The 144179-nt window shown below is 39.3% G+C and overlaps 6 protein-coding genes across 11 annotated transcripts; 3 read left to right on the top strand and 3 right to left on the bottom strand.

Moving 5' to 3' along the window:
- Positions 1-13449: 13449 nt before the first annotated feature.
- Positions 13450-33573, top strand: PWWP2A (PWWP domain containing 2A). Of its 2 annotated transcripts, XM_032212308.1 has the most exons (3): positions 13456-14253; positions 22218-23182; positions 31846-33573. In XM_032212308.1, exons 1-3 carry the CDS (start codon positions 13586-13588, stop codon positions 31857-31859), a joined length of 1647 nt encoding a protein of 548 aa, XP_032068199.1. In that variant the 5' UTR covers positions 13456-13585; the 3' UTR covers positions 31860-33573. The 2 variants fall into 2 exon arrangements, with proteins under 2 accessions (XP_032068197.1, XP_032068199.1); XM_032212306.1 differs by lacking the exon at positions 31846-33573 and having other exon boundaries at positions 13450-14253; positions 22218-25007.
- Positions 33574-37855: 4282 nt separating this feature from the next.
- Positions 37856-59409, bottom strand: TTC1 (tetratricopeptide repeat domain 1). Of its 2 annotated transcripts, none has more exons than XM_032212309.1 (8): positions 59332-59409; positions 57697-57991; positions 54021-54081; positions 44623-44735; positions 43710-43746; positions 42828-42976; positions 41271-41325; positions 37856-38447 (listed from the first exon to the last, which is right to left on the bottom strand). In XM_032212309.1, the coding sequence occupies exons 2-8, from the start codon at positions 57982-57984 to the stop codon at positions 38311-38313; spliced, it is 840 nt and encodes a 279-aa protein (XP_032068200.1). In that variant the 5' UTR covers positions 57985-57991; positions 59332-59409; the 3' UTR covers positions 37856-38310. The 2 variants fall into 2 exon arrangements, with proteins under 2 accessions (XP_032068200.1, XP_032068201.1); XM_032212310.1 differs by having other exon boundaries at positions 59216-59333.
- Positions 59410-67554: 8145 nt separating this feature from the next.
- Positions 67555-82173, top strand: RTBDN (retbindin). Its single transcript, XM_032211303.1, has 6 exons — positions 67555-67721; positions 74973-75137; positions 75922-76006; positions 76667-76795; positions 78374-78470; positions 80672-82173. Exons 2-6 carry the CDS (start codon positions 74975-74977, stop codon positions 80966-80968), a joined length of 771 nt encoding a protein of 256 aa, XP_032067194.1. The 5' UTR covers positions 67555-67721; positions 74973-74974; the 3' UTR covers positions 80969-82173.
- Positions 82174-82587: 414 nt separating this feature from the next.
- On the bottom strand, positions 82588-89710 carry RNASEH2A (ribonuclease H2 subunit A). 3 transcript variants are annotated; one of them, XM_032208518.1, is made up of 9 exons: positions 89560-89710; positions 88874-88945; positions 88567-88693; positions 87791-87878; positions 87567-87704; positions 87270-87357; positions 86172-86295; positions 84868-85016; positions 82588-83468 (listed from the first exon to the last, which is right to left on the bottom strand). In XM_032208518.1, exons 1-8 carry the CDS (start codon positions 89684-89686, stop codon positions 84878-84880), a joined length of 903 nt encoding a protein of 300 aa, XP_032064409.1. In that variant the 5' UTR covers positions 89687-89710; the 3' UTR covers positions 82588-83468; positions 84868-84877. The 3 variants fall into 3 exon arrangements, with proteins under 3 accessions (XP_032064409.1, XP_032064410.1, XP_032064408.1); XM_032208519.1 differs by lacking the exon at positions 82588-83468 and adding an exon at positions 83499-83639; XM_032208517.1 differs by lacking the exon at positions 82588-83468 and having other exon boundaries at positions 84377-85016.
- Positions 89711-89859: 149 nt separating this feature from the next.
- PRDX2 (peroxiredoxin 2) lies at positions 89860-103702 on the top strand. 2 transcript variants are annotated; one of them, XM_032208556.1, is made up of 6 exons: positions 89860-89880; positions 95481-95586; positions 97348-97501; positions 98213-98335; positions 98857-98987; positions 103398-103702. In XM_032208556.1, the coding sequence occupies exons 2-6, from the start codon at positions 95484-95486 to the stop codon at positions 103481-103483; spliced, it is 597 nt and encodes a 198-aa protein (XP_032064447.1). In that variant the 5' UTR covers positions 89860-89880; positions 95481-95483; the 3' UTR covers positions 103484-103702. The 2 variants fall into 2 exon arrangements, with proteins under 2 accessions (XP_032064447.1, XP_032064446.1); XM_032208555.1 differs by lacking the exon at positions 89860-89880 and adding an exon at positions 91064-91169.
- Positions 103703-114750: 11048 nt separating this feature from the next.
- JUNB (JunB proto-oncogene, AP-1 transcription factor subunit) lies at positions 114751-116772 on the bottom strand. Its single transcript, XM_032212281.1, has one exon. The coding sequence runs from the start codon at positions 116327-116329 to the stop codon at positions 115388-115390; it is 942 nt and encodes a 313-aa protein (XP_032068172.1). The 5' UTR covers positions 116330-116772; the 3' UTR covers positions 114751-115387.
- Positions 116773-144179: the final 27407 nt, after the last annotated feature.

Raw genomic sequence — 144179 nt, 5'->3', positions numbered from 1 at the left:
GCCTGGGTCGCAGAACCGGTAGCAACCCAGGCTGGCCACGCCCCCAAACCAGTTTCCTGGCCTCCGCTGCCGTTGTCAGCATGTTTTTAATTAGCTTTTCATGGTATTCATGCATGTGCAGTGAACTGTGCATTTGCAAGCAACACGCATAAACGAGCAAAGTGCGCACAAAGCAAAATGGTACCAACACCGGTAGGAACCCACGCCTGGTCTGGTATATAAGCTACTTTCCAGGAACACATGGTAATCATTCTGCCAACTGCCTAAGCACAAGTCCAGAGCTAATCCTACATGGACCAAGTCCAGATTTTTGAACTATAATTAACAGCACATAAACATCCGTGAATCTGAACTTTCTCCCAGTCAATAAGAAACTACCACTACAGGTAGTCCTCATCTAGCAATCACAACCAGAATACAAACACGAGTCAGTCATTAAGTGAAGTGGTTAGTAAGTGAAACTGTGACTGCTTATGATCTTCAGTTTTCCTTTGATTTACAGAGATGTGAAGGTTGTAAATGTGCACCTCATCAGTGTAACTTAATGAGGCAGCTGCTAAAGAGTACCACCTATATACAGCATCAAATCGGGGTGGGCTGCTGGGAGTTCGCACGGGCTTGGGTGATCCTCTAGCTAAGATTCTGTCTAGTTTGGCAAACCCCCAAATGCCATCCTTGGCTGGCCATGCCCACCCCACCCCTCCACTCCCAGGAGTCTCCATGTGGCCCTTTCATCATGCCAGGTAAGTGCAGAGCCCGCATAAAGGCTCAGGGAGAGGGGGAAACAGGCCTACCAGAGGTTCCAGAAGTCCAGAAATCGGTCTGTTTCCAGCCTCTGGAGGGTCTCTGGAGCCTGGGGGAAGCATAAAATATACTTGTTTGGTTTAAAATATACTTATGTTCTGCCGTGTGACCATAACAGATCTAGGAATTGAAAATTCTGTAGATGTAACCAAAATCTGGATTGGAACAATTAGTCTCATCTTTTAATCTATTTCTACATTGCCATTTTTTTGCTGGATTGATCCATTCTATCTTTCCGAAGAAACCTTTATTCTAAACATCAATCTTCCTTATGACAAGCTTGATTCTGGTGTGTCCATTAACATCCACAGTTTCCTTGGCAGAAATATTTGCCATTGCCTTCTTCTGCGATCTTATGACTTCCCAGTCTGACCTATAGCCCTGATATTTCTTTCATCTAAGTCACTCCTTAGCATTTTTTCAAGATCAGCTAGAATTTACTAATGACTTTCTATCGTTGCTCTGTGTTCCCTTCCTTCCATCAGGGTGGTTAGTGGTTAAGGCATCAGGCTAGAAACCTGAAGACTGTAAATTCTAATCCCATTTTAGGCACAAAGGCACCTGGGTGACCTTAAATCAGTCACTCTCTCTGCGAGTGGCCATCAAAAAAATCAAACACTGACTCAAAAGCATGAATAATAAAATAATAAAATAAACTATAACATTGAAAGAACTGTATCATTCTGAGTCAGCCTAGAAGCCAGAGAGAATGGCTCCACCATGGCCATCACCCAAAATAAATGCAGTCCAATTAAATAATAGGTTGCACAAAACGATAAAAATGTAACTATGATGATCCCCAGCCCAAACAAGCAGCTGACCCTGGATCAGAGATGTTTTCTTTTTATCTGCACAGAGAGGAGTCTGAGCTGGGTTTGGAAAATATGGAGAGAAGCCAACGCGGGGAAGCCGGAAGAGGAGTCCTTTTGTGCAGCGAGTCTCACTTCCTCAGTCTTTGATGAATGGGGGTATTCTGTGGTGGAGGATGCAGGACTAGGCCTGAAAGACCAAAGACCTGAGGTTTCACCCTCTTCCAGAAATACACAAAGGCTGTTCAGCATTGATGGTTTCACCATCCATCTTAGCCATTTTCAGTTGCTAATCAACCCCATTTTCCTGCCTCACACCCAGGGTGAACAGGCCCACTGTTGTGAAACACAATTGTCACTCTACTAGAGGGACTTAATAGCGGACGCAGCATTTTATCCTGAAGATGTGCTTGTACAAACAAACCAAATGTATCCCTAGGAGCATATGTTTGTGGCAATTCACTATTTCTTTATCTTTTTTATCTCCAAGTCCGGAAAAAAAGAGTGTTTGGTTCCAACATTTCAATCTTTTTCTTACAAGGAAAACCTGGGTTTGTACTCAATCTGGTTTTAAAAAATCTTATTTTTACTTGGGCAGTATTATATGACATCACTTTTATTTGCATATGGGTACATTCCAAACTAAATTCTCTTGTGACTTTTCATTTTTCAGGCAGTGTAATGCATCATCTAAGACTAGCCTTTTCATCAGCCTTCAGTTTAATTATTTTCCTGTGAGAATTCAGGAAGAAAATAAATGGGTTTTTAGTGAGAACAATGAACCATTTTCATTTGATGTTTGGAATTTTAAAAGACAAGAGCTTTGTTAACCATTACTCATGAACACATTTCTTTCCACTTCTTCAAAAAGTCAACATGCAGGGACAGGAAAAAGTTTCTGCATAAAAAATAGTTACAGTACACAGATTCTTTTAAAGCAGCCATCAGGAAATGTAAATATAGCCACCCAAATCTTATCAAATCCCAGGGTTATCCCTAGGGCCTGATGAAAAAAAATCAAGATGTAGTTATGACAAGGAGATTGGATTTCTGCCTGGTTGGTTTTTTTTTAATATGATACTTGTAAAAAGCAGGCAGATTTTCAATCACCCTTGTTTTTTTTTATTACATACCATAGCCATCCCTGAAGACAATCCCTCAGATAACCAGATCCAGAACTATATAGGGACTTAAAAATTATAAGCAGCATCAAAATTATAATCAGCATATCCAGAAGTTGACTGGCAACCAGTGCAGTTCAAAACAGTGACATCATCCAATAATATGCAGTATTTAACTACCTGGCCCATTCATTCTGTACCAGCTGTAGCTTCCAAATGCTCTTCCACAACAGCCATACTTATAGCTCATCCCAACTAGGAAATACTGTAAATAGTGATTGTGAAGAGTCTCCCAGTTCAGGAATAGAGCAATTGGGGTAAATACTACTGCTATGCAAATGCTCTCCTAGCTAGAGTTATAGGAGGTGTAAATCTAAAGGAACCCTCAAATTGCAGCCTTTTCTGAATGAGGAAGTACAACCTCAGAATCAAAGATGAATTTTCCTTGGAATCCATAAACCAAGAGCTACTTTTCTTGGAAGGATTCATTCAGAGTCTGCTCTTCCCTATCCAAACCTGATAAGAGTCCAAGCTCTAGGACAACATTTCTACCTCACCACTATTTCAAGCCAGTGAAAAGATATATAATTGGCTATCATTGGCAGGCTGATGATACTGAGCCCAATGCCAATGGATGCCCTACCCCAGCATTGTCTTATAACTTAAGATAGAATGGAGAAACTCACGAGGCTTCCAGAAAGTAGACATCCCCAGGCTGATATCTTGCACCAACAAATGGAACTACCTTTAGTAAGGAGAACCACAGCAGATGGTCCCTTGGAGGTGGTTCAGAAGAATATCATGGTAAGTGGTGTGAGAGACCAAGGGGGACCATGGTAGTGCAGCCCCACTAGCTATTAGCCCCAAAATCCAGATGGTGTGTTTCTGAGAAAGAAACATTTCTGAACTCTTTCCGTGGAGCAGCTCCTAGATTGATGGTGATGTAGCCCAGTACACAAACTGTCCCAGGTTATATTCGGATTTCTGCTGATAAAAAGAGGACTACACCACCAGGAAACATGCTGCTCCAGACTAGCCTGTAGGGCAATCAAAATGTAACAGAGTTTCCAGAGAAAAGTCCAACTAGAAAACTCAGAATTAAAAGCTGGCTCTCTACTGACAGCCGCAACATACCTAGACCTGCTACAACCTGCACAGTACTTTCCTCAAAGGTCTCATCCACTAGCACTTCTAGTAAGCTCAGGCTTCTGCAAGACAGACAAGACGAATTCCAGTGGCAGAAGAGGAGCTAATCAGCCTTTCAAAGACTTGAAACAAATCCTCAGCTACAAAGATCTATAACTCAGCCATAGTTCCTCATTTCTTATCAACTAAACCAGAGGGCTCTGTAACTCTTCTCTAGCACTCCACACATTGTATTCTAACAATATTGTTGCCTCTCAGCTGGAAAACATGTATGCACGCTTACCCACTAATACCCCAAGTATGAGGCTAGTTATCCTCTACACCAGTGGTGGGTTTCAAAAATTTTTAGAACCTCTTCTGTAGGTGTGGCCTGCTTTGTAGGAGCGGCTTGCTGGCCATGTGACCTGGTGGGAGTGGCTTGCTAGCCATGTGACTGGGTGGGCATGGCTAATTTGTAAAATGTGGTGAAACTCACTTAACAATGCTCTTGCTTAGCAACCAAAATGTTAGCTCAGAAACTCTGGCATTTGAAGCACGCAAGTCTTAAAGCTGTCAAATTACAAGACCCTTGCACCCCTAACCCTTTAGAAAAAAAAACCCAGGGGTGTTCAAACTTGACAGCTTTAAGACTTGTGGACTTCAACTCCCAGAATTCCTCCTCTCGCTCTTCATCTTGATGATGTGCAGACGGGCGGGGGGAGAGAGCTGGAACTGGTTCTAAACGGCACTGTAGATTTGTGGAACCTCTTCTATACAGGGCGGGGCATAACCTTTTCCTAGGGGGTCACAGCAACACTTGTAATAACAACACAAATAATTCATACACCATTCGAAAGCCCATCAAAAACTGAGTTTATTGACACGATTTAATAGTCAGTATGACCACCATTAGCCCTTCGAACAGCATTCAAACGAGGTGGATAAGAACACAACAAATCTTCAAACAGTTCCGTTCGATTTTCCAGATTTTTCAACACAGTTTCCAAATTCATTCTCAAAGTTTCAACCGAATATCGATTTTGACCTTGCTCCTGAATCATCAGAGCTTCCACTTCATCCTTAATTATGGCCCCAATGTTCTCTGCCGGATTGAGATCTGGCGAATTTCCCGGCCAGACGTCATTGCCCCAAAATTCGACATTGTTTTCCTTTAACAATTGCTGAGTCGCATTTGCACGCATGCAAGGAGCTTTGTCATGAAGAAAGACAGCCTCACCAACCACCAAGACATTGTCTGGATCACTGAGAAATGGAATGACATTCTCCAATAAAATTTTCTCACGGAAATAACTGCCATCCCAGGATTCCCCTTTATCCTTCAAAACCCAATGCAGTTTCTTGGCTGTGAAAATGACGAAAATCCCGATGCAAGTCGGATTGCGAACGATTTGTCGATATCGTTCATGTTTGGCGATGTCGTCGACGTCTTTAGCCCAAATTCGATCGTTCTGGAAATTCGGTTTTCGAATGGCATAAACGAAGAATTCGTCAGATGGCGCCAAATGAAGAAAATCTTCCTCGGTCCATTCAGACAACCAATCGCACAACCAAAGCCGATCTTGAACGTGTGTTTGAGTTTTCAATGGTTTGAAAATGACGTGGAATGGCTTCAAACCTTCTCGTTCTCGATATCGGCCGATTGTCCTTTGATCAACTCGTTTTCCACGAATTTGAAGGATTTCTTGGGCCACTTTTCGGTTTCCTTTTCGTTGTTTGCGACTGCCAGTTGCAATGATGGCTTTGCTTTCTTGGGACAGTTGCAGAGGACGCCCTTCTCCAAATTTTGTGAAACATTCTTGGGCTGTTTTGTTCCAATTATCAGTAACCCAATCCGGATGACGTTTCAATTTGTTTGCAATCCATTTTCGATTGATAAACGTCGCTCCAGCATCGCGAGCCTCTTGAAAGGCAATGCATTTTATTCTGTCAATGATCCTTTGTTCTTCCGAATCGAATTTTCCAGCCATTCTTAAAGCAAATTTAACATTTAATAGCTCATTCAATTCAGTTTTTTATGGGCTTTAAAATGAGGTGTCGCGGAAGTTGTAAACTGCTGTCGATCTTGCTGTGACCCCCTAGGAAAAGGTTATGCCCCGCCCTGTAGAAGAGGTTAGAACTGGCAGGAACCCACCCCTGCTCTACACCCTAAAATGTTCTTAGTATCCACCCTATAAATTAACTTGCAAATCCAATAATTTGACTAGCTCAGTTCTACTATATTATATAGGCTAAACCCAGCACAGTTTATCTTCCTACCTTGATTACCGTACACTTAAATTATTTACTGCTAATGTTCAATTCAAAGCAAAGGTCTATAAAATAAATTTTCCCAGTATCAGAAACTCAGTTAAACTTATTTATAAAAAGCAAATATATCAGCCGTGATTAGAATGCAGTTCTGCAGGCTACTTCTGCTGTCTGCCAGTTGCCTGCAGTTTGGCAGTTGGATTCTCACCGGCTTAAGGTTGATTCAGCTTTCCATCCTTTCGAGGTCAGTAAAATGAGGACCCAGATTGTTGGAGGCAGTATGCTGATTCTATAAAATTGTGAGAGAGGGCTGTAAAGCACTGTAAAGTGATATATAAGTCTAAGTGTGATTGCTACATATACCAAAAGTTTATTACACAATAAAATGTCTGCAATTGAAATAGCACTAGCACTTATTATATACCACTTCACAGTGCTTTCACAGCCCTCTCTAAGCAGTTTACAGAGTCAACATAATGCCCCCAACAATCTGGGTTCTCATTTTACTGACCTCGAAAGGATGGAAAGCTGAATCAACCTTGAGCCTGGTGAGATTTTATCTGCCAAATTGCAGGCAGCTGGCAGATAGCAGAAGTTGCCTGAAGTACTGCACTGTAACCACTGCCCCACTGCGGCTCTTAGAAATAGAAATGGATTTGACAATGTACAGTGTACATAGAATTGTGTACATTGGTATCTAGTTTTATATTTTGAGAATTTTATTATTATAGTCCAGATCTCAGAAATCTATCCAAGTAATCACACAAGCACGAATATACAACTGAAATCAAATGAAAATGGACAACAGGGATAACCCATTTTGTATCCCAAAGCAATATCCAACAAAATTAAGCACAAAGGCATGTACAAACTTTAGAGTTTTCAGAGAGCATCTACCTTATCAGTCTACAATCTCTTCCTTAAAATTGATTTTGAAAGGATTGCATCTGTCACAACTGAAGCACCTTTCCTAATTTGGGGAAATTTTCTTTGGGTTTCCTTTTTTTTTTTTTTTTTTTTGCTATAATCTATATTATGAAGATCTCCTGTGAACCTTGTACACATTTTGTTTTTGATTGGCTCTGATCACAGTATTCCCACTCCAAAAAAGACCTTCAAGAAGCCAGCACTGACAGATAGGCCTAATGAAATGATGTTCCTCAACTCATCAAATCAGGAAGTGACTGAAGCACTAAACAACAAATGGGACTGTTCTACGAGGGAGACTGATTTCTTTTTCTCATGGACCAATGCGGCTATCATGATGGTTTCAATACTACTCTGTAAATGGCTTTGCCTGCCAAGTAAATGTTACAAAACATAAGACTTCTGCCAAGAAGAGGAGAAAGTAGCCCACAAAGGACTTACTTTTCTAATCATGCAAATTGACCGAGTTGCAGGAAATAAATCTGCTGATTAAGGCAGGGTGTAGAGTGCCAAGTGCTATTGCTCATGCTAGGAGTGGAATAAAGGAAGGAGAAGAGAAGAGAGGTTCTGTAAGTACCCTACAGTTTTTAAAGGCTCCCCGCACCTATTAATTATCCTACTCCCAACATCATACCCTATAATTCCTATAATTCCCAGCAAGAATAACTGATAGACTGTTTAGATTGTATTAAATAATTTAATGTAAAACAGAACACAGCTGCTGAAGAATTTATTTTGAAGATGAGAACCTACAATTGTGCTAGCAAGTGTTTCTTGGTGCAAGCATTTCTCCTTAGACATGAGCACTGGCCTACCAAAGGAGAAGCTTATTCTGCTGCCTGCTTCTTCTCCCACTGAAGCCCATTTCTGACTGCTGGGAGGCCTCCACTGGAAGAAATGTTTACACTATCTGGATACTGGGAGAACTTCTACTTTCTCAATTTTTATTTTTCATGGGCTCCTAAAGGCACACAAGAGGAGCCTACAAGAGAAAAGAAATTGGCAATGGCAGCCCTAATTTCAGAATAACAGAGTTGGCCTTGGAGGTCTTCTAGTCCAACTGTCTGCTTAGGCAGGAAACTATATGACTGTCCAATGTATTCTTAAAAACTTCCAATGTAGGAGCATCCACAACTTCTGGAGGCATTTTTTTGGTCCTGCATATGTTTGAATGCTATGATTCTTCTTTCATCCTCTAGCTAATGTTGGCCAGCACTGAGACAGGAAATACCTTTTTATCTCCTCTATTGTAACAAAAACTACAGGGCTTCCAAAATATTTCTTAGCAGATATGAAGCAGCTGTCTACCCCTGAAGGCTAATGGGGTAGGGCTTTCAGTTTGTTTGTTTGTTTGTTTGTTTGTTTGTATATACACATACATACATACATACATACATACATACACACGTACACACGTACACACGTACATATACACACTTTCTGGGGTGGGTCCCCTTCTCATCCTTTTCATAATGATCTAACAGCTGTATCATTTTATTCATTTCTCCTTCCTGTCTTTTCAGGATGTCTTCTACAGCAAAAATACTGAACCAATATTAGTAGTAACAAAGTCTGTCTTCTTATGGAAAATGTTTTTTTCACTTTCAACCCTTCCATAACACTGCAGATGTTTTCATACCAGACAAAAGGCAGAATACCATGGCTATCAGGCGTTTTTTTGTTTTTTTCTGGGCCAAGGGAAAACTATCATGAGTATGGCTCACAAAGTTCTTCAGCAAATTTATATTTCATAGTACAAAACTCCACAAGAACTGTTTACAGGCCAACTTCACACAAATGAGGGCAGGAACTCATTATCCTAGAATATTAACCTTTGTGTAACACATTAAACAACAGCATTTTTCCAGATAAGCCACGTGGACTGGCTCTCCTTTCACTAGAGGCACAGAATATATTTACATAGGTGCATTTTCTTAAGAATCATCTGCCAGTATATCTATTTTTAGTTCAGTCATAATTGCAAAGTTTATCCTAGAAAACCTCTGGCTTGATTAGTTCTGACATAATATATTGGGTCAACTCAGCCAACTGTAAGTTGTAAACCATTGGTTATATAGCAAGTGTTCTGATAACTCAACCATTTGTGATTAATTAAGCATATCAAGGTTAAGCAAACTACAGCTTTATATGACATGCAAACTTACTTCCTGTTAGCTCTCTTAATATTTTGCCTATTCTTTTATTTATTATTTAGGACTTCTTTTTCTTCAGTCTGTATACAGACAGACACAACACAATACATTAGAAAACTGCATCACTTAGCATAAAGGCTAATAAATGGATGTCATGTGACCTAAACATCATTTATAAAATTTATAAGTCAACATGTATAAACTTTTTTGTGGTTCATTCATGTTTTTATTTATATATATATATATATATATATATATATATATATATATATATATATATATATATATATATTTATATCATACCTTTCATTCAGGATTACCAGGTGACCTACACAGCACTCCTTTCCATTTCCCCCCCAAAATGAAGTCACCATATAAGTTCCATCAAGCTAAGACTAGAACTGAATCTGGGTTCCCACATTCATAGTGAATAATGACTTTCTAAATATATTCACTGTTGCCTCCTTAATTTAAGGGGAATTCTACTTTTCAACAAATTTGGCCTGGATGAAAATCCTTGCAGGCATTCAACAGATGAAAACACGGAGAAACCCAACTGCATTGTTAATAAAGGCTGACTGAAAAGTTGTCAACTTTATTTTCATCTTAATGGGGCTGAGAAGCATCTAGGTACATTTGCAAGCATTCACAGATAATTTCCATTAGATAATGTACTTACCAACCAATATGTGCAAGATAAGCTCAGAGACAAGAGGGTGGCATTTATTTATCACTGCACTTTGCATGATCCAAATTAATCTTTGGGGAAGTCTCAAAAAATTATGACTACATGATTGGCATACAGATTGGCATACAGATTGGCATCATCTGAAAAGGGGGCTCCGGTTATGTAATTCCACATTATAGTTTTGTGTAGGCGTGCCCACTATAAATTATTCTGATATAAAGAAAGGTTCTTCTTGAGTTATGCAGTAAGTTGCTGTTGTGGGAAAAATAGCAGGAGGAAGGAGTACAGGGAGTCCTCAACTTACAGCCATAATTGAGCCCAAAATTTATGTTGCTAAGTGAGAACTTTGTTGAGTTTTGCTCCATTCTTATAACTTTTTTTGCCACATTTGCTAAGTGAATTGCTGCAATTGTTAAATCAATAATACCTTTGTTAAGTGAAGCTGGCTTTCCTGTTGATTTTGCTTGTTAGGAGGTCACAAAAGGTGATCACATGACCCCAGAACATACACTTATTCTAATACAGAATAGTGAAGATAGGTATCTTTTTATCATAATAAATACTAGTAGTAAAAATGTTACCTAAGAGGAGGGATTATTATCATTAGCTTAATTTGGACCAGTGAGAAATTAAAATCACATTTCAAAACATGTTTCTAAAACAGTTGTAATATTTTAAATTTGCCATTAAAGGTTTGTGATAAACTCATCAGAACCAGCAGGGCAGTTTTTCTCCTGATTTTTTTTTAATATTGATGTTTACTTCCCGTAGTAATTACCTCTTTCAATGAAATGAGCATGTTCAAATATGAGGATAGCAGTTAAATTCTTCTGCAGCTACCATATTTTCTCTCAGTATCTAGGGAAGTCTGTTCAAGAAGTGTGTTCAAGAATGAGTTGTGTGAAGGATATGTGCTAGCACAGGTGTCAAATTCACCGCCTCACGTTGCCATCACATGATGTATGATGATGTTTTTCCTCTTCGCGGAGCTGGGCTGGGCGAGACCTGCGCATGACATATCTGGCTCACAGGCTGCCAGTTTGACAACAGTTTGAAAGATTGGATATTTACAACACTTTATTGCATTGGACTCAAATCTAAAAAAAATTTCATTTCAGTTAAGATGAAGAGGACCAGTAATAGTCTATTTCATTCCCACAACCATCTACTGTAAATTGACCTTACAAGACCCCACCAAACATTCACTGCACAACTATTGTGCACTCACTTAATTAGTCAAAGTCTCCCTTTGGTTTTAATTCTTCCCCTTGTTTCATTAAAAGAATAAAATGCAAGGCATTCATCTCCCGAAGGACTTAGGGCCTCCTAAAACGTAAAATCCCTTATTTTATAAACCATTCTTCTCTCCAGCTTTCCAAAATTTCAAATTATATTGTGAATACTTTACATCATGACTAAGGCAGAATCAATTCTTTTCATTTTCTGACTCTGTGGCAATGAAGAGTTTGACTGCCTGCTGTTGATTTGTAAACCTAGATATAATACGTGTATTTAACTGCTGAATTAAAAGATATTCTCAGCATTTGGTACTCAATCCTCTCATTTATATACGGTATGTGTTTGTTATGAGCTCTCTCTTGCACAAAACTGGAGGCTTTTAAAGAAGAGATTGAGTGACACTTTGTCTGAAATTATATAGTTTCCTCCTTCCTGAGCAGGGGGTTAGACTAGAATACCCTTCCAATTCTGCTATTCTGTTATTCTGAATTTTTGTTTGACTCAGTACCTCTATTAGTTGTGAATCAAGTTTCCATACAAATCCAAATATCCTTCCTCAAGACTTTTCGAGTAGGAGGGCTACAATCCTATACTTTAAGACCCACTGAACTAAATGGGACTTAATATCTGAGTTAATATACTTATTTGAACCCCAATCATTCATTCTATGTAGATGGTGATTCCTAAAAGTTTATGTAGAAAAATGTAGCTGCAAACTGACACAGCTGTATCTCACAGGATGAGAAATTATATAGCACATCTGATACACTACAATCAGGTTCCAACAAGTGTGCAAATGATCCCACACATTCCATTTTTTGCGTTTGGTTTCAAACAATAATTCTCTAGGTCTTCTAATATCGTCGGAGAGCCATGTTATTCTATAATGGCAAAAAGGAGGGGGGGTCTGATCAACACCTTTTCTAACTAAATATGTTTGCTGGAAAAATGTCATGAGATTCCTGATTTATTTTTTTGCCATCCCTTCTGGAAATATGTTTTTGAGACTGAATCAAAATCAGGTCATTATAAGAGATATGAATTTGAAATTTAAACAAAAAAAGGTTTGTTTGAAGAAGTTCATCTTTTAGTCTAAAGCAAATCATTATTCACACATTGCATTAAATGGTGCATTCAACTGACTATTGTAATTTTACAATGATTTAAGATATTTTTTAAATGATTTTTAAGATTTTATTGTAACTATGAAATTACTGTCTCTTGAAACAATACAAAGAATATACTCTAGTAGCATTAACGGAGAAGTATCTTTTTATGAGTTTTATGCAAGGACTGAGCAGCTGGTATGCTGGGTTAGCATAACCTGATCTGATAAAGTGGGTTGGTGTTTACTTCTTTGAAACAGGCCCAGTGCCGCTTTTAGCATTCTCTTCAAGTTATTGTACTTTCAAGCTGGGTTTGGGTCACAGAGTTACAGCTTTAGTTCAGCACGTTGTGAGAAACCAGACTAAGATAAACTGAATATTCTGAAAGGGAAGAAGCCACCTCTAATGCTAATCCCATCAGACTGCAATAACTCTCCCTCCTCGTTTCTTCAAAAATTAAAGCAGAGAGAAAGGTCTCGGATCACGTGCAGCCACAGTAAAACACTTTAGTCGCATCCTCAAAGGTGCACTTTTCCATTCAGTTAAATTGAGCATTCCCAAATCCGGGCGCAGCGTTTTCCATCCATATCCCAGGTCCCACCTTCTCCTTTTCCAAGACGGCCCACAGGCCACGCTAAGCTTTTCTCTCCCAGCCTTCAGTCGCCTTCTCTGGGCTTTTAGAACTGGCATGGTTAACGCTAAGCAGGGCAACTTCCAGTGTTTCGTCCGAGAAACCACAGCATAGGTTTTTCGGGTTCCCTCCCACCCTGGAAGTTCGAGCTTCCTATAAACGCCGTGTTTTGTTTATTTGTTTTGACCGGTCGTCCCAACCCTGGGATCGAGAGCAGAGAATAGATGAGGGGTCCGTCCCTGCCCTATTACCTCCTTCACACGATCAAGCACTGGGATAAGCACTGGGGGGGGGGGGAAGAGAGAGCAAAAGATTACGGCTTTCGAGCTTGCTTTAAATCCTACATCTCGCCAGACGTCTGGCAAAGCCAATGAGACGCTTCCGCGAGGGGGGCGGGCTTTTCTCCCCCCACCTACAAATAGAAGAAGAGCTGCTCATTAACCTGCCCCCTTTTGATCTTTGTCGACACAGATACCGGGATCTCCGCCCTCTTTTTCCTCTTCCTGCCCTCAACGTCAACGTTTCCCCTCCGGACCAATGGGAAGTTACATCTGCGCTTGATGGATCTGCGCCGTGCCCAATAGGAGCTGGGGAATCGGCAGGATCCCTGCCTGCCCCGATAGGCGGCGTTCCCCTCCTAGCCAGGCGGGGGAAGAAGGCCACGGTTATCGATCCTGCTGCTGGTAGAGGGAGGAGGAAGCGACACCAGAGAAAATGGCGGCCGTGGCTGCGACTGCGGCGGTGCCGGGTGATGGGGGAACTGGCGAGGTCGAGCCCATGCCAGGCAGCGAAGCCGGCGCAGACGCGCTACCCGCCGGCACGCAAGCTGCCGTGGAGTCGGCGGTGCTCGACGCTGCCAGGGAGGATCCCGAGCCAGCGCCGGGCGGTGAGGCTCAGCAGCCGCCGCCGCCGCCGCCCAAGAGCCCAGCGGGGACCCGAGACCTGCCGCAGGCCCAGCCCAACCCGGGCCCCTTGGGAGAGCCTCTTCAGCCTCGCTCGCTGACGGCCACGCTCTCCGGCCCTTCTGAAGAGGAAAAGTCAGGCGACCAGCCCCCGCAGCCGGGCTCGCCGCTGGTACCTCCGCTGGTGCTTGCAGCTGGGGGCCCCGCGGGGCCGGAGCCCGGGGAGGAGCCGCCCCGGCCGGAGGAGGAGGAGCCGGATGCTGCTGCTGTCGCCGCCGCAAGTACCACGGCAAGCCTTGCAAAGCAACCGGAGCTTTCGGTGGCTGCCGGTGCAGCGGGGGAGGAAGAAGAGGAGGCGCTGCTATTGCCGGGCTCAGAGGTGCTGGTCACCCTGGACCACATCATCGAGGATGCGCTCGTGGTATCGTTCCGGTTCGGGGAGAAGCTCTTCTCCGGGGTCCTCATGGATCTCTCCAAAAGGTGAGCGAGCCTGACCGGCCGCGCCCTGCCTGCTCGAAAGCCTCTCTCTCCCACCGAGGCTGTTGGAAGGAGGCGCATTGGCTGCTTTCCCGGAGTGGCTCCTCTCTAACCTTCAGCTGCTGCTGCTGCAACCCCCCCACCTTCCCCCACACCCACCCAAAAAAATAGTCTCCGCCGAGTCGAGGCCTCGATCGCCTCCTGGGTGGCTGCACAGAAAGGTGGGGCACAAGCCATAAGGTGCAGGGCTTTATGGCTCCGCCAAGGGGGCGCGAGTGGCTTTTCAGTGAGCCTCGTGGCCTAAACTCGGAGCCAGGAAAGGCCGCCTCCCCCTTCCCTGCCCCACCTCAATGACTACTATTTACTAGCCTTTCCTTTTCATCCTTGGTTTCGTGTTTAAGGTTCATTCACTACCAGCTTTGGGTTTTTTGTTTTAAGCGAAGAAGTGTTGTGTAAAAGAAGCTCTGGAGGGTTGCTATCCATCCCACATGGACTTGGCTATACAATTTCCCCCACAGCTTACGAGGATACTGGCAATGTTGTAGCTGTGGCCAAAAAAAAGTCTGTTCGCCAAACAATATACATTTGCCCTACCTTATTGCTATGGATATTTCAGCATTTCTTCCATTTGGTTATCCTTCTTTCTTAGCTTTATAGAAGTGCAGAAATTATCAGTTGCTATTTGGGGGAGGGGGGATGCTAGAATGTCTCCTGATACAGGTAATACATATTTGAAAGCTGCTGCGTAGATAGCTTTCCTTCTTGCAGCCAGGATGAAAACTGAACTTATTTGTATATTGCAAAGCAACTTGTTCTGGCAGAAGCATTAATTTTTCTGGTTTTGAGGAACTTGCACCAGAGCGACACACCCTTTCATTGAGTTCATCAGGTAAAGGGTACATTTGTAAACAATCCCAGTATCATCAACATTATAGCTTACTTACAATAAAGAAAATACATGGCACTGAAGGAAGCAATCTTTTTCCCCCCACAGTATACTTGATTAAGGAAAATCAGTCAAATGCATTCCTATGTAGTAAAGCTGAGCCTGTTCCCTTATTTACAGAGAAACAACAAAAGATTGTACCATTAAATTTTATCTAAAATGAAGCTGAGATCATACAGCAGGATTTCTGAGAACTTGGGCCCACGCATCTTTCAGTTCTGAAGAGGAAGATGAATAGTGTCAATTTATACCATAAAGTCCATTTTAAAATTCATTCTTGTGGGTTAAGTATTTCCAGGAACATTGTATAAGTCATTGCTTTGACACTTAAAATACATGTAAAAGGAGCCTCGGGAGATACAAAAGGACTGGAACTTTTAACAAATGGAAGGAGGAACTTTGGCAATTGGGGCCAGCACACTTTTAAAATTGTAATACTGCAAATTAACACAATGACTAAGAGGATAACAAGCAAGATGGATGGTTTCAATTACACTGGCAAATAGGTGTACCCATGGGAGTTCTTAATAGCCAGATTGGGGACACATCATCCTGGAGAAGGTCTGTTTATGTGGTTGCTAAGAGTCAACACTGACTTGATGGCATGTAATCACTCTAAAGTGCATTGCTTATATATTTAATATATCTAACTACCAAATTTCTGACACATACTAAAATTGCCTGATAATCTTACAGAATTTTTGGTATGATAGTGTATGGCCATTATTACTGCCTTACTTATAAACAAATATAGGTAATGCTGTTTCTAACTCCTTCAGAGTACATACTAAGCAGATTATAAAATGTAATTGTATTAAAATTATGCAACACATGCAGCTATAGAAAGGCTGGTGTTTGTAATGTTTGAGAGAGTGGTATAATGAATTTCCAGTATGCATTTCTTCATTAGTCCACAAGGTGTTTAAAGGATGTATTATATAGAATTGATCATGTATTGCCATAGATATTGCCATATGTTTTCCATGACAAATATACAACATATGCTGACTTTCAAATTCTCAGGTTTGTCAGCCCATTGGTGCTAGTGGAAGGGATAGTCTGGCATTATCCATAGCAGTCAAGGACCTAATGTGCTTGTCTTTTTTCCTTGATATATAGCCTTAATAGATCTGGTAAAGTGTCTTACCTTACATTTTCTTTTGCAGGTATGATATTCGAACTATGCAGAACTGAAATAGGGTTGGAAAACAGAGTAACATCAGTGCTCTTGGTTTAGTTGGAGAAAGTGAAATTCAACCCCATAAGACAAAAAATTAAAACAGCAAGTTGTTTCACACATCAAGCATGGATACTGCATACCCTTAAACAGTGTTATATTAGTAGTTTGTCTCCTCTCTGATGTTTCCAGAGCTATCATTAACATTCTTCTCTAACAAAGAATGGGAAAGTTTGCCGCTTCTCTTGCATAGTTGATAAGCCATTTGATACAGGCATAGGTAGGAGGTGTTACTGTTTCATTTACTTCATAGTAATGCTTTTTCAGCTGTTAATATAGTGGATGGATGGATATACACACACACATTCACACATACTGGAGAAAGGGGATAGGGGAAGAAAAGAACGGGCATGTAGCGTTTAATCTGGTTGGCAAGTTTGAAGCATGTTGTAGTTTCAAAGTAAAGCACAAAACATCCATTAGCAAAATGCAGCCTAGAAAGATTACTGCTCATTTTAGTTTTCTTATTTTGTGCACTTATTTGAAAATGAAGTAGAGAATGCAGTATTCTTAGAAATAAACATTATGCTAGGTGTTAGTATTTTGCTGTGTAATGCACAACTAAAATAATCTTTTTAAAATAGTGGTACAGAGAAATTGTGATGCTAAGAGAAGTGTTTGTGGATTGGTGCTTTTAGTTGCTAGGTGCCAGTTTAATCTGGTAATAGCTAAGATAGAATACAGCTTTGCAGTTATATACAGTTTTATAATAAAACATGACCAAAGTTTAACATTTTCATGAAGTGCATGTTTACTTACAAATCAATAACATCGTTGATGTAATTGTAACAGACATTGTTATAGGGCATCATCTTACAAAGCTAAAATACAGACTTGCTTATCATGTTAGGTAAAGGCTCTTTGGAATTTGAAGACTCTTCAGCTAACATCATGTGGTTTATAAAATGATCTTAGCTTGTTGAAATTCATAGTAAAAATGACTCCACACCACTTTACGTTTCGTTTCAATAGTGATGATGTCATGAGTAGGTTGAGTAGGTTTTAATTACCTTTACTTTTTAATGAGCTGGTTGGAATAATTTAAAAAATAGTCTGATGTTGTAAGTAAACTTCCCTGGGTAGAAGACATAGTGAAGAATTTGTGTTCAAAATGTGTTACCGTATAACAAAAAGATAAGCAATTATTTGATAGTTGGAGCTGCAATATGCTTGGCATGGGCAGAACCGTGTGGCGTGTATCTGTGAAGCTAGGATTTTCTGATTTAATATTGTCTGAGTTTTGAGTAAAAGTTCAAGTTTTTCTTCTAAAAATTAAGCTCTGTCATTTTTAAGCTTACTCTGCAATTTTCATGCATTATTTGCCTCAGACTGAGAAGAAATTTATGTTGCCAATTTTTGACAATTGTACAGTTCGTCCTTGACTTACAGCCACAATTGAGACTGGAATTTCAGTCACTAAGCAGTGTGGTTATTAAAGAAGGCATCTCATAACAGGACTTGGTTTTACAGCCATTTTTACCCTTTGTTAAGTGACTCACTGTGGTTGTTAATACCAGTAGTATATAGTTGTTTAGCAAATCGGCTTCCCCTATTGACTTTGTTTGTCGAAAGCCAGCTGGGAAGGCCACAGATGTTAACCATGTGACTGCAAAATGCTGTAACCATCATAAATACAAGCCGACTGACAAACTCCCAAATTGTAATCACACTTCTTCAGGTGTTGGTGCAATAATCATAAGTAGCTTTTTTGGGTAATGTTGTAACTTTGACCCTTCATTAATTGAACGGTCATAAAGCAAAGAGTATCTGTAGATACATTCAGGGATATCGGGTATAGAATTTTTGCATGTTATTACCGTGATGATGAGGGCCATGATAATCAATGACTCTTATAACACTGTCTTTTTGTGGAAAACTTTTTGCCCACTTTGCCTTCTATATATGGCTTAGTTCTCTTAAATCAGCTTGGGATGGAAAATGCTTTCTGCATTATTCAACCCAACCTAACTATGTTTGTCCAGCCAATTTTACATACACTTAATAACACTATTGTATAAGGAATTTTTATTTTCAGATAGTCTAGACATCAGATTTTAATGGCATGGTAAACCTTCAATTAAGACATTTCATGCAGTAGGCCAAGCCGTCATGATATTGTATACTTCCGTACATACTTTAATTTGATTTACCAATTCTTCACATATATGATATATAAACATGCAAGTATACAATCCCTTTTGAATATAACAGGCATTGTCATTTAACATTCTCCCTCAATCCAAGTTCTTTATATGGGTAGCTAGGTAGCTATTACATATAGTAGGGAAGTCCTGCAGGCTTTTAAAACTGCATATCTATATATCTTTTTTTCAGCCATAACTGTTTTTTGAGATATCCCATCTATTTTGAGCTAGTATGCGTATGATTTAACATATTATGAATTAGCAATTTCATACGCATGTAGTTGCTAGAATAACTCCATATTATCTTCCTTGAATTATATTACCTGTAGGGATGCCTTTTTGGGACTGTCTCCTCGTCTCTCAGACAGCTCCTTAGTGGTCATCTGAAAGTTTGGTTTCATAAAAGGATTTTCTCGGGGTTGGAGGTACTAGCAGGCCAAAGATTAACATAATTCAGAATAGCTCTGAATTAAAAATGAATCAAAATTCCTTAAATTTACTTCCAGAACCTCCTGTAAGTAGACATAGCTACGAATAAAAAATACTATGTTGGAGGCTAGCCCTTTTTTTTAAAAAAAATCAAATGATATAAAAGTAAAACCTTTGTAGCCACAGGCATCAAAACACCATTAGGATAATATTTGGCCCTAATCAAGCAGAGTTGGGACAGATAATTATTTTACCAGGTTTACTACAAGCCATGAAACAGCAATTACTCTGCCACTCCTAAGTATGGCTGTAGGAAAGAAGCAGGGAAAGGTATGTTTTGAATTATGGCAGCAATACAAATAGATAAAAGGGAGGAGGAGACCAGTTATATAGAGCCTGGTGGAAGGAAAATTATGTTTGCATATTTTTTTGAACTGTATCTGTGTACAGAAAACTCGTATGGCAAACTAAACTATTTGCTTTGAATTCTATGAAAGAATCTTAAATACTGGAATCAATAATCATACGTTGCTGCATTGAATTCTGCTGGAAAATGTACATTGGCAGCAGTTGGGGCTCTCTGTTCACAAGCTATTGTACTGTATATTGGTATAGATCAGGGGTGTCAAACTCGCGGCATCACTTCATGTGATGTATTGGGACCTTTCCCCCCCCCCTTCACTAAACCAGGGGTGGGCATGGCCAGTGTGTGACACATACGGGACATGGGCTGTAAGTTTCACGCCCCTGATATAGATTTAAAAACCCATAAGGCCTGGCATGTCATTTTCAGGTGTTAACTTCCCTAGCTCAGGAGTTCATGAAAATAATTAATAGGCTATAATGTGCTTGATAGATGTCATCATAGAAAAGCTGAGTGACAGTCTGATGGATTTGAAAAGAGCTGAAGTATAAATGAAATATAGTCCAGTATTAGATTTCCTCACAATTATCAAGTGAGGAAAGGTGCAACATCAAATTAGTAGGTTAGTTAGAAAGCAGCTGGATCTAATCTAATGCTAGGTTCAGGGTTAATGCTAGCTAGAATAATAGATGCAATATGAAGCCTTAAGTCTTGATTTCAATGAGAAAGTTAAATATATGTATTCTTTTAGTTATTGAAAAGTGCTTAATATTATCTAGATTATGCTTAAGAGTTCAGTATATATTTTTGATTGGATTATATTTCCCACCATCACTGACGATGCTGGATTTGACTGACAGAAGTCTAAAATGTTTGGGATGGGGAAACGTTTTCAGTATTAGTTTTGAGATGTTGCAAATCAGCAGAACTTTCACATGGAAAAAAATTGTGGCAGATTCAGTAAGACTTTTTAAAGGAGTTACAAGTTATGACTTGGCAGACAAAATAATTGCAATATAACAGGTAAGTTGAACATACAATAGAAAAATTGCTAAGGCCCTAGAAGTAGTTTAGGCAACAGCAACAAAGATAATAAGGGAGCTGGAGACCAAACCATATGATGAATGGCTAAAGGAACTAGATATGTTTAGCCTATGAAGAGAAAGCTCAAGGGAGACATGATAGCGATCTTCTTTTGGACTTCACAAGGAAGAGGGCGTCAATTTAGTCTCCATCACACCTGAGGGCAGAACAAAAAGCAATGGGTGAAAGCTAGTTGGAGATTCTGCCAGGAAATAAGAAATTTTCTGACAATGAAAACGATTAATCAGTGGAACAGCTTGGCTCCTTGGCTTGTGGGTGCTCTATCACTGCAGGTTTTCAAGAAAAGATTGGACAACCATTTGTAAGGATTCATAGGGGGAAACAATGAATTTATAGATGTAGTGTTTCCTAATCAAAAATGAGGTCTTAACTAGAGAATTACCTTTCTGTGGAATGAACTTAGGTGCAGAGGGAAGATGCAAGAGAGATTGTAAAGAGGACAATTATATATTCAGTCATAATGCTAATTGTTCTAAATGAAAAGAATACCAGAAGATCCATGCTTAAAGTGAAACATTGATAGTACAACAATAAATATTAAGTGAGTTGATTCTTTAAATTCATAGTTCCATCAATGTGAATGTATTATAAAATAAGTAGCTTGGAAATATCTAATACTTGGCAGTCTCAGCTGACCATCTCAGTACCTCTCTAATACTGTAACATATGCTAGCTTGAGTATGTATTCCACCTATCAGTAACACCTTCCCTTTTTAATTTGTTAATACCCTCAATTTCTCTTGACTCCACAATTTCGCATATGCTCCAAAGTATACTGTGGATCAGGCCTCTATTCCTCCCCACTTTTGCAGTGACTTGCTGCCAATTTTTCATTTTGGAAATTCCTGTGTAGGTAATATTAACTACATAATAATAAGGGAGAAACAAATGATCCTGGTTAAATTATGTTGAGTGATGCAAAATTGTTAAACCATACTCTTAATTTAAACTAGACATTTTTATGTCATTTACATAATTCTCCAGTATAGGTATAAAATACTGCTACTATCAATAACATTTTAGTTATTAAACAAAGTTATTTCAAGCTCATGAGGTACAGGTGAGAAAACCAGTTATGGTTACCATTTATGATTATGTTTTTTGTGTTCTTTACTTGAACTGACTATATTTGAAAATAGGTGAGAGGCCGAGGCAGTTCAACTAGATTTTCATTATTAATCTCAGTTATTACCAGATAGAACAGAAAGAAATATTTGAGTTCTCATCAGATTTTGTGTATACAAGCCAGAAAGAATCTCATGTGTACTGAGCCCTGTATATGGTCTACATAACCATCTGTTGAATGGATATTTTGTGCTTAGAAGAGTAATTTGTTTGAATGAGAACTTGCCTAACTATATGTTGTGCAGTGCACATCCCTCCCCCCCAATTGCAGTCTTCTGCCATTTGACTTCCCTTCCAGTTTATAAGGGGGGGTTGGTCAAGCAGATCAGGATGGAAAAAGATATTTCAGAACTGACAATTTAGAAACTAATTGCCTTAGATCATAAAGTTAAAAAAGGTGAACATTAAATTTAAACTTTTGATGAGTATAAAATTTATGATTATATTTTAAAGCCATTCAAGCCAGTTGAACAATCCTCATTTGATTATATAGATGCAGTTGAGCCATGGAATGCCCTTTAAATTTGAGTATATGATGGTATTCAAAATGTTCCTCTAAACTTCTAAAAGATAGCAAATGGAGATTGGCAGTTAACTGTGTTTTTCTCTCTTATTAAGGTTTGGACCTCATGGAATTCCTGTGACTATATTTCCCAAACGGGAATACAAGGATAAACCTGAAACCATGCAGCTCCAAAGTAAATCATTCCAAGATGAGATGCAAGTGAAATGTGAAGCTAACGGTGTTGTCCCAGACTCTTCTCCCATCCAGCCATCAGAACATAGTCTGGTTAAAAGCCTATGGACTTCCAAACCGCCTCCCCTTTTCCATGTGGGGGCACCATATCCCCCTCCTTTGTTTATCAGGGACACGTATAACCAATCAATACCTCAACCTCCACCTCGAAAAATTAAGCGGCCCAAGCGAAAATTGTACAGGGAGGAACCCACTTCTATTATGAATGCTATCAAATTACGACCCAGACATGTCTTATGTGACAAATGTAAGAACAGTATTGTTGCAGAAAAGAAAGAAATTAAGAAGGGCAGCAATGCAAGTGACTCCTCAAGGTGTGAGGATACTAGGAAACGAAGAAATGAGAGCGTAACTACTGTGAATAAAAAAATTAAAACTGATCATAAAGTTGATGGGAAAAGTCAGAATGAAAGCCAGAAAAAGAATTCTGTGGTCAAAGTTGCAAATATTGTCCACAGCAGAAGTAGAGTAGTCAAAGTTCCCACTCAAGCAAATACATCGAAAACCCAATTAAATACTAAAAAAGTTCTTCAGAGCAAAAACATGGATCATGCAAAAGCTAGGGAAGTTTTGAAAATAGCCAAAGAAAAGGCACAAAAGAAACAGAGTGCAACTTCAACTTCCAAAAATGCGCATTCAAAGGTCCACTTCACAAGGCGTCTTCAGAACACCAGCTCAGGTTCCCTGCCTCCCCGGTTGCGTCTGAAGCCACAAAGGTACCGAAATGAAGAAAATGACTCCTCTCTCAAGACAGGGCTGGAGAAATTGCAGAGTGGCAAGATGGCAGCTAAGTCCCAATCTCGCTGCTCGTCTACCCGCTCAGCAGGTGAGGCCCCTTCAGAAAATCAGAGCCCCTCAAAAGGTCCTGAAGAGGCCAACAGTGAGGTTCAGGACACCAATGAAGTGCATGTACCTGTTGATCAGGATGAACAGCAGACCATGGGCAAGAGAGGCAGCAAAAGCAATATTACAGTTTACATGACCCTTGATAAAACGAAATCTGACTCTTCCAGTGCATCAGTCTGTAGTAGTGATAGCACAGATGACTTGAAGTCCTCCAATTCTGAGTGTAGCACTACTGAAAGCTTTGATTTTCCTCCAGGCAGCATGCATGCACCTTCTTCCTCTTCCTCCTCCTCTTTAAAGGAAGAGAAAAAGCTCAGTAATTCTTTGAAAATGAAAGTCTTTTCAAAAAATGTCTCTAAATGTGTCACACCAGATAGCAGGACCATATGTGTAGGAGACATTGTTTGGGCCAAGATATATGGATTCCCATGGTGGCCAGCCCGTATTCTTACTATAACTGTGAGCCGAAAAGATAATGGCCTATTAGTCCGACAGGAAGCTCGTATTTCGTGGTTTGGGTCCCCAACAACATCTTTTCTTGCTCTTTCACAGCTCTCCCCTTTTTTAGAAAACTTTCAGTCGCGATTTAATAAGAAGAGAAAAGGTCTTTACCGCAAGGCCATTACAGAAGCAGCCAATGCTGCTAAGCAGCTAACTCCTGAAGTTCGGGCCCTGCTGACACAGTTTGAAACATGAACAAAGTAAGGTAGGCAAGAAATGGGGAGGCACCACGAAATGTCTAACCTAGTCAACTATTTTGAAGGAGTTGGGCCAATTAGATTTTTAAAAATGCACTCAGTTGGCTGCTTTTTATACTGAAATTTCCATTTGTAGCAATGTCTTGACTGAAAGTTAACCTTTAAAAAATTGTACATGCAATCAGATTAACCTAAAGCGAGAGCTCAGTATTTTTCAAGAGAACGCTTTACGTTTCTTTGTAAAAGTTCAGAAGTTCCTTTGCTCACCCCATGCACAGGAGCCATAACCTCAGCTGAAGAGCAGTTTATTTGCAGGGAATTTTTACTAGTTTCTATCCACTATATATAAATTTATATATACCATTTCAATGTGGAGAGGGGAAGGGAGGGAAATCAATCTAAGTGATGGGATTTGCAGGCGTAACTGGACAGCCCACCTTAAATGCAGAATCCTAAGTTCTATCTCACTTGTAAGCTTTATTTCTGTGATTTTACCCAGTGGAAGTGAGCCCAAAGAGTTCACCTATGCCTAAAAATGCTTTTGTTCCTGCTGGCCACTTTAATTCCTTTAGAAACCAGTCTAATTGGAATTCTGGTAGACTTGATTATAAATAAATAAGTTTGTGGTCACTTTTTTTTCAAATGCTCAAAATTATGCTATGCACCCATGGATAAACATAACACTCTTCAGGTTTTGGCAAGTTTAAGAGAAAGCTGGTTGCTCACATTAGACTGGACAGTCCTTCCATGTATGGGATCAAGGACTGTTAATGCTGCGTTAAGTGTGAATTACATAATTTCCTGTTGGGAAGGGAGGGTGCTCCTAGGACAGTTGTTCTAAGGGTTAGCTTGAGAATTTTGTGTTGTGTAAATAATTAGTCAGATTTTTTTTCCTGACTACTTGTTCTTAAATCCTTAGGATACGTCCTAGTAAATTACACTTTGTGAATTGTCAGATGTGTAATTGTTGCATTTGGATGTATCAAACTGCATTTTTTTTAAGTATTTCCATTTAAGGTATCTGTTTGCAGGTCAGAAAATATGGAAAATGTAATTGTGTAATGCTCTGAAATGTACAAAAATGTAAATAAAATTGACGAAATCTAATTATTTGTGTGTGTTTCTCAAAAAGCCTTGAAAGGAAACTCAGGAACTGAGGCTGGTCTGTTTATGCAATGCTTAGGAGACATTCTGAAGGAAATCATTTTTTCTTGCTCATCATTAATTAAACTGGCTTCATTAGCTGCTTATAAAATAATAGTGTTCAAATTAACAAATTTTTGATTTTTAATAAATTCAATTGTTTTTCCCTAAATGTTTATCAGTAATTCTGTAAGAAGTACCTTTCCTATATTTCTAATCTGTGTTAATGAATGTTTTCTTGCTGTTAAATATTCTGCTTGTCTCATGCGCTGCACTGGGCAGTGAAATGGAGTTAATTCAGTTAGATAGCATGCGCAATAGGTTCTACTACTTTGCATTTAACTGTTATTAGAGGGCCTAACTTCATTGCCCTGAAATTTATACCCGAGTTCTATGAGTAGATATTTTCCAGGAAGAAAGAGTGTTAAACAAAAATCAGGCCAACATATGGAGTCCAAAGAAATAATGATTAAAGGCTCTGTTGTGACTGATGCTAAGGTATGTCTCATGTTATAATACAGTGTTAACTCAATTTTTCCAAAATACTTAAGCTTTAAACTGTTTAGCTATTTTAGAAATGTGCTTTAGAAAGTCTCTCTGCTTTCCTGAGCTATTCCATTTGACAATGCTCACAATCAATTGTAAATTTCCAAACCTATTAAGAAATGAACTTGTATTCAGTCAGCCAATGCTTTTTGAAATTGGAAAACACACAAAATGGCATGCAGTCCTATTTCAGTCTTATACCGTGTATTCTCTTTCCTGCAAACAGAAACCAATGTAGTAATTCAACAAGCAAAACGTGCTATGTCTTTTTTAAAGGCAGGCTGTGCTCAGAATTTGTTAAAATACACTGTTTACCATAAACTTGAAAATGTAGGTTGGCTTAGGGTTGCTGTGGACAAAGTTTGTTCTAAATTTGGGTGGACTACCTCTCTAGACATGATCAAGATGAACATTCAAACGGTATAGGGTTGAAACGGTATAGGGTTTCCTGCCTAGGCAGGGGGTTGGATTAGAAGACCTCCAAGGTCCCTTCCAACTCTGCTAATGTATTATTGTATTTATACTAGCTTATGGAAGTACTCTTAATAGAGGCTTGCTCCTTCTATCTTGGAATCCTATTTCTGAACCAGATGTTCTAATAGATTCAGAAATTAATTTAAACCGAATGCATATTTTTTTTCCAAACCAAGGAATGCCCTAGCAGGGAGTGCTTTGCATGCATTCTCAATAATTATCTTGTGGCCAGGATAAATATTTGAATTATTTTCATTAATATTGAAATGTAATGAAAGATAATGAATATGATTACTCCCTAAATGGATATTTAATCTTTATTTTTGCCACATTAAAAAAAATAACACTAGAGGTCTCTGGACCATACTAAGGCTTACAGGAGCTACATGTAGCTCTAGATTGTGCATCTGTGCTATGGAAATGGAATTCTCTTGTGTCAGAGAATTCTTACAGTCTGGAAGAAATACACAACTTTATCAAGCAGGAATTGATTCTTATTTTCAATATTCTTTTTTCATGTATCTTGCTAATTCAGAGACTGGTGCCTTTTAAAAGTTTGTTCTAAATGTGTTTAATTTTTAATGACATTATGATGTCTTTGGCCATTGCTTCATGTCATTTTATGTCCCATGGAAGTCTTGATTTATGTGGTTAACTTATTAAAATCATGTAGATGTCATGCAGTATGTATGTAACAGTATTACTGTTCATTGCAAGGCATCAAGATGATGGATGTGATTTATTCTGGCTTTTTTGGAGGGAGAAGCGACTGTTGAAGCACCAAATGAAATAAACACTTGTTTGGAATTCCATTCTTTTGAGGAGAAAGTGGCCCTCATGCAGGAGATAATTTGGATTTCTATCAGCTACAGTTTTGTGGCTCCCAAATTTGGGGTTAATCTCTCCTATCCCAATGTGCTTTTCAGAAACTGAAGAAGCTACATACACAATTTTTATGGGCAGGTTCTTTGTATACCAATTCGGATAAGGTACAAAATGACTACATATTTTGATTAAGCTTGGTATTAGGGACTACTTTCTTTTAGTTTGTGTTTGACAAATAGTTTTAAGGCAATTTCTTTAATGGAAGAAATAGTGACGATGGTCTTGCATCTGTATGACTGAGGTGAAACTAATTCAAACATACGTTAAACTCGATTTCATCTTACTGTGAGAACACAATCCTACAAGAGTTGTATGCTCACATTTTAGTGGAAATTAGTTGCTTACATTTGCTGCATTGGTTTGCTGAAGTACAACTTCTGTAGGGCGATTGGCAGATTAAAAACCTTTTCAAGCAACTTGTAATTCATCTATTTTCAGTCTGAATAGCTGCCGTAATTATAATGAAAGCTACAATAGTTCACCAGAGCAAAACCAACAAAGAATCTAGCTCTTAAACTATTGCTCATTTCATCTTATTTTTAAAGTTGATTGTGTCCTTTTTTGTGAAAGCCCATTCTCCAGGTACAATAAATTTCCTCTCTGATTCCATCCCCACAATAATCCTATGAGTAGGTGAGACTCAGTGGGTCACCCACTTAGTTCCATTGTAAATAAAACTATAAGTGTGTACAACTATAAATTTCATATTTATATATCTCATATTTTTATATTCTCTGTGTGTACACATATATACATTTGTGTGTATTTTTTCACATACACCTTTTACATCCTGATGTAGTATATATATTCAAGTTGAGACTTGAGTCTGGTTTTCTCTAGGCCAAGTCTCATATTTTCCTCCTTCGCTGCTTATCTCTTAATTGTCAATAGACCACGTTCAAGCTAAAAATCAGGAAAAGCATAGGATATATCCCAGCTCCTAGAAATCTTAACATCTGACATATCTTGGCATTTTTCAAATTCAGTGCAATTCCTCTCAGATGTTGTTTACCTAATCTACTGCCTAAAAGTAACAGTGCATAGAATGTATGAACATGATTTTGGATTATGGTCTTGATAATTTATCTATAGAAATGTTTTAATCAGGACTGTGTTAGCATGTTTATTTTAACAAGCTCTTACTGAATATTAATCTTAATAAATGAGTCCCCTGGGAGCCTGGTGATGGGTTAAAAGTGTACTTAAGAAAGGTCAAGCAATTAAAATAATACACTGATTTAATGAAATGAGAAATCTAGTTCTGCTGGAAAAAGAAAGTGATAAATAGTCCAGAGCCTCTATCTAGATGAGCTGACTGAATGAAAAGACACTTCTGTGCAAGCAAGGTAGCATAAAATATGAAAACTAATGGAATTACTTCAGCAACTTGGAATGAGTTCATATATAAATGTTCCATCAATGCCTTAATAGTAGCCTAGGTACAAAAAGTAAATCAACACTAGATTGAACTAAAATTGAGTACAATAAAGTACAAGATGTGAATTTATAATGTGAAAGCACAAATGTCTCAGTGAGTTAGGCAAGCCAATAATTCACTTTGCCAATGATCTTTATAGGAGGGATGTTCTATGTTTAATGTTTAAAAAGTATTGCCATCAATCCAGCCACAATAAAATTCATGCCTTACTGAAGTATATATGGTAGTATGACACACAATTGTGTGCATTTTGAACTCAGTATTTATATGTTCGCACATACACCTCAGTTCAAGCCTAGTGTTAATCAATTTTGTTATCAGGAATGGATTTAAAGTTTTCATTAGATACATGTATAAAAGATAAGCTACCCTTTAATCATCAAGATCAAAATTGTCTGAAAACAAGCCATAGGGAACAGGAATGCACTCATGCCAGATATACCTGGCTTCTGGATTTTACATAGCTCTACGGTTGGGCAGTTTAGAGAATACTTGATAAACTAGGTCTTTGGTCTGATTCAACGTGGCTCCTCTTATGCTATTAAACCACAGGGCCATAAAGATATTTTTCATTCTTAATAGTTGGAGCAACCAAAATAAGGTCAAATCAACTGTAATCCTGTAGTATTCTTTCTCGTGCATCTGTCACTTGGGCTTCCTTGTTGTTAGCCAAAGAATTACTAATTTTTATATTCAAAATATTTAAGTGATGAACATCAGTGAATCAAATTAAGGGCAGATGATAGTGTAAGAATTCTAGAACCAGAGGGGCTGAAAAATTGGATGTTAAAAGTTATAGAGGGATTAGATATTTTAAATCAATCCTTTCAATTAAATAGAACCAATGCACTGGAGGCATCTTCAACATCATTTGCTACTACTTACTGAAATCTAGCCTGACTGAAGGTTTTCCTTTTTTGGTACTGTATGGTTTTCTAATGTTCTGAGTTGCAGTTATGACTTTCCACATTTCCAATAGCTTCATTATTCAAAATCCTTTTGAGGATAAGAGTTCCTAACAGTACTGTCTAAAATTCGGACATTCTGGGTTTTCAGCATAGAAGCGTCCTTGTGGTTAATTATTCCCTAGCTTGCCTACATTCATCATGGACAGGATCTGAAATAGTTAAGAGTGGAACAAATATAATTGCTGCTGTTCCCATTTTGAGCAGAGTCAAGTGATACTGTGATAAGGAACTTCTAGAATATAACGCCTCTGTCCTTGGATGTAGTACAGTGTATTATTCTACCGGCAGTGCTTATGCCAGTTTCTCTTAAAAGCTAAAACTCTTGACGGACTTAGTTTCATATTGACTCCCCACCCCCCAACTTATCCTTCCTTGCTTCCAGTGTCATTTTAGCTTAAGACACCAGTAGTTATGTATCTAACACAGTATATTAGGGAGTCTATTACTTGAGTCCAAGGTATAGAAAAATGTTAGCTTAGATTTCTAGTGGCTATGTTAGGGTTCCCTAGTTTTGCATGAGAGTTTAGAATTGCTCATATCAATGGAAGTGTTAAATATCCTGGCTAACCTTACAAATAAATTCTGGCACAAATTATTTCAAAGCAAACAAAAGGAAGGGATAAGGGTCTGGCACATTTCATCTTGCTGAAGTGGACGTACTTGATTTTTATTCATGAATACCTTTTGGGACAAATCTACATTTTAGAAGAATTAGAAGATGCTGGATATCAGTATAATTTTCTCCTTTTTTCCATGTTTTCTGTATCTTTTTTCTAAAAGTTTCATATATTATAGAAAATGTTTCAGTGCTTTTTTTTTCATTTTGATACCTTTTCTACAATATCCATAATTTCCAGCAGAATTCTTCATCTTCATGGCAGTCATAACCGGGGTATCTTTTTTACTAAAGTATCCCCCCTCACATTGTCTTAAGACACATGTATTCCATCCAAATATACATTACTTCACTTTTTTTAAGGACTTTTCCCCCAATTAAGATAAATTGCGACTTTTCATCATTTCATCACTTAAAAAGCATTAAGATCCAAACTAAACATTTATTCATTGTATTCTGTCCTTCAAGCTTTTGTCAATCCAAGTTATTTTTTCATGTCATCTCTAAGTACCCAGATGGGGGGAACGCCACGTGCATTATGTTACATACATTATACAAATTATACAATCTGCCTACTTGGCATTATAGTATAACATACATCTCTGTAATTTGGACCTAATGCTATATCATGATGACTATAATCTTAGAGTCTATAAATTATGATTCAAACATGGATTAGAGACTTTGTTAAAGAATTTGTGACTAGCCATATCCACCATGGCTGTCATTTGATGGGTAAACAAGTTTTTATATGGTTATTTTGAGTGTGTGCCTAACACATGATCTCAAATTCAAGTGTGCTCCCCCACGCACAGAAATAAGTAGCATATTGCTGGCCTGAACATACATTTACCATCTCTCTCTCCTTATTTGTAAGATGGTAGTGGAATAAAACTTACTTTTCTATAAATGGTGATTTTTCTTCTGCAAGACTTGTCTCTCAGACTAGAGATTAAACCAATTTATCTGTAATTTCCTAGCATTATACCATTTCCCCACTTGTTTTAATACAAAGATAAATCTAGGATAATACCACCTATTTTTATTTTTTTAAATAACCATTTTACATTTGTATTAAGAACCCTTTTATGAATACCATCTGGATCTAGCTTTGGCGGGTGAGGGGATATGTCTGGATCTAGCTTTTGGGATAATAATTTCTATTAGAATACAATCCCTGCTCACAAATATTCACCCTAATTGCTTTCCTAAAAATTGCAGTTTTGATATGAGTATTTAGAAGCTTAATTCTATTGTGAACTACAATGAATATTAAGCTTTTTGCAATTACCTTCTCTTCTAATATTCTTTTAATGTCCTTGATGCCAAATAGTCCATGGAGTTGCATCTTATTTTCCTCTGATATATATTTTTCTTTGATTGCCCATTTTTATATATATTTAATATAAATGTAAGACTTTAGAAGTTATAAAGCCTTCAAAATCAATTACGTATGTTATCAAACATACTTTTCTTGACTTCTAATTTAAATACGATTTTAACTGTATTTTTTAACAAACCTAATAATATGAGAACTTTTACCATTGATAGTATGCCTCAGAAATGAGACAATTGGGTATTTTAAACATGTGCAGTAAATTAGATTAACTATATTGTGAAATCCCTAGATCTTCAAAGTGCACTCACCTCCATTTTCCTGTGGAATCCAGAGTCATAGGAATTTTTTTTTATAAAGGTTACAAAATAGAGAGAAAATGCTGACGACACATTGTGTTAGCTTTCATATTGAATTTAAATATCTACAATATTGTTTCAGTGGAATAAGTTCATATCCATTTTTAAAAAAACTGTTCTATAATAGTATGAATATGTGGAAATAAGCTTACACTATAAATTCATATTTTTCTTTTTCAGCTCAGAGACATTAATCATCTTTGTGTTTATGGAACTCTCTTGCACTGGCATGAAGTCTGTCAGCTAACCAGAAATTGCATACACCTGATATGCCTGTTTCCTCTGCAATCCAGAAGATGGTGTATGCGAAGATACTTTAAAAACAAAAAAGAACTGTACCCCATTTCCAGGAAATCTGTATGTGTTGTACATTTAATTTCAAATGGAAAATGTTAATATTTTATAAACTATTTTTGCAATAAACAAAGGCATGAGCCAAGGAGCCTATTCAACATGTAAGGAACCACTTGAAGTACCAGAATGAAGAATCACGAAGTGTAATATTACTCTTCAAATGCAACTTGTCTGAATGGGCGCCAGGAACTGGTTGAGACACCTGGAAAGTTGGCTATAAAGTTCTTCTTTTGTTCTTGGTGTGTTACATTTGACATCTTAACAAACATTAGTCTTTAGTGCAAGTGTTAGCAGAGCTGTAATCCTTTACTGGAAGCATGCCCCAATTCAACTGTGTTATTAAGTGCTGACAGATGTGTTTTGAGACTAAGGTTTTCCATAAAGAAACCAGCAAGGGCGAAAATACATAATTGTATTGTATTGGGTAATTGTAGCAAAGACCATCCCTTTTGAAAATAGTTTGGTGGCTAGAATAGAGGCTGCATCACAAGGTACAGATCTTCTATCTACTTGTGTTCACCCAGCAGTATCTGCCATAAACAGGTACTGTTAAGATGGAATAGTAATTGGTATCCAAAGTCATGACATTTCTTTTTATAGCACAGTGATGCTTGCACATTAAGTTAGTCATAACTAACATGTTCCACTGAGACTTCCTTGGCATTTTAAAGATTAGCTGGTTTACACAGGAAAGTTTCCTATCCCAGCAAGCCCCTAATCTTTTCTCAACGGGACTTGAGTTTTTAACAGCAATGTGGTTTCACATTTCAATGAGAATAAGTTATGCCAAATTTTCACTGGATTACAATGAAAGCCTAAAAGAATTACATGTTCAGTATTTTAAACTGCTTCTCATTTTGAAAGTATGCAAACCCTTGCATTGGAAGCAAAATTCAGCAGTTAGCTTGACAAACTGATGTCATAAAAATGCACAATATATAGATTGATATAATTAACAGTTTTCATGTCAATACAAGGATGCCTTCTAATATATAGATTTCAATCTTTAGGATATTAAAATACATTAAGATATTTTTTTTCTAAAATTATGTATTCCAGAAAATACAGCAAGTGTCCAATTCATTTTTTCCAAGTTGCAATCATAACTTTTCCTCTTTATTTTATTTAGTAACAGATTTATATTTTAAATAGCATTTGAAACAAGTGAAATATGTTTATTACAATACAAGTCTATATTAAAAGATTTAATAATTATCTGTGAAAACACTTTTTTAAAGTATTTATAAAGATTCCAGAGCACCTACTTAAAAAAAAAGGCCTTGCATAATAATGATTCATAGTAATTTCAATTATGCCCACTTTCATAAGAGATTTGGTGACTTTTAAAGGTTCTGCAGTACTCTTTTCACTGATGTTAAAACAAAAGAGTAATGGTGTAGGCTTTTTTTCCAATTTTTCATTCAAAAAATGTTATTTGAAACTAGTTTGAGAAGGTTAAAAAGAAACTTCAATGACATAGTGCAGATAATGCATCTATTCCGAAGGAAAAATACTTTTTAAAAAGCATCTTAGTTTAAAATGATGTCTTTTCACTTGAAAAAATGCATAAAGCTTGAGGGAGTCACCATGGCACAAAGTGATAGTTTCTACTCAGGAAAATGGTATCAATCTATACAAACAAGAGTGCATATATTGATTATGGGCGGAGCCAATAGTGCCTCCATACACAACATCCCGCTGTTAGCCAGAACTCTGGTTTATTTTTCTTCAATTCAACACCAATTCTGCCTATTTTACCACCGTAATTCAATGATGTGGAGAAGCCAGTTTATGTGTAGAAAAGAAGGGAGTTAAGTTTGAAAAAGAGACAAGATAACTATTTATATTGCTCATGAAGAATTGAATTGCAACTATCTTGTTTTTCGTTTTGAGATGATGCTGTCAGGGAAATTTTTAGTGGTAGAAGTAATGTATTGCTTTTCACTTTTTTCTTTAGTTGCTTAATATTTAAGCTTTGCTCCATGTTACCTTTTACATCCGTATATTATGTCACTATGCCTCCTTTCTTTGGTAGACTTCAATAAGGAAAAAAATATTAAACTTTTACAGTTTTGCCTGAAATTAAATATTCAAGAATTGTTGTGTACCATGTTTTGAAATAAAATGATTTGTTCTCTCTGCACTTTTAAAAAGTTATCCCAAGAATGTTACTGTTTCTTCCTCTGTTTGTTTCTTCGACAGTAAAAGATTAATGAAAGTTGTAATATTAAGCACAGATAGCTAATAGTAATTCCAACAGAAGACAATAGCTTTTTAAATTATGTAGATTACACCACTTCTAGAGTTTATAATTTAGCAGAACAGGTAAGGGGAAGGGAGTAGTGAAATTTTCTGCAGCAATACAACATGCCCACCTGGATCTGGGACAGACCGTATAAATGTTCCTTCACATCCCACAGAGATCATGGACAGCAATGTTATCTTGGCCAGGAAGTGATCTGATCAGGGCAAAGAACATATGTACAGTATAACTAAATGTTATATTGTACATATGCAGATCACTAAACAACTGTTCTGAAGTGTTGCCTTAATGTGTTGGGCCTCAGATCACAAGGGACAAGGTGATGGTTGCCTAGAGGTCATGTACTCCCAAATCTGGGAGTACATGACCTCTAAGCAACCAACAAAACATGGTATCTGAAATTGTCCAGTATCAATAGGCAAAACTATTCCACTGCCAACCAGAAATCATTGAAAGATCATGCTGATCAGCCAGGAGGATACTTAACTTGTTCTTACAGCTCAGTGTAATAAATTGGCACTTACATTTGCTCACTTATAGATCAGTGCCACTACTCCCTTCCTGGTTGATGAACAACAGGAAACAATAGAACGAATCTCCAAGATATCAACATTGGTGCCCTTGCCCAGAGAGGTCCCAGTAAAGTACATGAGATCTACCTGTTCATCCTCAATCAAGCTATAGATAAGCACAGGCTTATTAAAAATGCCTTATTAATGTTACCATCAACTTAAGGCCAAGGGCACTAACAATCCAGCTGCCAAAAGCTAGGTTTGGGGCCACCAGAAGAGATTACCAGCAATTTCTCTAGAATGGCAAACCTAGCATCCCGCATAGTATTTTCCCAAATCTGTCACTAATAGGATCACATTATTCTCTCCACTTAACTTCTATTCCCTCAGTCCAAGGCCACCAACTAATTTCAATCATCCCACTCAAACAATCCACCAATTACATGTTGAGATCAGTAAACTGGTGACATCACTTATACTGACTCTCTGCCCAATTCACTACTTTTTTTCACCATCTAGCATCTCTTGGGAATCTCTAAATTCCAGATTACCATCTCACCACTACTTTGAGAGAATCCTGGCTCGGGTAAATCATCTATCCATTCAAACCAGTGAACTTCTGTATACAAATGCAGCACACTTTGCTTAAAAATATGATGTATGTGAAAATCAGGCATCACCTTAAGTACCAGAGACTCAGTCTTCTAAGGGTTAATCCAAACATGTTCAGCACATTGGCCAGACAACATACCTTTCTTTGTACTGAGTCCCAAATTGCGAAGTCAGTATTCTGTGTTGTGACTTTCATGTCCACACAGGGAGAAAGAAAAGGAATTTCCACTCCCAACTCCACCACCTTCTAATTGACAAATAGTAGCACTTACTAATGTGCCGTTGATGTTCTTGGTCTCTTCTATTTACTGATAATACTAGACTGTTGGACAATTCTTAACTTCGGTTTCCAATTACTAATTAATCAAACACCCTGAATCTTCAATCACTAGTAATTGCCAGTCTGCTGGTAATGAGCTTCTCAGGTACATCCCAGGTCCAGCCCTAGCTTTGCCTCTCCTTAGAAACAACTTAAAAAGTTAGTATGTGATGGCTACCATATCACCCATCTCTCAAGCAATACCAACATCTCTGTTCCTGTATATTTTCACACTGAGCAGTCAAATAATCACCTTTACAGTCCCCACTCCAACATGAAGCAGGTCAACTGAAAATATTTGCACATTCCAGCAGAACCAACAGATCTCAGCAACAGGGAAATATCACTATAGGTGTAAAACAGCTTCCAATTATAATCTGTCAATCATGTTTCATTCATTAACAGAATTATCCTAATTCATTCAGCTTCTTCCAAACTCTCCTAACACTCTCTTAAACTATTTTATTCCAACCATATAACCAAAGATTAAGTCAATTAAACCAAAACCAGACCATCTCTTACCATAAATGCCACCTTGAACAAAAATGCATGTACAGGTTTAGGCAACTCTAATCAGAAAGTATGTTTTAATGAATCCATATATGAACAGAAGCTAATACAATCTCTACATAATAAAGTTAAACATATCTTTCCATTAATTTTGAATATTTTTTCTAGTTTCAAAATAAATTAACAGAGAATGCAGCAATCACCAAAATCTTATTTTAAAACTCCTTCCATGTACTTCTGTAGCCAGCTAATAGTCTTTCTATTACAAAATCTTGGCATTTTTTTCCTCATTCTTCCCTGCACCTTCAAGCTGAAAATAATTCTTTGTAAGTCCCTTTGTATGCACTTCCAAGTTGAGATCTCACAGATATTCCCACTTTCAAGTTTGCAGATACTTACAGATGTTTGTCCTGCTCAATTATCTAGCTTCTTTTCAAATTCAATTATTTCACTATAAGCGTGTGGGAGAAGACACAATAATCAACTAAAAGAGTTCTGCATGGAAGAATAAAGAAAAATTCCAAAAGCAAGCACAGAAAGACCCGGTTAGCTACAGGAAATATTTGGAAGCTGTTATTCTTGCCAAAGATATTTAAAGTACTAATAGAAAGGATATATAAATGTTTCATGTGCCATATTCACTACTTTCTCACTCTGAATATGTCACAATTCCATACAAATGCTATGCATTCAAATTTGAAAAAAGATGTTTTAACCATGTAGAATTTCTATGCACTGTATTTTCTTTTTGATCAAAACAGCCTATCTTGAAGTCTTATTGAAATGAAGGCTGTGTGGTAATAATGTTTGAACACTATTGGTGAATAATGGTGTTTAGTACAAATAATATAATTGCATACCATTCCTTAAAGATAAAATATAATAAAAGCATATTTAAATACCATAATATACTTTTTATGATACTTACAAAAATTACAAGCTTGTATCTTCTGCAAAAAAAGACACGTTATGTGAAAAGCAATCGGATAAAATGTAAGGGTTTAGTAGGCATGTCCAAGCAGAAATAGCGAACTTGCTCTATAACCAGAGAATGTTGCAAATAAATTAACATATTTTTGGTGATCAAGAACTTTTAATTGTTTTAGCAGATGCCCCCTCAATTTTTTTGGGGGGGCGGGGGGAGGCTGTTTCAAAATAAATAAATTAATTAAATACAGTGGGACCTCGGGTACCAACCACAATCCATTTCAGGACTTCGGTCGGCACCCAATTTGTTCGTGACCAGAAGCAAGACTGACTGTGCATGCGTGCACACAAAAAAAATGGCTCAGCAGGGGAAATCGCCACGGCAGAGGAAATGTGTTTATTCGGCAACCGAGGATGTATTTGTGACCCGAATGCAACATTGAGCGGATTTTTCAGTCAGCACCCAAATTGTTCGTGGTCTGAGACGTCCAGGACCCAAGGTCCCACTGTAGATATATTTAAAAGCCCAACAATGTCTTCTAAAAAAAGCATAAAATAAAATAAAATCACCTGGGGAGGGGAGCTTAGTGTAGTATGTAGTTACTAATAACCACTTTCTCTCATTTAACAAAATTTATGCTGTTATGCAACATTTAACACTGAAAAGGCTACTTTGAATTAAAAGACAGGCACTAACATCATGAATGATTTATTAATCTGTAAGGTAAAAGTAGATTCTCTAAACAAAGAAACACTTCTTTGTCCTTCAAAGAGACTTACAAACTTCACAAATGATGAAATGATTGTACTATGGCTACAGGTTTAGACGTACTGACATTTGTCTAACTTGCAAATCTAACCCACATCCCTCCTCAGATGGAAGATGCAGAGTGCCCAAAGTGCATGAAACATCACTGCGAAGGTCAAATATCAGTCCTCTTCTGCCCACCTCTTTTGAAAGAATCACACACACACACACGCACACACACACACACACTCACACAATGTATAGGTCTCAGGTCAAATCCTCCCAGTTTAAAGAATGGCATTATGCATTAAATGTTTACTCATCCTTTTTGCATTCACCGAAACCACATCACCGTTAAGCCTCAAAGCCCAACATTTGCAACATGCAGTTTGGGCTCGTGTTATCGGTTGTTATTATTTGGATTTTGAACAAAGTTGATAGAGTAGGAGCCAGTTGAGGAATCTTGCTTCATTTGGAAGTTTTCCGTTGATAAGCCAAAAGGACGGAGAACCAGATTCCCAAGATCCTTCAGCTTGCCTGCAATACACATACATAAAAAAATTCACACCTTCAGCTACATTTAAAAAAACTAGCACAATAATCAAAGGAATGTCTTCTGACAACAATACTGTGCGGAAGAAGGAAGTTTTAAAATGACTTTTAAGAATTCTGTTCAAGAAATGCCAACATAAGAAGAATATCACCCACTTTCACCAGAAATGGTCATTTTAAGAGAGACTCCAGGGGAAAAATACTACATGTCCAAAATTTGCTCCATTATTATGTATTACATGCAGTTTCTCCCTTTGAATTTATATCTCCACTAGTACAACTCCTGTGGGCTTCATAATGCTCACAGCATGTTTTTGACAGACCAGTGGTAAACAGAACACCTGTTTTCAAACTGACAGACTCTGTTTGCTACTACCCACATGACTTTTTAATCACAATTATTTACAGCTACTGTGTTCATCCTCAATTCTAGAACTCTTTAGTTAACATTTTTATTTTAAAAAGGGTGAGAAGAACCCATGCTGCCATCTAATGTAGTATTGTAATTAGACAATACAAAGTTTATGAAGAATTGAAACTGGGAGCAGCCCAGATTAAGTCATATCTTAAGATCATGAAAAACAAAATCGAAAGTAAGCATGTGGATGAATGACAAGAGGGCAAAGATTGAGTGGATAAGCCTTCTCTTTGCTTAACAAACAATTTGTGTTTGGATAAACTGAAATCAGCTATCCACAAAGACTACAGCAGTACAAGCATAAAACTGTACAAGCATAGAACTGGCTTAAAACTCCGCTCTACTCCTTCGGAAAAAAATACTTTAGATATCAGTTTCACTATTATTTAACTATAATAACATGTTGAAACTAAAATCCAGCTACAAATTATAATACTACTAGTATTTTTTTTTCAATTTCAAACCAAAACATTGTTCTATATTGTTTTGAACCATTCAAAAAACGACTTCCTAAAACTTAATTCAGAAAGGCCCTATCCCTTCTGAAGTGTTGCAAGTACTGAAGCAAAAACTAGTTTCTAATGAAAAGGAATTGGGCATGGAAAAAATCGGATGTTTTTCCATTTGCTGACCTTTCAACAACTATTATTAACTCTCTACAAGTATTCCAGAGTGAAATGACCTTTTGTACCTTTCAGAGACTTTGGGGGAAAGTGGATAGTATAACACTGGTAATAACAGTTAATCTTCAATTCGATTCACAGTCTGGGGCTGGTAAAAACTTAACAGTTCAAGTCCTAACCAAGGACCTAGCAGTTATGAATAGAGTGGGGTTTTGGGGGGTTGTTGTTGTTTTTCCAAAGCCAGGATATTGAGATCTAATCATTTCAAAATTTCCATATATCTAGGCAGGGTATTGTTCCAAGGGCTCCTATTACTATTGGAACAACCATTGATTTCTTCCTCCATAATGATTCAACTTTAATTTGCAAATCAAAATATTTTGTTATTTTTTTCCTAGCTGTTTCTCTTCCATTTATGCATCAGCTGGTAGGTGATTCTCTTCCATTTGTGCTGTTTCTCTTCAATTTGTGCATCAGAAATACCAGGTGATGATTGCAATACCAATCATCATCATACAATTTCTATAAAAGATTGAGGGGAAGTGGATACAGATAAAACCTGGCACTGGCTTACAACTGGAACATTTAAAAAAAGGAAACTGAAGGCTCAATGTTGGCTGTGCAAAAGCAAACTATTAAAATTAATGCAATCAAGGCCAGAATTTTAAAAAATCATCAAATGATTTAAAAATCCAGATTGTGCAAAGAAGCAGAAGAAACAGTAGATAATATACTTAGCTGATGCAAGATTGTACATAACACTGTCACCCAAATGATTCACTGGAACATCTATAAAAATTACCATGTGCCAGTAACAAAACACAGAGTTGAAAAAGCAGTTGAATATGAGCAAATTAATATATTGTAGGATTTCCAAATACAAACTGATAAAGTTTGGGTTCACAACACACCAGATACAGCTGTGATTGAAAAGAAAAAAATGTGGATAATTCATGTGACAATACCAAAAAAATTGGAGATCATAAAGTATTAAGTCTCAAGATCTCAAAATGAAAAGATTATGACATAAATCGGCCATGGTTATCCCTCTGGGTGCCACATCAAAGTATCTTCGATAGCACTTTAAAAACCTGTGCATTGACAAAATGTCCATCTAGAATTGCAAAATACCACACTCCCTCGATCTATACATATTCTATGCTAATCAGGTTTTGAGGAAGAGCTTGATGTGTATGAAGGTCAACACCATTTAAAGAACTGGCAACTAAGATTTCACATTGTTATGAACAAATTTTACTATTTTCCAAGGAATATAACAATATCGCCATCACAAAACAATTGGCTCAATGAGGAGAAAAACCATTGCCTTTTATACCAATGCACTAGATATAATTTGTCAATATAATTTGCAACCAGATTCTGCATCCAGTCTATTATTTGCATGTTCAGAATGACTTTATGCTTCAGATCCCATGGCAGAAGCAATTTTGCTGTTTGCTTTTATATAAAAGTTTGTTTCCTACTGCCAAAATAAAATCGGTATTTCTACTATGGCAATAGTCAGGTTGTTTCTATTTTTGTAGCTGTAGAGATCAGGGTGACCCAGCTGCAACCGGTTTTTTTTAATGATCTGACAGATAAATATACACAAACCCTTTCGTTTCATACATGGCAGAATCTGAAATAAGTCTGTGGAATTCTACAAATTCCACAGAAAAGGCCATTTTAGAAAGGTATATGTTTTATGCATATACCCTTACAGAAACCATTCTCCTGCATAAGCAACTATATACAAAATGTACTTACCTAACATCTCAGCCTTAAGTTTTTCATTACGTTCTTCTATTTCTTTTGGCAATCTCTAAAAACAAAAGCAAAGAGAAGGCCAATTCCACAAACACATTAAGCAACTTTATTTACTCTTTATTCGGTGTGCAGAGATTGGTGCATCACTTAATGATGAAAAGATAAGGACACAATTATTGTCAATGCTTGCTTTAAGTTCATATATAACCCAAGCCATTATCTGATTTATTAGAGAACCATACATACCTGTCCAAGAATGATTTTGCTTTCATCTAAGTAAGAGAAATAACTCAGTGGATGCAATTTTAGGCTTCGAAATCCAAGACTTGTATGCCCATCATATAACTAAAGATTTCATTTTCAAGTCATATAATTCAGACATAGATAGCCCCTTCACAATAGCATTTAAGGAACTTCAAAGCCGTTATTAAAGCCTACAGCTAGGTATCGATGATGTTATGCAAAGAGTGGAACATCTTTATGATATTCTCTCCTAAGAACATTCTAATTATGTGAGTTTTCCATATTTTAGGCAACCCTCCACACCAGCTCCTTTAAAAGGGGCTATTAGGACCACACATTGCTAAAACTTTAAAACCAAATTATTTTGGAGGTGACCAAAAAGCTACAGCTTTATCATGTGTTCTGAGAATTTGAAAGCAAATGCTCTTCAAAAAGTCACAAAAACGAACAAGAAAAGAAAGGGGGGGAGGAATCAAGATGGCTTTTTGTTCCCGCCATGGCAGATTTTTCCCCACACTTTAATTCCAAAGCTGTGTTTGCTCACATCTGAAGTAAAAGCTTTAATTCAAGAAGCTTGTTAGAATCCTCTTCCCTCATCTCTTATAACTGATCCACCAACTTGAAAATCAGGATTATGGTTTCAGTACCAGCCTATGTTGTGGCCCGCCAGCAGAGCTGGTAGCAGATTCAGACAGTGAAAAGGTTGGGGAGGAACATGGGCCAGTGCTGGAGTCTGAGGAAGGCTCTGATGAGAGCTCTGCGTTGGACGCAAAGAGGGGGCCAGAGTCGTATGTCAGTTATCAGCTGCCTTCAGAATCAGACATCAGTGAAGCAGACGTACAACTGGAGTTTGTTCCCAAAGTGTGCATGTGCAGTTGCCAGACGAAGGGAACAGCTAAAGATCAGGGGTTGACTTGGGAGTAAGGTCACAGATGGATGATGAATGGCCCCTCCCTGAAGAAATAAAAAAGGAGCGAAAGGGGTGGGGAAGTTTGCAAGAGACTCCTTGCCAGATTTTGCAGATATCAGCCTGGTAGCTCTTTATGCCAGATAAGGTCTGTGACTGTAAATCCTCCCTTGAAAGACTTTGCTGGATGTGAATGAGCAGAATTCACAGTAAATTAATAAAAGGGGTCTATGTCGGGACCAGGAGTTTACTTCATGCTCTTGGGAAGCCTAGGTCAGAACAGCCTTTCTCTTCACTCCCTATTCTTTTGAATCATGCTTCTTACCATCTTTCACCAGAGTCCTGAAATGTTCTGTGCTTTAATGGTATTACTATAATCATCTCCTTGATTGAAAAAATAAGTTTACCATGCAAGCTTCCCTTGCTTGATATACCGATGGATCTTTCTCCAACAGATTTTTGTAATCCTCTAAAGCTTCATCTAGTTTTTCTGTTTTTTCATACAGTTCTGCCCTTCTCAACAGTGCTTTGATATAGTTTGGGTTTAACTCTAGAGCTGAAAAACAAAAAGAGAGCAATGATACATCTTACTTGCAGTATTTCTACAAGATACTTGTACAACCATGCTCCAGTACTATTTAATAACTCCATTGCTAAATAGTAAATAGATTAAGCAGATATACGTATCAACAATTCTAGCACTATTATCATACTGAACTTGAATCTATATTCATAGGATTGGGGGAGGGGAGTTTGTCTGCTTTCAATTTCACATGCCATATGAACCAAAAATGTAGTTCAGAAATTATTTTATCTGATTAATTCCTTAATATTCTATGTGAGTCCAGTCCATTGTTATATATTCAACAAACCATAGGTTAGTATGCATTTTGGTTAACAGTGATGGTATTCAATCTGATTTCACTGTTACTACCTCCACTCCATTCTATCCAGCCTATTTCCAAGTCCCTCTAAACCTGCCCAACTCATTTCTTCTTTTAAAATCAGATAAACATAGCCCAATTATTTTCCAGGTACTGTATCTGATGCTCAGTTGAAAGCTTCAATCATGGAGTAATTATTTAGCATTCTGCTTATTTCAGTCATCAAATCCTCCTTGAGTAAACCAAATATTTGAGGGAGGTAGATGGGAAAATTAACAGTGCCATTGATCAGGCTTCATCCTAGTATATAATATCAGATATCTGTCAAATTCCCTATATTCTCTCCCATGTCTAGTCTCTAAACATAATATCCTGACCAAGAGCAAAAGTGTGAGAAGAAAATACCTTTGCTGCAATCACTTATAGCCATTTCTTTCTTGTCCTAAATGAGAGATAACATTGACATTTAATATAAAATATATGTTTCTGACATTCATAAAGATTTGGAAATATTACATGGTAGCATAAAAACTTTATATGCTCAGCATCTAAATCCAGAACCATGGAACAATAAGTCAGTGAAACTAGAGACTAAGAAAGGTATGCTACGTATCTGTACGCTGGCTAACCTATTCCAAGATACCCAAGAATTTTCCATTTGTAGAAAATAAAACAAATAGCAATAGCACTTATTATATACCGCTCCATAGTGCTATATAGCGCACTCTGGGTGATTTAAAATATTAGGCTATTGCCCCCAACAATCTGGCTCATGGCTACATCCATGTTTCCCATTTTGGGACAAGCCTCCATCAGCCTTTTCCAGTGGTCATACCAGAGAGAATAGGAGAAGAGCTGACAGAAAGCCTATTCCCTAAGTTAGCAACATCCAGGCCACCTTCACCATCTGTCCTGGTCTAAACATGTCCAACAGGAAGAGCAGTTTCCCCAGCACTCAGGATAGGGAATTCTGGGAGTGGAAGTCTACACATCGTAAAAGTTAGCAGGGTTGAAAACTGTTGCTATAGCAAAGACTCTTTCCCAGCATTCCTTTCAAGTAGGAGTCGGGATATGGCAAAGGATCACAGTTTCAGAGAAAAGCTGGCTAATTAGCAAATGCTTGGCAATACACTCACTCTGCTGTAGTAGATCTGTTCAAACTTAATAAATTTGCAGCGGCATCTGAAATGCCAAACCAACTCACCCACCCACCCACCCACGTATCATTTCCCCCTGCAGCTCCTCCGCACATAAAAGTTCTGACAAAATGAAATCTTCTCAAAACTTATTGCTTTATAATCTTGGAAATTAGTATTACCTGTTTCATTCTTGCTGCAGCTCTATTTGAATACAAAATGGATCTATCTGTGTTACAGGAGGCCGGACAAACCCGCAGGGCTTTTGCATATGAATCTTCTGCTTCTTTATACTCTGAAGTTAGGGCAGAAAACAACAACAACTGAAATTGGGGGGAAAAACTGAAAAACACAAAACTGCAGAATATTTACATATTTTAATCATTTTTCATTTTAAAATAATAACAGAAAAAGTTAAAAAAAGCAAACAGTGCAGAAATATTGGGGGGGGGGGTTATCCTAATTTGGTTATGACTCATTTGTGGGATGCACTATACTTTCCCAGCATGTTCAAAACAGTGGGATTTTTTTTCCTTTTGGAATTAAAAGCAAAGCATCAATCTGTAACTTTTAAATAATAGCTCAGATTCAGGACAATTCAATCTGTAGATAGGTATCATTCAGTTATGAAAAATATTTACATACAAGGAGGTTCCAAAGAAAAGAAATGTGCAGTATGTTAAGGTTATTCTAACATGAAAATATTGCATAACAGAACTTGAATTTTCTCAGTCATGTTAACACTTGATTTAGGTAGCAAGAATCCAATTAAAAACTAATAAAGACTCCTGGTTCTTTATGTTATTCCTATTGTATTTTGTGGGGTCCACAAAAGCAAACATTTACAAAGCCTCTGGCGTTCTAAGTAGGAATACAAGGATACTATTGTGTAAATAATTCAACTTTGCTCTATGCAGGATAAGAGTTTGTAGGAGATAACTTCATATACGCTACAAAAGGGATAAACTCACTGGCTGAGATTAGGAACTCTACTACTCTGGTTAATGGGACTGAGTCTTTTGGAATCAGAACAATTTCTGAAAAAATAGCAGCAATAGATTTTTATCACTATTAAAAGTGATTTCAATATACTGGGGAATGTGCATTAAGCTTAGATTGTCTTACTAATATTATCAATTAATTAATATGCAGAATCAATTAATATGAAGAATACACCCATGTTCCATAAAGAAATTTCTACAATTAGTGACAGTCTTCTGTCCGCAACTTTTCTAATAAAGGATGCACACAATTTACATACTGCATATCTTCTTTAATTTCTTTTCTTGACACTTCACTGAAAAATAAAAAGAAGCGTGGTGGTGTTGACAATTGGCAGACTTGTATTTGAGATCTGGTTGCTGCCATGGGATGGGGTGAGCTTCAATCACACACTGCAGCTCCTGCCAACCCAGCAGTTCGAAAGCAAGTGACAAGAGTAGATAGATGGTTATCACTTCAGTGGGCAACTTAAAGAAGCCCCCAACTAGGCATCCCTGGGCAACGGTGATGTCACCTTTCAACCCAGAAGCACTTCAGTGCTCCCAACATGGCTGTAGTAGTGGAAAAAAAAACCTAGCCTTTTTCTGAAACTGTACAGATGTGTGGAAGAGACCAGAAATACCACCATTCAAACCCCCCTCCTTACAAATCTCGGCAGAACAACTAAAATCCTAAATTACACTGTACATTTTAGCAGTTTATTCATGAACCAACAGATCCTGCAACAGTAACCAACAATGAGATAATAAACATAGCAGAGGTTTGTTATCTGCATTAAAACTGTCAAATTTTTTTTTCTTGGTTTATTTTCCCTTTGTAGAATGATTTTGGACAATTGTTTATGAAATTTTAACAAATACTGATAAAATGCAAGGCCGCATAAAATAAAATCTTGGTTTAAAGGACCAATTGAGATAAGAGTATTCTTTGGTGCTAAAACGCATTAGATAGGAATATACTGTGTGTGTGTGTGTGTGTGTGTGTGTTTTGCATTAATTGCAAAAAATATAGGTATCATTTTAAACTACTGCCAGACTTGGAGTTTGATGAAAGGATGAAAAATGGCATCAAGAGAGGGGGAAACTGCTCCTCTTCCTCTGGATCAAAATATATCCCAGTGTTAATCATTAATAATCAAAGTAATATTACTAAACATAAAACTGCACTTTCCTAACAAAAGTTTCAGCCATAGCCACACGATATAATAGTCTCCAAGACAAGCGTGCATAAGGAGTCTATAATCGCAGGCCTTGCCATTCTGAAATACTGACAAAGAGCTGCATGTGTGAAATGGTTCCAAGGCAATAAAGAAAGTAGGTTAGAATAGGAGAGAATTTGATGGCAACCAAGAACTCAATTCTTGCCAAGAGAAATTTGGCTCTTTACTATAGTGTTTTTTTTTTGTTTTTGCTGTCTTCAGATGGCATGTATCTTTTCCCATGAAAAACTCAGGTTGTCACTAATATGCAAGAATACTTTTTTTTTAAGGTGGTAAACACAGCATGTTTCAGCATTTGGCTACTCTAGTCTGGGCTTAAAAGCCAAACAGGGCCAGGCCTGATTAGTATTTGCAGGGATACCACCAAATCCCAGAGTTGAAGGTTAGGCTGAGTAATTTTTTAAAAAGCATCCAGAAGGAAAGTAAGAGCAAATTACTTCCACACTGTTGTCAAGAATCATGTGAATTTCTACTTTTATCTAAGCAAAACATCCAGGAAACTGAAATATTCTGCAAAATTAAACAGAAGCAGATACTCTTCTGATAAGGGAGTCTTCCAGATAAAGAACATCATGAAGAATGTAAACCTTTGTGAGGAATGCACGAAGAATGCACCCAACATCACTCCTTCCCAAAGAGTCTTCCCAGTTCTGGAAATGATTTTTTTTTCTCATTCCTTTTCAAAAATTGTTCAATTATTGCCTTTACTACTATCTTTCTTCTATCTTTGCCAAAAAATATGGCAAGAAACACTTCCGAGATGCTTTTCTATTTAGGCCCTCTCCTTTTAACGCAAACACTTGGAACAGATATTGTTACATTGCTGTTTCTCATACCCTGTTTCCCTGAAAATAAGCCCTCCCCTGATAATAAGCCCAATCGAGCTTTTGAGCACATGCGCTAAAATAAGCCCTCCCCCAAAATAAGCCCTTCCTGGATAATAAGCCCAATCGAGCTTTTGAGCACATGTGCTAAAATAAGCCCTCCCCAAAAATAAGCCCTCCCTGGATAATAAGCCCAATCGGGCTTTCGAGTGCATGCGCTAAAGTAAGCCCTCCCCCAAAATAAGCCCTCCCCCCAAAATATTGCAACACAGCAGCAGCCATGAGGTGACCATGCTCGCCACCTCCTGCACCTCAAAAATAATAAGACCTCCCCGAAAATAAGGCCAAGTGCTTATTTTGGGGGTCAAAATTTTCAGGAAAAACATGGCATATATTATGTTTTTATAGAATTCCCCTGATACAGTATCATTCTCGGTTTGATGTGCAATGCTAATGTGCGTTTTGAAGCTGATGTTTTGTTTTTTCTTTCAAAACCGAACCACCACTCACAGAGCTTTGTCTGCAATTTTTTGGAATACCATAAGTAAGACTTTTGTTAAGTGCTTATGAGTCAATATCTCTAGTTCCTATGCATGAATGTATTTAATGGGCATACATAACTGAATATATGAATGTACTATAAACAAACATACAGGCAGTCCTCGATTTACAACCAGAAAAGGGACTGGAAAATTCCTCAGTAAATGGTGAGGTTGTAAAGCAAGATGCCATGGGACTGCCAACTTCCTTCCCCCTTGACCTTGCTTGTCAGAAGCCATCTGGGAAGGTTGCAAATGGCAATCATGTAATTGCAGGATGTTGCAACTAGGACTCGTTTTTTCAGCACCTCTGTAACTTCAAATGGTCACTAAATGAATGGTCATAAATCAAGAACTAACTGTACTTTCTAACAGATTCCTCTAACACACCAGGCTCTCATAAAGTATAATGTCAACAAAATCCCATCCTTGCCTCTATACCAATAGTTCCCAAATGGTGATTCTCAGGAGCCTTTACATTCTTCAAAATGTTTGAGGATCCCAAAGAGCTTTGGTTTATGTGAGTTATACCTATTAATATGTATTGTATTAGAAATTAAAACTGAGAAATGTTAAAACCCTTATTTGATTTCATCCGTCCCCAGGCAACACTGTGACAACCACTGCTCTCAAAGATGGTGCACAGTTATTATTATGATTGATTATGTGCCATTAAGTAATAATTGACTCCTAGCAATCACATAAATAGGGTAGACTTTCTTCAACAGAGGCTATCATTTCCATAATTATACCAAGCACAAATTTTAAAAAGTACCAAGACCATGAAAAAGAAAATGTGGGCAACCATAGTAACAGATTCATTTACAAAGGGCCAAGCTTATATAACCAAAACAGCTACCACTCAAGAATGAAAGTAGGATGTGATCAATTTGAAATCATCAAGTACTGTATTTCCTTGGTTTGTTATTTCAGACTAGCTTTGCTGTTCTCTCTCTTTCTCCCTCTCTCCCTCTTCCTTTCTCTCTCTCTCTCTCTCACTCTCTCTCTCACATACACACACATTATGGGGGAGGAGGCATGCAAGTAGCTGCAGAAAAAAGAGTAAGAAAGAGTAAATCAAACCAAGAATAAAAAAGGAAATGCAGCCAAATCTAATTTACTTCAACACCATTCACTATATCTGTCATCTTTTTATTCCTGCAATCAAGCCTTGCTTCCATTATGTCTATATACTGTGCTACTCATTAATTTTTATTGTTTAAATTTCCCACTTTTCTCTTTTTCAGGATTGTATTATTAACTCCATCTAACTGCAATTTTTTGCTCTTGACCCCTTATTTAATTTTATTAATTCTTTCTGTGAAATCAAAACACATAACACTTTTATGTTCACTCCACATTCATTCACATCATTAATGCTTGTCACTCTCTTTTTTTTGTTTTATCACAGTTTTTCAGTATCCAATTCCCATTGTATTCTGTGCATTTTCCTGACATACCCAACTCTTGCTTTCTTTGGCAAACGTTAATTTCTTACAACAGGCTATCTACCATCCATTGTCTACTATCTCATTTCTCCATCCATTATCCTATCTTTAGTAAGAAGTGTATTAATATATGCAAATTGCTCTCATTTTCTACCATTTATGTACAATTAGCGATTTTTTCATCCAATTTTGCTTATCTTGCTTTTTGATACATTAATTTTGAGGACCATATTCCTCTTGAGTCATAGAATCAATCCAGCATTTGCTACAGAAAAAGTTGGGTTCTTAGCCAACAATTGAGCATTGTCTATATACAAAAATGCATGCATATTTGTATTCCCAACCAACACAGCTCATTGTTCCCACAAGCATTCCTTATTCATCCATAAACACATAAACAACCAAGGGGAAAATATATAATCTTAGCACCCTCCCTAAACTATTTGGCAAACATTTATTCTCATGTGTGTTTTGCTTCCACCTGCAGCATTCAGCAACAAAGCCTCAACTCCATTATTTGATCAAGCGTTCCACAGTTCAAGCCTATTTTATCTTACTCTCTCTCCAAATCAATAAATGAACAATAAACTTGTTTTCTCAATTCATGGTTTTACAGTGACCTTGGTTCTGTAAGAAAGATGCATAGGAAGATATATTATGTAATGTAGGATAACATATATTCTACTTGGGCGGAAACCTTGCATTTCTTTAGAAGCAGTTTATTATATATCTGTATTTCTATACACATGCACCAGGGACGTGCAGTCACTAGAGGCAAGTGAGGCGGAGCCTCACCAGTCTCCTCAGGAAAAAGAAAGAAATTTAAATGTTTTTTTTAAATAATTAAAGCCAAGATAGTTGCTACCAGATTCCAGGTCACAGTGGCTTGGTGTCTGCTTAGTGTTAACCGAAGCAGGAGGCGAGAGAACTCGGGGCCTCTTTTCCATAAGGAATTTTTCGCCTTCTAAAAGTTAATAAAGAGTTAAAAGGCAAAGAAGTTCAGATGGAAAAGAGGCACTAATTCTCCCGCCTCCTGATTTGGAAGCAGCCAATCGTGCCTTCTTGAGCACGCTTACGTTGGGCGGGGCGTGCTTCAGAGGAGAGAGGAGTGGGCGAGAAGGAGGAGGCTGCCTGCCTCTTTGCTGCAGACCTGGGCGCTTGGCGGCTCCCGCGATGCAAAGTAAGTGCCCCACCATCCCCGATGCTGCCGCCCGCTGCCCCAGCCTGCTTCTCCAGGCTCCGCCGCTGGAAGTCCCGGATCGCCTCTGGGGGAAGGCTGGGTGAGAAGCGGAGCGAAGCTTCTCTGCGGCCTCCCGGCGCTGCCCAGAGGCTCTTGCAGGAGCACGTGTCAGCGGGCGGCGGCCTGGAGCGGCCCCGGTTGTGAGAAAAGGGAGCACTTAAAGCAGCCGCTGCTGCCGCCGCCACCACCCGTCCTTTGCCCGGTGGGGCGGTGGTGGCGGCAGTGGCGGCGGCAGCGGCAGCGGCTACTTTAAGTGCTCCCTTGTCTCACAACCGGGGCCGCTCCAGGCCGCCGGCCGCTGACACGTGCTCCTGCAAGAGCCTCTGGGCAGCGCCGGGAGGCCGCAGAGAAGCTTCGCTCCGTTTTTCACTCAGCCTTCCCCCAGAGGCGATCTGGGACTTCCAGCAGCGGAGCTTGGAGAAGCAGCGGACGCAGGCCGGGACAGCGGGGGGGCAGTGGGGCACTTTGCATCGCGGGAGCCACCAAGCGCCTTTGCTGCAGACCCGGGCGCTTGGTTGCTCCCGCGATGCAAATTCCCCCCCCCTGCCGAGCCTCACCAGGTATCAACCTCACCGCACGTCACTGACATGCACTACACTATACATATATTGAATACACATATTAACATGTCTAATGGTTAAGGCACTGGACTAGAAATTGGGAAGTTGTGAATCCTAGCCCTCCCTTAAGTATGGAACACTCCCAGCCCAATCCACCTCATAAGGTTGTTGCTGTGGATAAAATATAAGTAACTTGAGTTACTTATAAAAATAAAAAGGTGGGAAACAAATGCATAAATAATATTATTTGTAGATCCTAAAATTGAGATTAATAACTGAAAATCCTTTTGTTTTTATTATAATATCTACTGCTAGTTTATTAAAATACAACTAACAACTTATAGGATAGCTCCTAAAAAAATACCCAATGGCATGGCAATAGTGAGAGCATCAGAAACTAGCTATTAATTCTATATATGGATGACAAAAATCAAAGAAAAAGAAAGAAAATTTATAGTAGATAGGAAGAATGCATTATCCATTATATTCTGGAAAAGAATTGACCCTAATATCCCTGTAATTCTTAAGTATAGATCCTGTACTCAAGAATATGAAAGATGATATCATAAACTAATATTATAGATCAAGAGCAGGAGACATATGATAAAGACTCTAAGGATCAGAGGTGGTATTCTGCTGGTTCACCCTGGTTTGGGCGAACCAGTAATGGCGGCGGTGGGAGGCTCCACCCACCCACCCAGACGTCATTACGGACGCTCTGTACATACGCAGGTGGTTATGCACATACACAGGTTATGTGCATGTGCAGAAGCGCTGCACACGAGCGAGCACTCCCGGTTTCATACCTGCTAAGGATCTTCCAAAGAACAAAGGCCATGATGCCACCATTTTATAAGAGCAATCACAGGAGCAACCATATCTAGAAACCAAGCACTCTCAATACCAAGAATCTGGCTATTCTCAAAGTTCATTTTTGAAGCTGAGCCTAATCTGAAAAAGTTCTGCAGAACTTTCAGAGAATCCAGAAACACTGGGGGCACTAAAATATAGACTGGGCATATGATTGGCTGCAGAAGAATTAAAGGTCCCAGTGAAGATAAAGGAAATGATGATACTGCTGCCCCTTTTCCATTTTCCTCATGTAGAAGAGATTTCTCTTTTTGATTCCCTCAGTTCCAGAATATGTTTATGTGGAATCGCCTCCGCTGTATTAATTCCTGGATTAAGATAGATAACTCAGCATAACCCACAAGGTAGCTGTGTTGAGATATCCGTGAACAACAAATAAACTATTCTGTCAAGGGCAGAGGCCAGAGGTGAGTTCCTACTGGTTCAGATCGGTTCGGACGTATAGATAGTAACTTGGCAGCCTGGGTCACTGGAACCGGCAGCAACCCAGGTCTGCCACGTCTCCGAACCGGTTCTCTCATGTGTGCATCAAGTGTGTGTGCACGCAGTGCATCTCTGAGTGAAGAGGTAGTAGCAGAAGCCGGAACCCACCTCTGGCAGAGGCCTTCAGCCAATGGAAGCCCAAGGAAGGGCAGCGGTTATAGGGTCAACCAGAACACACTCCGCAGAGCATGTTAGAAGCTGCTGATCATTCCTGAGGCTTTCTTCTTCTTCCTCCTGCCAATTGTCTTTTGCAAAGCACTCCTAAAAAACTCTCCAGGGATACTTTTGGCACGCTTTACAGTGCATGCTGGAAGCTACTGGCCATTTGTCTTTTTCCTTCTGCAAAGCACTCCTCCTGCGGAGCACTTTGCAGGAGGAAGGAGAAAACCTCACAAATGGCCAGCAGCTCCCAATATGCATTGCAGAGTGTGTACCTGACGTGCCCCAGGAGGGTTTTGCATAAGAAGACAGCCCAGCAACCACCAGCAGCTTTCAATGTGTGCGGCAGAATGTGCATTAGAAATGCCCACGGGATCTCTCTTCAAAAACAGCAAAGGCAGCGAGGCCCTTCTGCTTCAGCCACCGCAGCTGGGCACAAAAGGCAAAAGGTCAGTGTGGGGAGCTGGGAAAGTTGGCAGTTGGGTAAATGAACGCTTGCTGAGATTTGCTGGGGCTTCCTGGGCACTGCAGCTTAGTGCCACCTTGCTAGGGCAGGGTGGAGTACTGAGGCTTGCAGGAGGTCTGCAGTAGCCAAGGGGCAGAGATGGGTGTCAGACAGGCAGCTTGGGGAACTGGTGGCAGTCCCTTATCTTATTTAGGATTGAGGCTGGATTATTTAGGATTGAGGAACCAAGCCCAGAATGGTTTGGATTTGGATGGGCATTCACTTAGCAACCCATGATTCTTGGTTAACAATGGCAACAGTCACTAAAGGATGCAGCCGCATGATTGGAATTGGAATTGGAATTTATTTGATTTGTAAGCCGCCGTATTCCCCGAAGGGACTCAGGGCCGCTGAACAAAAGCCAAGGGAAGGGGAACAAATACAAAAAAGTAAGACAAAACAGGACAATGATACAAACGATTTAAAAAACACAACAAGGACAGCAAATTCGAGTGGGGGGGGAACTCAACCCCAGGCTTGCTGGGACAGCCAGGTCTTAATAAGACTAGATAAATTATTTGAGGATTTCCTAGATTACCATGTTGAATTAATTGTTAGTCTTGTACTACCAGATGTCCAGATCTGTTGCATTCTTATTAATCTGGGCCATACTGATTGAGATAGTTATTCTGGAAGAATTATTCTGCACACCTTAGAATCTGCCTTTAGGCAGCATTTGGAGGCCCAAACACTAACGAAAGTTTAAATATTATCATAAGCCATTTGCTTACCTCCATTTTTAAACTGTTTATTTCCTTCTTCTTTTAATGTTGCACTTTCATTTCTTCTTTTCTACAACAGAAATGTTTGAATTAATATAATAATTAACATTTTATAGCACTGTCTGAAATTAAAATCAATTTTCCATGACATATAGCAAACACTACCCAATTTTGTACTATTATGGTATCTCCCTGTTTTATGGTTTTTTTTAAAAAAAATCATAGGAAGTATACTTCAAAAATTTAGATGGCATCTCCTAACCGGTACTACCAGATTTCACTGCTTAAAATTCTGGAAATGAATAATTTTCTATTAATATCTAGAGGCAAACTATAACCATACTAATTTTTTAAAAAAATTAAGAACCAATTGGTATCTAATAACAACACAAATTGTCCAGACGGAATTCAGGCTAGTTCCCAAGCCTAAAATACATAATTTTGTACAGAGTAGATACTACTACTTATATGACAAGCACTTCTATTTTGTAACACTTTATAAAGATTTATAAACAAGATTTTATAAGCCACAATAAACAGTAAAAATAACAAAAGAATCAAAACCATAAAACTATGGAACCCTGGGCTGGCTCATTCAAACCCTTATAGCCCCCCAGGCAGTAGGCCAGGCACTGGGATATATTGCTTGGCCAGCCAGGGGTAGAATATGCAACTGAATACCATTGACATATTAATACCACATCTTGCACTGTCGGATTATCTCTTCCATCTATTTCACATAGATATTAAAAAGAAGGGGTGACAGACACACGCCCCGAGACACCCCATACTGTGGATTTAGTCTTGCAACTCCAATCCTTAATTACAAAATCTAGCTGCAACCTAAAATATGATTTCCAGGAGTGGGATTCAGCTGGTTCGGACTGGTTTGGGCGAACAGGATGCTAATTTTACATCTGGTTTGCCGAACCAGTAGTTGCAAGGACTGGCTGGCCCTGCCCACTATACCCCATTCCTCCCAGGAGTCTTGAGACGGCCCATTTTGGATGCCGGGTAAGTGCAGAGCGCGCGCAGAAGCTCTGAGAAGGTGCTCTAGAAGTTCCGGAAGTCTGGAAATGAGCCCATTTCCAGCCTCCAGAAGGCCTCTGGAGCTCAGGGGAGACCGTTTTCACCATGGGGTAGGTGAAAACACCCATCCTCCATGGGGCGGGAGCTGAGTAGGCCATGCCCACCAGGGCCACACCCACCCAGCAATCAGGCAGAGAACCAATTGATAAAACTTTTGAATCCCACCCCTGGTTTTATATATATATATAAACAAGAGTTTTTTAAAACAATTGTTAGTGTTCTTATCTCACTTTTAGCTCTCTGAATTAGACTCAATCAATGTTTGTAGAAAAACAAATGTTATTTGCTACCATGTACTTTTCAGTCTCCAAGGCTTGATAAAAATTACATGAATAATTTATGAAACTACCATTTAATCAATAGCTGGATTGGAAAAGAGGTTTGAGGAATGGAAGTTGTAAGTTGTACAGTCCTCAACATGTATAGCTTTGTTTCTCAACTTTTCACAAAACCTAGCTTCTCAATTCTTCCCATCACTCCCTCACTCTTTTCATAGCTTAGTCCTAATTAAACTAAACATATTCTCTACCCCAATTTCCTTCTAGTACACAGTCTTCCCATGGTCCTTTTCTCCTTACATCCATGACTGCCTGACTTCAGTCCTTAATCATCTTGGCTATGTCTCAAATCTGTTTCCTTCATCAGGTGTTATGACATCACAAGAACTCAAGTGGTTTCAAGGCAACAGTCTATCCTGTACCATGGATGTAACTAATACATACCTCGGGTCCTGTTTTAATAGAGCACAGCTAAGATAACCCACACCTAACACTAGCAATCAAAATATTGATAATCATCTGTAACATCAAAGTTTGGCTGATTTTAATTTAAAAAACAAACTGCTTCAAACACATTCAATTATATTGACTTTCCACATTTCTACATTTGAATTTCCAAGTACATTATTAACAGAATGCTGCAAGCTATATCAATAATGCACGCTGTATCTATGTTTCCTTTTAGAAGCTTAATAGCAAAAATATTTAATTACACCCTCAAACAATATAGTATCCAATTAATGAAAATTAAGCTGAAGTACATATCAAGGGGATCAAAATTTAACACTCAAGATATTCAAAGGGTAAAAAATGGAGTTCTGTAGTAGTACAATATTATGTAATCCACCATTTTTATATTAATTCAGAATTAATAGAAATTGAATAAATCCCAGTATAACCTTTTATTTTAAATATGCTAGACTATAATTCATATCATTCCCACCTAGCACAGCTAACACATCTGGAACGAAACAAGATGGGGAGTTATCAGCTCAGGAAATAGCAGATTCAACAGTCAGGTTATAACATTTGTGTAGCTTCTCAGTAAGTAACAAAAAAGATTAGACAAAGAAAATCCTTTACAAGGTTTTTTTAATTGTGTATATATTTCATACATGACTTCAGCCTCTTCAGATATAAGTTGTAAGCTGACTGGAAAATTTTAAATGGAAAATTCCAAGCTTAGGTACATATTTTGCTGAATCACACATCCTTTTTCCTCACATTAGCTCTCTGCATACAAGTAGTTCAACTCTATCTGCAGGCAGGAACTTTAAACAATGCATCCTATGCTTTGATTCTTATTAGAAACTAGATTCCATTAAACAAAAATTACAGAAACAATCTATCAGCATGGGAATTTAAAACTGCAGGACAAAAATATTCCTGCTTCTGTTAAATGAGAAATATACTGTAACAAAATGCTTAAATATTAATATGTATGGACATTCTTAAAACTAAACAAAGCTTTAAAAAAAAACTGAATCTAGAAATTTAAGCTCCAAACAGATCATATTACTTGAAAGCATCATGGTTAGCACTTCTTGTTAATGAGGCTAGTCTCGCTTCAAGAGCAGCCCTCTTTACAATGGACCAGTACAATGAATCCAACAATCAGTATGAACTGCTATTTCATCCAGCTCATTTTAAAAAGTCCATGAGACTTGGATTTCTTACACTCAAAATCCAAGAAAAACACAGACTCTTTGGAAGATGCACACCTCCCATTTTCAGATTTAGAGAATGACAAGCAAAAGATAATGTAATCTATGGAATTGAAATAAACAGAAGGCAAGCAAAACTAATCAAGATTGTGATAAGAAAAAAACCATGACACAGGACACTTAATTTTATGAGAAAATAATGACAAAGCTTGCAATTATACATAGCAGGATCAGAAATACTTTTCCTTAAATCAAACATGTTAGGTATGAACCAGGAAGAAAGGAGACGAGATGACAGAGTGCTGGTCCAGTATTTATCCCAAAATGCCACATATTAAAATATTTACTAACCGACTACAACCTGAATGACTTTACAAATTAACTAGGAAGCAGATTCCATGTAGCTGTGTGGGACTGCTTCTGAATAAATATGAAGATAGGTTGCAAACACTATTAGGAACTCATTTTAAAAGAAAATTTGAATCGAACAAGGAATGTTTAACAGCCTACATATTAGCATTCCAAATAGAAACACAGATATGTTTTTGTTGCAAACAACTGCAGATATTTCCAAGCAAGTATATATAGTCACAGTAATAGTAAACAGCTATTTACTATTATTTTTTAAAAAATATTTGTATCTTTAGAACATACCTCTTTTTCTTCCTCTGACATGTTTTTTTCCAGTTCCAGCAATTCTTTTTCATCTAGATCCACCTCATTTTCTAAAGAATCTGTCTCACTGTTGTGATTCTCTTCCACCACTCTTGATTCAAGAGAGTCACTGCAGTCATGGAAGAGATCATCATCCTCAGACAACTGACTCACACCTTCTTTAACGACTCTGGGGATATATGCATGATGTGTAGGACTGCTCTGTTTTTCTGAGAGATTCAAATCCTCAATTAATTTTTCAGGAGCAACAGCATCTTCAGACTCCATGCTGAACCTGCAATGCAAGACAAAGAAATTATATCAGGCAGCAGCTTTCTCAGTATCTTTAAAGATAGATAGAAACATATTTCTTTAAAAAAAATTAAAGATAGAGAATTTTGTAAAAATTGGTATTTGTGCCTAAAAACACATTTACCATTTATTTTTGTTTCATCTAAAAAACCCTATATAAAAATATTTAACTATTTTGAGGCATAATTTGGGGACAGGTTAAATGATACATAGTTCGATATTGAAAAAAAATACTTTTTTCTTGTGGCTCTATTAATTGCTCAACATCAATTGGCAAAAAGTTAACCAAAAACAAATTAACCCCATTTTGCATCTGTGTACGTGATAGGAAATTATCACTAACTGCAACTAGAAAAATATTAAACTGTAAAGAATTTGTTGGTTTTATTTTCAAGACACCCTGGATCACACATATCCCTATTTAGCAAAGCCTATGCAATTGCAACTATACTGTAAGTACATTATTAAATTACATTGTGCAAAATCAGAAAAAAGAGATTGTTCATGAGACCATGCTTTAATTAATTACAGGCAAGCAAGTTGCCTTCAGTCAGATCATGCTGGATCAACCCACTGTTCTAAATACCATTTGTTTTCTGCAGTCTCATACAATATCTTTTCAAACCATGTTCTTTATTGTACAGTACTGGAGATACCAGATATTTAAATTTTTGCAGTTTTATCATTTAAAGGATGTCCTTCACCAATTATTATTTTTTATTTAACAGAGTCATAATTCCTTCAACATTTCCCTCCCCCCCCCAAATTGTTTAACCTAACTTTTTTTTTTGGGGGGGGGGGCACATACAAATGATACTCTCTAAACTGAATCCAATAATTTCCATTTCTAAGTAACAAACTCGACCTAAACTGCACAGTGTGGGCACCAGAGGTGCAGCACCTTTGTCAGCTGATCCCACCATCTCCTAAAACGAAATGCAAAACCGTGCCAAAGGAAATCAAGAAAAACCAAGTCTCCATTCCTGTTTCATAGTGCAATTCAATGCACAGAATATTAAGATGCCCTAAACATTGTCAAATCAGGAACCATGCCCTCCTCCCCCAGCATTTTCCAATGCCAATCTGGAAGGAAAGCATTATCACTCAAAACATCGAAATCTCTGGCCAGCTGCTCTGGGTGGCACGCTTTTCCAAACCAGACTGGGACCCACACACCCCTCCCTTTCTTCCCTATCCCTCTGCTTGCCTGATTCTACCAGGTCTCTAACTGTTCCCCTCATCAGCAGCCTCCTCGAGTTCCAACCCCTCCCCCCCCCGTCTACAAAGCAGACCACTCAACCTCCAGCCCCACCCCCCACCGACCTGACTTCTTGCGAACTTCTTCCTGCAACTTGGTCTCCCGCAAAGACGCCACTTCCGGTTTCCGGCTCAAGTCGATTAGTACGTAAATAGCCGGGCGGCGCCAAAGGCTCCAGTCAAGCGTCTCGGGGCGAAGATGACGACGGGTGACGTTGCATGCCAGTCATGGCAAGGACCAATTGTTGCAGACAAGGCGGGATGTTAGAAACAGGAGCAGAAAACAAAGACTTTTTTTATTTTTTGTACCTGGGGTGATTTTTGTGGTGGTTATTCCAGATCTGATTTGTTTACAGTGTTACATCCTACATTAAGGTTAATGAGGGAGCAATGGATCAATAAGGAATGCTCATTGCGATGACTGCCCCGTCGAATCTAAGTCATTCAAGCGAAACTTCTGAAACGAGAGGCTGAGATTTGTTATTTTTTTCCTTCTCTTTTTCGTTTCCCTGAAGTTTCCTCTACTGGGTTTTGTACTTCTGACCATATGCAGAGTGTTTTTCTCCCTGCAATCGTCTATTTTTTGAATTTTCACAATCAGTCTTCTATTTCTAGCTACTACTGCCGGCTGCCTGCAATTCCGGCAGTTCGATTCTCAACAGGCTCAAGGTTGACTCAGCCTTCCGAGGTCGGTAAAATGAGGACCCCGATTGTTGGGGGCAATATGCTGAGTCTGTAAACCGCTTAGAGAGGGCTGTAAAAGCACCGTGAAGCGGTATATAAGGCTAAGTGCTATTACTACTTGGCTGGGAATAATACTGTGATTGAAGCAGGCAACTGAATTTTCGGCTACTTTGCATGTAGGTCTACCTTCGTACTTTAAGAATAGCTTCCCTAGTGGTAGTAAAACAAGTCTACATCAAACATTTGAGTGCATTGTACCATCTGACTGAAAAGCAAAGTTAATATAAGAAATGTTTTTACAAGGCCAGAGACCTCCTCTCATAGGTAAGCCCTAATCTTATCAGGTCACAGCAGGTGACTGCACTTAGTTGACTCTGGCTAATCAGGATCAACTCTGGTTAGTGTTTAGATGAGAGACCATCAAAAAAAGTGCTATAGCTTAGGGAACTTGAAAAATAATTCAGAAAGAAGGTGGCAGCGAATTATTTTTACTTTGTTGCCAAGCAAACTGGTAGATGTGCCCATGAAATCATCAGCCTTAGATAGTATTTCATACTTTCTCAATGAACGCTCCCCCCCCCATGCACACAGCCAATCAAAATTGTTTAAGTAGTCTTAGATTAACACAATAGATCTGAAATGCATAAATCCAGCTGGCAGCAATGAGATTCAGCACACCTCTAATTTTCTGCAGCCATTTAATGGTCATCTGGGCAGTTACTGCCTGCCTCTGCTAGCCCTATTAGGTAAAATGTTCCTTGGCTTGAAAACGAGGGTGGAAGAGTTGCTATTAACAGTTTTGCTTCAAGTCAGAGCAGAGGTGGGTTCCTACCAGTTCGCACCTATTCGGTAGAACCGGTTCGTCAAATCTACCGAACCGGTTAGAAGAGATTCCACCAGTGGACCCGGAAAGCAGGCCACACCTACAGAAGAGGTTCCAAAAATTTTTGAAACCCACCACTGGCAAGGATCTTGTAACTTGACAGCTTTAAGACTTGCATGCTTCAATGCCAGAGTTTCTGAATAGCTACTTGGACTGACCTAAGTACTAATTCATAATTTCATATCCGGTCATATGGGCGGCAAGCCATTCCCATCTGGTCACATGGGTGGCAAGTCACTCCCACAAAGGAGGCCACACTCACAGAGTAGGTTCCAACAATTTTTGAAACCCACCACTGAGTCAGAGCAAGGGTTTCTTGGCTTCCCAACTATGTTAAGTAGACTTCAACTCCCAGTCCATCCCTCTTAAAGTTGCCAAACTTGAGAAACAGCAGGTTAGAGGATAGGAATAATTTATTCCCCCTCCCCAATCAAATTATTCTGAATAGCTTACAGACTGTATAAACTAAACTTAAAATAACCACAAAGAGGTTTAAAACAACCTTAAATAATAATTGTCACACAAGCCATCACATAAGGCCAGAAAAACAAGAATAAAAAATAGAAAGTAAGATAGGTATAATATAGACTCAAGGAAAGATCCTCCAAATCAACAGAACTAGGACAGTCTTTCTCAATGTATCTTGAAAACATTGGTGTCCTAAAAAAAAGAAAAAAGATACAAATCAGTAGTATGCTAGCTCTTAGAGCAATGTCCACCATATGTCCATTCATAAATCACTAAGCCATGGTTTATAAGGTACAGACTAAATCAGATGGACTAACAACATTCTAAATCAAAATACATTGCTCATAGATCATTATGATTGGGAACATGCAACACATTAAGTCAAAGCCAACAAACTACTGTATGCTTTAACTAAACATTGTTTATAAGCCGGATCCTTAAGCTCATGTGAAAGCATAACTAGAGAAGATGCTTGTACTTTCTTTTAAAAGTCAATAGATTTAGTTTTTAAAGGGAAGGCCTAGAATTGGGGATAACCAAATTCAAAGCCCCACTGTATTATGAAAGTATCTAGGTCTTACTAACAGATGAAGTTACATGCATTGTTGTTGTGTGAATGAAAGGAAAATAGAAGCATAAATGTTATTTTGCACTCTAGAGAAGTTGAGATAGAAATCTGTAATTGCCAAACAAAAACATAATAAAGCAATACTTTATTTTATTAAAAGTTGTGCTTCCTGGCTTCCTCCAGGTAGACAAAAGCCAGAGTGTTGCATTTACACATAACACTATGCTGCATTTACCCATTACACTATACCCAAATTTCCAGACGGTGTGGAGCCGGTGTACATAGAGGCCTTCTGAATCGATCTTACAACTTTAGAATGACCTAGAAACTGGCCTAAGCTTCTTTAAGCCTTTCCAAAAGAGACATCATTCTATATCCTTTTAGGACAGTTGTCATCTGTACAGTTACCATTGGAGAAAATGCATTGAAGATGCAGAGAGTTGCAATTGAGTAAATGCATACATAAATGTACTACACAGCACCTTAAGATTACATCAGTAACTGATTCTTATATTGTAACAACATACAAAACAAGAAGTGTATTTAACTCCTCTATCACAAAGTAAATTATCTTATACTGGCTGCAAATCTTGGCAATTCACTCAATTTCTCCAAGAAAACAATTTGTTCCCTTTCCTTTAGATATTTGGAACTGCTGTCATGTCATTCCTGCCTATTTCTTTCTGTAAAAATGAAGAGTTTTTAATTGCATTCTTGTGTTTCATGAGCTAACTCTTAGTCATTTTTGTTGTCTTTCTTTTTGGTCTCCTTTTTTTTAACTTTGAAATGGTGACAAGCCTGCACAAGCAATATAGCTTCAGTTGGCATCCTGTCTTCTACAGCCCTCTGCTGACTGTGCATGCAATTCTTGGTTCATCTTTGTGCCTCAGTTACTCCCAGTATGATTTCCTACTCCTGTTGATTTTTGGAAAATTCTTAAAGGAATGTGTTGTTTTTTTTCATTGTAAAAACCAGATGTCCACTATCTGCCTTGTTCCAATTAAAACTATTCACCATCTGTGGTAGACCCACGAGTACACAAAATGTCCTTTTCCTATGAATGATTTTACATATTATAGATTGGTAAAATAAATTGTTGATCATTGCAACACTTGGCATATATACATATACACAATTTTTGACTGACTCTTCTCTATTTCAGCCACAAACGATTTATACATCTGATTTGTCACTAGGAGATGTTTACTCAAATCATACTAAGCTATCATATCATTTGATTTTAGATTAACATGTTTGAATCCATTTCATTGTGGTAACCATCAAATTTCAAAAAACCTAGTTAAACTGGACAATATTTTATTGCAGTATATGATCCAGCTCATGTATTTCTGGAAGCTAAGATAAGATCAAAACTGGCTTTTAGGTGAATTAACAGTGCAAAGTTTCTTAACTTAAAAAAATAGACACCCTTCCCAATAAAAAGATACTTCATAAGAGAGCCCAAGTTACTTAGACATATGTTGTTCATTAGTTCCTAATAGTTTTGAAAATGTAAAGATGATTAAATATGCCAGTACAGATAGATAAATTTTAGAATTCTGGAGTAAAGGAAATAATTTTGACATGAGGTACAGGAGCTCCTAATTTACTTGGCCATCTGGGCTAATTACATCTGGGCTAATTACATTTGGGGTATTTTGACCTTACCAAAAGTTTTGGTTGAAATCCTTTTACAATAATTCACATTTTCACAAGGAAGAGAGGGGGAACTCTTTTTAGAGAAAGGAATAAAATATTAAAAATATTTTATGTTTATTATCTCCATAAAATAATATAATTCTCATACTATACTAACTCATAATTGGGTGAACTGTGGTTTGCTACATAAATCAAATTTGTTGGGTTTACATAGCATGCTAAATTTTCAGCTCACACATCAATGGACTAAGATCGTATAATATGGTAAATGAAAATAAGCAAAACATATTATCTCTTAAAAACTTATGTGACTCAGATCACAGATGGGGGGACAGTAAGGGAGTACGATGGAGTGGTTAAAGTGTCAGGCTCAAAGCAAAAAGACTTTGCTCAGCTATGGAACCATGTTGGGGACTTTGGGATACTGTAATCATTCTTTAATCATTCTCTTCCAGCCCTCCCACCCCGGCCGCCATTTTCATGGTGATTTTTCTGGTGGAGACAAATAGGAGAGTGCGCTAAATATGCCATCTTGAGTTTCTGAAGGAATGATAAATAATTCAATAAATAAATATATTTTACTTAATGAACAAACTACAGCTGTAGTTTATTGACACACTAGTTTCTTTATTTTGGTTTAAATTAATTATGTGAACTCAAACAATTTACAATAGCTTATCTTATTTTATGAACTAGGCCTTAGGCATTGCACCCACCTATTCTCATGTAAGACTAGTTATTCTACATATCACCATAAGAAGCTGATATTAATTGATGGATAAACATAGGAGTCATACATCTTGCTAACGCATGGTTTAACAGTAGTGTAACAAGCCACAATTAACTTGATTCACACATCCAAAAGTCTTGGAAAGATTAATTCAAACCACCTCTAGTATGAGACATACTATTTGTAATGTTTTAATTCAAACAAACCATAGGCCATGATAGTGTGCAGAATCACTAAGTGTCTTCCCTAGCACTGTAAAGAGTTTGTTCAGTTTTGGCTTTGTTACATGAATCTGAAGGCTGAACATCATAGTTTATGTGAACCATGTCAACTGAAGTATAACCAGTTTGCCTTTGCCATTGCATACATTGACTCAAGGATGGAAACATTACTTTCAACCTGCACCACTTAAAGACACTTCAGACATTCTCATATGTGGGTTAAGGGACCAAAAAATGAAGATTCCTTATGGATTGGCAGCAAACAAAATCTGCTGGGATACATTTGTATCTTGGTTATGTGCAAAATGGGGTGGGGGAAGGGATATATACCTTGTGATTTATTACATTAATTACAAATTCAACATTCCTTTCATAAGTGCTCTTGTAAACTAGGTGGGATTTTCTCTTACTTTTTTCTCTTATATAAAGGACTTTGCATGTATTTGTATTGCTATTAAAGATCAATTTCAGCCCAGTTTTCTAATCTTTTAAGATCAGTTTCAATATTGATAATCTTCTGTAGCTGTAAGTTCAATTGAGAAGTTTTCAAAAATGCAAAGGCAAACCATTTTGTATCATGCCAGGTAAACTATATGGATGTGTCCATGTAAGTCATCAAGATCTGAGTTTGTTTCAAAGACAACCAACCTTTTTAACTTCTAAAGTAGTGTAATAAACATTCCCAAAGACAAAGAAGCCCCTCCCTTTTTTTTCTTTTAATTTTTATGCCTGGAAATATTAGTCCCCTATAGTGTCCAATTTCTGAAATTACAAAATCTCAAATTTCTGTTACAACTTAAGATAGACTAAACAATTTAGTTTCCATAAATGTACTGTTTCTTTGTCTATTATTATAAATGATTCATTTATAATTTTCTTGAATTAAAGTCTTAGCTTTTTGGAGTGTGCAGTGGCCTAGAGGTGGACCCCTTGCCTCACAATCAGGAGGCTGTGAGTTCAATCCTACATAGAGGCAGATATTTCTCTCTCTGAGCACACTGGGAATATATCTGTTGAACAAAACTCTGCATTGGTGACAGGAAGGGCATCCATCCAGCCATTAAAACACTCTACGAGTTCCATTGAGTTGCCCAGACTCCACCCTACAAGGGATTATGGGATCGGAAGAAGAAGAAGAAGAAGAAGAAGAAGAAGAAGAAGAAGAAGAAGAAGAAGAAGAAGAAGAAGAAGAAGAAAGTCTGATGTAGCTTTTTGTCATTTGTTTCAAATTCTAACGGTTATATTTTGTTTATTTTGTAAACTCATGGCTTTGCAAAACTTGTTGTTTTAAGTATCTCTATTAGCCTTAAGATAATTTTAAAAGGTCATTTTTAAAAAATGTGATTATAAGGTGAGGTTAGCAAACCCAAAGATTGTGTCACAGTTGCGAGTGTGATGACTTTTAAATGCCATTACATTCCCATTATCTTGACAAACGAAGCAGGGCAAACTAAGCAGGGCTGGTTCTGAATGTATATTGCATTTAAACGAAAGACTTGGAGCATAGCCCAAGGAGGTAATCTAATAAACATCCTAGGGAAAAAAAACAGCATTTTTTTTCATATTGGAGCCAAGAAGCATCCATGAATGCATCCATGAAGTCTCTAGGAGTCACTAGGAGTCAAATATGTTTACTTTAAAGCAGTAAACAGTAAACAGCAGTAAAGCAGACAATGAAAATATGTGATGCTTTAAATGGAATTTACTGTTTGTATTTTAAAATGCACTATATTCCTTTTAATTCAGCCCTGTGAACCATCGTTTTTATCATTTACAATGCAGGCAATGAGAAACGTGAAGCTGAGTGCCAGGCACCTATGCTGAGCTTGCTAGCAGTAAGACATGAGCTAAGGACATTGGTAACATCTTAAAGACTCATTTTTATTAGGGGCTAAGCTGTGGTGGATAACAGCCCGCTTACATATATGTCTTGCAAGATGCTTTGAAACTAATTAGATGTGACTCCTTATTATTTTTTTCAGCTGGATCAGCAACTTAAAAACACGACAGAGCTATGTCAGCCCCTGATGATGGCTGAGTCGGAACCCAAAGGAGTTCATAAAGCCGAATCGCCTATTTCCAGTAGCTGAACTGCATCACAATGGGCACGATGTTCCCTGCTGGCTCAGACCAAAGGCCAGTCTGGCAGAATTTCCTGCTGGCTCAAAGCTGCGTCTCGCATTTTTTAAAAAAATGATCATACTGCGAAGGCTCCAAGATCCAAACTACTGATGGTCAAAGTGAAAATAGTGGCTCCTTATCTGAGTAGCTGCATAAACAAATACATTAATTTCATGAGGTTCTGTTGCTCCTGCCATTGCATTGTAAAACACCAAGAATTGTATGGTGTGAGAGACAGACAAACAGACAGACAGATAGATATGGATGGATGGATAGCGATAGATGGATGGATGGATGGATGGATGGATGGATAGATGATAGATAGATAGATAGATAGATAGATAGATAGATAGATGATAGATAGATAGATAGATAGATAGATAGATAGATAGATAGATAGATAGATAGATAGATAGATAGATAGAGTAAATTTCATGCAGCTCTGTTGATCCTCCCATTTTAGTAGCAGAAAGAAACATCTTAAACAGAGATAAAACACAACCTGCTTACACAATAAAATAACTTGTTTCTTTTCCCATTACTTCCAGTGAAGCAGTAATTCCCGGGGACTGACCTGTAGTGTCTTTTGGAACGCCACAAGAAGTACTCTGGTGATGGTTAAACCCACTTACTACTTTTTAAGAATTAGATAACTTCATCTACCAGGGGCTGTTAATCTGAATGGCAAAAAGGCGTTCCTCCTCCTGCTGAGGGTAGAGGCTTGTTTTTTTTTGGGGGGGGGGGACAGCGCGTGGACCCTGCCTGGGCCCGACGCGCCATAGAAAGTATTCAGTGGAGAAAGTCTGTTTATCCTTTACCCAACCAGGCGCCGCCTTGGGAACCTACTCGAGAGCTGACGGGCGGCCGTCTAGCGGCGATTGGGACAGGCGTGTGAGCACCGGGGGGGCGGAGGGGGGGAGGATTGGTATATTGCCGCAGCGGCGGTGGCGGCAGTTCGGCTTCTTTGCTTCAAAGCAGAGCGTGGTGACAGCGGCAGCGGCAACGCAGTTCCTCCGGATCAGAACCGGGAGATCGGGGTTCGTTCGGCCGAAGCTCTCGACCAGGGAACGAGGCGACATCAGAAGAGGGGGAGGGAAATCATTCGGATCGTGCGGCTTCCAGGTGAGGCGTCCCGCGAAACGAGGGGTGCTGCGCCGCTCCGGGTCACAACTGCGAAACCTGTCCGGAGTCGAGAGGGGACTCCGAGACAGGGACGCAATCGCCGCCCCGCCTCCTCCTCGCCTTGCAAGGTAGCCCCACAGATGGCTCCGGTGGGGTGCAAGAAGGCGAAGCCAGTTCGCTTTGCGGATCGCGGGATGGTGGGGTTAAAAGTTAACCTTCCACTCTCTGCAGGACCCCCGCCCCACCAGCGCCTGAATGGGTTGCTGAAAGTAGAGGCGCCTGTAAATTAACGTACGGCTGCAGTGCGGGTTCAGTTCACGTCTGAAGGCTACTGAGGAAAGATCCGGGATCGGGGTGTTTATTTGCCGAATCGATTTTTCGGAAGGAAAAGAGGGAGAGGGAGAGGGAGGGGGAAGGGGAGGGGGAGAGAGAGGGGGAGAGAGAGAGATTGATTCTGCAGGTATCCGTTTTAGTTTAGTCTCAAAAGATTTCAGGGCATGGAAAAGGAGAAACTCTTCTCGGTCTTTCTTCCTTGGGTGGGAAGGAAGAAACTCGGTCGTTCTTCCTTGGGTATAAGGATGGTTGTAAGTTTTCTTACCGGCCTAGTTTTAATTAGATTTGGATGTATTGGGGGGGGGGGGAGAGGTTGGCGTCCGAATGCAATTAAAATCGTCGTGTTGCAAAATTATAACGTAGGCTAAGAGGGAACCCCTAATTGGTATAACTCATATGTTAAAGGAAACCTGCTAGGTTTGTAAAGTGTGGATGTCAGACCATACTTTAACAGAGGTATCTTAGTGTAATGTTGGGCTGCAATTTAATTCAGGGGATTCATTAGCATAAAGTATTGAAAAGATTTTTTTTTAAAATCCTGAGATATAGGATAGTTTCCAGAAGGATTTCCTAAAACCTTTATGAGTAGCAAGGGTCGCCGTCCGCTATTCCAAATTAAAAACCCCACCTCAACTGAATGGCCAGAAAGTTAATTTTTTTTGTTGTTTATTTAGCTACTAGACATTTTATATGGCCACCCATGTGAATGCTGGGCAGCTAACAACAAAGACAATATAAATTAACCTCTAAGGAGATTTGTTCAATTCCAGCAAGTGACAACATAATAAAACAGTCATAATATGATCACCAGGCACTATAAACTCCATCACATACACCATGCCTATATTGGGCTAACTCCATATTCTTGCCCCAATGCCTAGGTCCAGGAAAAAACCCAGGTCTTCACAATCTTTTCACAGCCAAGGTGGTTGGGACTGTCCCAATCTGGGGGTTGTGGGGTGTGAGTTATGCAACTAATTATAGTTTTTAAACAGGTCTTTGTTGGCAACGGTTTTAATATAACCTGCATCCTATAGTAAATATGGAACTCTACTATGGTTAAGGAGGCTTCTGTTTACCTGGGTAAACGGGAATCAGAAGAGGATATTCAATTAGAATTTATGGACAGAATATCTATGTAGGTAAATAAGATTTTCCTGAACAGGACAAGATGCCCATTTGCTTCAAATTTTTAGATGTGTGTGTGAGAGAGAGAAGGGGGGGGGGATATGGGGAAGGCACATAGCTTATTAATGAACTATTGTGTTGAACAGCATGGGCCCCAAATAAGCAAAGTTTACTGAGTTAATTTCTAATACGTTTTACATTGAGAAGATTAGGCAAATTAAGAAAATAGGCAAATATATGAAATGAATTAAGAGCTTTGTGTTACTTGTTATTTTATGAAAATTGCTCAAAGGAATGGGCAGACTTTAAAGTAAGCACCCATTCTTAATTCATTCTGCATATTTGCCGAGATGACAGTTTAGTAAGAATGCAATCATATACGAATGCAATGGTCGGGAGAGAAATTCTTTTGAAGTTTGTGAGACTTCTTTTTAGATAAGGATGCTTATAATTACAGATTCTAAAGAATGTTTATTTTTTGTATGCATGCTATTTTCCATGTGCAAATCAGTGTAATTTATAGAATACTGTACACTGGCAAAAATTTATGGATTCCTAAAACTTGAAAAGTGAGTTGCTACATACAAATGGTGCAGAGTTTAATTATAATTTGAGTGAAACCATAAGCATTTATCTTGAGAAGGAGGAAAACATGATAACCCCACATTTATCCTATTTCTTGTGTATCTGTATATTTTTGGTGCTAGAAATAAGAAAATTAAAATGTTGGGATTTTTGTCCATAACTTTACTAAAATATTATGGATACTTAATGGAAAAGCACTTTATGGAATATTTTCCTCCAATTTAAAACAATGTCCCCTTCACATGCATACATACACACACTAAATCCTGGAGATCAGCTTTGATTCAAATAAAATTCCAAATAAGATGCTCTTTTTGCAACTATATGGATGGAATCCTATTAATTCTAATCTGACCTGATACATTTTGGCTGGTTTCTTGAAGATGTATTACAAATCAGACTTGTTCATAAAAAAACTCCCCAAAAATGAGCAAGGAAGCCTAATATTATTGACATGTGTCCATAGAACTTTTTGCTTCCGAGGGTTGCCTTCTTGTGCTCCATTGTGATCAATGGAGGAACTGGTTACCATAATTGCTGCCACAAGGATGACAGTTGCTCAGAAAAAAGTGTCCCTAATCTGTGTTGAGATTGAGGCCATCAGTATTTTCCAGGCTGTGTGCCAGGGAATAAAAGGATAGTTCATAATAAAGCCACTGTTCAATGTCAGCCAAGAAAGGAAGGTTTAATAATGGATGACCCCTTTGCGTTCCTAGGCGTGGAGAATATCCCTCCATAAAGATTTAGCTATTTAGCTCTAAAGTGGGTCTTATTGGGTGCAGGGGCAATGGGGGGGTTGCCTCCAACTCTTAGGATGGCAGTCGCTTCAAATTCGAATTCATTCAGGCTAGCAAAACCAGTCTTATAAACAAGGATGCCAAGATTTATTTTCAAACAGTAGGTCTCCTATCTCCCAGTATATGGGATCATTGGAGTCACTAAAAATAGCATAAGGGAAAGCAAATTATGTTTGCATAGGATTAAAAAAATAGCATGTATGTAAAGTGAGATTAGACAAATATTCCTATTCCAGGTCATTGAGAGTTCAAAAAAGGAGTCTGGAACTGGGATTGCTTACAATCAAATGGGGAGACCATGAAACATTAGAAACCAGTGGGAATTTGCTAAAGTAGATTCCAAAGAACTGGATTCATAGCAGTGGTGGGTTCCTATCGGTTCAGACCGGTTCAGCTGAACCTGTAGTGGTTTGACAGTCTGAGTCGCTGAAACCAGCAGCGACCCAGGCCTGCCACGCCCTTGAACCGGTTCTTCTGGCAGCGTCATAGGTGCCGCCATCTTGTTTTTTGGTTCTGCGCATGCGCAGAACAATTTTAATCACACAGTGTGCATCAAGCGTGTGCGTGCGGCGCACACATGAGCAAACCGGCAGTAGTGCCTGCCGGAACCCACTCCTGATTCATAGCCAAATCCCTGGATACTTGAAAAGTTCCTGGCTCAGTTTTTGATTATCTGATGCCACATTGAAGTTTACTGACAAACCCTTACTAGTCTTAAAGCAGACCAGCTAAGATAGCTACAGATGACGCCGATCGCCTGAAACAATGCTTTGTTTAATTTGTCATCTGAAACTGGAGTTGTAGCTTGGTCCCTTTTCAAGCAATCCAAAGGTAGTGGTAGGGGTAATAGGAATACGGAAGAGGAAGAAGCTTGTGTAGCTAGTCTTAATAACAGGCAAAGATGGAAACATGTCATGCCATTACAATTCAAATTTTGCCTTTTTGTATAAGAGGTGAAATTTGTGCATAACACGTTGCATCACTTCCCCCCCCCCCTTTGGCTGCACACGACAGGAAGAACTATCATTCTTCTTTATTGTGAGCTGGGTCCTATATATGTGTGTGCTATATTAAAGGTAATATCTCCTCTGAGTTAAGCTTGACTCCTGGGGATTTATAGACGTGTATTAAATTTCTTTGCAGCAGCATGACAAATGGCTTGTTGTTGCCTTCCTCCAGGATATCTTTCAATCTCCCAGTCTAATCTATAGCCCTGAAATTTCCTGATAGTCTCCCATCCCTGTACTAACCAGATCTGGCCCTGCTCAGCTGTTGAACCCAGACAAGTTCAATTAAGTGCTGCCACCTTTTGCAGTAAAGAGGGGGAAACACTGTCAAATACTTTGAGCATCAAACCAGCCCATAATTTGCATTTTATGAAATAAGATTTATGAGACAGGGTTTGACATGGAAGCACAGGGTTATTAATGAAAGCTGAAGCAGAGATGTGACCAAAAGTTTGGAGTAATAAATGCAGATAGGATGATTCTGTACTGATGGTTCTCCCACCCATGGTTTTTCAAAGCAGTGCCATTTTTTTTTTCATTTTTCATTTCATTGAACGTCAAAGCTTTATTGATGCATCTGGGAGAAAAAGATCCCCGAGATCATGACACAATTCCCATTCCTATTAATCTTGTCCTTCTGGAAAGTTTGGGAGAAACCACAGGAAATGCAATTCATTCTCCTTTCCCAGACAGCTAATCAGTTGGGGTTTGGTTGAAATTAGGTTTTTATCTCCACAGGCTGCTGTGTTTCTCCAGTTTCATATCCTATGATGTAGTTCCGTCTTTCTCTGTGCCACCACTAATATCCCATACTCTGCATCTGTATTCTTTTTTCAATTCTCATGGTCTTTAATGCTAAAATGCAAGAGCTCCAACAAAACATGAGATAAATTAGACCACTGGCAACATATATACAGGCAGTCCTGGACTAACGACCACAATTGAGCCCAAAATTTGTGTTGCTAATTGAAACATTTGTTACGTGAGTTTTGTCCCAGTATAAAAACCTTTCTTGCCACAATTGTTAAGTGAACCTCTGCAGTTGTTAATTTAGTAACAAGGTTGTTAATTGAATTAGTTTCCCCATTGACTTTGCTCATCATGATTTAAAAAGCAATAATTTAATATGAGGGAATCAGATCATTTTGTATATATCTTAGCCAGGAGGCATTGCAAAGCTGATTTTATTCAGCTTTGAAACAAAGATTGCTTGTCAAATTTCTGCATCTTAATACTCAAGGTGACTGTTTCTAGGGAACTGGAAATCTAGACTCGTATTTCATGGACTGCCTCACCAAAATTTGATATCACGAAAGAAAGGATGGGGTAGAGAGACACCTTGCCTTGAAAATAGTTGCTGTTGTAGTGAGATTTTACCCTCTGGCACACTTTGTTCAAGGACCCAACAACAAAAGATGCAGGAAATATGGATCCACTGTCTTTTTTTGTTCACCAATGCATGTTCCCTCTACAAAGGCTCATTATTTTTAGGACCCACACTTGCAGGAAGTATGTGCAGAATTTCCCAGGGGACAGGAAGAAACAAAGTGACTTATGTATGTGCAAGATGCATGAAGTCCAGGTCCCCAATATTTTGGATTTCATGAACTTGATTGCTCATATGGTTACTATTTCTTCCTGTGGGCAGGGATTGTCAAAGAACTATGGTAAGTTACATTGGAAAGATAAATTGGCTTTTGGCATACAACAGTGGAGGATGGATGGATGGATGTTTTGTCTAAGTTTAAACTGATTTTCTTTGCAATTACATATTACCATGACTTTTTTTTCTTCTCTAATTGTATATTACGAAGGGTATTTGTAGCTGTTACCCTTTAAATATATCAAATGTGGCATTTATATTTTTGTTGTACTGGTAATATTTTATAAATGCAATAAAACAAAAATAAACAACCAAATTTGAAAGAGGGTGTTCAAGCTGTACCAGGAAGCAGGAGTTGAGATGTGATGAGCTTTATATTGTCCGTTAAACAACTTATGCCTCTGCTGTTTCTCTGTCTCTGGTGTTATCATCTTCCCATATCTTCCTTCACACACACCCCACCCATTTCTACCGCAATGCTATCTTCAGGCTTATCAGAACACTTTGCAAACATTAATTAAAGCCACATCTTTCCACAGATGAGACTTAGACAGAATCGACACACACAAGACGTGTCTGTCCATAGGTAGCAAGGCACGCTGAGCTTCAGGAGACAGGCAGCCTGGCTTAATGGTGCTGATACACCTCTGCACTGACACGCTATCAGCTTCAGGTCCCAAAAGTGCTTTTTTTTTTCATTACGCCATCAGCTTCAGGCTTTCTGACTGATCATAACAACCTCTCCTTCATCTGCATTTCATTTTGATGGAGTTCCCACCCCCCCATTCCACGAGGAGGAGGAAGAATGATTACTAAGCATCTGAATGAAAAATTTTCAATCAAAAGAAGCAAGAAAAATAAAAGTGAAAGAGATGTCAGGTGTAGTCTCAAGTGGCCAAGTTTTCGACATTTCCACATTAAGATTCTATTTCTCAGATGGATCACAACTTTCCTTGGGTTTTTCTGGTAAAAATTGTCCTTTCCCTCCATATCTAATCTATCCCTCAAGGTGAGGTTTATAGCCAATAGCAAATGCAACCAAGAAGTTGTTCATTTAAGCAAAATACCACTGCAAAGCCGGATTGCCCTCTGGATGAGGGGTAGAATTTATAACCTCTGCACACATTGCTTGTGACATCCCATGTAGCTACTGGTAAGTTCCTCAACAATGACTTGTATGTCATGTCATAAACCAATTGGCGCATTCCACAGTATAGTGATCACTGTGGAATATTCCTGCAGGCTGAACTGTGGTGAAAGCCTCAACCTTCTTTTCTTTGCCCACCTTGTATAAATCTTTCCTGAAATTGTGTCCCTCCTCGTTTCGTGCTTGTTTACATAAATGTGCAATTTGCTTACACATTTTTTAATTTTTCCATGAAGATGGAGGCATTCACATTTTTCTTAACAATATCTTCTCTTTAAGAAGGGAGCTGCTGGTGTTTATCATGACAGCTAGCCCTAATCCGGGTGCTGTAGAATTGCCGGCATTTGGCTGCCTTGAATTACCTAGCAATGAGAGTGGACCACAGCTGCAGAAGTCAAACAATGAGCAGTAGGAATAATTTAATTGCAGCATCTTAGTAGCTTATCAAGGAAGAAGCAAGATTCAGGGAATTGGTGGACAGGGATGAAAGTATGATGTATCCAGGGTGTTACTGCCGGAAGATATACCTGGGGTGTGGGAGCCGTCTCCTATAACCTGATTGGCTGGCTGGCTGGCATGCTAGAAAACAGAGAAGCAAGCTTCTCCACACCAATTCAGTTTTTCCTTGTTCCCTCTGCCCTTGTTTTCTAGTCATGAGAGGTAGTGGCAATACCAATTGGATAATGGTGATGGCTTCGGCACTGACCATGTTTTGGGTCAATGCAAAGAATACAGATCACTGCTTATCTGGAGGGAAGCACAAAGCCAATCCAAGCGCAGAAGAAGAGTTGGGTATCTGCCAGATGTATGCAGAAAGTAAGTATGGCTCCTTTTTAGAAGCTTTGTAGAATTATGTAGCAGGGAGAGAAAATGAGAGTACCGTAGGGTGAGTATAAAATATCCATAATATGGATGATGATGATGATTTCAAGGCCATCTGACACCATAGCAACTATGGGTGCCTTGCAGTTAAAATCCTGAAAACAAGATAAGTCAAAGGAAATATATACAGTATATATATATTATATACAGTATATACAGTATATACAGTATATACAGTATATACAGTATATACAGTATATACAGTATATACAGTATATACAGTATATACAGTATATACAGTATATACAGTATATACAGTATATATATATATATATATATATATATATATATATAATACATGCATACATACATACATACATACATACATATATATTGTTGACTTGCTGAGAGTCTAGGAGCTGCAGCGGCGCAATGGTTAGAATGCAGTATTGCAGGCTACTTTTGCTGAGTGCTGGCTGCCTGCAATTTGGCAGATCGAATCTCAAGGTTGACTCAGCCTTCCATCCTTCCGAGGTGGGTAAAATGAGGATCCAGATTGTTGGCAGAAATATGCTGACTCTGTAAACCGCTTAGAGAGGACTGTGAAGCGGTATATAAGTAAGTGCTATTGCTATAACCGTATTTTGACTGTTGATCTGGCATACATCTTCCTTGGTCTGGACTGCAATTGTTGGAGGGGTAGTTTGCAGAAGGATAATACTATAGCTAATCTCATGCCAAAGAAATAGAGATGCTGATAGAAGGTTTCTTTCTATAGATGCCTGTTGCTCACCAGAAGTTGCCCAAGAACTTTCCAGAGCCAGTGCTGGATCTTGGAATCATTGTGGAAGCCTCAGCATCAGGTCATCCCCAAGACTGCACTTCTGAAATGAAGGGGACCCTACCTATGTCAGCCATGGGCCTCTAGGGCTTGTGAAGCTGGGCCCTGTCCAGTGGTTAAATGTAAAAAAAATTGCCAAAGGTTCTCTAGGCGTGGCTTGGTAGGCATGGCTTGGTGGGAGGGTGGGTCGTGTGACTGGGTGGCGTGGTCAACTTTAAAAAAATTTTAAAGCATTTTTTACTACCTACTCATCTGAAACAGTAGTAAAAAAATGCCTTAAGAAGTGAAAAAATGTTCAGCTGATCTGCGTGATTGTCAGAAGCTTTTCCCCCCCTGCTTAACCCTGAATAACCCTATTCGCCCGAACCAGCAGGAAATAAAATGCTTTAAGAAGTTGGGGGAAAAGCTTCCAATGATCACGTGGCTCACAGCTGAGCCGGGTAATCCTCGGAATTTTGTTTACTACCGGTTTACAGAACCAACGACAATCGTCCCTAAAGATTCACGCGAACCAGTGCGAACCTATAGCATTTTACCCCTAGCCTGTTTCATGACTTTTCCTCTGCCAGCCTTTCTGATCACTAATTACCAAAATGGGGAGGAACAGATGCCTGCCTTGCTTTTCTCCCCTGTATCTTTGGGTCAATATTTATGCTTGCTGTTGTTTGATTCATTTTGGCAGGTGTGAGGAGTACCTTCAGCAACTGGATTGTTTTTACCACTGCTCCCCCATTGCTGCTCAATGGCCTCATCATCAACAACCCACAGCCCTGATGGCTGTACCTCTCTGCCAGAATTTCTGTGACCAGTGGTAAGTTATCACATCTCCACATCTAGAAGAGGCCATCCTGCTAGGGAGGAAGAATTAAGTACAAAACCTGTTGAAAGTAGAAGACATTGAGTAAATGTAACAAATAGCTCTGTCTTCTTTTCTATAATTGAAAACATACATATATACACCCAGAAAAATACAGCATACTTCACTTAATCCTCCAAGGAAAGATTGAAGGCAAACGAGGTCCAGGTAGAAGAAGAATATCATGGCTTCAGAATCTAAGGGACTGGTTTGGACAAAACTCAACAGCACTTTTTCTTGCGGCTGTTGATAAAAATAGGATCGCCAACATCTGATGACGGATATGGCGAAGAAGAAGATATGTACATTGGGCTAAATAGAACCATGATCCTTTACCTGTTATCTGAAAAGAAGAGACCATATTTCTGAAGAGATACACATATTTAAGGCCATTATATATTATTTATTTAGAGAAGTGTTATTTAGGATTACCATGATTGGGCTGCAAAAATCAGGATGAAAACTAGATGGCAGCAAAGGCCTTTGCTATCATCTACAAAACAAACAGATATACTAGCCTGGTATAGTAATTTTAAATTGCTAAAAATTTGAGAAAACTAATGTCCTATTATCTATTGGTTCAACCTTGCTATGAGGGGAATATAGTTTTAAAGCTTAAAAACAAAACTTTTCCTGACAAGGTTAAGTGATTCCCTTCTGGAAAATTAACATCAGGCAAAAGGGATGATTTAGGTTTGGAAATTTGACTTGGGTAGCAAGGGAATACAAAATTTGTTTGGAGAACATTACCATCTGTTTGCTTTTACTATTTTGTTATTATTTTGTTTTATTATTTTATTATTATAAAGTATATTTTAAAAAATGAATAAATTTGTGCGGTAGGGTGCTCAGAGAAGGACAGAGAAGCTATCAGGAACTAGCGTAAAAGTTAACCCAGCAATGAAAGAGAATGTCAGCTTTTTTTGGTTGAATATAAACATCTGAGGTCCTCTCCTGAACTGAAAAGGGGCTACTCCAAAAAGTTTTAATTCAAATTTCTAGTTTATCATAAGTCTCACTGAGTGAATTTGGGTTTATTTCAGGGGTGGGCTGCTGGGGGTTCGCAGGGGTACAGGAGAACTCTAGCTAAGATTCTGTACAGTTCAGAGAACCCCCACATCCCACTCCTGGCTGACCCTGACCCTCCCAGGAATCCCCATTTTGGATGGCCTGTTTTGGATGCAGATAAGTGCAGAGTGCGTGTGGAAGGTCGGGGAGGGCAAAAAAACGGGTCTACCAGGAGTTCGGGAAATTTCTGGCCTCCAGAGGGCCTCTAAACCCCGGGGGTCATTTTCACCCTCCCAGATCCTTGAAGAAAGCCTCCGGAGCCCATGGAGGGCAAAAACACCCACACACACACCATGGTACAGGAGGCTGACTAGGTCCCGCCCACCATGGTCATGCCCACCCAGCAGCCAGGCAGAGAACCCCTTGCTAAAATTTGCGAGACCCCCCCCCCCCGGGATTATGGTCAAATTGAGCCAAACACCAATGAGCTGTCTTTCTTAGCACTCAAATCTATTGTCCACCCAGGTATGATGCTTGCAGAGAAGATGTGACCTGCCCTGGCAACTGGCCCTGGGGAGCTGATGGACATAACTGCAGTCAGGAATGTCATTCCTTTGGCCAGGTGAGGACACTAAAGGTGCTGCTTTGCCATAAGCAGAACCATTCTTGTGTTGCTTGCTGCAGTCTAAAGGCGTCTGTGCAAAGGGCCACTGTGTTGGAGACAACATTCCAAAAAGTAGGCAAAGCCAAGGCAAAAGACAGATTGGACCAGGAAAAACAAACATACAATTTAATTAAAGCCACTTCTGGTGGTTAATCTCTTTCAGCTGAATAGTTTGTTCCTTCAGATATGTTGGGTAAAAAGTAGATATCTTGACTTATGGAGTACAGGAGTTTCAGAAATACAGAAAACCTAATATCAGAATTCAGACAAATGCTTTTAAAATTTGCATGCATTGGATGAGATCATATGATGTTTATGTGAGGGAACATATGGTATATGTTTGTACAGGGCCTGAAAATGATGCGTAGGCTGTGACTTCGGAAACTCAAGCATGTTTGGGAAGAGTAACTGTGGAAAGTGTGTGTGGGGGGGGCAGGAACTGCGTTTTCCTGAAAGGCGGCAATTACACTAAAATCCAATCCAAAGTTTTCAGTGTTAATAACACTTGCCCAGTACAATTTGAGTTTAACTGACATGATTTATATAGCAAAGCTTGCTTTTTCTCAAATCTGAATGATTTCTAGCATTCAAGGGAAAAAAATCAAAGAAAAGTATTCTCAGATGGAGGGAAATAAGAATAGGAAATAAGAAGAAAATGCCAGATATAGCCAAAAGTTTATAGTCAAATGTCTTCATCCTGTAAGTGTTTTTCAGTTTCCCAAAGCCTGGCAATTCTCAATGGTCTCCATGAGCTCTTATTACATACACCTAGTTTTATATAAAACCAGCCGATAACCCGTCGTTGCCCGGGTATTTATTTATAGGGGGAAATGTCCAGACCAAATGTAATTTCTAATGTTGGATTTTCCCCCTTCCCAAAGGGAGCCCCTTGTGGAGTACTGTGAAGCCATTATCATGGCAACTCCACTATGCTGCATGGTAGAAGCCATTTTACAGCCATAAAGTAGAAGCCATTTTAAGGCACAACAGGCTGTATCTTAACATAACACACACTCCAAGGGCTTTAGGGGTATCTTATCCCCACAATACTTTTCTCCAGATAGTAAGTCATGTGTGTACCACGTTTGGTTGAAATTGCTCAAAGCGTTCCAGAGTTATGCTGGAACATACACGTGCACACAAACATATCTGTATGTATGTATGTATGTATGTATGTATGTATGTATGTATGTATGTATGTATATGTGTGTGTGTGTATATATATATATATATATATATATATATATATATATATATATATATATATATATATATATATATATATATATATATATATATATATTAGCTTACTATGTATACTAATGGTGTATGTGGCTGAAAAATCCACAACTTTTTCAAAGTGGCAAATTCAAATGAAAAATACCTGAAAGTTAAAGCTTATATGGCAGTAACAACTACCTTATCATTGCTAACTCCTTGCCCTGTGTTTGTTTTCTTGAAATATTGTAGAAGTTAGAAAGCAAGTTTCATCTTGGTTTATAAACAAATATACCAGTCTGGAATAATTATTGATAGACAAAGGTGATTTACCATGAAATATAGAGACTGAGAAAAGAGAAAATTGACCATTATTTTCTACTAACCTCACTAAAAATGATTGGATTGTCTCTTTCAACAACATGATGTAATTTGTATACTGGAATAGAAATGCAGGCAAGAGGAGGATGCTTGCCTTGAAGCTAATAGGAAAGACATTTTTGTTAGAAAGGGGTGGTGGCCAATTGTCATTTTATGGATTCACCTGCCACATTTATCCCTTTCCTTCCCCATGAAAGTATCTGTACAATATTAATAAATGAAGTGTCTTTGATGTTATGAAGCTTATCATAGTATATCCACACAGAAATATCAAGTTATATTCTACCCAAGGAACAGAACAATCAGCATTAGAGACAGGAACATGACTTCCTGAAAAAATTAAATCACAATGGTTCTCGTTTTTAGAAATCAAATCATGTTAGACTGCTCAAGTTCTTTGTATTATGCCCTTTGTGGGAAGACTGCAATACTTTTCATATTCTTAAGTTTCTAAACTTCACAATCCATTCCAGTTGCTTTCAAACCTGAATGGGGTTAGAGTAGTACCTCCCAAGGAAGACGTGTTTTTTTTGTAACATGTGGCTTTTTCCCCTCCTTAGATGTATAAGGATGGCAAGGAGCTGTGTGAGAACATCTGGGATGATGCTTTCATAGTAAGCGCTGACCCTTGCCAATGCCTGATGCTGGATGCCTCTGACGCAGCCTTCTCCACCTCTTATTCTCACCTCAAAGAGAGCAACAGCGTAAAAGAGGTAGACGTCAACAAGGCAGGCAAGGAAAGGAAAGACCGTGTGAGCCCTTGCAGGGGTAACCTTCTACTTCAGCGTCTGAGAAGGAATTTGCAGAAGCGTTTTATTTTTATAGAAGACATGGAGGGCAGTGGAAGTGGATTCTAATCCAAGGTAACTATTCTTCCAGGAGGAAAAAAAAGCCCCCTCTCCAGTGATTGCCTGGGGATTGGGGGGATCGCTTGTGATCTATGCAATTCTGTCACATCCCATACTACCAGCTTCCTGCCATCTTCTACAACTCTGTGCATCTTGTGGCGTAGACTGTGAATCGGCACTTTCTAGGACTCTGAGCGCTATGCCCTAGCAGTAGACGTTGGAACATTAGGGCACCTCTTGGGAACTTGCCTAGAACCAAGATTTCCCCAATTATTCAGAGTAGAAAAGGTATTAGAGAACAGTAAGCATATTCCATATTCTCCATATTCTTTGTGTCCTAAGAGCTGGCTCAAGAAAGTCGTCGTAGAATGCAAAAGGCCATTCATGAGCATTAGCTGAAGGGAAAGCAGCCTTCACAGGCATTAGCTGAAGGAAAATATCTGCAAGGGAGAGAACGAACAAGGAGAGGTGGGGGTGTGGAGTGAAATAATCAATGCTGGAAAAGTTAGCCTCAGTTGTTGCCATGGCTTCAAATACAATTGCAAGTAGGACTCAAGTAAAATGGAAGGATCTTCCTGAGCTCAAAAAGAAAAGGGGAGATAGGAAAAGTTAGCTTAGAGTCCAGCATGGCTGACTTTCCTGTTGCATTTGTAAACTTGAAAGCAATGGTTACTGGGGGAGCAGCATTGCTAGGTTACTAAACTGGATTACATCCAAAACTGAATTTATTTTTCAAAGCAACCCAGTCCGAGTGGAGAGGGAGGGAGGGGCAGAGAGGGAGAGATTGTGCAATAAAGCATGATTACATAATAAACAACCCATAAGTCAAGGAAAACCCTTGGGTAATATACATAGCATCTAAACAGAAGTGATCAGTGTAGATATATGCCAGTCAGAAAACATCTAATCCATGGTGGCAGTGAGAGTCCAAGAGTTGTCATGCTCACATCTTTACATAGTGCTCCTTGAGCTTTTCCCACCAACTATCCTCTCCACTCTAAACACTATTCAAATCTCTCTTGTAATATTGTACACTCATCTTCGTCTTCCCATCCATCATTTATCAGCTATATTTCACATTCCTGTTTACCTTGGCTACCCTTACTACAAATTTCATATTGTGGATTGATTTAAACCTATTAATATTATGGGAAATAAAAAATGGAGTGCGTGTTTGTGTTTTATTATGAAATGTGTAAAAAAAATCAGTGTAGAGGACTGAATTTTAGTGATTATTCTAGAAGGCATGTGTACAGCAGAGGTGGGTTGCTCCTCGGCCCAACCAGTAGCAGCAGCGGGAGGCTCTGCCCACCTGCCCAGACGCTTCTGCGCATGCACGGGCAAACCGGTAATAAACCAGTTAGCAACCCACCACTGGTATACAGCTCTAAAAAAAAGAATCTCTGCCCAATTTATCATATACCATATAAGAGGATTAGTAATATCATGAAACGTTGCCAATACTCTCCTGGGGCAAGGGCTTATGGGAAACTACATTTCTTTGACAAATTGTATATTTCACACTTCCAAAAGCTTGTTACTAAAACACCTAAGATCTGACCAAGGAAACAGTCAACTTGGTTAAATGTGTAATGACATTATGGACAGAAATGTGGTAAAATTTCTATCTTTATTTCAAAATATCCTTTTGATTTTTCATATATCACAAACTAGTTGACAAAATATAGTGACTAGTTACACACTGCATGAAGGCATACTGACATCTGGGCTATTGGCATTGTAGTAAAAGGATTTTTTGAATGACGCACAGGATATTAATGTAAATAAGTGTCTTTTTTCCATTATTCCACTTGATAACAATCAGAGGCCATCCAGATATTGTTGAATTACAACTCCCAATGTATCTCACCATTATCTATGCTACTTGGAGCTGCTGGGAAGAGCATCTGCAGGCCACAAGCTATCTATTTATGGACTAAGCTAAGCTTTCAAGATTGGATTATATAACCCTGAAATAGGATTGTTATGTCCTGCTGAAGAGGCCATGTTCTATCACTGCCAAGAAGGATGCAACAAACATGACTTAGTCTCTAAGGAAAGGGAAAGGAGATGGAAAGCCTGGAAATTAATTTAGACAGATGAGAAGGGAGGATAGTCAAACACAAGTACACTAATAATCTTCTATGTCAAAAGAGGCTTGGTACAGAAGCAGATCTTGGAGGCTCTTGAAGAGAAATGAAAGGAACTTGTTCAAAGAGGGAGTAGGGTGTCTTAAAATAGAAAGAAACATGCCAAGCTTTTAGAGAGGAAAGAGATGAGGAACTGAAGTAGAAGAGCATGTGCAAACTTGGAAGACAAAATGGAATTATATACATCAAAGGAGTAACAGGGCTGGAAACAGGAAAGATAATACATTATATTAAAAATAAAGGCCTGCTATATGCAAAAGTTTATTCTCTTCCACCCTGGTGCAGTGTCCTATTGCCAAGCAACAGCAGTAACAGCAACATTTCAATGATGCTCCCTTTAAGTGTCTTCTGTAATAACCCTGTAAAGAGGATAAATATGGTGTCGATGGGTTGAAAGATCAGCTGATCAGTTTGTGATTTAAGTGAAATTTCAAACAGGGACTTCATTTCAGTTTCATGATCACAAATATTTCTTTCAACTCTTGATCTTTTCCAAGCAGTAGCCCATCTTCACTTTAAGAAAAGCCAGACTGGACAAAAAAATATACAAAAAAAAGTCTTAACTAAGAAGGGTTTCTTGGTGTGATTTTTATTTCTACCATAATTTTTAATTTCATTATGTAACCCAGCATATATGCATACATAGAGTCAAATTAGTACTGGAATTGAGCCAAAAGCTATGATCATGTTGTTACACATGTCAAAAGGTGACAGCACCTGTTTTTATGACCTTTGAGGGATCCTTGGTGCTCTCTGAGCTTGCTTGTTTTCTTGCAGATGTTTCGTTACCCAAATTAGGTATCATCATCAGTGCTTACTACCTTTTTTGTGGCAATCATTAAGTGAATGCAACAATCACGAAGTGAATGTCAGGGGTGAAGCGAACCCAGTTTGTTTTTGGCATTTTTCCAAGACACCGGAAATAAACAAGTTTCTGGCAAAAACATTTAAATCAGAGTTGGGATGCCACTAACAGCTGTAAAAGTGATCTAGTTGCTGAGGTCACATGACCCAAGGGAGGGAGAGCAGAGGCCATAAACTTTGAATCTGTAAGTGCTTTTTTGATGGATCTGTCATAACTTCAAATGGTTACTTAATGACGGATTGTAAATTGAATTTTCTTTTGTTTCATATTTTTTGTCCAATCTTAGTGGTATCCTTGAAGTGAAGATGGTCACTGTTTGTTAATTCCTCTTAGAAAAGGTCAGGGGTTGAAAGAACTATTTGTGTTCATGAAACTGTGTTAGGATAAACTAAATTCACTTCCAGATCAACAGCACAAAACTGATCCCATGCCATGCTAAGGTTCAAAATGGCAGTTAATTGGCATAGAGCAGTAGATCAATCATTTTCTCTTTTGGATGAAAGTCAGGGGTTTTTTGTCTTCCTGTTTAAGAGAGGTCATTTTTAAAAAGTGTGGTTTTTCACGTGCATTTTTCCTAGCGTTCATGCATCTCAGTCACTTTAGTTTAGCTTTCATTAGGCATCAGCGCCTATTAATTTACATCAGACAAAAAGACTTGCAATCAGTTTTTGATAATTTATTAACTAAAAAAAATTACAGTAAATCACAGGGGCAAGAGGGTCTCCAGGAAGAACATGTATTCTTTCTGTTTAATTTTGTATCTTTCAGTTAAACCTTTGGGTTTCACATGTTTTGTAGCTGTGGCTCAAAGGATATGTGACTGTCCGTTAAAAACTAGATGTCAGTTATCTGTCAAGCCAACGTAAGATAATTTTCAACAAGAAGAAAATCACCTGCCACCATCTACAAGCTGCTCACTGTCTCCAGTTTGCGTTCATAAAAGAAGCGATGGGGTGTACGCTTGGAGGGGGAAACCTTCCGGCTAAAGTAGCTCAGCAAGAACTTTGCACTCTGCTGGGATGGGTCATCTTCAGCATCATCCCTGATGAAGGAAGCAAAGATAGGGAGAAATGAAAGATTGAGGTGTATCCTACTTTACTACTGTGCTCTTCTGTGCTAGTTTGAGAAACATAAAGTACTCAGTGAATCTTGCTGCAACCACTGACCACTGCTTTCCCACAATCTTCTTAGTTCTTAGGATACCTTGCTAAAAAGCGTTTCGGTATCTAGTCCTTTTCCCTGCATCCAAATAGTATCAGGTTGCTGCTAGGGATAAAATAGGGGTTTGGGGTTTTTTTGCATCTCCAGCTCCTGTATTGTCTTGCATTACTGCCAAAGTCATTGTGAGATGGCAGGTAACAAAAACACTTGAAATTAAATGGGAGAGCTGCTTGATGGGTTTCTCAAGAGTTGTGAAAACTAGTGACAGGCATTCTAATTATTCCCTGGGATCATCAATTCCTAGACCTGCAGCGTTTTAAACATCCCCCATCTATTCACATTATCATGTAGAGAACAAGGCATCAGGGAATAAGCAGAACTAACCTTGAAGGGAAACAGGAAATCCTCGCTCATAAATGATAAATCACTTTAAGGAATAAATTCTACAGATAAAATGACCCATTCAGATCAAATACAACCCACATTCCTTCTATTTAATCCTCCACACATACCTACTATTCAAATAGCAACCCAAACTCTTCACCTACTCTTTTAGTCATCCAAATTCACCTCATCCCTACTTACTCGGTGTCCAATCAATACCAGTATGTCATGCACTTCCTGTTCTCCATCAGTCTGCTGTAGTGATTAAGGTCCTGGCCTAGAAACTAGGAGACTCTGAGTTCTAGCCCCACCCAACTGGGTGACTTTGGACCACTCACTCTCTCTCAGCCACTGGATGGTTGTTGTGGAGAAAACAGGAGAAGAGAGGAGTATTAAGTATGCTTGCCACCTAGACTTATTTATAAAGTAATAAAAGCAGGATAAAAATCTAATAAATAAATAATACACTCCCCAACCCAACTGTTGTCTTTGAGAAAAAGTGTTTCCTTCTGCAAGAATTAAACTCTGAGAATGAAACTTCTGACACATCACAATATATAGTAGCAGCTGTGTGTAGTTATTTAAATTCTCCTTAACTCTCCATTATAATCTTTATCCGTCAGCCCACCTCATAGCTTGTTCATCCACATACCAATGAACAGGCACAGCTTTGTTCTCCAGAATGAGCTGAGCTGTGCTCCAGCTAAAACGTACAAACTGTGGGTAGCCAAAGATTGGGTCCAGGTTTTGAACGAGCCATTCTTTAGTCTTGGGATCTGGGGAGAGAAGGGATGGCTAAGAAGCTTTGCATATTATCTGCAAAGTCCTTTTATCAAACAATATATTTCAGGCCACTACTTACGCTAAAGGAGCAGAGATTAGGCAAAGCATATAACAAACATTAAGATAACCCTTTTTTTCCCCACTCTCCTCTACAATTGCAACATGTTATAGCTCCACTTTCACATTACAACCGCACCTTAGTCGTAGGGTTTGGAAACCCCATCACTGCATCAGATGCAAACTATGGCATCAGTTGAAGAACAGTGACGTTTTGGCACCATAACTATCTACCTTAATGGAGTAAGAAATGATGACATCTCATCGGGAAAAAATCATTTAACTTTAATTATGATTTAAACGTAAGACTGGGGGAAAAATGTCTTCTCTTTTCAGTGTAAAACCCTATTAGGCCATGGCATGAAAACAATACATGGTGGTTCCTGCAACTGGCATTCCTATTACCTCCATTTTCGAGTGAAGAGCCTTAGATGACTAGAAAGATATTACAGAATGGAGTATCATGAAAAATAGCATGGCCATCCAGCTGTCACCCTGAATTAGATGCTCTTCACAAAGCAAATGTTTTCTGCTTGTCTAATCTTATTTTAAATCTAAACATCATTATCACTTTGCACAGCTCCAAATCACAGGTGGTATTCAGCAGGTTCTGACCAGTTCTGGAGAACCGATAGTGGAAATTTTGAGTAGTTCGGAGAACCGGTAAATACCACCTCTAACTGCCCCCCCCCCCACATCTATTCTCTGCCTCCCGAGTTCCAGCTGATCGGGAGGAAATGGGGATTTTGCAGGAACTTTCCCCTGGATTGGGGAGGGAATGGAGATTTTACAGTATCCTTCCCCTGCCACACCCACCCAGCCACGCCCACAGAACCAGTAATAATTTTTTTTGAATCCCATCACTGCTCCAAATGCATAGAAGGAACTAAAAGAATAAAATAGAATTTACCATTGGGATAGCCTGAGCCATAATCCAATTCTGCATCTTCCAGTTTTTCCAAGAATTTCCAATTCTTTACAATCCTGTCCCTGGCTACCTAGAGATTGTAAAAGATAAGATCACAGGGACTGACTTCTGCACCATATGAAAACTCCATATAATTTAGCATTCTTTCTTCAATAATGGACAATTTTTTATCTAAATTAAGACAGGCCTGGTGGTTAATTGAGCTGATGGGCCAATCTGCGCATCTCACTAGATAACATAACATACATGGAATTGGAGACAAAGGAGTTTTGCATTCACCTTGGCACAGATGCTGGCTGCGCTTACAGTAGGGAAGAGAGAGTCTGCCTTGGGCTTCACTGTAACCGCCAGCTCAGGAAACTGCTGCTTTAGCTTTTCTTGATATTTCTCTGCTGGTCCCACTGTGTCTACAAAAACCTGAAAACAAAAATACTAATTAAGAGTGAGGGGAATGGAGGATTTCTGGCTACTTCCTGGCAGTCTAGGGCACTAAGCTAGTTTACCTCTGCAAGTTGCACACCAGAATCTAGTGCATGCTGGATTAGGCCAATGGCTGTATCGTGGGATAGAGCATTCAAGTTGTACTTCATCCTGCAAGTAAAAGGAAATCACATTGATTGATGAGGACAATTGACTATGAAGCTTATCAGAAAAGAGGTGGATAGAAACTGAAATTAGCTAGATAATGTGATTTGTCATTAAGGATTCTAACTAAATTAAGAGGAACCTAATCTAATCCCCACTGTTAATATAGCTGCCAGGGTGATGAGAGGTATCATTTTTAAGTCTACTTAAATGGATTGTTGTTGTGAGGATAAAAACAGATGTGACGCTGCAATGTTCATATACAAAAACAAATTAATGATTCTCATTCTGGGCAAATAAAAATAATTAGAAATAGGATGACCCATTGTATGCTACAATCAATGAAACAAAGAAATGAACTGTTTTGTAACTTTGGATGACATTAAAAATATGGTTATATAATGTGTCTAATTTGCTCCGGACAATTTTTTTAAAAAAATTACCTAAACATTATACTCTACTACAGCTACATCATTTTGGATGGTTAATGATAATTCAACCAACTCTCCAGGTGTATATATATATATGATATATAGTGATTCCACATTATAATTAGATCCATAGGACACATATGTTCCAATTCCAGTGAGGGATAGGCCAGACAGAGGAATAATTTTAGAGAAATGTGTGGCATCTTTTAAAACCTAAGATTTAATCCACCTAATAGAGAGACTGCCTTGTCTACCACACTCACCGCCTCTGCATACTAGTTGAGATGAAATTGGGGGAGAGGATGCGTAGGGCCCATCCTACATATTCCTTAGCAGCATCTATTTTCTCAAAGAGTTCTTCCCGTTGAGTTTCTGTCAGAGTTTTAGAATCTGAAAGCAAGAGGAAAAAGATCATTTTCAGGCGATGTGGCATGGAAGAAATAAACATGATTCCCCTATCTTCCCCAATAAAAAGCAGAGTATTTTTGTTTTCTTTTTGTACAGACCCTTTGTTCTGTGACACAGTTGCAATATTACTGAAGTACAATCACAACCTGAAACTCCTTTTACCTGCTACTTTCAAAGTCTCTAGGTCTCTTTGCCGAGACACAGGACAGTAACAGATTCCGTAGACCATGGGACCTGGGGGGCGGGGAGACACACAAAAAAGGTTATTCATCCTCGGTTATCTCTACAAAAAGTATAAAATTAGCAAACGTCCTTGTAAAATAACTAGGCAATACAAATGAAATGGCTTGGAAAAACTGCTTTGACAGTACTTAAGCTACAACACTATTGCTACAATAGGTAACACATATGAATGTGCAGTAAATAGCAATAGCATTTAGCAATAGCATTAAGACTTATATACTACTTCACGGTGCTTTACAGCCCTCTCTAAGCAGTTTACAGAGTCAGCATATTGCCCCCAACAATTTTGGGTTCTCATTTTACCCACCTCCGAAGGATGGAAGGCTGAGTCAACCTTGTAAAAGTAGCATGAGGATATTTGTGGATTTAAGGATCGGAAGCGTATTAGCACAAAATGAGAAAAAGGGCTGCAAATCAAGACTGCATTAATTATTACTATGTTTACAAGATAACACTGCAATATTTAAGTTAGCTTTACACCAACAGGCAATTAGACTACCTAGAAATCCATATAATCCGGCGAGTTACAAGATTCAGCCTGGACGATGGTTTTTGAGCCAGTACCCCAAAGACACTAGCTTTCCCCCATCTATTTGAATTCATACCCAGTACTGGTCCTCTGCCTGCCTCATCGATGCCCAAACTGCAGGGTTCAGTCCGGCAAACAGGAGGCACCGCCGAGGCCAACAAACAATTCACCGAATTGTCCCGTTCGAATCTGTCGAGATCCATATTCGCTCGCGCGCGCGCTCTGAAAGCACCCAGCCGAGGACATAAGGGCGGGAAGCGCAAAGCCTGCAAGGTCTTCTGGGAAGCGTAGTTTGTGACAACGAGACGGTTCGCTACTCTGTTCCAGGTCGAAAGGCTGTGGGATCTCCAGATTAAGAATAGGGAAAGGCAAAACGTTCTCATTAAAAATCCCAGCTGTGAGTAAAGTTTCGGAGGACTTTAATGCAGTTCTACCTCCTCAGAGCTTATGCCTGTTGTTTAATGAAAATATGAAACGGACCGTTGTTTAATTTGGTCCATCCGAATTGATCTGCTCCGTTTGTCTTTGTCTTTCGGAATCTTGAGCCCGTTTCGTGAATGTCCACATTAGGTGGAAATTCAAGTGAGATCAAAACTGGAATCGGAACACGGAATGCATTGTAGCTTTAAGAAATGCTCTCCTCATCCCCTGAAAGCTCTTGAGTCTACACAGCCATACCAGAAAGAAAGGATATGTTAGCATGAAGCAATTGCGGTAGGCAATGAAAGAACTGCCTTTATCCGTTCAGTGGATTTCCTAAAGCATTGTAACATCCATGCAAGACTATTCTTTTAGAATAAAATAGAATTCTTTATTGGCCAAATGTGATTCGACACATAAGGAATTTGTCTTTGATGCATATGCTCTCAGTGTACATTAAAATACATTTTATTCCTCACACATAAAACACCTGCCCATTGTCTTTTTCAAGAACCCATTATTCCAAGTATACCTTTCTCAGTGTTAGAATTTGCCCTGCCGCCTGGCAACTATAGGGGTACTGTTGGTAAGCAAATTTGATTTTCATATGGGCTCACAGCGAGCGGAAAACATACTTAACTATAAAAACAAACTCGGGAAAGATGGGGGGGTTTCCCACGAATTGCTTTTATTAGCATAATGGAGATCGAGCTCTTTTAACAGTTTGGACTGCGGTTCAATCGCTTGGCCGTGGAACTTCGCAAGCACTCTGATTGTTTCCTGACTGCTTATTTGTGCCCTATGATTCTCATTAAGTGTTGTACCTTATGATTCTTGGTTAATGTATCTTGTCTTTTTATGTACACTGAGAGCATATGCACCAAAGACAAATTCCTTGTGTGTCCAATCACACTTGGCCAATAAAGAATTATATTGTATTCTATTCTAACAGCAAAGGCCCGAAGGGGAGGGGAACCCTCCTAACCAATGATGGGAGTTTCCAAGCACCGCATGTGAAAACCCCGCGCCGACCACCTTTGTTCTCACTCCAAAATCCCCCCTTTCGGATACGATCGAGGGAGAGGACCACGTGTACCGCTACCCGCGAGAGAGGCGGGGCTCTTGCTGTGCCCCGCCTTTACGCAGCCGGACTCGTCCCCTTTTCCGGCTCTCAGAGTATAAAACCCTCCGCAGCAGCCGCGGGTGCCACACCTCCTTTCCCTGGAAGCGGTCACTTTTTCCCTCGTGCTGTTTGCAGAGACTGCGGTAGGTTAGGCGCTTTTAATACTCTATCGAGGCTCGTGTTGGAGGTTTCAACCGTTTGGGTCTCGGCAAGGCTAATTGGGCGGGTGGGCCTGAAGCGCCTTTTGCCCCAGTCTTCAGCCTTGTGGACGAGGATTCGGGTGCGGCTGTGTGTGTCTGTGCCCCCTTTCTTCTTTTAGAGGCGTGATATCGGGGAGAAACGCTAATGCTGGATTAAGGGCTCTGCGACGCATAGTCTCTTTTATTTTCCCCAAAGCTGCCAGATAGGCGGGCTTTCTTCGAGTGAAATTGCAGGCTACAAGCGAGGAATAGGCTTCTCTTTGTTCCTAGAGAAGATGGAGAAAAGAAAGGAGGCCTTGTCTGCTTCTTTTAATGTGTATATATAGATATATATATATAGACCCCCTTTACCTTCCAATTGCTTTCTTCTAGTTTTTTCCCGCTCCAATCCCTGGGGAACGGGGACGCTTTCTAGGCTGGCCTAATTTTTGACGCTAGGCAGGAAAAGTAACCATGAGACTTAAGACAGGGTTTCTTGTAACTTAAGAAAAAGACACAAATATAAATATAGCTAAAAGGGCATGGAACGAATGCTTGTGCCTTTCCCTTCTTTAAAATTTGCATAGTGCTTACCCAATTTGTAAATGCTTAACCATGCTAGCTAGGGATTATAAAAATGATATTCCAGCTTCTCTCTTTAAAAAAAATAGAGATATGCATATTTTAAAAAAAGTACAGAATGGTGTAAGGTATCTTCATGTGCCAATTTTCAGTTTAAGTCTTTAAATTGGTGGACTAAGCTTTTCAGGGTTAGGGAGCAGGTTTAAGAGAATAGAGAGAACCTGGGAGTATAGTAATAGCTGAGGGCTGGGACACTTAATGATTTTCTCCTGAATATCATTTTCTTCTAGACAGCTGCACTGTCTAGGTTATACAATTAGGTGTTTGAATTATGCCCATTAGTGCAGATTTCACTTCTTTGAACTGCAAGGGAATTGTGCAAGGGTGAGTTCTAGTTCTGTAACTCCATAGTCTGAGGAATTCTTTGAAGTATTACAACATCTGCCAAAACGGGGGAGAGGGACCCCTCTCAAAATTAGAGATAATCAGAGCATTTTCTCTCTGCCACCTACTCATCGTCTCCCTAATAAGTAGGACTTTGCTGCTATAGTCCTGGGAGTTATTGATTGCTGGAACTCTTTATGGGAAGAAGTAACAGTATGCAATAGAACTATTAACTGCTGAAGAACTGCAAGTCTGGAAATGGTCAAGGTTGGGAGAGACTCCAAAGTATCATCAGTATTGTCTAGGTGCAGTCAGTCCCTGCGTTGGGGCATATTTCAAAAGATGGCAGTTACTTAACCTATTGATGAAACCAAATACCTTAAATGTTTCTGTCCCTTTTGAGCTAGGTCAGTTGATTTTGTCCCTTGTTCTAGCAAGAGTCTCATGCTTGGCAGAGCTAGGACCAGTTATACCCTTACGTTTTCATGAATGATCTGTTCTGTATCAATCGTCAGCACTGCTCCATTAGACCCTTGTTGTTGCCACCATTTAGATCTGGAGTAGTTTGAAAGGACACAATTAGGGGTAGGTCAGAGTAAGGTGTCTTTTCAAACTACTGGTCCCCAAAGACAACACAGTGAGGTCCAATTGAATCCAGTTCTTTATTTGCTTACATCTAATGTAGTCTTGCCAGACTTCGGCTATAACCTTCAAAGCTAATAGAATTCTAGGGTGTGGATATCTTAAGTTTTTTTCCTCCTTCCCCATTCAGTTCAAGACTGCATAATCTCTTAACTTAGTTCCTTCTCTGGAATGTGCTGCCTCCTTCCTGGGAAGTTGGGTGCTACTCCTGACTTTATCCCTCTCTGCCAGTTCAGCTGCACACTGCATCAAAGCAGCCAGTTTGTGAAATGTCATCTGAAAAGGGGGGGGGGTGTTTATTAATATATAGGGACAACCATGCCCAAGCCAGAATAATTTTTTTGTATTTTTATTCTAAGAAAAGGCTGAAATTGTGCTGTAGTTCCTTGATTTGCCACTGAAATTTGAGACAATTTGGGAATAACTCGCCCCGGCCCCCCAAAAGAAACAAGAGTTTTAATACAGAGAAGATACAATAAAATGAAAATATCAATTGCCTACTTTATATCATACATTTATTATCTACTGCCCATGCAACATATTATAGGGAGGGAAATGTATACATCTTTTGAAAAGAAATGAAATGTAAACTCTTGTGAAGATTGGAAAGGACATATGTTTGTCTTTGGTCATTGTCTTCACATGCATATTGAGCTTACTCAAACTGTAAAATTTTCTATGCTTGAAGTTTAAATCCATTCTGTCTTTCTTTGGTCTGTTACTGCTGCTGGTTTTTAGGTTGTAAAAAATAAATTACATTTGGCTCTAATTAGCCAGATAGCAATACTTATTCAGTTTTGTCTGTATTTTATCATGTTGGTTTCCTGGAAGCAGCTTAGGTTTATCTTCTATCTAGGTTGAAGATCTACCTAGTTGTGTCACCCATATACCCCAAATACTCTTCTCCAAAGTCTGTTTCAAAGAACTGTGATGCCGAAAATGATGTAGTCCAGGCTAAATTCTTAAAGCAAGTGATGATTAGATATGGCTTTCCACAGGGTTTTGTTTAATGGATTGAGATTACTATTTGCAACCTTCTGCCACAGTTGACAAATTGAATTAGTTTAGACTCTTTTTGTATAGTGTGTTACATGGGAGGCTGCTCACTTTCTGCCTTATTTCATTTGATCCTTGAACTTTTGGCCACCATCTAAGGCAATCTTTAGATGGAAAGGGTATTACATTGGGAGGATATGAATATAATTTCTTTTTGTATACGGGTGACATTTAAGGAATTTTGAATCAGTATTCTACTTTGTCTAATTTTACAAAGGTTGTAGAGTATTTTGGAAAGTATTTTGGTTCTAATTAGAATAAATCTAGCTTGGCTCCCCTGGATCCCAATACATACATAGAGTTATGTAAAGAAATGGGATTTGTGATTTTTACTGATACGTTTGGGGCTGTATAAACCCAAAGGTATTTCTAAATATGTAGATATATATTGAACATTATTACTAAGTGTTGAAGTGAATGTTAATAAGTAGCTGAAAATTCCTTTAAGGCTTTGGATCAAAATTAATCTTATGAAAATTGTCCTTTGTTTCATTTATATTCTTATAGGTATTTCTACATTTTAATAAATATTTATATTGAAAACTTATTTAGGAAATATATTTGGGAAAATGGACCACAAGATTTTTCTTAGCTAAAGTGAGATTGTCATTTGAGGAAGGTGGTTTTAATGTATATGTTATATAAAAGTACCACTGGACCAATAATTTATCAGCCACCTGCTGATGAAATGAAAATATAATGGAATATTTTCTTTTACGGACTAAATTGAAAGATTATCTAGTTTTGAGATCATGGCAAGTGATTAGAACAACATGGAGCAAGAAAAGGTTTTGTTATCAATAGTAGAAGTAGTGAGAAATCTTTGAACCATATTCTAATTTGAAAATTGGTGGTAAAGCATTTTATTGGAAAGCTTGGGTAGAAACTGGGATTATTACTTTAAATCAACTACTGTGTAACTATTATTTTCAGAACTTTTTCAAATTCATTCAAATTCAATTTGGTTTTACAGTTTGCGGCTTTCACTTACTAGTGAAAGTATTTTCAGCTTAAGCATGTTCTAACAACTAAATATGTACCAGATGATTTGGCTGCTTTTAAAGGCTCCTGAGTTGCTTTTTTGCCTGATTGAAACTATTGCCAAAATAAAGTAGATATTTCTGTGATATTACAAACATACCTTTTAGGTCAACATTTCAGGTTGGAAATCTAGTTAATAAATGGCTTGTTAACCCTCCCTTTGCACCATAATTTTTCTTTCTATAGTTAGCAAGATGAAGGAGACTTCTGAACTAGGAAATGCAGCACATTGTTCCTCAAAAAAAATATTTAAAAAAAGAGTACAGCCTCACTTTGCATGCCTCAGGATTTAAAAGCATTATTAATACCATTCTATTGAACCAGTTCCTGTGACTAGGGCTTTGAATAGAGCATTATGCTGGGTTGGTAGACTTTGCTCTTTCTCTTATAGGCTCTAATTGGGTAAAAGTTGTGGTGAGAAAATGGGAAAAGAGAGGCCAAAATAGTGCTGCCTCTTTTTAAATAATCAAAAGGCAATTAGACAATACTTACTCTGAATCAGACCATTTCATTCCTGAGAAGTGGTGCATTTGCCAACTTAAGGCATACATTACTCTTCTGATATTTTAGGAAATGGCCTCTGGTAAAGCATATATTGGAAAACCAGTTCCAGATTTTCGTGCTACAGCAGTGGTGGATGGCAACATCAAGGATATAAAGCTATCAGACTACAGAGGTAAGGCACTGTAGCTTCTATTGGATTTTTAATTGTGCATCCATTGGATTACTTAGTATTCTAACCTGTCTAGACTTTATGGGAAGGCTAAGATACATTTTCCAAATAGAATGTTTTATTAATCCACTTTAGCAATGTTGGCATCTTTGGTAATTATAAAGCAAATGTATATGCTTTCATGTTTTGTTTTATTTATTAAATTTGTTTGCTGTCCATCTCACTGCAAGGCAACTCTGGATGGCTTACAATATTATAATATTGTAAAATACTGTATAATGTGTGGCATGTCTAATCACATTATTTTATTTATACATACATTTTATACATTTATAAATGGACCAATATTCATTTATAAATGTATGAAATCACATTAGAATTTCAATAAAATACAAGCTATAACTAAAGATGGGAAGGAAGGGTGCAGTATGTACAGAGGTGGGGGTGGGGGAGTGGGAACTGCTATTATGGCAGTCAACCACCTCCAGTGTGTGATATTCTCCCATTGGGACCTCAAGCCAACTGACAGAGCCCGGTCTTTAGGTTCTTGTGGAAAGTCAGGAGGGCGGGAATCAATCTCTCCTCAGGGAGCATCATGTTCCAAAGGGCAAGGGCCTTTGGAAGAAGAATCTTCTCCTGGATCCCACCAGTTGGAATTTCTTGATGGGACCTGTACCATTCCTCCTCCGCCAGCATGGGTGCATTGGGCTTGTCCCATAGTGGTGGGACGGTTCGTCAAGTAGGCTGGACCATTCAGGGCTTCATACTATAGGTAATAACTAATACCTCGAATTGTACCTAGAAACAAATGGGCAGCCAGCGCACCTCTTGGAACAGTGGTGTATCATGGGCCACTCTAGAGGTCTCAAAGACTGCCCACACCATTGCACTCCATTTAAAGCTTCCAAATGCTCTTCAAGGGTAACTTCATATGCACAAACATCATGAATGTCTCCAATCCAGGATACGTTTGTAGTTTAATATCATCATACTTAGTTTAAGATATAATATATTATCAGTGAGCCTAATGGCCAGCCAATTTGGTGTAGTGGTTAAGCATCAGGCTATAAACTAGAGAACAGTGGATTCCAGTGTTGCCTTGGGGCCAAAGCCAGTGGGTGATCTTGGGCCTGCCACTCTATCAGACATACGCAGGAGGCAGTGGCAAAGCACTTCTGGAAAAGCTTGCCAAGAAAACTGTAGAGAGTTTTCTAGGCAGTTGCCAGGAGTTAAAAACTGACTTGAAGGGACACCCCCCCCCTCCACACAAAAGCCAAAGAAGAGGTAACTGACAGTTCATAGTTCAGTATTCAATGGTATTCAATTAATGGTATTACAACTATGAATGAAATGCAGGAACATATTCAGTCCAGCTGGCCATTGCATTAAATAAAAGCTGGTTGAGTGATTTTGGGCCAGTCACTTACTCTCAATACAACTCACTTCACAGGGTGAAAATAATAGGAGGAACGAGTATTGTGTATCTTCACCATCTCGAACTTATTTATAAAAATAATGATGGTATAAATACAAATAAATGTGCATAGATAAATGGCATGTATTTTTGTGTAACTGGAAGAAAGGTCCTGATTTGACCTGGGTAAGATGCAACCACCTTATTTATGAGTGTTCTGTTCTAGTGACTCCAACTTTTGCGCCATTTGTAATCTTTAATAGGGACACTGTCCAAAAGAGTATGGGAGTGCAAAAATTCTGGGACTCTTGGATGTGATTGTTTTACTGGTGTCCATTTCTTCCATATAGGCAAATATGTGGTTCTGTTCTTCTACCCACTGGATTTTACCTTTGTCTGTCCCACTGAGATCATAGCTTTCAATGATCGAGTTGCGGAGTTCCGGAAGATTAATTGTGAGGTTATTGCTGCTTCTGTCGACTCTCAGTTTACCCATTTGGCTTGGTGAGACTCCTAGTATATAATTATTCATAGAAGTTGTTGTGCTGGAAAAATAGTTCCAGAGGTGCATATTAAAAGCTAGCTAATAATAGGACACTGACAGAAAAGAATAATTGTGCTTTCTAAGATGTGTACCCTGGTCTGGATCTTGCTGATATATGGAGATCTTTTGTCAGGCTTTGTTCTTGCCTTAGGAACTAGAAATATTCTAGTCATACTCAGGCAGAAGGTACAACTGATATGTCAGTCACAAGAACTGTTTGACGTTCTAGTGCTGAGAAGCACTTAGGCAGATGTTAACTGACAAATGGGTGTGGAGGTCTCCACCAATTTTATCTAGCAAAACTTGGTTGTTGATTAGGGGTTTATCAGCTGGCTCACTAGCTGACATAAGCTGGTTGTACAATTAATGCTGGACACCTGAAATGGGTGAAACTCTATGCACTTCTTTGCGACAGCAAAGTCAACTATAAATCAAATGTCTCCTTGGAAAATCCAATTTTTCAGTGAGGAGAAAAATGATCTACCCATTTTTCAGACACAGTTATTTTTACAAAGTTTTGTGTTTAGAGTAGGACCAAAAAGTTAGGAAAGTATTTTCTATGTTTAAAGTTGCTAGCTAGTTTAATAATTTCTAAAATCTAAATGGTTTCAATGTAGTGAGTTTCAGGTCATTAAAGCAGTATTGTGGATATTATTATTTTTTCCTTGTAGGACAAATACAGCAAGAAAGGATGGTGGCTTGGGTTCGACAAATATCCCACTTGTGGCAGACATCAACCATAACATTTGTAAAGATTTCGGTGTGCTCAAGGAAGAAGATGGCATTGCATACAGGTATAGAAAGTTAATTCTAAATCAGTTTGGAAAAACCTGTGGTAACTGATGGACATTTTGGTAACTTAGCTGATATAGTCCCAGCTAGCATATGTTCCTAGTGATGTAAGCAGAGTGACCAGGGTGTCATGGGACTAAAAGTGTATTCTGTTTATTAGCTATGTCTAATTAATCCATGTTGCTCAAACAACAACATGCTGGTCAAGTAAATATAAGAAAGTTATAGTAATCCAACTCTTAGCAAATGCAGACCTGAAGCCTTTACAAGATTTTTTTTAAAAGCCTGTGGTTCATAGAGTTTACTGGATCTCTCTGTCTTTGTCTTAACTTTTCTTCTAACTTAATTCTTTAAATTGAGATAGGTGCATATACAAAAATTAAAAATACCACAGTTCATACTTGATCCTGGCCCTATGGCCTTTTGATTGATAGATATAAGATTCTAATAGGTTCCAAAGGCCTGTATGTTTGATAATGCTTGCATTATTGATAATGTTTGTATTATATCTTTTCTCCCTCAGAGGTCTGTTCATAATAGACGATAAAGGAATCCTGCGGCAGATCACAGTCAATGACCTACCGGTGGGACGTTCTGTAGATGAGACACTGCGCCTGGTTCAAGCCTTCCAATTCACAGACCAGCATGGTGAAGGTGAGTGAAAGATTCTGGGATAATGAAATGGACGTAGAAAGATAGCAGTAGTGCTCTGGGAAAGATGATCAATTTAAGATTGGTTCATTGTGACTTGTTTCTCTTTAGGGTGCAATGATGAGTCTGAGAGAGAGACAGTGGGGATTGCATAGTGGTGGTCAAACAATTTAACAGAAAGATAACTTAAATTTGGCTTTACCTTAAAAGCAGCTTTCTTCCCCAGTCTAAATAGCAATAGCAATAGCAATAGCAGTAGACTTATATACCGCTTCATAGGCCTTTCAGGCCTCTCTAAGCGGTTTACAGAGAGTCAGCATATTGCCCCCAACAATCTGGGTCCTCATTTTACCCACCTCGGAAGGATGGAAGGCTGAGTCAACCCTGAGCCGGTGAGATTTGAACCGCTGACCTGCTGATCTAGCAGTAGCCTGCAGTGCTGCATTTAACCACTGCGCCACCTTGGCTCTTACAGGTGACTTAGACATCAGTTTTTAACATCCCTTAGCTAGCATGGTCAACAGCCAGATTATGGGAAATCTATCATTTAGTAAAGCAGAGCTCAGGAATCTTCCCAGCTGCTGCATACATTTTGCAAAATTACCAAATTTCAGTGTTCTCCCATAGGTTTTTATGAAGATGTCACCAATTTTTATATATTTGTGTGTGAATGGGTGGAATTATTTGTTTATTAGATTTATGCAACATCTACCTCACATATGTGACACTAGATGGCTGAAAATAAATGGAATAAAATACATACCAGTAGAATAAAAAAAATTGAAGACATAGCATCCAAGTTTCATTTTAAAAAAACACTAATGTAGCAAGGAGACAAGCTCTGTCACGCATCCAGGGAGCCAGGTTCAGGCATTAAACTAAATCAAGTTTCCAGGGCTTTGTGGAAGGTCAGCAAGGATAGGGTTAATCTAATCTCACAGGGAAGAGTGTTCCAACGAGTAGGCACCACTGCAGAAAAGGCTCTCTTTCTGGGCGCCATTAACTGACACTCCTTAGCTGAAGACACCCAGAGCATGCCTCTCCTGAATTAGGGAGAGACAGTCCTCTAAGTAACCAGGCAGACAGATAGTTGCTGACACTGTTTCAGAAAGTAATTATTGTTTTATACCCATGCCAAATAGTGAACCTCTTCAGTAGAGCCTTTTAATGTATGTAGAATTCCTAAGATACAGTTAGCAACAGTCTTAATGATTTTTGCCTGGAGCAAATTGGAACATAAGCTTGGTATCTTTCCACTTCTCATGCTGCATCTTGAAGACAGTTTCAAAAATGAACATGACATTACTTTGATCTGATGTAACAACCTCAACTTGCAGAATTAGCTTGCATGTAGAGAAATAGCTAGTTGCCCTGTTGTGCCCTGTAATTTATCTAGAGTGTAGATCATTGTCCAAAACATTTCATAAAAGGAACAAAAAAATTGAAGACATAGCATCGAAGTTTCATTAAAAAAAACACTAATGTAGCAAGGAGACAAGCTCTGTCACGCATCCAGGGAGCCAGGTTCAGGCATTAAACTAAATCAAGTTTCCAGGGCTAGTCAAATAACTATTGGTAATTAAGCCAGTAAAGGAGCATGAGGCATCTGCCTTCCCAGGCAGACATGCATATTCTGAAGCCAGAATAGGAGCTTCTAGATCCAAACTGGAAGGGGAGTGCAGAGAGTCTTAAAAGTGCACATATACAATACATGCTTACCCACAGAGGCAAGAACATCTTAAGTAAATTGCTTAACTGACTGCATTAAATACCACTAATTACCGTGTTTTCCCAAAAATAAGACAGGGTCTTATTTTCTTTTTACCCACAAAATATGGCTTGGGCCTTATTATGAGGGGAGGGTTTATTGTTTTGGGGTTGCCGGGCAGCTGCTCTCTTGCGAGCAGGCTCCCAAAGAGCCGGGCACAACCTCATGTGCAAATGGCTGTGTTGTGCTGTCGCAGCAGCGCAACACAGCAGCCATGAAGCAATCACACTCATGAGCAGCCACCCGACAAACCCGCTTGCCAGCCGGGCACAGCACTATTCACTGACCTAAGGGGATCGCCAAGCCGCGTGAGCGCCTGTTCGCCGCCTGGCTCCCACGCCTTGGCGTCTTTGAAATGCCAGTGAAAGGCGCTCTGCACGGCTGGAGAGGGGGTTGCGCGAGCGGCTGTTCCGCTCCCACTCGTGCGCCTGCCAGCCTCACGATGCCCTGGCCCAGCTCTCCTCGCAGAGCCAGGGTACCTCTGCTGCCGCTGCCACCACATGGCTTTTTCGGCGGCTTCCAAACCGAGTCTTCCGGCAGTCGCCGCTCTGGGCGTATGCTCTATGGTTATACGCTCTGCCGGCAGCTGGCCCACAACCATAGAGCATATGCCCAGAGCGGCCACTGCCGGAAAACTCAGTATGGAACCTGCCGAAAAAGTCATGCGGTGGCGGCAGCAGAGCCCTGGCTCTGCGGGAAGAACTGGGCCAGGGCATCGTGAGGCTGGGAGGTACATGAGCGGGAGCGGAACAGCTGCTCGCACAATCCCCCTCCACCATGCAGAGCGACATTCACTGGTATTTTGAAGGCGCCAAGCCGCAGGAGCCAATGCGGCTTGGCGATCCCTCTAGGTCAATGAATGGCGTTGTGCCTGGCTGGAAAAGGGGGTTGCCGGGTGGCTGCTAGTGAGCATAGTCACTTCATGGCTGCTGTGTTGCGCTGCTACGACAGCACAACACAGCAATTTGCCCATGAGGCTGTGCCCGACTCTTTGGGAGTCCGCTTGCAAGAGAGCAGCCGTCCAGCAACCCCCCTCTTCAGCTGGGCACAGCGCTGCTCACCAACCTAGCAGTATCTCGAAGGCGCCAAGCAATGCAATCAACCTTTGCCTCCCCCCGGTTCCCGCAGCTTGGCACTTTCGGGATACCGCTAGGTTGGTGAGCAGCGCTCTGCCTGGCCGGAGGTGGGGGGGTTGTCCAGGGGGCTTATTTGCGGGGGAGGGCTTATATTTTTGCCCACCAGAAAAATGTGGCATGGCTTTATTATCAGGACATGTCATATTTTCAGGGAAACACGGTACTAGAATATTACAAAGTTGTGTTTGGATATCCTGGCAATCCTTCTTTCTCCGTGGCTTGCTTAACATAGGAAAGTCCTACACTTAGGTAAGAAAAGCCAAAAGTACACATAGAATCTGGGTGAAACCAGGCTTAATAGCAGTGATTGAGAGGGATCTTGGAGTCTTCGTGAACCAGCTGAATATGAGCCATTAGTGTGCAGTGGCAGCCAAAAAAGCCAATGCAATCCTAAATTGCATTAACAGAGGGATACAATAAGATCAAGTGAGGTACTAATACCACTCTATAAAGCCCTAGTAAGATCACACCTAGAGTACTGCATCCAGTTTTGGTCACCACACTATAAAAAGATGTTGAGACTCTAGAAAAAGTGCAAAGAAGAGCAACCAGGATGATTAGGGGACTGGAGACTAAAACATATGAAGAACGGTTACAGGAACTGGGCATGGCTAGTCTAGTGAAGAGAAGGACCAGGGGAGACATGATTGCAGTGTTCCAATATTTGAAGGGCTGCCACAGAGAGGAAGAGGTCAAGCTATTTTCTAAAGCACATGAAGGCCAGACAAAGAATAATGGATGGAAACTGACCAAGGATTCAACCTAGAAATGAGGAATTTTCTGATAGAACAATCAAGCAATGGAACAGCTTGCCTTTGGAAGTTGTGGGAGCTTCATCACTAGAGACTTTCAAGAAGATTGGACTGCAATTAGTCAGAAATGTAGGGTCTCCTGCTGGGGGGGGTGGGGGTGGACTAGATGACCTATAAGGTCCCTTCGAACTCTGTTAATCTGTTAACATTGTATGCACCAGGAATACAGGTTGATTTCCTTGTTTGCCCAAAGTGCAAACAATTCCCAGATAGCATGAAGTTATCCTAGTTTATTTAGCCATTTCTGCCATTGCAAATTGCTAATTTCCAAAATCTTTTATGACCCTTGCTGATTATGTCTTCTTATCTACATTATACCCATCTTAAAACATATTTCCCAAGAGGGTAAAAAAAAACCCAACAACCAGAAGTAACCATTATTAATTTTTGGGGTGGATATGAGATAAAATAAGGTTCAACATCCCTGTTTCATGCAAATATATTCCAGCAGAAAATACTGAGCTTTGGGGAATGTTGTCTTTTGTAGAAATTCTAAATAGTGTGCATGCACATATGCACCCATGTTATGAACTAGCTTGGGTGCCTTTCTGTTGTTAAGTCAACTAACTGGGTTCATCTCTTGTTAACAGAATAAAGAGCTAGCTTTGCTATTTATATTTGCTCCCTTGGTTGGCTTGAAAAATCCCTATTTCAATACATTTTTCCATTCTAACATTTGCTCTTGTTCTTGTTACAGTGTGCCCAGCTGGCTGGCAACCTGGCGGAGACACCATCAAACCCACTGTGAAAGACAGCAAGCTTTTCTTTGCCAAGCAACACTAGATTTCTCCTTTTGTATGCTCTGTTACTGAAGTAATCTGGTTTAATGTAAAGGGATTTTCAGTAAATTCTCCATAAGAAAGAAGTTTTGGAGATAGTTTGTCTATAAAAGTCAGCTGCTGTATAAGTAATTGCCCATAGAACTAGATTAAATGCAAATTTCAGTTGGGCATCTTCATTTCACAGTAAAATGATCATTAAAGGGAGCATGATGGTACCTTCTAATATCTGTATTGCTGAACTTATTTTAAAATAAGAAAACAGTTCCAAGATCGTAATGCTGAATGTTATGCAGGAAGGCGGGTTATATGTAGCAGGAGCAGATAAATAGATCTGATTTTGGAAATGCACGGCATGCATTCTTGTTTGTCTTTCCTTTCATGCCTTTTGTTAAACTGTCAATGTAGCAGGCACTGATTTTTTTTTAAAAGTGCTAAAATCAAGAGAAGACATAGCTATTAGCTGACAAGCCACAAATCGGTCCACCTATTGGGTAAGAAAGTAGATCTAAATCTGTTGAGATGGAAATCTTGTTTAGTCCATTGGCATCCAATTTTAGAAAATACACATATTCCTAGCGAACGTTGTTGCTATCCTGGAACATTTTAGTTATATAAAATAGGATATTGACATCTCCACTAGAAAATCCATTCTTGGGAGCTGAAAGAACTTTTGAGGACCATGAGAATGAGTGGAGAGAGCCTCCACTCTTGTGAACAGGGAGGAACTTAAAAGAACCACATACAATTAAATCGAATAGTTTCAAGTTGGCTAACTATAGGCATCTACCTTCTACAGTCCTACATTTAAGAAACTGTAGTTTTAAAGCTTGCTGGACTGCTGCTGAGAAATATATGATATTAACCATTTTGCTTAGCATTTTTGAATTACTCGCTATTATTTTGAGTTTAGTTGCTTAATTTCACCATTCCTAGCTATAGTGATTTAGATTCTTTTCATAAATGATATTCATCTTCCTAAGAAATTCTGCAACGTAAGAAAAAATGGTACTAGGTAGATTCCTTAATTCTGCAAAGACACCTTGATTCAGGATGTACAGGTAGCCACAATTGGGACTGGAACCTCTGCTGCTTAAGCAGTACATTTGTCAAGTAAGTCATGCCTGATTTTCTGACCCTTTTTGTCATGGTGGTCAAGCAAATTACTTGGTTGTTAACAAATCTGGATATCCCCATTTACTTCGTTTAAGGGAAGCCACCTGGGAAGGTAGCAAATGGTGATCATGTGACCCTAGGATGCTGCATCCATAATAAATACATGACAGCCACCAAGCACCCACATTTTGATCAGTTGACTCTGGGCACTGGTCATATGTCACTTTTTTTCGGCTCTATAGTAACTTGGAGTGCTGATTAAATAAGTAGTCATGGGCCAAGGGCTACTTGTGGAAAATCTGCTACAGGCTAGAAGTTTGGTTATGCTAATTGTTACAAAGGGTTAGAGCAAAAGGATCAGATAGCACATGCCCCATAAGCCCTTTGGTGGTGACCCCCAAAGCAGTGTTCACTCTTGTTCAGTGATGGCGAACCTTTTGTGGCTCACGTGCCAAAAGCAGGGGGAGCTCAGAGGGGTCATGTGTGGGTGTGCCACACCCATAATGCTACGCCCATGACCCCAGTGCGCATGCGTGCACAACCAGTGCGCTCCCCCATTTTTGGTGTGCTTTCTTTACCCTCCCCAGGCTCCAGAGGCTTTATAGGAGCCTGGGGAGGGCGAAAACAGCCTCCCCCCCCCCAGGAGGCCCTCCGGAGGCTTCAGGGGCTTCCCTGAACCCTCCAGAGCACGAAAAAACGGTCCTACAGGCAAACCAGAAGTTCAGGAACGGACTTCCAGTTTGCTCGTAGGGCTGGTTTTAGCCCTACGGAGCCTTCAGGAGGCTTCCCTGAAGTATCTGGAGGGCAAAAAACAACCCTACGAGCAAATCGGAAGTGACCTCCGGTTTGTCCGTAGAGCTGTTTTTCATCCTCCAGAGCCTTCAGGGGCCTTTCAGAGGCTTCCCTGAAGGCTCGGGGGGGGGGGGGGGAACGACTCCTATGAGCAAACCGGAAGTACGTTTCTGAATTTTCGGTTTGCCCATAGGGCCGGTTTTTTGCACTCCAGAGGCTTCAGGGAAGCTCCCGAAGCCTCCAGAGGGCGAAAAATGGCACGCGCTGGCCAGCTGACAGGGCAACACCTCACATGCCCGGACAAATGGCTCCACGTGCCACCTGTGGCACATGTGCCACAGGTTCTCCATCACGGCCCTAGTTCATATAGCCAAACCTAGGGGGAGAAATATTGTTTCTTAAGAAAAAGGCTGCAAAGGTATTATTTTGTACTTTCAGAAAATTGCCACTTACCAAATTTTGGAGTGAATTCCTTTCTATGATACAGTCACATGGCCTTTAGAAGCTAGAAAAATCCTCTAGACTCCGACTTTGAGTACATAAACATGTCCTTCCTTAGCTTAAGGAGAATGAGGAGCTCATCCCATGCTTTCTTAAATTTACTTGTATAATAGCCCAGTTTTCCTCCTGCATCTTTAAGCAGCATAACTCGTCTTGACTGTGGTTATAGTTTATTAATTACTGGTTAACTTAATCTTTGGGGGGGTTTTGGAGGGAAAAATATCACCAAAGAGAACCACTCAATATGTTACATGATAAATAGCCACTTGGCTCAATGTGTTATATATACTTGCATAAACTTTACATATCATAACTAACCAAATACATCTTGGTACCATTCTGATGAGTGAGGCTACAACCACATTGGATACTCTGACCAGTTCTGAAAGTTGCAGTCAAAATGCCCCATATTCAATAGAATTAGACTTCCCATATTCTTTCAAAAAGATTACTGAAACTCAAATATCATGTAATAGTTATTTAATATTACTGAGCTGCTGATTTTATATGTGCAATATGAGAGGCTGCCTCTAATATTAAATTATTCTAATTAAAAGCTAGACATTAACATGAGTAGATTTAAGAAGCATTTTATAAATATTAATGTGTTGCTCTATCTTAATAATTTCATCTAGGTTTTGGCGCAACAAAGCATAAGTGACTTCTTGTTGCTGCCTTCTTTTTTGCTTTTTAAACTTCCCAATCTTGCCTACATTCCTGGTATTCCCTGGAAGTTTTTCAGTCAACTACAGTACTGACTACACTTAAACTATCATTTTTTTAGATAGCCAGGAATTGTATTTGGATTTGAAAGGGAAAACAACTCCTGCTGTACCTGTTATGCCGCTAGATGATGCTGTTGCTTCACAGAATGAGTTTCTCATTTATTTTTGTTTTTTTGAACAAAAAGCAATGAATTAAGTCAAGCTTTCCAATTTTTGATTTGGCTGCACAAACATGAAACAGCGTATCTATGCAGATAATATGTGCCAAAGTAGGCCAAAGAGTATACTTTGTTAGTACCTAGAGCACAACTGGACTGTAACAGTATTCCTATAGGAGGACGGCTTCTTTTGGTGCAAAGGATTCAGTATAATTTCCCTGGTTTTCTTTAGAACTTAGAAAAGCTTCTGGAAATACACTGCCTGTTGGTTTTGAGCAAGAAAGGCCTTTTTCCTCCATCCGTTGCTTGAATTGGAACTATTCAAGTACTATTGATTTTCCCCCACTGAGTATCATTGCAGCTGTTTTACCCTTGGAGGGTGGAAAGTGTTTGATTTTTTTTCTCACTGATATTTAATCCTGGTTAATCTATGAGTTTCAACTTGCTTTTTTCCTCTTTAATCAAAATGACTATAAAACATACACCCAGTGCTTATTATGTTGGTTTTCCACGTCTACTTTAATTTGGTCAATAGAGATCGGAACTAGATATATACCATAACAGTGGCTGCTTTCCATCCTATTATATCACCATGTCTTTTCTTTTCTGTATATTGAAAAATGCAGAGAAAGCATTAACTTACAGTGTCTTTAATTGTGAACAGATTGGAAAAGTTTTTCAACCCGACAAATCCTGTCTCACCTATGCCAATTCACTTTAATCATAGTTTATCACTGTCAAAAACAATGAGAACAAGGGATTGGTGATGCTTTTTAAAATTCCTTGTTGTCTATGACTGCAGATAGGGACTTCATTTAGTAACCTAATTTAGTGACTTGCTTCATTTAGTGATGCTGCACAGTTATGACCTTGATTAAAAAGAGATTTTGCAACCATTCCTTGCATTTACAACATTCACGGGTCTATAAAGGAAAGAAAAGCTGACATCAGTAAAAAAAAATTGAATTTCACCACTGGGTGGGGTGGGGGTGGGGGGGAATGAGGATCAGTTTGTAACACCAAGGGGGTGGTGGACTGAAAAGGTTTGGGAACCACTGATCTACATGAACAAGTTTAGGGAAAACTGCCAGAGAAAACAAAATATTAATTACCAGGTGCACCAGCAGGGAGCACACTTCGTTTGCTCTGGGGATGATAGAATGAACAACTCAAGATGTTTGCACCATAACAGATTACAGGTAGTCCTCAATTTACGATCACAATTGTGCCCAAAATTTATGTTGATAAGTGAGATATTTGCTAGGTATTGCCCCATTTTATGACTTTTTTGCCATATTTGTTAAGTGAATGCTGTTGTTAAATTAGTAACGGTTGTTAAATGAATCTGGTTTTCCCATTGATTTTGCTTGTCAGAAGGTCACAAAAGCGACCCCCTGATCACATGACCCCTGGGCACTGAGTGAGTTGTCAAGCATCCGAATGTAAATAGGCATGCTGCAATGGTCATAAGTGTGAAAAATGGTCATGTCCCTTTTTTTCAGTGCCGCTGTAACTTCAAATGGTTACTAAGCAAATTGTTGTAAGTCGAGGACAATACCTGTACAAGTGATACAGCATTGCAGAGCTCAGAGAGTCCTGAACCTTTTTGAAGCTCACAGTGCATTTACTTAAGCTGTTGTTGAGTACCAGACAGGTGGAGCCCCAAGTTTCCATATACAGTAGAAATGAGAATGGAAACCCTCTTCTAAAGCTTTATTCTGCATATAGTCTAATGAGTTTAACTTTCCTCAGGGCGAGGAAAAATGTTCTCACCCACTCCACCCAGTTACATTCTACAGTACTTATCCTTAGTTAAATTATGTGCTTGCCGTGTGCAGCCCTGTGCCTGGGTTTTGCAAAATAACAAACGAGAATGAAAACCTGGGATTCATGAGTTTTAACTACATATGTTCCCAAGTATTCTGGATTAAGGAAACAGATGGTAGCAAAAATGAGGGAACTTCCACTGAGTAGGAGATTCTATGCCTTTAAAGAAAGAAGACAAATGGGTGTTAATCTAAATTGTTCTCAGAAGATCTCCCAAGAGGAAATTGTATCATTTTTCTCTGTAAATACTCCTGCTGAGCTACTCTTGCCCCAAACCCTGGTATTTAGCTTACACCTACTATCCTGTAGTGTAAATGCATGTCTCACCTTGTCTAATCCCCAGAGCACAGGGTTTATCATCATTTACTTTCCTGTGCATAACATTTTAGCATTGGTTTTTGCTGTTTTTATTTTACTTGTCTGCCAATTTACAGCATGAGTGTATCTATTCCTTGCGAATTGCTTATCATTTTAATGTGAAAATAGGCGACCTTGTTCATTAGTATATGGGCTAGTTACCCACTTCCTATTATCTTTGTATTTCTTCCTCAAACTTTTTAATAAAGCCATTTTGCCATGGAGGTACTCAATAATATCCCCAATAAATTATCCTGTCAAAACAAATAATTTGACTTAGATTCTGATAAATGATACAGAAGCTAAATTGGAGCTATTCTTTTTTTAAAAGCAAGTTCTGTTATCTTTCTGGCCTTAAAATCAAATTGTTTGATTTGTCCCAATAACTTGCTTTTTTTTAAAAAAAAAGCTTGTCATTCTTTGAATTTTATTTTACTTTATAAAACCCTGGCAAAAGAGATGTGCTATCCATTGCTTCTTTTTCCTGTAACTTGTGGATAAAATTCACGATATTAAGTTTGATCTCAAAGTCTGATATCATTTGGGTACTGCCCATCTCAGCATTTATCTTCAGTTCTTAATATAATTGTGTCCATGGCAAGAGTATTTCCTTGACTGTATGTACTACCTATGATTTAAGTTTATAGAGAGGAGGTTGTGCCTAACAATTGCAGAATGTTTTCCACCAGATGTCCATGGTCCAGTGCCTTCCTGGAAGAGTAGTAAAATGTTCCTCCTTGATTCGCCTAGTAAATGCCAGCCAGGCATTTGTTTTGTTTTTAGCTTCTCTTACATTTCCTGTGAGTTACCCATTCGAAGTCCTTTGAAGAGTGAAGATAAATGTCAAACAAATCTAGCACCTGGCTTCTTCACATTTATCTTTAAGAAATTTGCCCCATATCCCTTCAAAGAGTCTTGAAGCCACCAAGATTCAGCAACACAAATTCAGATTGCCCAAGTATTTTGAATCATTCTACCTTTTAGCATCTTTGTTTTTGTCAATATTATGTATCACTGCAATTTCCTTCTTTGCCAAGAACTGCATTGAGTAATTCTGACCTTAAACACAGGCACGCGCACACACGTGCATCTGATAATCTGGTTGTATGGAGACGAGCAACAAATCCACTTCCCCATCCCCAGATTTACTTTGGTTGCTAATAATCTTATGTGTCTGTGTTGTCCCCAGTATCCTTTGTTAGTTGCAACTTGTTTTGCAAGTTTGCTGTTCCAGTTTTGCCCCGGTGTATTTATGCTACTTGTTCCTTGATAACCTGTTTTGCTTTTTTACTTCCTTTAAGTTACCTTATGATGTCAGAGCGTTAAAGGCTTCTTCCTGCTTTATTTTTACCTTCCCAGTTTCTTGTGTCCATTCCGATTTCAATAATTTAGATACGAAATGGAAGAAGAGAAGAAAACTTCCTGCCTGCCTCTTTCTCTCTCCCCACCCTCCATTCCCTTGCCCAGAGATATAGATGAAGACAGCTACAAGGTGCTGCCTCACCTTCAGCTGTGCCATAAGAACTGCAGCCACATTCCATTCCAGATCAGCTTGTCCACCTACCAGGGACACTAGGTTGCTCCATATAGCTCCTGGGAGACCTAGCAAGGATCTTGCCTCAATCCTTCAAGTGATAGCAACACCTAGTTAAGAACCCAAGAAGGCAACATAGATAGAAGGAATGTGGTACTTTGGTGCTAGCTACCCTTTATCAGAATCCAGTTTTTATCCTCAGTGATAAATGGCACCTGGGGAGTTTGTCTGCTATAATTTTTTTCTGTTCAATAGACCTTCCTCAAAACTCTGATTCAAATGTCCTTGTACCTATTATATGCCTATTATATTCCCAGTATGCCATTGCTATCCTGACTTGGGATCATAGAGAGGTGTTGTAAAGATAAAATTCCTAAATCAAAATCTAATTTCCCATTTGTTAATACATCTCTATTCTGCCTCTCAGCTTATGAAAGTATTTTCTAGCTAGGCTCTTCTGCATAGCCCTTGCAATCTAGTAAAGTTAAGGCTTTAAGTTGTTCCTAGCAAATTATTTTACAAGCTTTTCAAAATAACATGGTTTTCTTTAATTTTTTTTCTAGTGAAACTTGTGTTTCACATCATATATAATCAGAAACTATATATACAAATCAAGAACAGTGGCTGCCGGTTCTCCTTTTCCCATCTTCGGTGGTGATACTGTGAGAAATAACCATGTCCTCCCCCAATTCAAAACCACTCTATGTCTCATACATAAAGTTGGTCCTGCCTTTATGAAAACTTCAAGTAATATTTGAAGACAAATTGTCAAAATGAATTTGGCAGTTCCAGTCCAGGAAAACCCCAATGCGCATGTCTTTCTTCAGCCAATGCTATTAGATGACTCTAAATGTTCTCTATGGTCCAACATCCCATTTACTTTTTACTGAGTCACACTGACCTTTTGATCTGTGGCTGAATCGTGGACTAGCAATTTTTTTAAGACAAGAAAAGCAGGATACCACATCCTGCTTTTATGAGTAACCTTGTTTTAGCCCACCCAAAACTTCACTTACAAGTCCAGTTGAAAACAGATGCTGGATTTTGAGCATATATGAAATATAGAATGTTTGGTGCTTCGTTCCCTAAACTATGGGTGACAAACTTTCAGTGTCACGTTGCCGTCACATGGTTTATCATGACATTTTTCCCCTTCGTGGAGCTGGAGTGGGTGTTGCCTGCACGTGACGCCGCTGTGATGTGAGTTTGACATCCCTGCACTAAGCCCTAATTTCTAGCTTAATGTCCTCTTAACCCAACAAGTGTGATTTGACAAATCATAGTTAAAATAAACTTTGGTTTAGTGTGATGTGTGGATCTAGCCACAGTGTTACTCAAGGCTATCAATCTGATGATACTAAAGAAAAGGATAGTCAAAGTGTGTTTACAAATTCACAGTATCCTACCCAACTTTTGGAAGAAGGAACATCAAAGATCCTTCAGATTTTCACACAACAGAATTCAGAGATAATCATGGCTGAAAGGACAGCTACTCTTCAGCATAGTTTGTGCTGCATAGTAAGCCAGAAGTGTAAAGCCAGAAGCATCTACCCAGAGCTTTTGAACATTGTTACTAAATTGTTAATCTTTCATATGATCAGAGGGAAAACTTGACTATACACTAAATAGCCATATTTATTTATTTAAAATTAAATGGAATTAAAATTAGATTTTATTCTGACTGCATCTGCTGTTTTTTGGAGTACAGCCGCCAGCACACTCCACTCAAATCAGGAGCAGTCCTAAACTCGGGAAAACTTTGGCATAGCCATGTATTGACCTATAATGGCTAAGTTCACATTATGCTACACACACACAGACAAAATGTCTGATAATTTACATGTGAATCACTCAAAGACAGTTAAGCAAGTGATGCAAATATGATACATTTTAAATGGGAAACTAAATTCCTATTTTGTATAGCTCTATTGCTCTTCTTTACAGATGCAGGAGTAAAAATGCACCCTTGAAAGTCGCTTAAGAAAAAAATGTTTGTACATTGTGCATAGCAAAGATGATGTTGATGATCTAAACTTGTTTAGATCTGTCACTAGATTCCCACTATATAAAATTTAATGCTTTTATTAAGCTGCCTCACACTTCGTGTGTCATGTCAGATGCAGACCCTGAAGTAAAAGGCATCAGGAAGCAAATAGTGTGGCAAAGAAAATGTACAAGGAACATATTTTGGAGCACAGAAAGCAATCATAATGAGCTCAAATTGTGGATTGTAGTTTGCTTCTTTAGCAATTGAGTTAGATTTGCATTGTCTGTCTTGGAGCTCATGGTGAAGTATATAACATTTCCTCCTCCTATTTTTCTGTACAACCACAACCCTATGAAAGAGGTTGGGCTGAAAGAGAACAACTCGCCCCAGATCACCAGTGATATCCACAGGATGACTTAAATCTGGATTACCCCAGTAGTACTCGAACCATTGCACTAGGGTGACTCTAAATCTAAAGTTTTCCCCAACTATTATTAGTGAAATAGAGGTCTGAACCATACAGCATATGAATTCATATAGTTTGGTTGACTATGCCTTAGCATGTTGCTTGAGTCCAGCCTATTGTGATTATTCAGATCATGCCTTAACAATTCCTGAAACAAGTCAGAAAAGATTTTGTTCCCCCACCCATTAACCCACCAAACAGTTTGCTTGGTTTCCTTTGTATATGTTGTGTGAAATCAACTACAAGTATGTGTCAAGCCCAGTATGTGAACCCAGTCAGTTTTTTGTTTTTCAACAAGGCATGACTCTCCCTTCCTTCCCCCCCCTTCTCTCTCTCTCTCTTGTAAGTACTCCTTAGGAGAGAGCACCAAAATAGAGACAGAGCCTCAACAAAGATGTTTACAAAACTGACACCCAGCAAGAAAAACCTTTTCTTAGATCCTTCACCATATTAGCAAAACAACACTAATGGTAACATAAGAACTTTTTCTGAACAGGTCTTCTGGAAGAGATGCCTTGCTTAGCCAGGGAGTAGGAAAGGGCCTGGTTTAGGATTCTTAGGAGCCAGAATAGCCTCGGGTGCTAGTTCCTCACTCGAGCTCCAGGACTAGGGATAAAACCAGCTAATTACAGGACTGTTTTAGGCCTTGCCTTAGCGTTTTATTTCTGAAGGAAACTGGAGATTAGATACATCCGATCATTTTTGTTTGTAGAAACCCTATATGCTCTGAATGAGCAAGAGACGACTTCTGAAAGGGAGGGGAGCGTGGCCTGCTCTTTTCCCCGCCAGCACAAACTCCGCGATATTTACGGAGCAATCGCTGGGGCTGACCACGCTGAGATGACCGGCAAAGAGACAGCATTACGGGAAAACTAACAAAAGCCGACAATCCACAACCACGACCCATCGACAGTGTGTCATTCCCCCCCCCCCCCGCAGGACAAATGCCTGTGTGAACCAAGCGTTTGTGTTGCCCCCACGGGCTAAGCGCGCTCCACCCAGCCAGGCTCGCTGAAAGTTCGTGGCTTTGCGGTGTCTTGGGACATTCCCAGCCCCAAAAACATCGCCCCCTTCCTTGTTTGGCTGGAAATTGACATAGTCCAGGGGCCTTTGCCTGGCAACGTGGGCGGGGGTTCCCGGAATGGAGCCCGACCGGCAGAAACGTCACCAGGCAGAAACTGCCCAAATATGGGCATCTTCCCCTGCGTCAGCACGAGTCCCCCCCACTCCCGCTCGGCTCCCAAGGCTCCACCCACTGGAGCTGAAGTCAGAACTTGCGAGATCAAGGAAGTGGAGCTTAGGCGTGTGGGAGGCCAAGCCCTTGGGGCCCTTAGGCGCGCCCCCCTCTTTTTCCCGTCCCTGACTCCAACGGGCTATCTAAGCACCGGAGCTTTTCAGCGTGAAAGCTGAGAGCTTGACATCAAAAGGAAGAACTTGGAGGGGAAAGGAAAGCGATTCCGAAAACATCGGGAAAATGACGCGCGGGAAGAGGGGGGGGGGGAATCATCAGAGAAGACGACATCATGCGGGGAGGGTGAGGAAAGGAAAAGAGAGCAAGAGGAAACGTGGTGAATTCCATCGAGCACATGACGGCCGGTCTAATTAGGTTTATACTAACAGGCCCATTAGGAAGAACAAACATCCACCGGAAGGGTTAACGAGCAGGTACTGCCATCGGGCGTTCCAGAAATTAAATCTTCCCCATGTATCTACGTTATCCCGTGATTAAGTAGGTCGTGTCCATGCCTGTACAGAAATCCAAAAATACTTTAAAAACAAAACAGGTAAACATGAAAGAGGCACAGAGATAAAGTAGTTCGAACGTCTTTACTTAAATAATTCATAAAAAGTCAAAACACAGACAAATACAATCATTGGGTGGGGGTGAACTTGAGGACTCAAAAGTATTAAAAACGCTAGTAAACAAACCCGCTTCCCCTTGGCCCTTTTGTCCACGCAATGGCCTCTTGTGGGGGGAAGAGAGAGGCTGAGATTCCATCACTTCCCTGACAAACTCTGTCCTGGTCCCTTTTCTTTTCAGTTATAAATTAAATTAAGTCCATGTCTTTTTCTACTGGCACGAAGGAGACCAAAAGGCCAGTTTTCTGGACTCCGTCTCGAGTACCTCCAGTCCCACTGCACCATCCAGCGATGCAGCCGTACGAGAGCGAGAGAGAAACGCGTTTCTTTTAAATACACACACATACGAAAATCACGCTCACGGACAGCTATAAAAAAATCTTGTACACACTCAGCACAGATCGAAGTTCTGGATCCACCAGACTGAGTCACCGACGTAACTAGGAAACACAGACTTGGGAACGTGAGACGCCTAACGTCAGTCCGGCTCCGTGTAAACTTTTGCGTGACAAGTCCACTTCTCTTTCTCCCGGCGGAAGAAAAGTCTTTTGAGATGACGGCGATCGGCCACGGTCCCTCACCGCCTCAGAAAGATTGCTGCATCTTGGTTGTCAAGAGGAGCTGGCAGCCGTTGTTCACGTGGTTCATGACTTTCTGCTTCAGCTGCGCTACCTGGTCTCGGAGCGCGCTGGCCGTGTTAGAGAGTCCCGCGTTCTCGTTCTTTAGGCTCTTCACCTTGTCCTCCAGCCGAGCGATGCGCTCCAGCTTCCTCTTCCTGCATTTTGTGGCGGCCAGGCGGTTGCGAAGCCGTTTCCTCTCCACCTTGATGCGCTCCTGGTCTTCCATGTTAATGGGAGACACGGGCGGGCTTTGCACATCCGGCACCGTCTGGGGCTCCTCTTTGAAACCCCGCGCGGGGTGGGGCAAAGCGAGGCTGTGAGGCTGCGGCATGTAGCTCAGGTTGGCACTGGGGAAGTTTGAGGTGGTACTCAGGGCGCCGGTAGGGTTATAGCTGGTCAAGTTGGTGTAGATAGGTGGCGGCTCCTGAGGGAGGGAGGCACCGTAGCCGCTGCTGGCCGACGAAGCTGCTACCGCGGCCCCGATCGAGACGTTAGGGGGTGGCATGTGGTTCATCTTATGGAGATCGTCCAGCGCCTTGACGAAACCGTCGGCGAAGCCTTCCTGCTCTTCGGTGGCTCCCCGCGGATAGTAGTACTGTCCCGACGGCGTGGGAGTGGTGGTGATCACGCCGTTGCTGTTCTGAACGATGAGGCGCTCCAACTCCGGGGCAGCGAGCTTAAGCGAAGAGCTCGCCGCTTCAGCCGACTGTTGCTGAAGCGAGCTCGGGAAGTAGCCGGCGGGGCTGTCTGCTTGGCCGCGGAGGTGATGGGGAAGCTGGGACTTCAGGCCGCGGAACGGCTCGGCCGACAGGTTCAAAGCCATGCCCGACTTCAGCGCCTTGTAGTCCTGACTGTAGCCGGAGAAAAAGGAGTCAGGGTAGAAAAGCTGCTCCATCTTCGTGCACATCAGCCGCGCGCTGGGAAGAGGGGGTGGATACCCGGGCTAGGACCGTCCGAGATGGCTCGGGGCTCACAGCAAAGGCCTCCTTCTCTATCTGCCTGCCTGGGGCGTGGATCGAGGTCTTCTCCCAACGCGAGGAGAGCGCGCTTCCGCCTCCCTCCCAAGCTTCACTTCCAGATTTCAGAGCGAGACAAGACACAAGAAGGGGGGGGAAGAAAAGCTTGTCTTTCCGGCGGCTTCTCCAACCTCCCCGCCCTGACTAAGCTCCGCTAAGCGAGGATGATTCACGCTTGTCCCCTACAGAAGGCAAAGCTCACAGGACGAGCGTGCCGGCTTCGAGCCCTCCCCGAGAAGCAAAAGGAGCAGGTACCGTACCGGCCAAGGGAGAGAGCGAGCGAGAGTCTCCGAGCGCACTGCTGCCAATTGTGAATTATCTGGGCTGCAGCGTGCGTTTCCCGGCGCCTTTTATTCTGGCGGTGCCCGCGGTGCTGGCGGAAGGGCGCCCTGATTGGCTGCAGAGCGAAGTGCCTCCGCCCACCGGAGCCGCATGCGAAAGGGGAACTGAGCTCATTGCTCGGCAGCTCGTGCTCCAGTAAACAGCCCGCGGGGCGGCGGCGGGGGTTGGAAGGCAGCGCGTCAGAGTAACGGGATGGGCGGGAGAGCGAGGAAACCGGGAGCGAAAGCAGAGAGAAAAAGGGTGCAGCCGCGGCGGCCGTGTGAGCAAAGGCACGCACGAAGCAGAGCCGCGGGAGAGGTGGGCATGACGTCCTTTGCGCTGGGGAACCAGCCTCTCTGCAATTTAGCGCCGCTTATTTCCAAGGAAGCGCCAACCGAGAGGCAATAGGGGCGGAGGGTGGCTTTCTTTTCTTTTTTTGAATACAGTTCCCCAGAGAGCGCCGTGGTCGTGCATTGGCAGCCGGTTAGGTATTAAGTTTGGTATTAAGCATCTCTTCTATCTATAGGTTTAAGTTGGCTGTGGGTGATCTTTGGCATATCACGCCTTCAACCTAGCCAACCTTATGGATCTATGTATAAAGAGAAAAGTAAAATGACGCTCAAAAGGCAAGGCAGCCTTTCTTGGAAGGAAAGTGACAGGTCGGTACTGGTGGGTTGTCTTTTTTTTTAATGTATTCAAAGGCAGACTGATTTCATTCCTTAAGCACCAGAAACCCGATCTGATTTTTTCAGGATTGCAAGAGTTTCCAAGGTTAGTAAATATCAGGGAAGCATTTCTTTGTCAGAACTGCCTGTGAAGATAACATGGTTCCTCAATTTTAGAAATGCCTTCCGAGTAAATATTTTGTCATGAAGATACAGGCTTAAATGACAGTTATACCCAACCTCTGATGCTAAAAGTCCTCTTCTCTATGAAAATTTAACTGGACACAAACAGTTCAGTCAGCATACAGAGAAATAAATGTGTACTCCGAGATGTATTCAAACAGGGATGTACAAATGTCATAAAAATATGTAGAAATAATCCTATGTCAGATACACACATTGAAATCAGAAACCACAGACAAATACCACTTGAAGGCATAGCTCAGACATAAGTTACACCCTGCCATATTCAAAATAAACACAGATGAACAACTTAAAGAGAGATCTGCATACCACATTCAGATTCTAGAGAAGGGAAAGAAGAAAACATGCCTAAGATCATAATGTACACACAAAAGCTTTATTTGTTACACGTCCTAAAGTGGTCATTGAGATGAAAATGGCTAGGAATAGATATTAGTACAGTTATCTTAACTGCTTGCAATAGCAGGGAATAAGAATTAAGGTGGTAAGCTAAAACCTCCACCCATACATTTAAGAATTTTGAGGGATACAAGAGGGATACACATACAAGAATCTTCAAAATGCAGACCTGTATCAGTTTTGATCCAATCTAGTTGCTTATAGCCAAATATACAAAATAGAAAGCCAGAACTGAATCTGATATCTAAATACTCAGAGAGTGGTCTGTTTCTTCTAATCACAACTATGTACAGGTAGTCCAGTTTGTTTAGTTACCGTTCAAAGTTATAAGCACAGAAAAAAGTGACTTATGACCATTTTTCATACTCACAACTGTTGCAGCATCCCCATGGTAATGTGATCAAAATTTAGACATCTGGCAACTGTAAAATGGGCCAAAATTCACTTAACAACTGTCTCACTGTAACAGAAATTTTGGGCTCAATTATGATCATAAATCAAAGACTGTCTGTATTACATATATTATCTCTCGTAGCCTTTAACATGCTTATTTTATATATATAAATATATAGACATGTCTGTGTAAGTATGCCTGTACTGTACATACACACATAGCCACGTAAAAAGTATTTTGGGGAACCCCATATTAAATATTTTCTCCATTAACATAATAACAAATTTGTCTCCAAGGCATCATATATTAGATTTAATCTATCTGATGTCTGAAAAGGAAAAATGAGCTTAATAATTATAGATAACATTTGTCCTCAATAACTTTATAACCATGAAACAAGTACATTAACACTGAAAGATAGTCATGGAAAGAGTATTCAGAGAGTTAAGTTTAGATACATGTATGTGAATAAAACAGGTATATGCAGTGGTGGGATTCAAATAATTTAACAACTGGTTCTTTGCCCTAATGACTTTTTCCCAGAACCAGTTCACCAAACTGATCAGAAGGTTAACAACGAAGGATTAACAACCACAATCCCACCACTGGGTATATAGAATAAATATAGATATACATGGCAGTCATAATTTCATAGCATTTCCTAGGATAATAACATAGGCACTTTGAAACAAACTTTTCTTATGCTCTGTCCAAGTGACTGCACTCCACCCTAATAGAGTCAAACCTTTAAAAGGAGCCCTATTATTGATACTGTTGGTAGAAAGCAACTACTTTGGTGTCTGACCCCAAAACTGATCTTTGTAACAAAAAATGCATTCTCATGCCCTGCCTCTCTTCTTGTAAGAAAGAAACAATCTAAAAAAAGGTTCTTGTACAGAGTATGATTAAAATATACTTGAACAGAGTAAATTGGATTCAACATCTTCAGATACAAAGACGACAGATGTGGACAAGTGTCCTTGTCTATATGGATACATGGTCCAATAGCAAAAAACAAACGAAAGCTACAGTACAGCATTATGGTTTTTTTTTTAAACAGTGCTATGAATAGAAAGACAATGACAGATTCAGACAAAATATTAAAGTGCAGAAACAACACATTGATAATAAAGTATTTATTGTCAAGGTTACCTGTGAAATCTGGATCATGTGAAAAGTAGAACAAGGAGAAACTGACAACTTTGAATTACGGTTGTGGAGAAAATTGTTGAGAACAACAGTGGACCATAAAGGACTCATCCAAAATTAGATGAAGATTGCTCACTGGAAGCACTAATAATGAACGTAATGCTTAAATATTTTGGATACATAATGAAGGCAACAGACATTGGAGAAGACCCTGATGCTTGGAAAAATAAAGGCAATAAAAAGAGGCCTCAGAAAGACAGGGAGCTGAGCATTATCACCAATTCACAAATATAAGCTTCACAGAGTCAATCAATCAATCCTTCCAAAATTATGTCTAATTACAAAAAATTAGGGAGGAAAATGAGTGGCTAATAATAATAATTAAAAAAGCAGGGTCAGAGCTAATTATTAGTTGATCAAGAAATTAGAGCTCTATCTCGCCAGAAAATTAGAAAAAGCATGCAGAAAGGATAATCCACTTATGTACTATTTAAAAAGGAAACAACCTCTACATTGTTATCAAGAAAACTCTAGGGGGTATCTATGTAGTCTCCAGGAGTTGACTTTAACTCAAGCAAATTTTGACTTGATGTATTTAAAATTCGTGGTGATTGGGATCAAGCATCCTTAAATGAGCTTCATCCCTCCCCATGATATAAAAGTATTAATAATTATTATTCAGTGGTGAATAAAAAGCTCTTTAAACATATATATCAAAACTTTGTCTGGCAAAATTAAAATATATTTAGTGTAGGACAAACATTTGTGACTAAAGCACTGGCACTTTTTGACTCCCATTGAGTTTAAATCCCCCAAACACAAAAACAAAGAAGCCTAAAGTTAATGTCAGGCATACCAATTTATTTTGGGCCAAAGAACTAATGTATTAACAAATGGGAGAGAGCGAGAAAGGGAAAGGACAGGAAGAGAAAAGATGGATCCACCTACCTGGACTCTGGTTACACCCATTTCTTCCATAGAGCTTTCAACAGATTACACCCATAAGAATGAAGCTCTATGCAGAAAAATGATACTGTGCCATGGCCTAAAAGCAATTTGCTTATGTTGAATAACTCTATTCCTGTCCACAGGAATTCTTTTTGAAGTGACAGTTGAAATATATGCAGGATTATTGAAAAGCTAGAACATACTGTGAAATGTGTAGAACTAAATAGCATGGGGGCAGAATTGAAAGACAGGGGAAGCAATCTCACAGATCCTATTGCAAAAACACATAAATCATAAGTGATGAAAGGAGGTGTTCCAGATAGACAAACACTGTAGGCTCTATCAGGCTAGAACAAGAGTCAGCCTTAGATTTTGTTCTCGTCCCTAGCACCAGAGCAGGAAGTGCCAGCCTCTGGCGTTGCCATTTAATCGTTACCTTTGTTTGCCTGCTTAACCCAGGCATCAGGCAAGAGGGTGAAGGTTAAGGTGCGGCAGGGTGTGGCAGGGAACACTATCTTCTAAGGCAAGCATCTAAAAGGTACCCAACCTTGCACAATGGGGAGGGGGAGGAAGAGAGGGAGGGAGAGAGAGAAAATATACAAAATAACTATTGCACTGAAGCAACTTAGCAATAAGAGCTGATATATCCAAATGAGTTCTGTAAAGCAGTTCACATTTCTTTCTTTTGCAAAGAAATTGTTATATACTGATTAGCCTTTCAGTATTTGCCATAATTTAGATCATTTATCTAGTTCTGTAGAATTGTGTCTATAATATTTCATGTAGAATACCATGGTGAAGTTTTCAAGCAACCCAAAAATGTGCTGACCAAAGTTACCTTTGGTGAGATGGGCAACTATATAAATTTGATCAGTAAATAAATACAAATGTTAAGTTTGATGAAGCAATTTTTTTAATTATTTGAAATATATAAGAAAAAGCAAGCAGGAATATCAGTTTGTGGATTTTGATTAAACATTATACATATTTACAGAGATCATTTTATTGCTATTCATTTATTCATTCATTCATTCATTCAATCCATTCATTCATTCAATTTCTATAGCCACCAATCCCAATCAATGACACAGAGCAACTTACAATTAAAAAAATATGCAGGTAGTTTTCAATTTACAGCAACAATTGAGCCCAAATTTTTTGTTGCTAAGTGAGAGTTATTGAGTTTTGCCCCATTTTCGACCTTTCTTGTCACTGTTGTTTAGTGAATCATTGCAGTTGTCAAATTAGTAACATGGTCGTTAAGTAAATCTGCCTTCCCCACTGACTGTGCTTGTCAGAAGGACACCAGATGGTATCACATGACCCAGGAAGTGCAGCTGTCATAAATATGGGTCAGTTGCCAAGCGTATGAATTTTGATCATGTGACCATAGAGATGCTGCAATATTCGAACAACAGTTATTACTCTCTTTTTTCAGTGCTGTTGTAACTTCGAATCAACACTAAATGAAGTTGTAAATCAAGGATATCTGTATTACACTTAAAATATTCTGAAACAATAAAAGTACATTGTTTTAGTTGCTATTTATCATTTAAAGCACAAAGCAAAAAATTAATACAATTTTAGAACAGTGAAGGAAGCAAAATCTTGGGTTATGACATATCTATTTTAATTTGGGATATGGATAAGGAAGAAGGCAGAAATCAAAAGTTAAAGTATACAGTTTATTGGTATTACATTTTCTAATGAGTTCATCCACACATTAACTATGCCTATGTGTTTTGTTTGACTTAGTTTGTTTTGTGAACTCAGCCATTTGTGGTATGTAAGGTATGATTTGTTTATTTACTACATTTCTATACTAGCATGCTTTAGGCCATTTATGACTTAGTGTACTAGATGAATTCCAATGACTATTTTATTCCATAAACAATGGATTAGCATGTTGTATGAGCCAGCCACTTTTTATATACTACATGGACTGGGAATTTCTTATTCCGTCAGTTAAGGCTGGAATAAAAATAATAAACCAGTAAAAACAGTAGTAAAAACAGAATATAATTATGAGAAAGAAGCTCAGATAGAGGTAGAATTACTAGTCCAATCACATATTTAAGTCAAAAATACAGTCCTATCTATCGAAATATTTAAAAACGCAGAGATAACCAGAATAGTGGAAGATAAGAATTCAGAAAAGCTGGAACCAAAGAAAAACTATATCTTGACTATAGAGCAATAAAAACTTCCTTATGCAATTTATAATAGGATTAGCTAGTCCACTATGGAGGCCCCTGCCTTGACTCTGCTAGGCCTTGAAGTAGCTTTTATATCCTGAACACTAGCTTCCCATATTGTACTCAGCCATGATTTTCCAGTTTAATGAACAAATCAAAATCAATGTGCAAAAAAGAAATAGCTTGCTGTATTGTGAGCCAGACATTAGTATTTGAATGCTCTTCTCTCTAGATCCTAACCTTGGTCCTTGATGCTTCCAGTCCAGACATGAATCTCCTAAGGACCTTTTGAGGTATAAAAGGCAATGGCTGGACCAGGAAAAGTGGTACAATTTTGTCAGCTGCTTTCTTGGTGTTTTTACAATTGAGATATTGAGGAAAGGATGTCAATAAATTATTGACAATTATGATACATCTATGTATATTATGTATTATTGGGTTGTGTTTGCATTGCATAATCATTTATAAACTTTTCTTAGCAAACTCGTGTGTAGCTACATTTTTATTCTACAATGTACAAATCTGGTATTTTAGATTTATTGTGTTATTCAAACCCAAACTATCAGTATCATGGATTATCTTAACTGTTAATATATCTGGGTTAAAATCCAGAATGGCAATGGTTCTGGATTTGATAGATAACAATGAGCCAGAAACCTCAACTGAAAAAGTATGCATTAGCTGGAGATATTACATGTTTCATACCTTGAAGATTTGCCGCAGTTTTACTTTTCATATATCCAAGTACCACATGAATGTGTTAGAATTGTCTGACTGTGTAATCAATATAGGCAGAAAGCAGCACTATTAAAATGAATAATTGTAGGTGGCTACGAAACAGCTTAGATCTGAGGATATATATTTTGTGGTAGCTTTCCAGGCAACACTGATTGTTGCACTGGTTATGTTTCAGGTTTTCAAGAGCAGAATTCTCAGAAATAATCTCTCCCCCCCCCCCCCCCGCCACACTCTTTTTCTTTCTTTTTTTGTTCTTCACTAGAATTGCAGTGCATGTGTTTGGCCAATAAAAAGTACCAACATTTGGTTTTCTTTATAGGTTTTCTTTTAAAAATCATAATATCCTAATAAAAGCTACTGGCAATCTGTCTGTCTGTCTGATCTTTTAGTGGAGCTGGATAGTATAGTATATGCAAAATAGTAACTGAAGGATTTTCTAGTCAGCTTTTTTGTGCTAATCTCGCCTATTGCTAAAATATTCTTCAATAAGATTTCTATCTAATGTAGTATAGGATATTCACTTCAGTATATGCTAGATGACACTTCAGTCTTATAAACGATGCAAGTGTAATGCAATTAACTGTTTGTTTCAACAAAACTAAGTTCCCACCAGATGAAATGATTTTCACAAACCTCTACTTGATTTTGCTATAATTTATTGAACAATCAAGATAGAGACTGCACAGAAACTTTAAGATGCCTTACTGTTTTGGCTTAAAGAGTGGGTATGATAATTAAATAAATCAATGGAACTACCTATTATATGGGAATAATAACTATCTGATTGCAAATCCTAGCTCTTGAACTAAGAGTTAAAGGGAGAATTAGGTCACAGATTATTTATCCCTTTTCAGAAACCTGGCCCTGAATTAAATACATTTACTTCAGTATGGATACCTTATTTGAACTCCAGATTATTTGATTTTTGCCTTGAATGAAATATTGTAATTGTGTGCAATTTGCTAAGAGGCCAGCCCCAATGGCTGAATTTGCATGGGCCACAATGTGTCCTGTGTGAATCCAATCTATGAAAATAGCTCAGTGCAAAACTAGAAATCTGTGTTGAGCAATGTGTTAAGCACATTCATGCATGTTGCATGAATATCAGCACAGTATTCAGATGAAGGTCCCATTAGGTAGCTGCACACAGGACCAGAGCCTTCAGTAGCTTTTTGCATATATATTTAAGGCACGCAAGACTTCTCTGAAAATAAGCATGAAAAGAAAAGGTTTAAAACAGTTTTTGTTCTATCCTCTGATAAGGGGATGAGACTGTCTAAATTTGGGAGGAGTTTGCTGTCAGGGCTCTGAAGTTCTATTCCTGGGCCTCTTACTGATTCAGCATGTAAAGCTGAATGACTCACTTCCCCACTGTGGCCTCAGGTTCCCCATCTGTGGAAAGCCCTTTGGGATCACTGGATAGGAAGCACTAAATATAATACCCATCTCCACCCCCACTGAATTTTCCCAAAGAGGAAGGGGAAATGGCAGGCTAGGGGCAGCTGTCCTATCTCAAAAGGCAATGGTATAAGAAGGCAATAGGTGGCAAAAGCACACATCATTTTCAGTTTGCAGGATACACCGCTCTGAAATATCACAGTTATTTCCCTTCTAACATTTGGCTTCTAAGGTTTAACAGGTGATACATTTTATATATGTCCTTTGTTACTTATGACATGGCATTTTTATTTAGCATTCTGCTTGTTCGCTTCATGCCCTGCATTTATTTTCTCAGATCTTCTGCAAGGATTCTTTAATATCTGTTATATGACAATGCTTGTCTTTTAAAAGACATACTCCCTAGGAATATGAAGTTTTTGACTCTAAATACAGATAATCCTTGGTGTATGAGCAAATTGAGCCCAAAATTTCTATTGTTAAATGAGACATTTGTTAAGTGAGTTTTGCCCTAGTTTACGACTTTTCTTGCCACAGTTGTTAAGTGAATCACTGCAGTTGATAAGTTAGGAGCCTGGTTGTTAAGGGAATCTAGCTTCCCCATTGACTTTGCTTGTCAAAAGGTCACAAAAGTTGATCACAGTTCCCTGGGCGACAGCAAAAGTCATAAATATGAACCAGTTGCCAAGCATCTGAATTTTGGTCACATGAACATGGAGATGCTGCACAGGTTGTAACTATAAAAAACGGTCATAACATTTTTCAGTGCTGTTGTAAGTCAAAGACTACTGCTGGCCAAATGGCAGCAATACTCTCTACCTGTATGGGTTTATATGTTTGTATCCTGCCTTTTCATTCAGGAGCTCAAGGCAGTGCATACGGTTTTCCTTCCTTTTCTCTACAGCCTTCACCCTATAAATAGATAGGGCTGAGAGGGTACGATTGGTCAAAGTCAGTAAGCTTCAGTGGCCTTTCTAATGCAAATCCGTCACCTTAACCACTACACCACACTGATTTTCTCATATATATTTGATTTTATTGTGACAATAAGGAAAACAATAACTAAGGTATTAAATAAAGTGACACTCAAAAAAGCAACAGGGAAAAAAAACCATTGCTTCTGCTATTTACAGATCCTCCCTCCCTCCCTCCCTCCCTCCCTATATATATATATATATATATATATATATATATATATATATATATATATATATATATGTTATAATAGCTGAGTCAGGAACTGTAGGACTTGGCGTAAGACAAGATACACTGATGAAGATACAACAGAACAAATGTATCTGTTGCTGAAAACCGGTTGGCAGAACATTAAAATATACAAATTATGATAATGAATGGGCTTGTTAGTTTTAGAACTTTACACAATCTCCATAAGTTATGGGACGAAATTCCCCTATGTTGTCAAGGGCAAATAAATATAGGTAGCTATAGTCAAATCTCTCTCTCTTTCTCTCTTTCTCTTTCTCTCTCTCTCTCTCACACACACACACACACACAAACATAAACACACTTCGTTTACTTGGATCCACAATCATTCTGCATTTGTTACTGTGATAAGATCACAACATATAGCAAAAAACAACATGCAATCTCAGCTTCCTAGCATAGCCTATAAACCCTACACTGGAAAGCCATTATTCAGTTAATAGACTATTTCCCGAAAATCTATAATGGGGTTTTCCCTTCCCCTCTCAGAATGAGTGGCTATATAGGATAAGACAACCATTTCACCAAATATAGTTTCAGTTCTTAGAATTTGCCTCTCTCCTTCTTGTGCTGTTATTTGTTTTTCATGTGTATATCTATTGTACAGGTAGTCCTAGACTTAAAACTATTTGTTTAGTGATCATTCAAAGTTACCACAGTGCTGAAAAAGTGACTTATGACCAGGGTTCACATTTACAATCGTCGCAGCACCCAACAGTCACATGATTTGGACGTGTGGCAACCAGCTTGCACTTACAACATTTGCAGCGTCCCACAGTCATGTGACTGCTATTTGTGACCTTCCCCTCCAGCTTCCAACAAGCAAAGTCAATGGGGAAATTGATAGGGAAGATCAAAAGTTGTGGTCAGATGATAACTCAAGACTGCACAAATGATGAATTTTCCTGTCCCAATTGTGATTGTAAGTTGAGGACTACCTGCAAGTGCCCATTTATATAATGACATGTTAATATACAGTTAAATCCAGTTAGTGAATCATTAAATATTTCAATTATTTTTAAAATTAAGTACAGTAATGGAAGTCAACCCACTTTAGAAAAGACTGAACATGACCATTGGCAAACAGCTGCAAAGCAGCAGAGAGCAAAAAACTGGTTTCTGAAAGAGACGCACAGGTGCTTTTATCTAAAATGTGGCAAGCATACATAGAATTCCAGCTTGGAATTAAGAAATTATAAACACCGATTGTGACACAGCAAGGAAGTGTGATCTTGTATACGAGAGAGAACTGGCACAAACGAACTCAGTATGTGGTTTCCATTGCCAATCTCAACTGTTTTTCTATTAGTGAATGGTGTTGCCCTTACATTTATGAACGTGCCAATCATTATACTCAATGGTTACTATTTTTTTCCTATGGCTTGTTGCCATTCCCTTTCAGCAAACCACCAAGCTGTGGGGAAAACCTCTAGCTGCAGCAGGAATGGGGTGGATCTCACTTTAGGATTCTTCCTGTCTTGCTCCATGCCTGTTGGTCTGGGCCTTTCCACACACCCATTTTGGGTAGTTCTCAAAGAAAAATAATGTGGAATTTTAAAAAGGGGGCAGAAACCAAGGGAAAATAGCCCAACAAAGAAGCAGGATGTGCTATAATTGTGCAACTAGCTACGTTTTTAGAGCAGAAGTGAAACTGACCAAATGCAGGGCAACCCTTCTCCTGGAGAGAATAAATGGAATTGACAGATTTTTAAAAAATGGCAAAAACACAACAAAAGGCAATTTCAGTATCAATTCTTGAAGGCTTTGACGGGGGCGTGGGGGGAGTTTGGAGACAACAATGAAGAAAAGAGGAGTTGCTGTATCTTAAAACCAAAACAGGTTTTAGAATAGTATTAAAGTGAGATAGAAAAAAATCCTACCCTCTTCTTCTCCAAACAGGATAACTGGAAGCCTGGAGAAAAGTTAGACTAAAAAATAATTGAAGCAGATAGGTAATAGAATGGGGAAAAATTAGAAAACAAGATGGCCAATGGGGGGCAAAGGGTAGAGAATAGTAGCTACATCAGAGATTGGACAAATACCATGTGTGAATATATATCCTAATACTTTTAAACCACCTCCCATCATATCCTCAACAGGGCAACTGACATTCTCTCCAAAATAATGTGTGTAGGTACTGCAGATTTTACATACCTTCAAGGTACAGTAAGATAGTATGCAGTTAAATGGAAATTGATACATTAAGACTAGGGCACTTAATGATGACTTAAGGCTGTTTCACCCATAGTCTTGAGATGAAAGGTCTTTCCACACTTGAAACAAACCATGCCACAAACATACTCTGGCAACATGGGTTTTTTTCCTACTGTGGCCCCATAATCCTACTAACACTAACCCTAAGGCAGCATTTTGCCCTTAATGCTGACATTGCTCAAGCGCAGTTTCATAATGTATAAATCTGTTAGGCTTTTTCATCCCTTAGTTCGAAGGAAACGTAAGTGACTGAAAACAGAGGCAATGGAAGCAGGAAAGGGTTTGGCAATGGAGGCCAATATCTTTTCTATCAACTTAGAAACAGGTGAGTAACATTTTCAATTGAACTATTTCAAGAAGGGAAAGATAATATTATAGAATCAAGTGGAAGACTGGTATTGCTAGGGCATGGCTGTGTTAGTAAACTGGAAACAGGGATGGGCAGACAGGCACTCAATTCTGGATAAATAAATTACAAGGGGTTCAACTGTGTTAATGCAAATCATCTGGCTGGCTGGTTGTTTGACTGGCTGACTAGGTAGCTAACTAGCTAATATAGCTAACTAATTTATAGAGCCACCCATCTCACAAACAAATAATTCTGGGCAGTGTACAACAGAATTAAAACAATAAATATCTAAAATCATTAGCAAATATTAAAAGCATTTAATAGAACTATAGTAACAATGAAATAAGTATAATAGATGGAGAGAATTTAGAGCCAATAGCCCTGAATTTTCAAAATCAAATGTGCTACATGAAGATCTCAGTGGAACAGTCTCAAATAAGCAAATTGGGTCACTACTAATGTTACAGATAAAAACATGGTAGGACTCTTTCCATTTGGGACAGGTAATAGAAGACCAGGTAGAAAAGCACAACCTAAATTAGAAAAAAAAACTCCGCAGGCCAATATTGATAGAGAATATGACAATCAGTCCTCTATTTTAGGCTCTCAAGCCATTAAAAAGCATGAGGGATGTACAGGTAAAATTCCAAATGGCTGTCTAGAGCTTTAATGGGGAATGGCAAAGCTTGAACTGAGGCTGAGTAAGAGGCAAAAATGCTGAGATTAGAATATTTCAGAGGCAAAGAAAATAGGAAGCTCTCCCAAAGTCAAACTGAGAGAGACTTAGTATCCCCTTTCCTCCTTAGAGCTTCATCTTGGTTCCAGTGAGTTGCTGCATAAACTGTAAGATAGAATCCATAGTTAAATTGCAGTCTTAGTTAACAGAATTTAATCTCATCACTTTTTTCCTGCACATTTATACTTGATGTACTTTTTCTAAAAAATTGTCCAGAAGTGATATTTGTGGGTTTTTAAAAGTATTTCTAAATTTCTACAATTTATTTTCACTAGGAAAATGCTCCATAATAATAACATTGTATACTGTATATTATTCTTAAAGCAGTCTAAAAGATGGGACAATTGCAGTTTTACAGCTCCAGCTGTTTGTTTTCTTTCTGCTATAAAGATGGCAATGGAGCAATCTGCAAAGGCCAATATTGTTCCATATTTGAGCACGTGGCTCCAGGATCATAATCTTCTCCCTACAAGCAGAGGAGGAAGCCTGGTTTAATCTTTTTATTGCTGTCTTGGAAAGGAAAAATCAGTATGGTGATCACATATTAAACCTGAGCAATATAATGCAGCTCTGACATCTTAGATATCAACCATGACTAGTTGCTTACAAGTATGCATAAAAGTATCATAGTGGAGTAGAGATGAAGTAGGTAAACACGAACACACAGAGAAGCGTAGCAAGAAGTTTGCATAGCTATGCAGAGAAATATTAGAAAGCTGAAAAGAATGAAGCCTTCCCCAATCAGGGGGAAGTTGTGTCAGAAACTGTCATTCTAACTCATTTAGAAAGTAACAAGTGGGAGAAATACAGGCAGTCTTTGACTTATGACTGTAAAAAAGCCTGCCTGTTATAGTTGTAAGTTGTGAGGGTTGTGAGAACAGAGGATCACAGGGCCAAGCCTCACTTTATGTCCTTTTTTGCAGCAATTAAGTGAATGTCACAGCTATAGAATGAATTTTATGTTTTTGCCAAAACTCAGCAGTACATAGCAATAGCGCTTAGACTTATATACCACTTCCCAGCCCTCTCTAAGCAGTTTACAGAGTCAGTATATTACCCCCAATAATCTGGGTCCTCATTTTACCGACCATCAGAAGGATGGAAGGCTTCCTTGAGCCGGAAGGTTGGAAGTCAACCTTGACGTGGTGAGAATTGAACTCCTGGAGTGAGCAGTTAGCCCTGCAGTGCTGCATTCTACCCACTGCGCCACCACAGCTCATGCTGTTTTTTGGCAAAAATGTCATAAATTGCAGTTATGTGACAGTAGAATGACTGTAAATGTGAACTGATTGCCAAGTGCCCAAAATGTGGTCACGTGATTGTGAGAAATAAGTACCTTTTGGCTCGTCTGTCATAATTTCAAACAGTTGGTAAGTGTCTTGTTGTAAGTTGAGGACTACCTGTATACGTGTGGTATATAAATTTTAGTGGAAAATACTATGTATTCTCACATGTGAATTTGGAGTTGGTCCAATATATTCAGCTTCTTAAGCTGAATTTAAATATTACACTCATTTTACCATCTGCAAGGACCCCACCCTAGGCAAACCAATTAGCAATTTGGTTAAAAGCCAAGCTACATTAAAAAGGGGGGAGTGATGACCTCCCAATAATCAGTGATCCACATACCAAACTGATTTTAAGCCATACAACAGTGATATGCATGAAATAACCTAAAAAAAAAATAATGTAGGTCAAACAGGAGTTGTCAAGGTCAGAGGGAAGAAAATATCAATTCAGAAAATATCACTCTAGATTCACACATTATTTTAAATTATAATATGGTTAGTTAGTTTCTGGTTTAGGTGTGTTTTCAGTGGTGGGATCCCAAAATTTTTACCACAAGTTCTGTGGCGTAGCTCGGTGGGCGTGGCATGGCTTTGTGGGCATGGCAGGGGAAGGATACTGTAAAATCTCAATTCCCTCCCCACTCCAGGGGAAGGTTACTGCAAAATCCCCATTTCCTCACAATCAGCTGGGAATGAGGAGGCATAGAATAGATGGGGGCGGGACAGTCAGAGGTGGTATTTATCAGTTCTCCGAATTACTCAAATGTTCCGCTACCGGTTCTTCAAAACTGGTTAGGACCTGCTGAATACCACCTGTGTTGTGTGAACACAACTACAGTAGTCTCTAAAGGACCATTATGGTTTAGTGCAGATACCATATGAAGAACTTTTACTTTCCCCTGCTCCTTGAGATCATAACTGCTGAAATTCTATAGCAAAGCTGTCAATAGCTGGCTGCTTTAGTTAGGTGTTTTGTTTTTTAAGGTTTTGAGAAGTTGTAACACTGAGAATTATTACAGTGTGTCATCCAGAAGCCTCCCATTCCTTTTCCTAGCTTTAAAGATGGGAAACTTTTAGACACTCCTAATTATATCACTAATCAAATGGCTTTGTCTCCCCCCCCCCCCCCTCAGGATCTACCATCTTTATTTTGGAGCAATGCTTGAGAGGGCTATATGGAATTCCAAGAACATGAACTTATAAATTCTGGATTCTATGATTTTTAATGATTTTTCTTTGTTTCTTCACATATACCATCTCCTTTATAATTTAAAATGAAAATAACCTCCAACAGAGAGGGCCCTAAGTTGGGGAACCAAGAATTTTAAGATCCACGCCTTAATATGATGTGTGAACCAGGTCAGTTATTTAAACATATGAGGTTATTTTGTTTTGTTTTTACACATTAAAAGAAGGTTGAACTTCAGAAATTCATTTCCAAGCAGCATTATGTAGAGTAGGGGGAGGCAAATTGCTATTGGATTGAAGACCCAAGACCTCCGCTTGTGATATCTGCTGGCAAATCAAACATCATCCCTCTTGGACAGTGTCCCTCAGGGTTGTTGATTAGGGCCAAACAGAACAAGTCATCAGACTTCATTCCCTGGGAGGCTCCTCAGTCTGCAAAGTGCTGAGAGAAGCCACTGGGTATGTCAAACATCTCTGTGGAGGAGGATCCATCTCACCAGAACTCCATCTCAGCCTCACTCTACACAGGCACGTTCCACCCTGGAGAAACCTGCCCCTGCAGGAGCATCTGGGCCAGGGACACCTCCCTGCCAGCCAGGGCTGGGCAGGGTATGGCGCCAGGTTGGCGTCGTCTCCAGACTTTGCTACATTCTGAGGGCTGGCACCCAGACTGGCCATACCAGTGCATCTCAAGGACAGAAACGGCAGTAAAGCTTGAGTCAGCATTTAAAATCCTTTAAATGGCCACACCTGGAGCTTTCCTAAGGCACAAGGATTGGCTAATTACAAAATATCCCTCCAGCCTGAACTGGATTTCAAACAGTGCCGTCTACCCAGTCCTTTCTACTGTTCCCCTTCAGCCTTGACTTACAGAGTTTCTTATGCTCTTCTTGCCAGGAGATTCTCCATTGCAATTTGCTATGCCCTCTGAAGGCCCCGTGAACAAGGCTAGTACAGTAGCACCCAGTGAATAACAAAATGTTTCATGTGTCTGTTTAGAAGAAAGTTTCACTGAATTACTTTCAGTTAATTGAATATGGGACTCCAGTTTTAGATAATGAAGTGCTGGAGATATGCCTGGAATTTATTCTCTTTGTGCATATTCTGTCAGAGCATAGAATGAAAAAAGTTGCTACAACGGGGAACTAAGCAACTGTTTGAATTATTATCAAATCCTCCAAAATAATACTGGATTCCTGCTTCCTGTAACATTTTCAATATGGAATTTAGTTCAACAATGTTGTATATAGATATGTCTCTAAATTCTAACTACAACTGCTTATAATTAGCTTTCTTCATTATGCCTCTCAGTCTCAGTAGGGATCATTGAAACATACGTTCTTGAAAATGTCATAGAAGCTCAAGAACTTTATAACTTCTAAGGATCAATCCAAACATCAAGACAAAAAGGAGCTGTAAACCACTGATGACAAGTAATCATTATAATTGATTTCAATAGTCCTCTGACAGAAGTCTACACATGAATGTTACGCAAGGCAGCGAGGCCAGTGAGGTCAGCACAATGCACCCACTGACTGTGATCTAACTCTTAAGACTACATAGATAAGGCTTTTGTCAAGATGATCTGTCCCCAATCCACACCTTCAGGTCTTCTAACAATGCGCCCATCACTCTTGTAACCAAGTCCATCCACCTGCTTGTCCTCTTCTCTTTTCTTTCACTTTTTTCAGCATGAACTTCATGTAATGTGTCCAAAATGCAATAGCTTGAGCCGGGTCATTTGTGCTTAAAGTAAGAACACTGAACTGATTTATTTCATGATCTGTTGTTTTCTTGTCTATTGTATTCTCAAGTGTCCTCTTCAAGCAAAGTCTGAAAGCATCGTAATCCATCTTGCTTCTTCAAAGTTCAACTTTCATTTCCAAACAGTGTCACTGGGAAAAACATTGCCTGCACAATTCTAATCTTTGTAGGTACCCATCAAGGCATCCAAGTGTCTTTTCTAGGACCTTTATTGCTGACTTTGAAGTGGTGCTGTGTTTCTTGACTTCTGGTTTCCTTTACTCTTGATAGTTGATTGTAGTATCTACCATTTCAGTGTCAATTAAAACTGATTGCTGTAATTCTTGTCATTAGTTTGGTCTTCCTTTTATTTGATCAGTCCCATTTTTAAAAATATGTTCCTTGATTTTCATTACTAGAGCTTGTAAATTGGTCACATTTGATTAATATAATCAGGTTTTATTCAATTAGCCCAGTTTAATGAGCCTCTATAAGCTACTGAACTATAAACTAACTAGACAGGCTGGGGTCCCACAATATGCTACACTAAAATGTGGCTTTATGAACATAGTGTTTGGTTTGCGAACATAGCCATTAATGAATTTAGTCCAGCTACTGAAAATAAAATAAACACAGTTCCTATTGTTAGTTTTTTTTGAACCCCCAGTATATCTTCCAAAGACTCTTCTGCATAACACAGGTATTTTAATATTAAAATTGTTATAATAGTTGAGTAAATACTAGTTATTTTATACCGCAGCTGACATTAGAACACCATTTGTCGGTTGTGACCAGGGGGGCTTTTGCCCAGGTTCGCCTGGTGCACCAGTTGCGGCCCTATCTGGACCGGGAGGCACTTTGAATGGTCACTCATGCCCTCGTCACCTCAAGGCTCGATTACTGCAACGCGCTCTACATGGGGCTGCACTTGAAGAGTGTTCGGAGACTACAGTTGGTCCAGAATGCAGCCGCGTGAGCGATATCGGGTGTACCTCATTACACCCATGTTACACCTATCCTCCGCGAGCTGCACTGGCTTCCTATTGGTCTCCGGACCCGCTACAAGGTGCTGGCTATTACCTTTAAAGCCCTACATGGCCTTGGACCTGGATATCTGAGACCGCCTCCTGCTACATACCTCCCAACGGCCGATAAGAACTCATAGACTGGGCCTCCTCCGGGTGCCGTCGACCGGACAATGCCGGCTGGTGGCCCCTCAGGGGAGAGCCTTCTCTGTAGCTGCTCCGGCCCTGTGGAACGATCTACAAGCAGAGATCCGGACCGTTCCCACTCTCGCGGCCTTCCAAAAAGCCACCAAAACCTGGCTGTTCCGGCAGGCCTGGGGCTGTTGACCCATGAATGAGGTCCAGCCCCCAGTTAAGTCGAGTGTATGGTGTGTTCTTTTTAAATTGTTCCTGTCTTTCCCCTATTTTTTATTTTGTTTTATCTTGTATTTGTAAGCCGCCGGGAGTCCTACGGGATTGGGCGGCATATAAGATTATTAAATTACAAAATTACAAATTACCTCTCTCACCATAGTAGAGTTTGTTTGGAATTTAATGTAAAATGTTAATACAGCTATTTCAGCTTAATATTGTGTTCAATCAGGACATTGTGAAAAGTTCAAGATACCATTTCTTAGTATCCTCTGTATCAGTCTACTTATATTAACTATCCACACTATTTAACAGATGCTAAATGGATGTCATCAAATGTAAATATGTAAATATAATTTTCAGAAATATGTGCCTTATAGTGCAATGAATATAGTTCAATAATTTGAAAACCAGTAGCCAGAAATGGTATACAAGTAAATTCAACTTAAAAGTAAATAATTAATTAAGAAGGGTAGAGTTTTGCATGCATTTACAGAATATAATCAATTGTGAGACAAGGAACACAGCTACAAGTAGATTCATGTCACACAAACAATTCCAGGTGTAAATTTTATTTTCTTCCTCTTCCTTTTTTCTTCCCTTACTTAACCACACCCATGACTTTCAAGAACTTTAGGGTCCACCAACTTTTAATTTATATGTATGTACGTACATACGTACGTACGTACGTATGTATGGTTAAAGTGCTGGGTTTTATACATATGTACTTGCAAAAACCAAATTAACAGCAGGGAGAAAATGAATATCAAAAGCACAGAATGACTGAACTGTCCATTCCCAATCCAATTGCATCCTCCCCATTACCTTGTATCACATAACTCCAATGGAAGACATTCATCCAAGCCATTTTGGATTTAGCAAATTCTATGCAACATTACTTGTTCTTATATTTAACATACTGCACGTTTTGAGTTTTTCTTCAAATCATGCACTTCAGTAGTATAGCAGTGGAGCCCATTATGTTAGAAATGCTACTATTTTTTCCAAACAATGTGGCTAAGACTAAGACATAGAAGACAGCTGTAAGTAACTATGAGAGATGGCTGTTACCTTTGGCAAAACAGTGAAATCATAATTCCTGAGAGAAGATCCTGAAGAGGAATAATTAGGAATGGAAGAAGTTGATGTTTGATGTGGAGTAGGACTGCTATATTTCTGAATAACATAAATTTCTGTTTTCTGCTAGAAAGATACAAGAAGGCCTGCAATGTCCCCCTTTCATTCTCAAAAAAGCACTGTCATCCTCAGCTATCTTCCAACCTGGTATTCTCCTAATACTTTGAACTTTAACTTAGAGGATTCCCAATCATACCACTTAACAATTTTGCGAGGAACAACATATCTGGGGTAGTCACGCTGGAAAAAAGACATTCAGGAAATAACATGTAAGCAAATTATGAAAATTAAATAGGAATAAAGGGTGCATTTTAGTCAGAATAGGACCCTGGAAAGGTACAAGAAAAATGGTTAAGATGTGACAAATTAGACTGGAAGACTGAGAGGTCAAGAAGACTTAAGGAAACCTAGAAGGATATAGTCAAATCAGTTCTGCAGAGAAGCTTTTCACTATACATACAAAAATTAAAGCAAACAACCAGAAGTAATAGATTCCTTCAGTAAATTCCTTGTCTTTCTATGAAAATCCAATACCAATATTATTCTATGGTTTGAAGTGTGAGACAGTAATTCTTACTTATTCACTGCAACAAAAAGTAGTAGAACTAGTCTCATTGATCAAGTTTACCCTAGAATCCTGCCACATTCATAATCCTATTTCTGGGCTGCAGAAATCCAGAGGACCACTAGACAGCAGCAAAAACTATTCAGAAAGTACTAGTTCTTTGCTCCATCTAGTGGTCTTCCAGATGTATGCGATTCAAGATATAGTGATGGTTGGGGTAACCAAACCAAACCAAAACAGTAATTTCTATTGAATTTTTCAACCGACACAATACATAAGCACAAGTAACAATACAATAATAGTTAAAATCAAAATAAATTTCTTTCCTAATAATTATTAAGTTGTTAGACAAATTTAATAAACAAAGTAGATACACTAGTTTAGGCATGGCACTGCTATTGATTCACTACCATTTCTAAGGACAAAACCAGTCACGCCTCTCAACCTTAAACATGTAATGCAAGCACCATACATGAAAAAAAAAATCTAGGGAGTGGCAGGGATTTTCCCAAGGAATCAAGGATGAAGCAAGGATAGAATTCTAACTTCCAATCTTCTAGTTCCTGTTTCTAGGAGGGGGAGAAGAAAAGAAGGGATAAGAGATTTTAGAATGTCTAATAAAACAACATCATAAACAATTCTGAATTTTGTCTTCCTATGTAGAAGACCAGAGGGAATATGCAACAATACTAAGCCACCATTCTCTTGTTCTGTGCCTGCAAATATATACTGTCTAAAAAAGAATGAGTTGGTACTCAGGAAGTGGTTAAGAGTGAGAGGAAATGTTTCGTGTGAGAGGCAGAGGGCTATTTCCTCAGCACTGCCAACCTCCTCCTATGTTACATGAGAACAAAACAGGAGTTCTGCTAAATCAGGCCACCAGTCCCAACACTGGCTAACTAGATGTCCTTCAGAACTTCACAATACTGTAGCTTCTATCCATTGTCATTCTTCATCCATTCGCATCAGAGGTGGTTTCCTACCAGTTTGGCCCGGTTCGGCCAAATAGATAGTAACTCGGCCGGCCAAGCCCCTGAACCGGTTCTATCGGCGGCACCATAGGCGGCGCCATATTGGTTTTTTAACCAATATATTTTTAACCTACAAGCATGCGCGCGCCCAAAGTGTATCCCTGAGCAAACTGGCACTAGAAGCCAGAACACACCCAATTTGTATGTAATATGTGTTACTTATTATTTAAGAGGTAGTATATACATTCATCAAATCAAACAGCCAATGCCCTTGGCATTAAATAGCAGAGCTTTTAAATGTTCTTAAATTTAAATATTTAAATAAAATATTTTTATTTTAAAGTTCTCCCACTCTGCAACATTTGGTCTTTAAGAAATGGCTGTCAACCATTTGAGAATAACAAGCCCATTCTCTTTTTTAACATGCAATGTATGCATTTTATTCAAGGAAAAAGGGACAGGCTTTCAATTGCTCAGGTTGCACCTGTCATGTTGACATCATTGATAGCCCGTGGATACCTTTCATAGACTGCAGTAAGCCATATTTTTTTTAGCTATGGGTTGACTATACCATCACTGGATGAATTCACGCAATATGCCGATCCATAAACAATTATTAACAACCACAATACAAGGGATTATCTAGCCCAATCTATCTCATAGGGAAAACCAGGAGGGAATGCGATGGATGCTGCCTGAATTCCTGAATGAAAGACAAGATACAAATCAAATAATAAAGGCAGCAACAAACAATTATTAGGACAATGTGTATAACCACAGAATTTGAGGCTTAATCAACAGATGGTCATTTTTAAAAAAGTGGCTTTGTCTGATGCATTGTTTTCCAGTTTGGCCGAGTATCCTATAGAATATCTTTTTTAAAAGAAACACCACAATACTAGATCTAAGCCTATTTCTCCCCATTGTATTTTCTCCCTCAAATCCAACTAAGTTATATCCAGGAACTAATCTGAGATCTAGAACGGGCTGGGACTGTCTAGGGTATTGTAAATTCCTTTTCCCATTTTGTACTACTGACAAGCCCTCAGATCTTTAACAGGATAACCTAACAATATTGTTACTGGTCACATAAGTAAATTATATATTTTCTTGTTCAATTATTGTTATTTTGCAATCTGGTCAAAAATAAGGATTGTAGTTTATGCATCTTTATCAGTTTGATAAATCCCTTGTTTCAAAGCAAGGATCATCCAGATTTCCACATCTGCTGTTTGTGAGATGTAGGCAGTAGCATTAAAAAAAAAAGGGGGGGGGGTTTGCTATTCTATGGAGGTTTTGTTCATATGGCCCGAACTGCTAGTTGGAGGCAACATAATTCTCTAATTAATACCTAGTAGGTTTTGGGTGTCATGTATGCCACTGAATAGTATATTATTTGAGTAAACCCAAATATGTTCATAAGCATGTGTGTAAACACAGCTAACGATGTCCGCAGTTGCCCATCTTATCAAGCCTACCATTGCCAACCATCCTGGGTGGCACGAGGCAAGGTCAACTGGGAAGAGACTGTGGCTCCAGGGCCTGGCCTGCTCAACGCTACGGAATGAGGTTCCGGGGCCCGCAGGCATCGACCGGCCCAGCGAGTTTAACCTCATTCCCTCAGTCCTGCTCACATCCTGGAGGGGAGGGAAGGGCGAGGAGCACGCAGGGCGAATGAACTTGCTGTCCTTTTTGCGGGGGCAGGAGTTCCGAGCGAGCAGCTCCCAGCGGGCCGGTCGAGGAATAGGAGGCACCTCCTGAAGCTCCAGTCAGCAGCCAGGAAGTGCTGAGTCAGCGGCGGGGCGGAAGGGGCAGGAACCGCGGACAGGCCCGTTTGAAAGTTTGGCGATCCCCTAGTCGAGCCCTCCCCCCCCCCCTCCCCAACCCCAAAATCTTTTCCATTCCAAGTAACTGCCGCGGGACATACATACTGCTCTTGGTTCCAGAGTTCCCCACCCCACCCGAAAGGCGGCCTTAAAAGGCTAGGGAGGCAGCCCAAACGGAGAGGGCTCCAAGGCAACTCTTCTCCTCCTCCTTCCCCGACTCCCTTCAAGTATCTGCATTGCTCCTGGCTAGCTTTCGGCTGAGTCACGGGCAGTCTCTATAGCCCCCCTCCCCCAGTCGATCGATTTACACGCACACCCCGCCACCCAACGACCCCGTCTGTCTAGCCATGGTGGAAAGGCTGTGGGATCCATTAAGCGCCTCTTGCCGCTCCCAGTTGAGGTGGCGCAATCGTTTGAAACGGGATGGAGCAGCTTTGTTTTATCATTTATCTACCGCCGGCTACGACGCGTCTCTTCAAAAGCAGCATTTAACCCCCTGGAACCTGTTTCCTAATCTTTTGTGCGCGTGCAAGAGTGCTTTTACACCCATGGCCTTGGGTTAAATGTGTGCGGCAGAAATCTACAATTTCCATGGAAGAAATTTAGGGGATGTGTGTGTGCCTGCTCTATTCATTCCTATACATCAATCTGTATACCTGAACTGTAAATTTAATAATGAAGGAAAAGGACCGTGAAGCCAGTTTAACTCATAAAAAGAGAGGACACATCAAGGAAACAATATATTTGATGGAGTAGCAGAGCAGTTACTTTCTGATCGCTACACAAATGTGCATACAAAAGGAAACATGGAGAGAAAGGTACTATAGTTGTTAGGTACAGCAAATCTAGAGGCAAGATAGAGTTCAAAAGCACCACTAGTTTATTCCATTTAAAATATGCACAAGAATCTGATCTACTAACAGTCAATGTAAATTGGTGCCAAATAACAATCTGTGGACTTCAAGGAGGACTGGTGTCTTACAAGGTGTATGAGCTGCACCAATGAGGCATTTGACCCAGTCCTCAAACTCATCCTGGTCATCTACAATAGTATTCCAAAACCACACAGTTTTTCTTTACTCTCAAACTGAAATATTTAAATTGACTAAATGCACTTGTGGCGGCCAATAGAGGATAGGTTGAATCTTATTCTGATTGGCCATCTTTTCAATCAATTTATTTTAAAATATTCGTATAAATGCTACCATTCTTAAATTTTAACAGTTCACATTCAGAAATCCTAAATCTAAATCCTGTTTCAATAAAGTGTTAAATAGAAAACCTTACGAATGGAATCTATGGTACATTATAACATATACCACATATGTTGTAATTTTTCCTTTCCTTTTATTGCAAAAGTAATCCCCGTGTCTTGAGTTTTATCACCTCAGGCAGTGATTGTGGAGTACTATTTGTGACAGCTCCAGGATTTAGTCTTTATTAAAATGTGGCCTGACCTGCAATGGAGAGACAGCAAGCTGGCAAACATGCCGTATTACAGCAAACCTCTTTACAGCCCATGGAAATCGCCATGAATGTAACGGCTGATCAATGACAATCAAAAGCACAACTATTCATGATTTTGAGGTAGAAAGGTTCAAAAGTCTCCAAATACACCCTTGTCTTAGTGACTGTTCAAAGTTATGACTGATCTGAAAAAGGGGTCTTAGGAGCCAGATTTAAGTTCTGGTGCTTGGCAATATGGCTGCATTTATGGCTGTTTGCAGCATTCTAGAATCACATGACTGCATTTTGCAGTGGTTTTGTTGTGTTCAATGAAAATGCACCCATAGAAAACCACTGGCTGGTTTTACAACTGCCCTGTTCGCTTCACAACCACCACAAAAAATGTAAAACTGTCACAATATACAATCTTAATGTGCAAGCTCTATTATGGACATATGTCAAGGACTACTGTAAGTATAACATAGTTAAGAAAATAGAAAAACAATGCCTGCAAAACTCAACCTTTACTACTTGCGTGATACAGCCCCACCAATGATGTGACCCTTTTCCCAATTATTAAAGGCAGCCTTTGGCTGCCAAAAGATTGCCCCCACTTAGTTATTAAAGGCAACTAATTCATTTAGATGAGCTGGCCTAAATGACTGACAAAAGAATTCCAAAAGAAGCCTAGAACATCTAAATTTTATGTCAATTCCATAGTTAACATTCTTTCAGTCTTGCCTGCTCTGGACATCAAATCCCAATTTCAGTAAGCAACCAGCTGTATTCCTAGTCCCAAATCATAATTAGTTGTGAAAACCTTTTTTAATTTAGCCTGAATACACAGAGTTCCATATGTGTACAGATGTTAGTGTATTCATATAGCATAGAAAATAGAAAATATATTAAAGCTGAATGAATATTTTAGCTTGATATTTGCTATATAGATAATCTTTGACTTAACATCCATTTGTTTAATGATCTCTTGAGTTTACAATGGCACTGAAAAAAAGAGACTTATGACCCATCCTTACACTCACAACCATCACAGCATCAAAATTTGGGCACTTGGCAACTAGTATGTCATGTGAACACCATTTGCAACTTTTCGAGCCAGCTTCAGACAAAGTCAATGGGAGAAGCTGGATTTGCTTAGCAACCATCTGATTCACTTAACAACTGCAGTGATTGACTTAACTATAGCAAAAAAACATTGTAAAATTGGGCTTGCTTAACAAGAGCCTTGCTTAGCAATGGAAATTATGGTCCAATTTGTGATGATTTAAGAATTATCTGTAGATACATAGAATATAAAAAACTGGTTTGGGGAAAGCTTTTTTATAGGTACACTATAATAATATTGTACACAGTATGTACTTTTATCAACTTGTACAAAATAAAGCCCCATCATTTCAAACAGGAGCATAATGAAAACCAGTAAGAAATAAAGACATCTATTAGCTTGTGAGTTAAGTGACTGTATTACAATACTATAGCAGAGTTGGAAGGGACCTTGGAGGTCTTCTAGTCCAACCCCCTGCCTAGGCAGGATACCTATACCGTTCCAGACAAATGGCTATCCAACATTTTCTTAAAGACTTCCAGTGATGGGGCATTCACAACCTCTGGAGGGAAGCTGTTCTACTGATTAATTGTTCTAACTGTCAGGAAATTTCTCCTCATTCTAAGTTGCTTCTCTCCTTGATTAGTTTCCACCCATTGCTTCTTGTTCTACCCTCATGTGCCTTGGAGAATAGTTTGACTCCCTCTTCTTTATGGCAACCCCTGAGATATTGGAACACTGCTATCATGTCTTCCCTAGTCCTTCTTTTCATTAAACTAGACATACCAGTTCCTGCAACCGTTCTTCATATGTTTTAGTCTCCAGTCCCCTAATCATCTTTGTTGCTCCTCTCTGCACTCTTTCTAGAGTCTCCACATCTTTTCTACATCATGGCAACCAAAACTGAATGCAGTATTCCTTTTGTCTGTTTTAGTGTTTTTTTAAATCAATCACAGCTTCCATTGTGCCTGTATTTATATAATATACTAACCCCAAAACTTGAGCATGGAATGTTTCTTTACAACACTGTATTTCCCTGCTGTTTTTCAAACAAGTTTTAAAAAATGACCGGATCATCCATTCTTTGAACAAATATTCACCATTTCCTGCTCAGATTATTAACAGAATATCTAAAACTATGGTTTAAATTCATTGGGCATTTACATATGCATAACATGAACATTCTTTAACCAAGTTATTGACTTGTGCAAACAGAACTGTGATCATCTGTAAATCACTTATAGCTTAGCATATCTTGTGAAATCAGCCACTTGCAATTTATTCAATACAATTAAGCTAACTATGGTTTAGCAAGATGTATGAAGGATGAAACAAAGTCTAAGACTCACAATGATGTTTAAGGAGAAAAACAGAGGCCAGGGATAACTAAGAAGGGAAAATAAAGTATTTGAAGGCAATTCTGTTTGAACTCAGATTCGATACTAAAAAGCAGAGTATTTACTATGCTATCTGCTACAAAACACTGAATTAAATAATTGTTCCTTGTGCAAAGAGCTGAATACAGTTCTGTTTGGTACAGGCAGCTGTTAATATAAGAAACACCTGCATGAAAATGCAGCTGTCTTTGGGATGGAGAACATTGTGCTCTTTAATTGCCACCCAACAGCCCTTTGGGGCAATTTAGGAATGGAAATTAAGGAGGTGGCTGAAATTATTCAAACTGAATAGTTGCAAATGGCTGCATGTCAGTGTTGTCAAAAGCAGACATCTCGTACTGCAGCCCAGCAAGGTATACCCATATTAGTAGGCTAGTGTAGATAGTGATATAGTGATGGTGGTGGTGGTGGTGATGATGATGATGATGATGATGATGATGATGATAAGAAGGAAAAGGAGAAGGGAGGGGGGGTAGGAGAAGATACAAGAAGTTGTTTCTCTTGAGCCTGCTCTTACTCAGCATTACCTCCAAAATCACAGCACTTCCTGGCACTGGAATGGCAGGATGGAGGAGGCTCTGATGCTAAAAAGAGTACCCCTACAGCACCTTACACTTTCCTTAGGGCTGTCACTTCCACATTTTCCCCTGATCTGACCTTGCTTAACTTGCAAAATCTACATGGCTTCAAGCCTGAGGCTACACAGCTGCAAAGGGTGGAGGAAGGGCCCCGGCAGGGAAGGACATGCTGAGCCAGATAGGGCGTATGAGGCTGGATCAACTCAGTGGGAATTTCTCCCCTCCTCC

This window comes from Thamnophis elegans, chromosome 2, assembly GCF_009769535.1.
Source record: "Thamnophis elegans isolate rThaEle1 chromosome 2, rThaEle1.pri, whole genome shotgun sequence".
Lineage (NCBI taxonomy): Eukaryota > Metazoa > Chordata > Lepidosauria > Squamata > Colubridae > Thamnophis > Thamnophis elegans.
The sequence above is the reverse complement of the archived record's forward strand: the minus strand, read 5'-3'. Positions and strand labels throughout refer to the sequence as shown.

What these genes read in the sequence shown, in the direction of transcription:
- PWWP2A (XM_032212306.1), top strand. Translation starts at nt 13,586, where the DNA reads ATGGCGGCCGTGGCTGCGACTGCGGCGGTGCCGGGTGATGGGGGAACT. An exon ending in CTCATGGATCTCTCCAAAAG is followed by an intron (nt 14,254 to 22,217) that starts GTGAGCGAGCCT and finishes TCTCTTATTAAG; the next exon opens with GTTTGGACCTCATGGAATTC.
- TTC1 (XM_032212309.1), bottom strand. Translation starts at nt 57,984, where the DNA reads ATGGAGTCTGAAGATGCTGTTGCTCCTGAAAAATTAATTGAGGATTTG. An exon ending in TAAACAGTTTAAAAATGGAG is followed by an intron (nt 44,736 to 54,020) that starts GTAAGCAAATGG and finishes CCCTAACTTCAG; the next exon opens with AGTATAAAGAAGCAGAAGAT. An exon ending in CTGCAGCAAGAATGAAACAG is followed by an intron (nt 43,747 to 44,622) that starts GTAATACTAATT and finishes TCTCTCATTTAG; the next exon opens with GACAAGAAAGAAATGGCTAT.
- RTBDN (XM_032211303.1), top strand. Translation starts at nt 74,975, where the DNA reads ATGAGAGGTAGTGGCAATACCAATTGGATAATGGTGATGGCTTCGGCA. An exon ending in CTGCCAGATGTATGCAGAAA is followed by an intron (nt 75,138 to 75,921) that starts GTAAGTATGGCT and finishes TTCTTTCTATAG; the next exon opens with ATGCCTGTTGCTCACCAGAA. An exon ending in AATGTCATTCCTTTGGCCAG is followed by an intron (nt 78,471 to 80,671) that starts GTGAGGACACTA and finishes TCCCCTCCTTAG; the next exon opens with ATGTATAAGGATGGCAAGGA.
- RNASEH2A (XM_032208518.1), bottom strand. Translation starts at nt 89,686, where the DNA reads ATGGATCTCGACAGATTCGAACGGGACAATTCGGTGAATTGTTTGTTG. An exon ending in CTGGTGTGCAACTTGCAGAG is followed by an intron (nt 87,705 to 87,790) that starts GTAAACTAGCTT and finishes TTTTGTTTTCAG; the next exon opens with GTTTTTGTAGACACAGTGGG. An exon ending in AAAGCTGTGCCTGTTCATTG is followed by an intron (nt 85,017 to 86,171) that starts GTATGTGGATGA and finishes TTCCTTCATCAG; the next exon opens with GGATGATGCTGAAGATGACC.
- PRDX2 (XM_032208556.1), top strand. Translation starts at nt 95,484, where the DNA reads ATGGCCTCTGGTAAAGCATATATTGGAAAACCAGTTCCAGATTTTCGT. An exon ending in GAAGATGGCATTGCATACAG is followed by an intron (nt 98,336 to 98,856) that starts GTATAGAAAGTT and finishes TTTCTCCCTCAG; the next exon opens with AGGTCTGTTCATAATAGACG. An exon ending in CACAGACCAGCATGGTGAAG is followed by an intron (nt 98,988 to 103,397) that starts GTGAGTGAAAGA and finishes TTCTTGTTACAG; the next exon opens with TGTGCCCAGCTGGCTGGCAA.
- JUNB (XM_032212281.1), bottom strand. Translation starts at nt 116,329, where the DNA reads ATGTGCACGAAGATGGAGCAGCTTTTCTACCCTGACTCCTTTTTCTCC.